Source organism: Pipistrellus hanaki (assembly GCF_964339955.1).
Source record: "Pipistrellus hanaki genome assembly, chromosome: 13".
Classification (NCBI taxonomy): Eukaryota; Metazoa; Chordata; class Mammalia; order Chiroptera; family Vespertilionidae; genus Pipistrellus; species Pipistrellus hanaki.
Window position 1 is genome coordinate 50,954,780 of NC_140515.1, and position 144,179 is coordinate 51,098,958.

Here is a 144,179-nt window from a genome sequence, read left to right on the forward strand (position 1 = left end):
TTGAATCAAAAAACTATGGTACAGCTACACAATGGAATACTATGCTGCCATAAAAAGAAGGAATTCTTATCATTTGCAGCAACCTAAATGGAATTGGAGAACATTATGCTGAGTGAAATAAGCCAGTCAATGAAAGAGAAACACCACATGACCTCACTCATTTATGGATAATAAAGAACATTATACACTGATGAACAAAAAGATATAGAGACAGTAAAGCAACAAGCAGACTGTCAAATTATAGCGGGGAGGGGAAGGAGATAAGAGACAAAACTCTAGGGATGGAGGGTATGTATGGGAGGGAGGACAATGTTAAAATATGTACACAGATAATAATTTAATTTAAAAAAATGTAAATAATAATAATAATAATAATAATAATAAAATAAAAGCCATACTGGTTACAAAAAAAAAAAAAAAGAGAGAGAGAGAGAGAGAGAGAGAGAGAGAGATCAACTGAAGGACTTGTATGCATACATATAATATAACCAATGGACTCAAAACTCTGGGGAGGGCAGGCATGTATGGGAGTGGGGGGGTGGGCACAATGGTAAGATATGTACAAAGATAATAATTTAATTTAAAAATAAAAATAAAAAATAAAGGAGAAAGAAAAAAAAGAATAAAAGAAATCATAAGCAGTGTCCTAAGTTCTCCTAGCCCCTGACATGATGGAGCCCACCTGGTTAGAGAAGCCACACACCAGAGGCCTCAGTCATATGCTCAGGTGCTCTCCTCTCTCTGGGAAGGTTGCTGGCTCTATCGTCCTCATAGACTCTGCAGCACATTCATGTAGGCATCTTGGAGTGAAAGTGTATGGGTTAGCTGCTCATCACCTTGGTTATGTCTTGGCCTTTTTCTCCCTGTGTATCAGCTGTCCTGTGAGTCTAAGTCTCTCTCTAGCCCCCAAGTATCTACATATTAAAGGAACACAGAGATTGCCCATGCAGAGCAACGAAAAGCCTAATGAACATCTTGCCACTGTGAGCAGCAGATGGCTAAAAGTTTCCATGTTACCCTTCAGCAGAGGGGACAAATGAGAAAACGAGAGTGCCACCGGCCTGCGAGAGCCTGTTAGACGCCACTGCAAAGTGAAAAATGCATTTGCTGAAAGCATACTGTCGCCACTTATGAAAAGCTGTCAGGGCTCCTAGTCCAATTACGAGAAGGGGAAAAATCAATAGTGATCCACTTCCTTGTTAGAGGAATTGATTTTCCTGATAAAGTTCACAATATTCTTGAAGTTTGTCTTAATCGTTTCCTGGCAAAATGGAACTGCTCCAACTCTCCCAAATGGCATATAGTCCAATTGAGATCTGTGGTTCAGCCATAAAGGGGGTTACAAATCCATTTCATCAAAGAGGACAGTACATCCCTCAGACCGAAGATGAGCAAAAGATACCACCCAGTCATCCTACTGTCGCCAAATAGTCAGATGTTTATTTTATCTTTTTAAAAAAATCTAAGAAGGGACCATGACCTTCCAGTTTTCATTGAGACCTTAGTACCATAATAGACACCTGGTTTCATTCTTCTTGTTCTGATAAAACTATGCCCTCAGGTTTCGAAGGCCTAGAGAGCTCTGTGTTCCAGCGCTCTTGCTGAACACATGACCTTGAGGAAAATCAGAACCTTCCCCTGAACTGTTTCTTCACCTTTGAAGAGCTTGCCTTTGCCAGTGCTGTGTTTGATATATATTGTGGCTATGAGACAATTATGCGTAATTCAGCAATTACATACAATTAAGTAATTACATATAGCAGACACTGAGCTAAGTGCATCAGCTCACTGAACCTGCATGAAAAAGCTCTTAGTAGAATTCCTTTTTTAAAGAGCAAGGACACAGGCACTCAGAAAGGTCTAGGTATTTTATCCAACCTTCACTGTTATCCAGGGGTATGTGTGAACTTGTTACCTGTGATTTTTTTTCTACTGTGGTTATCATGTTTTATATCTTCTCTACACAGTCTAGCACACTGCTATTTCACTACTATGTGGTCTAGTCAGATGAAAAATTCAGCGTGAGAAAACTTCCTCTCTACATTCAAAAAGTTTCATGTTGTAAATACCACCAAGCACTGTGTGTGTGTGTGTGTGTGTGTACATCTATGGCCCAAAGGCCAAACCAAATTCTGCCCTTCTGTTTTGATACAGCTCAGGAGCTAAGAATAGTTCTTACTTTTTTTTTTTAATGGGTGAAAAGTGAAACAAGAAATATGTTGTGACGAGTGAAAATTATAGGAAATTCAAATTTCGGTCCCCTTAAATTTCATTGGAATACAGCCATCCCATGTGTTTACATATTTTCTGCAATATGGCTGCTTTCATGCTATCACAGCCGAGCTTAGTAGTTTGGGTAGAGACCGTAATATTTACTATTTGGCCCTTTACAAAAACGTTTGCCAATTTCTGCCTTATGCTCAGGCTTTGCATACAATGTGTTTTGGCTGAAAAAATATAGTTTCTTCAATAAGCAGACATCTGGGGAATGACTGAGTTAGTTTGGTGTGTGAGTGTGTGTGTGTGTGTGTGTTTTTAACTTTTCTAAATTTATAATAGAAGGCAGTATGGTTTGGTAGAAATCTCAGGGCTTTGGCCTGAATGTGAACCTTAACTGGTTTTCTTAGCTGTCTGTCTTTGGATAAGCCATCTAAACATGCTCATTCTATTTCCTTATCTACAAAATCAGACTCATATGATTTTAGCCCACAAAGCAATCACCTGAAAAATGTCAGTTTCCTCTCTCGGTGCCCAGCGAGGACCCCGGGGCATGCATCCCAAATGGATTCCAGCAGTTCACCCGGTAGCCTAGGCCATGAAACCATGGAAAAGCAAGGAGCAGACCTGCTTCCAGCAGCTTATTCACAATATGCTTCAGCTCCAGCTGACCGGAAACACAATGTATGCCAGACAGATCAAGTTGTCACAAGTTATCAATCTGTGTACTTCAAATGTATGAATTTTATTGTATGTAAACTATGCCTCCATAAATTTTTTAAGTTTATACAATAAATATATGCTATTAAGTAATAATAAAAGGTTATTTTAATTAAAACTTTAATCATCAACTAATCAGTTATAGTACAAGTTAAATCTTGGTCTTGAAACTATAGAATTATATGAATTATATTGGGAGCTAATTAAATTTAAAGAGATAATTTTCAAAGATAGCAGAGTTTACTTGAGCAAGAATGTACAATTTCCGTCTCTTAATTAGAAGTTATTGTTTTTCTGAAACTTCTTTGTGGAACAACTGTGTATATATGAGCTGTCTGGATAAATAGGTTGCGATATTTGGGCTAGATGTATGAGATTATTTTATTATTTCCAGATGGTTTACAGTCCTCAAGGGTACTGAATCACAGTGGGCACAATGGAATGAACTAGAGTATCACTATTATTCATGTTGCATTTTTTTAAATTATGAGCTCTGTGTGTTTTCAATCATTATTTCTTATATTTCAGGCATAAATTTGTTTTGGAAAGAGAATATTTGTTGGACCTAAGCTAAAAGAGATGGGAAGAGAGTAGAGATCATGCATTAATAAATGGCATTATGTTTAGAACAATGATTGTCAACATAATTTTCTGCTAGCTGAATTCTGGGTGGTAATTTTTCTGTCTCTTGGTCTTTTATGGTCACAGATTCTGCAACTTCTCTAGTAAAAGGTGACTTTAAAAAATTAAAATGGTTTACAAATACACTTGGGAATTTTTCTATTAGGCATCTTAATGCTGAAGTCTTTTCATAGAAACAAGCAAATTTAAAGGTATTGTAAAATGTGTATAGTAAAACATAAAGAGCTAATATTAAGAAATTCTTTATCATATACTCTAAATTGGAATAGGAGAAATATTTTTGGGCATTTTGTCAATTTTTATAGGCATTAATGTGTTAAAGGTAAAATTATTGTAGAATATTACACTGAAGTGCCCTAAAATTTGATTTTTAACTTTCAATTATTTTGTTCTTTACTAGTATATTAGAGTTCTCCAGAGAAACATAACCAAATGGATATATATATATATATATATATATATATATATATATGATATCTCAATTTCGAAAATAAATTTTAATAAACACTGCTATTATAATCATTCAAAGTATGTGTATACTTTTTTAGGAATACACACACAGACACACACACACACACACACACACACACCCTGTTTCCCCAAAAATAAGACAGTGTCTTATATTAATTTTTTCTCCCAAACTTGCACTAGGTCTTATTTTCAGGGGATGTCTTATCTTTCCATGCGCTAGGTCTTATTTTCGGAGGATGTCTTATTTTGGGGGAAACACGGTATATATGTATATACACATATATGTACACACACACACACACACACACATAGAGACAAAGTCAAAGACAGAGACAGAGACAGAGACAGAGAGATTTATTTTAAGGGATTGGCTCACACAGTTGCAGAGACTTGCAAAGTTCAAAATCTTCAGGAAAAGAGTTGCAGTTCAAGTGCAAAGGTGATTTACTAACAGCATTTCCTTTTGCTCAAAAGAGCCACGCTTTTTCTATTAAGGCCTCCAGCTGTCTGAATGAGGCCAACCCCCATTATGAAGGTAATCGGCTTTACTCCGAGTTTCCGGATTTAAATGTTAATCTCATATATAAACGTACATTTATAGAAACAGAATAATAATTGGCCAAATATCCAAGTACCATGGCCCAGCCAAGTTGACAGATAAAAGTATCCATCACAGGTGGGAAGGAGGGGAAAGAAAACCTTCTGAAATATATCAAAGATGCCTGGGAATCACATGCAATGGTCCTGGGGATTAAATATTACGCTCTTCTTTTCTTTTCTGGGTCCCTTCACTTGTTTCTGTAAATCTGAGTTACCACCTAGAGCCATTACTTTAGTCTAATACAGCTTTGCTCCCACCTACCTCATTTGTGCTGCCATTGGTAAATATACTACATTATACATATATTGTTTTACAAAAAAAAAAAAATTTAATAAGAGGTTAGAGAAGAAAATATGCATGTATACTATATTTTACAACTACATAGTTACCTTTATCAATGATCATTGTTTTAAATTACTATCTGGAGTCACTTGCTTTCAATCAGAACTTTCTTCAGTACTACTTCTAAGATGAGTTGGCTAGAAACAAATTCTCTCAGTTTATGTTTATCTCAAAATGTCTTTATTTCACCTCTATTTTTCAAAAATAGGTTTTCTGGATATAGGATTCCCGATGGACTGTTTTGGGGTTTTTTTTCCTCCAGCATTTTAAATATGTTATTCTTCCTCCTTCTGGCCTCCATTATTTCTGCTGAGAAATAAGATGTTAATCTTACCAGGGTTCCTTTGTCAAAGATCAGTCATTTTACTCCTGCTGTTTCTCCAGATTTTCTCCTTGTCTTTGCCTTGTAGCATTTTTGCTATGATGAGTTTATTTGTGAATCTCTTTGCACATTAATTTTACTTGAAGTTTATTGAGCTTCCTGGATGTGTAGGTTAGTGTTTGTCAATAAATTTGAGATGTTTTTATCTATGGTTTCTTCAACATTTTTCTGATTCATTCTCTCTCTCTCTCTCCCTCCCTCCCTCCCTCTCTCCCTCTCTCTCTCCCTCCTCCTCTCTCTTCTCTTTCTCTCTCTCCCTCCCTCCTTCTCTTCCTCCCTCCCTCCCTCCCTCCCTCCGTCTCTTCTCTTTCTGGTATTTTCATTACATGAATGTTGATACACTTAATGCTCCAACATTTCTTGGAGAATCTGTTCATTGTTCTTCATTGTATCTCTCTTTCTTCAGATCATATGAATTCTATTGATCTAGTTCCAATTCTGCTGATTCTTTCTTCTGCCAGTTTAAACTACAATGAAGCCCCTCTGGTAAATTTTTAACTTCATTTAGTCTCCTTTTCAACTCAAGTCCATTTGTTCTTTAATATGATTTCTATCTTGTTATTGATATTTTCTATTTAATAGGGCATTATCATCATACCTACTTTACTTCTTTAATCATTGTATGCCAACACACTCCAATCCCGGGGAATTTCACTTTTGTTTCTCCCTCTTCCTGTAAAACTCTCCCTCCAGGTAGTATTAGGGCTTACTTTCTCATTTCATTCAAGTCCTGGGTCAAGTGTTATTTCCACAGAAAAATCTTCCCTACAAATCTATATAAAATAGCAGTCCCTCTTGGGTTACTTCCTAGTTTTATTGTTTTCCACAAAATTTATACTGATTTGCATGATTTTTTATTGTCCATCTCCTACATTAAGATTCACAAAGCATAAACTTTGCCAGTCATATTCATTGATATATCACTTCTAGAGTCTAAAATTATTCTTGGCACATAGTAGACACTCACCAAATATGTTATATAAATAGATGAATAAATAAACAATGTCTCCCTGTACGAGGCATTTAAAGTGGGAAAATATGCTCTAGGAAGACTACAAGAGAGACAGAAAAGGTAATCTTCCATCTCTACCTTCTTAGGCTTGCTACTCTGTCTGGAGAAGTAACTCCTACTCAGAAGGCTTATAGACCTTATTTTTTGCTCTAAAAACTCACAAATCCCAAGCTGCAAGGTCTGAGAGAAGAGGATCTGGTGCAGGAGGAGAAAGTAATTTAACTGTGTTTGATTTTCACAAAGCAAACTCATTTTCCAGGGTTAGAAAAAAAATGGGCAAGAGCAAGCATAGAGGACCACAGCCACTCAGGGAAATGTTACCCAAAGGGCTTACATGTTGCTCTAGTAATTAAATAATTCCCTGGCTCTAATTCTTCAAAAATTCCTTGATTTCTCCCTCCCCACCCCCCCCCCCAAAAAAAGCCCCATTTTTTTTTTCCATATCTTATATAAGACTAGAGGTCCAGTGCATGAAATTCATGCATGTGTAAGGTCCCTAAGCCTGGGCAGTGATCAAGGCCAATGAGGTTCCTGCCTCACCATCACCTCACCACCTCGCCACCTCCTCCTTCCCTCACTCCTTCAGCACCCTGTCACTGCTGATCACCTGCCATGTTCCATACCACCCCCTGGTGGTCAGCTCATGTCATAGAGATCGATCGAACTCCTGTTCTCCTGGTTGAACGTCCAAGGACACTTTGCATATTAGCCTTTTATATATATAGATCCTCAGATCTTATTCAATCATATTCTTAACATGATTAAAAGATCCTATAAGTCTCAGCTTTCCTTTCTAAGTCCAAACTTTCCCTTTCAAGCATTGCCTTGATAAAGTTAATTCAGATTTCAGGTCTCAGTTCAAATGCTGCTTCCACCAGGCTTCCTCTGTGTTAGTTAGGGTAAAGCTAGCTGCCGTAACAAATAGATTGCAACACAAAAATAACTCAAACAAAATAAAAGTGTGTCTTACTCATGTAGCAGACCAAGCAGGATAATTCAAGGGCAAAGACTGATGTGGTATCCAACCTCTTCAGCACATGGCTTTTAAGGTTACCATGATTATATTCTTCCTGGTCAGCTGAAATAGGATAAAAGTATGGAGGAGCTCATATGGAAGATTTTATGGGTCAAACCTAAAATAGACATATATCACATCTTCTCACATTCCATTATCTAAATGCCAGTCATATGACCATGCCTAACTGCAAGGGAGACTGGGAAATATGTTCCAGACGTCTTCCCAGGAAGAGGAGGAGAATTTGGATTTTTGGCCAAAATAAATAAATAAAAAGGGGGGAGCCACAAGGCTCCCTTCTCTACCCCACCCATCATTTATTTCTATAGCACCTGACATTTATTGTTCACAAAGCCCAATGCACATGTTATATGTGAGACTTATAAAGCCTATAAAGGCAGGGACAGAGTCTGACTATTCTCCATTATATTCTTTGCAAGCCTGGCACATAGTAGGTTCTCAGTAAATATTATATTGAACTATGTGAAATTGCTGTTTTATTTGTCATGACATGTCTAATAACAGCAACTTAAGAACAACTCTTAAAGGCACACCTTTGACGAAGGGGTTGTTTAGCAGAACATCTGTCACGGGTTGGTGAAAAGCTTTTACACAGAACTCAACCTTTTCCCAGCTTGCTTCTTCCCACTTGTTTTAAGACTTGGTAGGTAATTAAACTCCTTGCCAGGGAAACATTTGTAGAACAAAGCGTTTTATGGACTAACTTGGAAGTCCTACAGCCTGTGGATATTTGGGGAGGGGTGTGTGTGAGGGGGGGGGGGTGGTACTCACACACGGAGTTCCACTTACTCTCAGGAGAAAGCTTTGTCATGCACGTTAATGAATGACAGACCAATCAAGCAAACATTTGTTCAGCATCCACTATGAGCCAGAGACTGGGTCCAGAGCCAAGGTCACAAAGATGATTGCTTCCTTCCAGGAGCCTATAAACTTGCAAGGGACTCATGATCAGCCTGTTTTGGAAATATCCCTTCAGCAGTTTTCAGAAGAACAGGCAGAACAATAGAAAGAGAACCCTTCTGGGAGTTGATTTTAATGGAGCAAGCAAGAGTTGGTGTGCTACATTATTTTATTTTTCTCCATTTCTTTCCTTTGGTGGGGATAGAAGGTGGCAGGAGAGGTGGTCATGGGAAGGATTAAGAGGCTGAAGAAGCACAGCTACTCAAAGGTGATGCCATTGCCCTTCACCTGCTGACGAGGAAAGCAGCTGAGGCACAGAACAGGGCAGCCACGATGCAGATAAAGGTCGGGATGGGTGTGCTGTGCTTGAAAGAAAGTGCTTCAGCTAAGAAGTTCCCCACTCCTTTTCAATCCCTTCAGATAGAAAAATCTGCCAGCAAGAAAATGAAGAAAAATCAGGATTGTAAGCATGAAGGACACAAGGGGACACCGTCTTTTCCTGACACCCTTAATCCTTAGGTTCCACCCTCATCCTTCTGAGCTGGCGCTGGAGGAAAGAGAAGGCGAGCCCACTCCAGTGTATGTGCATTCATTCCATCATTTGTCAACCAGGAGCAGTGTTTTTGCTGGGTCTTTGTTGTTCTCAGGCTCTGAGCTAAAAATAGACTTTCCAAAGAAAGCTCCCTTTAGGTGGTCCTCCCAAGGCGATTTACATGATCAGCTTTGAGCTTAAACTAATTTGGAACACTCCTGCATTTGACATGCTCCAGGGTTGTTTGTGTGTGTGTGTTCAGGGGTGGCGGCTTTTTCACCACAGATTCCAATGAAGTGTTCCCCTCAGCGATCTCAAATCTTGGGCCCCAAATTAGGACAGGAGGTGGGGTTAGCATCGTTGAGGTGCCATGTAAACTCCAATCAGAAGCTCTGCATGAGACTATCAAATTATCCTGCCCATTTTGCTCATGTTTCAGGTTAAAAATATCTGCCCACATAATTATACTCCCCTAAGCTTTCTGCTCAACCCAGTAACCTGGTGGGGATCATAATCCCCTTTTGACGTTGATGGGGTAACACGTCAGTTGTCTTTGTAGAGGCTGAAAAGAGTCCTTACCTCAGAGCACAAAGATCCTAGAGTCCTCAAATTGAGTCCTCAACTTGAGTGACATGTCATATTCAGGTCGCTCTGAGCAGTGTCAGAGAGCCTGAGCCTGAAACCTGGCTTCGTGGATGCCTGCTTGGATGTGGAGCCTGCCTGCCATGCCCAAGAATTGCCCGGGTCCCCGTCGCTAAGTATTAAGCTGTCAGTATTGACCCTGTCCAAGTGACCCCTTTCAGTAGCATGAGTCTACTGACAGGTCTGACTTCTCTTTCCAAAGGGTTCTCGTATAACCTGTCACATTATAAAAACATCTTTCAAAGACAACCTATTAAGCCATTTTGACAATTTCATGAGATGAGTTAAATTCTAAAGAGGAAAAATTAAAAAATTAAAAAATTTAAATAAAATAAAGATGAGGAAATGAAAACACGAGAGAGTTCATTGACTTGTCCCGGTTCAAACTTGCCCAAATCTCAAGCATAAGACTAAGGGAAATACAATTGATAATTATTTTGGTGACACTCGATATCTATTGTATTTGGTAATATGTCTTCCCATCCAGAAACAAGATACCTCTCACCATCTATTAAAATCTCAAGTTTTGCCTGGCCACGGTAGCTCAGTGGTTGAGTGTCAACCTACGCACCAAGAGGTCATAGTTCAATTTCCTGTCAGGACACCCAGGTTGCTGGTTCAATCCTCAGAGGGTCTGCAGAAGACAGCCAATCAATGATCCTCTCTCATCATCAATGTTTCTATTTCTCTCTCCCTCTCCCTTCCTCTCTGAAATCATTAAAATATAATTATAAAAATCTCAAGTTTGCTCTCCATTTACCGGGTCACCAATTATGGGTTAAGAGCCTAGTGTGTGCATCAGGCATGTAGTAGCTTTTGTTGTTATTATTTTGTTTTATTTCATTTATTATATATAGGGTATTCCAAACAATATAGTTCAATTAATGATTCTTTCTTTTCAGATTTAACCCATTGTAATTAAAATTAACCCATTTTAATTATTCAAAGTGTGTATATATTTTGGGGGGACATGCTGTATATGTTCTACATAATTTTATAAAACCTATTTCTTAAGATTTTTAAAAAAGTATTCTTATTTAAATGAGACTTTGTTTGCATATATTTCTCATTTATTACAAGTAAAGAGGAAAGCTATTGCCCACTACACTTTAATTTTCTAACCTAAACCCATCAGGCTCAAACAGACACACCCATTAGCTCACCGTTTTTTGTCCCAACACATCCAGCATTTCTTCTTATCTATAAAATTTCCAGATTCCAACACCAGGAAAACATGAGATCACAGGAGCTGTCACATCATCATTGAAGAACCAATTAGGTCAAAGCCCTCTCAGAAACCACCTCCGAATTGTGAGAAATAAATTTCTGCTTTTAAGCTACCCAATCTCTGGTATTTTATAGCATCCCAAATAGAGTGAGACATCACCACTTATCTCCTCTGTTAACTGATCCTAGGAAACTCCCCATGAAGCCATAGCTGTGGGTTGACAGAGAGACAGTGAATGTGTGGACAGTATTCTATTTTTAAACTGAATCATTTGTGCATGAGTGTTTGTAATTAATGTTTTATATATTATTTGTACTTATGCAAACAAGAAGCAAGGATAAAAGGAAGGGAGCAGGGAGAGAGGGAGAGAAGGAGAAAAATCTTGAAAAATATACTCAATAGAATAAGATCAGTCAGTTAAGCAAGTAGTTGTTTTCTGTATACTAATAAGTAATAGAAAACTGAGTTGCTCTTTGATATCAACTCTGAGAACAATGTTTTAGTTGCTCACTAAATCTCAACTTCCTAAACTTTAGAATTCCTAGTGCCTGGATTGCAGAATTTCTGGTGAGTTTAAACACAAAGAATATATAAAAACTAACGTGTTTGAAACAAAATAATTGCTTATTAACAATATTAAGGACATTCTTACCTAAAAAATGTGTCATCTCAATATATTGTGTTCTAGCATGTATTATGCTACATGTATTTTTTCCAAATTGGTAAGCTTAAAAAGTCTAATGAACTTAACAGTGCAATCCCTTTTGATCTCCTGGTCCTAAAAACAAACAATCAATTCTAAAATTGACACACTCCGAGGATCATAAAATGGGAATTACAAGGCTGAATACTTGTCAGCATTTGGTTTCAGTTTTAGAAGTTCTGTCTCCTTTTTGCATTTAGGCTACTTTATATATCTTCCTCTAGGCATTAGTCATCATGTTTATAATTTTAGCAATGCTAATATTTATGTGTTCAGTGAACACATAACAGAATTCAGGCACCCACACAGAAAAGGTTTTTAAAACTCCAGTAGCACTGTGATGTGGTTGTTTTAACAAGAAAATGGATACATAGGATGCTGGCATGGAAATACCTTTGTGATGATACAGAATTTTTAAAATTTCAACCGTGTAAATTGGCAAAGTAGGTAGTTTGTAGGTGGATGAATGCATCAGGAAATACCAACAGAATCATAATGCAGGAGGATGCAGGTAGAATAATAAAATAAAGAGCATCTCACTGAAGGTCCTGATTTGACCAAAAGGAAACAGCCCTAAGGCAGTGAATAGATCTGCCGTGTTATTTTTGCCATGCCACAGCAATTATCTTTGGCTTTATTGGTAATTGCCAGCTCAACTCTAAATCCCTATCTAGCACCTTTTAATCAAAATCGACAAATGCTTGGATTTGTGAGGTTTTAATAATGCCAGATAAAATGTATGCATGTGAAAGAAGGATATCTGAGCTGGCAATGCTCGGATTCCGTGTGCTCCAGGAAAAAGAAATATGTACTCATGGAAATGACACCGATAGAGAAAGCATTCATCTTTAAAGTGAAGGCTAGAAGTTCCTCTTGGATTTTCTGCTGACCTGCTTGTTTTTTCCTGCTCTTGGTTTAAAAACTGGGGTCAAGCTTATATAGGAGCTTCAAGACAATAAATGCCTACAATAAATGCCTACAGGTTATACCAGCTGATCCTGCCAACCTAAGAGGCTGTGCCAAGCCAGAGCAAGCTTTAACAGCATGCACATGAATCAATGAAACAGAAAATCACCTGGCAGCACACAGATGCCCCAGTGGAAATGTATTCCACGAAGGGACTTGAACCCAATTGTGGTTTTCTGGAAGGGGGTGGTAAAGTGGAGAAAAGAAAGGAGCGACCACTGGAAGATCTGGATTTTTAGACTTATTGCAGCATTTCACTGGACTTGTGAGATTGAGTAAGCCACTTGGTTTCCATGAGAGTCAAATAGGGATCATGATGTCTGGAACGGGCTTGGCACAAAGGAAGCACTCAAAATGTTATTTATAATAATTCATATTTTATTATTTTAATCTCCCAAGCTTACTGTGCTAACAAAAAAAATGCATATAGGAAAACTTGCAACCATTATGGAAACATAAGGAACTATGTAACTTACTGTTGATGAAAACACTGGTACCCTACCTCACTCTTGTTACTTGAACCTTTGGAAGTCAGATGATTGACATATTTTTTCAAGGTATAAGTTGAAGTGAAAATGTTATAAACATTCTTGACAATGACTGCAACCAGGAAAAAACTACCTATATATATGCATAAGGACTGAAAAGCGACATGGAAAAAATGAAAACCATCAGGGCTATAGCTACTCATCAGACATAATCCTGCCTAGTCTAGAGAGTGAACACTGTATTACGATAAATGCTTCATTATAATGGTATACATGTTTCCATGAATGAATGTATACAACTGGAGTGCACAGAGAGAAGAGATTTTTGTTAGGAGCTGGAAGAGAGCATGGGCTTATAACATAAAGAGAAGGCAAAGGTCCCACCAAAGATTGGGACTGTTTCCTTGAAAACTACAGGGATCCAGTTTTGAGGGGCACTGTGGGGTCAGAATTGGGGACAAGGGCTTTGGAATCGGGGTTCAAAGCCTGGCTCTGTCACTTACTATGGTGGATTTTAAAAAGCAGCCTAAATCTTTCTACTGCCCTTCCCAATGGGAACTGGCCCAAATCTTTGACTGCCTTTCTCAATCAGTAGATAGAGTTCATGTCTTTACTCACTGCATCTGTCTTTGCCATGTAATTTGCTTTGTGACACAAGCAGAAGCTTGACAAACACATGAGCATTGTGGCCTGTCCTCTCTTTGGGTGCAGGGAACACTGACATCATGTGCCTGTTGTTGGGACTGTGAGAGCTAGCAGGTGACCTCAGTTGTGTCAATGAGGCTAGGGAGACTAGGAGTGCAACTGCCCAGCGGAGCCCACCCGGATTGCTTATAGATTTCTATCTCAACTTGCTTAGGATCACTGTCCTAAGCAAGTTGAGATAGAAATGGTTTGTTATAGACCAAAATCTAACAGGTACATTCCGTGGCTCTGGATAATTTATGTCACCTCTTTAAACTTTGGTCTCCTCATCTGTAACAGGGAAATAGTAACAGTCATTATCTCCTAGGTTGCTAAGAGTATTAAGTTGATGATGCGTGGAAAATACTTCTAGTGCCAACACCAGCTAGTGACTAATAGTAGGATTGTATACTTATGCCCAGACTTTCATTTTTCTAGAGATCAGAAGTGGCCCAATGGGATGCTATATGTGCTGTAACTATGAGAGCCATACAATTTCCTGGGACATGTTCTAAAAGTAAACAGTGCGGTGTGTTTGTTTGTTTATTTATTTGTTTATTTGGATATTTCATATATCAGACACTAGGTATTAAAATGCTATTTGGTGAAATGCTATATTTCTATAGATTTTCTTTATCCTAAATTCAACTTTTTTTTTTTAAGCATTGCCTCTGCACAACAAAGTCTGAGCAGCTGAATTTTCTGTTTCCTGTGACTTCAGTGGAACATGATATTTTCCTGATTCATCTCCCAGGGGGAGGAAAATCAGACTTGACTACATCACAGGAAGAAGATGTGGGTTTGCTAATGGCCTTCTGAAAAAATTAAGTGCTAAGTGGTTCGATTCTTTCCACTTCTCTATCTGAAACATCAAGGCTAACAGAATTCATTTTCTAAAAATTAAAATTCTGTCCTAATGGAACACAATTATGAAACTATGTGAATGTTCCCTTTGCAATAATGTAGATTTAATTTTAAGTAACTTCAAGCAATATCTAATAGACATGAGTGTTTATAGTCTCATTGAAGTCAGAAATTGATGTAAATTTAAAGTAGCTGCAATTACTGTACAATCTTTACATTTTTAATGTTTTCCCCCTTTTAAAATTAGTTATATGCTAATATCTCACAGCTTTGAACTGGGCTCCACCGAACCTCAGTGCTCCCCTTACTTGTAGTAATCCTGAAACGCAAAACTTTGCTCAAGATAGCAGATTTATCCTCCAAATACAATTATCAAAAGAACCTTTAGTAATGCATTTGCAAATGACAGTTTCCTTGTGGGCAAAAGCATTGTTATATCCTTAGTCTAAGTTTCATCTAAACTTGAAACATGAATGTCTCTAAGAACATAGGGAAGGGCTACAAAACCAAATTTCCAACCATGAAGACAATTAATGAGGGAGCTTTCAATAAGAGCCTTGTTTATGCTCAGAGCATTAGTTCCTCCATTAGTTTGAACTATATGTACCCATAAATAAAAGATAAGGATACTTCTGAATACCGGACTGGCATGGCTCAATGGTTGAGCGTTGACCTATGAACCAGAAGGTCCTGGTTCAATTCCCGATCAAGGCACATGCCCAGGCTGCGGGCTCCATCCCAGCGTGGAGCTTGCAGGAGGCAGCCAATCGATGATTCTCTCTCATAAACCATGTTTCTATTTTTCTCTCCTCCTTCCTCTCTGAAATCAATAAAAAAATATTTTTTAAAAGAATACTTCTGAATCTCACACTTGTATTTTGAATCCTAGTAAGGTGTTCAATTTGGAGGCAGTGTAACACACAAGAGTGTGGCTCTGTAATCAGAATGCCTTCACTTAATAGCTCTTGGGCAAGACGTGTCAGCTCTCTGGGCCACAGGTTCCTCATCCACAAAGTATGATATAATATTACTTCCCAGGCCTAAGCAGGACAAGGCACATAAAAGCACAGAAAACAGTGGCTGGCACATAACCATTGCTCGGTATATGCTTGTTGAAGTTAGCTAGAGCATTTGGCCCTTGTTGAATGTGTCCTGTGATTGAGGTAGTATGGCTCAGACCGCTGTTTTTGGACAGGCCACGATAGTCAATGTAGTAGGACCCTCATCTAAGACAGAGGTTGACAACACTGAGGGATCGCCTATCAACTTGTCTGGGACCAAACACTATTATATGATACTATATATACTCTGGGACTGTGTCGAAATTTTTGAAGCAAGAAGCATATATAGTTGTTGTTTTTTAATTTATCCAAAAACAAAACAAAAAGTAGCCCTTCTTAACTTTTCCCCTTCTCAGCAGATGCTTTATGTCCTTCTTTCCTTTATTTCTTATTTTCTTAAAAGCCTGAAAGGTTGAGGAGGTAAAGGCTAGCTATAAAGAAGAGAATGTTTAAAAAACTAAAATAGGGATGTATGTCCCTGAGTGGAATGACCAGGCTAGAGGATTAGATGACCTTGGCGAGGTGCGTCACCTGCTCAGTTTTCTCATGGGCAGATTACCTTTCTAAGATCATTTCAAACTCCAAACGTTTGGGACTGCATGATGTGGGATCAGGGGAAAGTAAGTCCCAAGAAGAAAAATGAAACAGTAGAAAATAGAAAGAAAGAAAGGAAAAAAAAAAAAAACTATGTAAACAGGAATGGCTTCTCCAGGTTCGTACAGATTTTTAAGATAGATGCAGGGATCTGGGAGTTTTCCATACTACAAGAGAGCAAATGTAGTAAAAATTGTTTGTGTGCTCAGAAGTAGATTACCCAGTCAGATCATCTAAAAAGTTAGCTTTTTGTTTTCATAGGAGTTCATTCACCTGAAGGTGCTCACCTTTGGTGGTCAGCAGGGAAATGCAAACAAAGCCACAGAGATAAATTTGGAAATAATGGAGTATCCATGTGGGGGGAAAAAATAACCGGCAGTCATAACCCATGCTTCTGCATTAGCACCAAAAGTCATGTTTGAGAAAAGTCAAAGCAGCATTGGGCATGACAGGCGAAAAATGCAAACAAGCTGCCAGTCCATCACCACGCAGTGGATTAAATCCATCACGGCAGATTCAGACAGTCCAATTCTACACAGCAACGAAAGAGAATGCATTCAACAGCATAAATCTTCATCCATTTTAAATGACCTCTGCATAGTTTACTTTTAATGTAGTTTAAAAACTCTGTTTTCCTGAAAGAAGTTAGGAAGAGGAAATATGCTACCTAATCAAATGTACCATGCTTTATATAATTTAAAACACACACACACACTAATGAAGTTCACATATTTTCCACAGATCCATACAAATATCCCTACATGAGTAAGACATATATCTGTAAAAACATTATAAGGGGTGTCATGGAACGAAGGAAATTTTGAGTGGGAATTGGATTATATTCAGGACAATTAATTAAAAGAATTAAGATGAGAAAGGGAATTTGCAAGCAGTGATGATGACAATTCTAGGTCCCTTCGCTACCCCCAAAATAACAATAATTAAAAAAATGGCCTTCCTCTTCTCCTTCTGGAAAACTGCTACTTACCTGTCAATATTAAACATTTTCCTTTGGTGCCTGGCTGATGTGACTCTGTGTTGAGCCTCAACCTATGAACCAGGAGGTCATGGTTCAATGCCCAGTCAGGGCACATGCCCAGGTTTCAGCTTGATCCCCAGTAGGGGACATGCAGGAGGTAGCTGATCAATGATTCTCTCATCATTGATGTTTCTATATCTCTTTCCCTCTTTGAAATTTTTAAAGATTTTCCCCCTTTGGTGAATCTTCCCTAGCTCCTCAGTGGTTATTATTTGTCCCCGAGTCTGCCTTCCTTGTTAAGCTGAATTTTCTTTTGGTTCAGGGATTTTGCATATTTCTCTCTCATATTTCTCTAATTATAAAGTACGTGGTACCCAGTAGATCTCAGCAACTGTTGATAAATAAATCAGCAAATAAAATAAGGACTTCACTTAGACATCTCTACCTTATTTTATAATGTTCTCAACTATCTTAAACTGGTTAGCTCCACCATCACACAAGAAGTAGAAGCAACACTCCATGTGACTCACTAGAAGGCTTCCTCGGAGTATTAGGCCACTGTTTGGCAGACGTGGGCATCGTGGCAGCTTGCATTCCAGGGAGAAAACAGGGGACAAAGATGCCATCAACAAGCACCTCTGGCCTGTCTGAAGAACAACTGCATCGATACTGTCTCACTATATACCCTGATAAGTTATCATTGTTAACAGAAGAGATAAAATCCCCATTTTCTGGCCAACTCTGCAATAATAAAGATGGATGAAACAGGTGCGTGTCCTAAGTCCGGGCTTTCTGGGTAAATTGTCCTCAGCTCCGGAGGGAAGAACATGGCATTGGAGGCTTAAGGCCTGAGTCATCTTTTCCAGGCCACTTGTCAAGTACCTAATGGATGGCCCAGGGCTGCCAAGTCATTGGAGGAACAGAGGGTTACAGGAAGCAGGACAAAGCAGGGATATAACCCTCCCTGGAAAACACTGGAAAGAGAATTTTTGAGATTTGTTGGCCCCCAGCATGACTCTCCAAGCTTTTGGAACACGTTTCAAAGTAAGTGCAAAGCTTTTCGGATAAAGAACAGGAACTATTCCCCTTTTTTGGCTCTAGTTCCTGTTCTCTGTTTTGAAAGTCTTACTACTCACTTTTAAGGATGTCATTTAATATACATGATGATGAACAGGTTGAATGTTCATAATCCCGTAGAGGTTGTAAATGTGCAGGTGACACGTGTGTTTGAATGTTAGGGTCCTACATACAGAATGGGTCTCTGCCTTTTAGGGAACCAGAGCTCTCCATGCCTGGCTGTCAAGAATAAAGATTCTCTGTGTCTGTTAGAACTCTCTGCATGCTGGCTTTCATAATCTGTGACCCATTTAAACCTCCAGGAATCCTTAGGATGCTTTTTTCCCTCCCTCTGTAGCTAACCCAAACTGTCTTTCCCAGCTGACAGAGATCCAGCTCTCTCCAACAGCCATTTGTAAACTTACTTAAAATGATTACTCAAAGAATTTCTCCAGCTCCAGGCTTTCCCTCTGCTATTGTTGTTTGCTTGTTTAAACATTTTAAAAGTCACAACGAGAAGAAAACAGCCCTGGGGTGCCGTCCCATGCACCGAAAGGTTGCTAGTTCAATTCCTGGTCAGGGCACCTACTCGATCCCCTTGTAGGGGGCATGCAGGAGGCAGCGATCTTGTTTCACTCTCATATCAATGTGTGTGTGTGTGTGTGTGTGTGTGTGTGTTCTCTCTCTCTAAAAGTCAATTTAAAGGAAAAAAGAAGCCATGGTGTTCCAAGAACCAAACCTGAGCATCCCCTGCAAAAGCACACTTCTATTTCTCGGCTGATACTATATATTCTGCTCAAGATTTCTTCCAGGGAAAATTGTAGTCACTTTTCAAATTCCAATGGAACCTTCGCCAACATCCTTTCCCTTGATGGACCTCATCCTTCCCTTGCCTGTGTCCTCAAATCACACTGTGCAGACTTCTTATACAACATCCGCTTACACTGTGAGGAGCCTGAGGTTTAGAGTCAGAACTTGGGGGCTGGACTCTGTACGTTGCACTTACCACATCCCCTTAGGGAAGTCATACAGCTTCTCAGACTTCTGATGACTTCATCTACAAAATGGGTCTAATGGCATGGTGCCTTGCCAGGTTGACACTTAGCCGAATATGCTAAGTGTTTGGTTGGCCATTCAACCAATCAGAGTGTAATATGCTAATGATATGCTAAGGCCACTCAACTGCTCTCTATGACGTGCACTGACCACCAGGGGGAAGACTCTCTGACCAGCAGGTTAACTTGCTGCTGGGTTCGGCCAATTAGGACTGAATAGGACTGGCTGGACATGTCCTGGAGCCCTCCCATGGTCCTTCCCCAGCTGGCCAACCTCCTGTGTCCCTTCCTGGCCCTGATTGTGCATCAGTGGGTACCCTCAGCCTGGCCTATGCCCTCTCGCAATTTGGGACCCCTTGGGGGATGTCAGAGAGTCAATTTTGGGCCCCCTGAGGCCAGACTGAGGGACTCCACTGGTACATGAATTCATGCACTGGGCCTCTAGTACACTTATATTTGTTGGTACAGAACTACCTCTATGACATCCTACTGAAGGGAAAGAAAGTTACAAAGCACCTAGTGTCCTGAGATCATTTGTATGTAAATATATAAATGTAAATTGTACTTATACACGCATGTGCTTCTAAAAAAAAGTTTTCTAAAATGCTAGTAGCTATTACCAAGAGGTTACAGAATATTAGAAGGATTTTTATTTCTTTTATATTCTTTTGAATACTGATAAATAATGATAAACTAATGTTTGGGAAGAAAGTAGAAGCACTATGCACAATGTCATAATAAATTTGAAAACTCAGAAAAGAAACTTGTCCAGCTAGGAGTGTGACCATATATCCCAAAGCCGACTAAGGCAATGACTGTGGAGATCATTGGTGAGCAAGTAAATAAACATTGTGCCCTGTGTTAACTGACTTTGCACAAGCTTTAACCATGTGACTTTCCATTTTACCTTCTACAAAATGGTTTTTTATTAGACCTCTAAGTTCCTCTCCAGCACTGACATTTTATCTTTCCCTCATTAAATAAATATTCATGGAGGACCTATCATACGAGCACTCAAACATTAGAGATATATAATGAAGAAGAAAGATATGGCCCTCAACTTCATGGAGCTTATATTCTAAAAGACACCAAAGAAGAAAATAAAAACAACTTTTCAGAGGGTAGGAAATGAGGTCCAACAGCAGAGGGGAGCTGACCTTGGGAATCACAGTGGGATTCTCAGATGCAGGGACTGGTCACCCTCATCAAAGCTGGGAGAGCGAAGAGACCTGGCATTTTTGAGGGGCAAAAGGCCAGGGCGGGCAGGATATTGTGCCTCTTAAACTGTTACCCTGAATTCATAGAAGAGGGTATGCAAAGTTAAATACTAATTACTAAAACAAAGAACCAATGGTGCAACAGAGAGGAAATGACAGGACTACTCCAACCATGAAGACAGAAGAAAAGCAGTCCAGAGATGGAAGACACTTGATGACGCCTTGCCATAATAGCAGTCAGCAGCTGTGTATCACTGCAGGTTGCCCAGGACCAAACCAGAGAGGGTTGGACCTGCATTACCACCATTTGGTCACCATCCAGAACTGAAATATCATTGCTGACATGTACACATAAGAACCTGTTTGACATAGAAATTGGGACTCAAAAGAACTGTTGGCCCAGAAAGAAACTCACTACAGACTGATTCATATGCCTTTCAGCATAATGATTATAGCTTGTTTCATTTTTGATTCTTATAAGTATATTTCCAGTAGGACATGATCTCACTCATCACATAGACTGATGAACAAGAACAGACCCAGAGATAAGAAGCCATGGGTCAGATTGTTGGACCTCAAAGGGAGTGTGGGGATAAAAGGGAGAGATCAACCAAAGGACTTATGTGCATACATATGAGGCTAACCAGTGGTCAAGGACAATAGGGGGATGGAGGCATGAGTGGGGAGGGGTGGGGGATTAGAATGGGGGTTTGAGGACAAATATGTGATACCTTAATCAATAAAGAAATTTTTTTTTTTAAAAAAAAACAATAGTTATGAGAAACTTTTATCCAGATTTGGAGCAAAGCAATGAGAGAAGGTTGAAGGCATTATACACTGTTCCGTTGAGCAGTGATACTGCGAACACAGGTGTATGTGATCCGGGGGAAGGCTTTGCCCTTTTTAGAAATTAATAAATGTGTAAATGAAGCAGCAGTGGGACTTCCCAGTTCACGTTTGTGGAGATAAATTTCTGTGTGCCTCATACTTCTGCTGGCTTGATATTTAACCAGCAACCAAAGTGAAATAAATAGACCATGAAAGGAAGCTACAAAAACCACAGGGTCCTGATACACACTGGAGATGTAGGATAATTCTTTGCAACTTGAATTTCTCCAAGCTTCACCAGTCTACAAAAGAAGTAAGCTCCACTATCATAGCTAAAACATCACCACAGCTGCTTATGTAGGATCTCCAGTCTCCTGTGGGGTCTCACACCCAGTATAAGGGGGAATCCTGAGGGGTATCTCACAGGGGACCATGAAAAAGTACACTTCCATTCATATCTGTGCTTTATCAGGTGTCCCCTGGGAATCACTTTGCTGGCCTACCATCCACTGACCCCCAATACATGAAGGACATCAGTCCTCTCCACTATCCTCTGGGCATTACTATCAGTATATCCATGTTCCCTTAGTACCAGGCCAGGGTTGGTTTTCATGACAACGGGGCAGGACACTCATCCCTCCAGGACTTAGATTCAGCATAGCCATCTAGTCCCAAAGCAGCAGTGCCTGTGACCCAAGCCTCAGGCCATCCTCCTCAAATAGAGCGCCATCTACTTCTGCCATCGTCCTCCGCCCAGACTCAGACAAAGCAGCACTCTGGCCACTCCCACTATTTCCAGAGATAGGCTGTGACCCTTTATCTTTATGCAAACCAATGAACCGCACCTTCACAGACAGCCGTGCCTCTCTGTTTAAGATCCTCCTAATCCAATCAAGACCAAATCCTTACCATCAAGAAACTTGTGTCATTGTAAATCTCACTGCTCTGTAGACACATCCAGTGTCTTTTTCCATTCAGTGCACTGAGGGCACTTGGAGTCACTAAGGCTGAGGCTACGGTAGGGCTCAGGGGGCTCCCCAGGCAATCTCATTTCACATCTCATTAACAAACGCTGTGCCAGAGGCCGAGGAAACAGGATGCACAGGACATGGTCCCGGCCCTCCTGCCGCTCACGGGAGGACAGGCCGCTTCATCCTTGATTGCTTAGGAGAGGTTGCCATGAGAACATGGATTGGGACTTTAAATCGGACTAATGGGGTCAAGGAAGGAGATTTCAAGAGTGAAAAATGCTTGGAGAGGTGTTTTGAAGAAGAAGACAACTTGACTAGGTGACATGTTAATTATTGGGTCGGCAACTAAGTAATTGCGGATCTCACACACATATGGCTTCAGTTGAATTTTTAGGTTTGCAGACGTAGTACAAATGTAAAACACATTTTGTTATTTGATAGTTGGCTATTCAGCTGTTAATCAGTAAAAAAAGTTTTTTGATCTGTTTTGTAGTTTTCGTTTGGCGTTCGTTGAAAAATGGAAAATCAAAAGGAACATTTTCGTCATATTTTGCTTTTTTATTTCTGCAAAGGGAAAAACGCATCGCAAGCTCATAAAAAGTTATGTACTGTTTATGGTGACGAAGCCTTAAAAGAACGGCAGTGTCAAAATTGGTTTGCCAAATTTCGTTCTGGTGATTTTTCACTCAAAGATGAAAAACGCTCTGGTCGTCCAGTTGAAGTTGATGACGCCCTAATCAAAGCAATAATCAATTCGGACTGTCACAGTACAACACGTGAGATTGCAGAGAAGCTTCATGTATCACATACATGCATTGAAAATCACTTAAAACAACTTGGCTATGTTCAAAAACTCGATACATGGGTTCCTCAAGAACTGAAAGAATCACAGTTAACGCAACGCATTAGCAGCTGCGATTTGCTAAAGAAACGTAATGAAAATGATCCATTTTTAAAACGACTGATAACTGGCGATGAAAAATGGGTTGTTTACAACAATATCAAGCGGAAAAGATCGTGGAGCAGGCCAGGTGAACCAACTCAAACAACATCAAAAGCTGATATTCATCAAAAGAAAGTTTTGTTATCAGTTTGGTGGGATTACAAAGGAATTGTCTACTTTGAACTCTTACCACCCAACCGAACGATCAATTCTGATGTCTACATTGAACAACTAGCGAAATTAAACAATGCAGTTGAAGAAAAGCGGCCCAAATTGACAAATCGAAAAGGTGTTGTATTCCATCATGACAATGCAAGGCCACACACATCTTTGGTCACTCGGCAAAAATTAATGGAGCTTGGTTGGGATGTTTTGCCACATCCACCATATAGTCCTGACCTTGCACCATCTGATTACTTTTTGTTTCGATCTTTACAAAACTCCTTGAATGGTAAAAATTTCAATAATGATGATGATGTCAAATCGTACCTGATTCAGTTTTTTGCTAATAAAAACCATAAGTTTTTTGAACGTGGAATTATGATGCTGCCTGAAAGATGGCAAAAGGTCATTGATCAAAATGGGCAATACATTACAGAATAAAGTTATTTAGTTCCATGAAAAAATTGTCTTTGATTTTCTTTAAAAAATCCGCAATTACTTAGCTGCCGACCCAATAGTAACAGAAATCCTTGGTCTGATGAATAATAGCTACTTCTCTTAGGAAACTGGAATAACCTTGTAGTTTCCAAGACTGATCAAGACTTTACTCATGTGTGTTTCTTTCACATAAATCCCTAACTGGTTTGGCTCGGTGGGTAGAGCATGGGCCTGCAGACTGAAGGGTCCCAGGTTTGATTCCAGACCAAGGGCGTGGACCTTGGTTGTGGGCTACATCCCCAGGAGGGTCGTGCAGGAGGCAGTGGATGGATGTTTTTAACCATGTCTCTCTTCCTTCTTCTTTGTAAAATCACTAAAAATACATATATATATATATATATATATATATATATATATATATATATATATATATATATATATATATACTGGCTCCTTCTGCCGCTTTATCCAAAGGGGCCATGTCTATGTTTCCATAAAGTCTGTTCAGGCAGAATGGCCTGCATATCTGTGAATGGCCCTGAACTCTCTCAATGATGAAGATCTGGCCGAGATTGGAAGCTCCATAGTCCAAAGAGCATGGATTTTGAAGCCAAAATGGGTCCCAATTCTAGCCCCACTATTTCTAGTTTAGTGACTTAAAGCAAAGTACTTGGCCTCCCTAAAACCTCAGCTGCCTCATTTATAAAACGGAAGTGGTAGCGCCCACCTAGCCCAATCGCATGGCTCTGGGCTTGCTCTGGGCTTTCAGTGAAATGAAAAGCCTGAAGGGCTTTAGCTCCAGAAAGCACAACCCAGTGAGGACACAAGCGCATTCCCTTCTCTCTCCACTTCAGATCCACGTTGAATGGCGGGAAGCCGAGCGCTCTCCAGCCAGGGAACCCCAGCTTTGGTCCCCGATCTTCGTCACTGAACCCTATAAATAACTTGGCTAAGTCACTGCCGCCCTTGGAGTGCGGCTTTCTCAGTGTGAGGAGGGAGGGGCTGTTGCAGGTGGTTCCTCCTGGCTGAGTCACTCTCGGGATTCCTATTCAGTCCGGGTTTGGTCTGAATTTTCCCAGATCCCTGCGAAAGCATCACCCGGACCGACCCGACCGGACCCGATCTGGCGGGTGCACGCCCAGCATTGGCTCCCACCAGGGCGCCCCTGCCTGCCCTGGCCACTGGCCCTGCCCCCGGCTCCCGCCTCCCGCCTCCCGCTTCTCCGGGGTGATCGAGCCTGAATCGGAGCCTGCTCACCCGCTCACCCGCTGCCGAGGGGCAGGCACCACCCTTGGGTGGCCAGCGGGGTGGCCGTGGGCTCGGCGGGGCGGGGTGGGGCGGGGCGCGCTCTCCTCTCCCCGGGAGCGCAGGGACGTGGGCAGGGCAGGCGGGGTGAGGCCGGTGGAGGGCGCCTCGGAGCCTCGGCGAGGATGGGAGTCCCCGGAACCCCGAGCTGAGCGACCCAGCTTGCGGCCAGCGGAGAGGGCGCACGGGGAAGGCAGGGAGCCCCGCGGTTCCTCCAGGAGCCCAGCTCCGCTCTGGCCGCCGCCGCCGCTATGATCCCTCCGAGCGGCGCCCGCCCGGACGGCGTGGACCGGCTGCCCCAGGAGGCAGCGAGCGCCGAGCAGCCGCCCTCTCCGGCATCCACCGGCAGCCAGGAATCCAAGGTACCGCGCCAGATGCCCCCAGCGCACCAAACTCTCCCTGTGTCCCTCTGTCTGTCCGCCTCTGTGTCCTCTGCACGGGCGCCGGCGCGGGGGGGCTGAGACTGTGCCCCTAAGTCCACCGGGTTTCAAGGGCTCTTCCTCTCGGAGACTTGGCTGTGCGGCTCCGCTGGCTGCTCAGGGTGCGGGACCACGTCCCTGTGGACCCTGCCTCCGCGCCCTCACGCACCCCGGGCTTCTCGGGGCTTGTACCCCGCGAGCTCACGCACGCAGGTCCCCTGGGCTCCGGGGTCAGGGATCGCTCTCTTGGGTGGTGTTGGCTTCATTGTTCTTTGCCTATTGGTGCCTCCAAGGCGCGCAGGTAATTAGGTGGCTGTAGGGACAGACAGACAGCCCGGGGCTATTCCTCCAGTAAAGCCTGGGTGTTTGCAGGGCCAGCAAAGGGTAGTCTGTACCCCAAGGGTCTCCGAGACCCTCTGCTTAGCCCTGACTTCCCACGCCCAGGGTTTCAGAAAACCAGGCGGTGAGAGAGGCTGTGATGGCGGGAAAGTGATGCTCCTCCGGTGGAAGTTAGCACTCGCAGAACTTTCCTTTGCTTCTGGGAGTTACAGGAACGCGTGCACAGAACCGACCGACCGACCGGGCACCTCTCTGTCCCAGCTGCTCTGGCACTCTGGTGGGCGCCAGGCACAGGTTTGGAAACCTTGCCAGAGGATCCAGGGAAACGCTGCTGCTGGCAGGGAGATGCCATTTGGAGTGAAGATTGTCAGATGGAGTTGGTAGTTAGATGGATTTTTTAGAAGTGCAAGGTTCCTGGCTCTTTATACAGCTCTGCCAGTGAGTTCTTCCAGCATATTGGGGGGAGAGGGAGGGTGTTGTGTAAGAGTGAAGGAAAGAGGGGTGTCATTTAGGAAGGCAGGTCAGAGGGGGCAAAGGAACCCCCCTTCTCTGCCTTCCCACACACCCCTGGAAGCCACTGACACATCAAAGGGGCAAAATCCCAGCTAAGTGGCTTTCAGGTCCCAGCCCCCCAAGGCCCTGTAATCTAAGGCAGAGAGCTCTGCATTCTTCTTATTTTTATGCAAATTTTTCTGCTAGATGTCTGACCTGGGGCGTGTGTGTCAACTTTTGTAAAACACTTGGTGTGAAGGGCAAAAGCCTCCCTCTGCAGTCATGGTTCGGAACAGGGAGGTGAGCTGGGGTCCACCCTGGGGTACTCCCACCTGGGAAAAGGAGATGGCATCCATCCGGCCGGATGGTCCGCTCCAGAGCAGCCTCACACCCACACACATGTGCCACTCTTCTCCAAGCAGAAGGGTCTGGGTGTCTCACTGTCTGTCCTTCCCCATCAGTCACCTAAGCCAGTGGTCGGCAAACTCATTCATCAACAGAGCCAAATATCAACAGTACAACGATTAAAATCCCTTTTGAGAGCCAAGTTTTTTAAATGTAAACTTCTTCTAACGCCACTTCTTCAAAATAGACTTTCCCAGGACGTGGTATTTTGTGGAAGAGCTACACTCAAGGGGCCAAAGAGCAGCATGTGGCACGTGAGCCGCAGTTTGCCGACCATGGACCTAAGTGATATGGGTTAGCGGCCATTTCAAAGGTGATCTAGAGTACTGAAAATGAATGTAGCTATCCTCAAGACTCAGCAGGGGTCTTCAAACTACGGCCCTCGGGCCACATGCGGCCCACAAAGGAGTCTGATCCGGCCCGCCAGGTTTTTTGGGCAGTGAGCGCAGCCGAGGTGTTACAGTAGGAATTAGTAGTTCATATAGTCCGGCCCTCCAGCTCTCTGAGGGACCGTGATCTGGCCCCCACTTTAAAAAGTTTGAGGACTCCTGCAAGAGTGAAGCTAGCATTTATTGAGTTTTAGAGACAGGAAAGGAGAGGCAGAGAGAGAGAAACATCGATGGGAGAGAGAAACATCAATCCGTTGCTTCCTGTAGGCACTCCAACTAGGGTTTGAACCCACAGCCTAGGTAGGTATATGTGCCCTGACCTGGGGAATCAAATCCGAAACCTTTTGGTGCATGGGATCATGCTCCAACCAACTTAGCCACCCAGCCAGAGTGGCATTGAACTTCTTGAATTGGGCCTGTTGCTCTGCGGTAGGTGAGTTCTGGAACGTGCTTAGCTTTTGGATACACAGCAGCAGGGTTCAAACACACCACATGGGTTTGCTATTTATAGATAACCTAATGTAAATTCTTTGGCAACACAAAAACTACCCTATGTAACACCCATAATTAACCATCAATTTATCTGGCTTATGGCTTCAGATTTGTACGCGTCCATTTTTCTCAAACACGCATAAAGTCTGTTTATACATTCCTAAATTTGCTGTCATGGTTTAGGTGCTCTTAATCAGAGGAGAAGGGCTATGCATTAGGTGGTGGGTGGGGGAGGGACATGAACCCCGGGAAACTGAATACAAAACAGTGTGCCTGAATGAATTCTTCACCCTTAGAGAATCCCATTCCCCTCTGAAAAGCTAACTCCTGGTGTGGAGGACTGTGCGGTAAGGAGGCAGGATGGCGAGAAACGGGGGCAGAGGAAGCCTCCGTTCATTCTGCACCAGGAATGCCACATCTGAAGGCTCACTGGCATTTGCAAGAACCTTCCAGACGAGAGCCTGGTGAGGAAAATGTGAGCCAGACAGTAGCGATCATTCCACCTTACTCCTCTGAAGTGCTTTGTTTGTCTAAGCACCGAGTGAGTCAAGCATGGGCATTCAACTTTCTCAAGAAACATTTTGAAAGTAACTTTTTAAGGACACTTTTCTCACTGGTGGTAAGAGTAATATACACTTTTTGTAGAAATTTGCCAAGTCCAAGCAAAAATAAAGAAAAGATAAGATCGCCTATTGGTGACAACCCACAGGCAGCTACTGGTAATATTTGACATATGTCGTATGTCCTTTTCATCTCTTTTATATCTGCACAATTGAGAGAACAATGGTGAGCATCTACTCGATGCTTGCTACATGTTGGGCACCACCTGACTGTTCAGGATTACCCTCTGAGGGCAATGGCACTGGTATTTCCATTTTACAGATAGGGATGTGGAGGCTCAGCAAGGTGACTTACTCTCAAGAGCTCATAGTTGAGTGGCACAGCAAGGACAGGGACCCAGGTGGCATTGGTCTGGAGTGTGAGTTCTCATCCACAGTACATCTCCCAGTTCACCTATCATCCTAACCAAGTCTTTTACATGCGCTGAAAGTCAATTACAGCAGTTATTTTGGCCTTCTCATCTTAAGAAATATTTGAAAATGAATTGAGCCACAGTATCACATGACATGACAACAAAGCAATTCTTGTCCAGGTTCTAGATTTTGGTTTTGCTGCCCTTTCCCTGAAAGTATGTTTGTGGAAGTAACTAAGTGGAATATCACAGAATCATCTGGATATTCAACAAACCCTTGAGTCCAGAGGGTCTAATAGAAAAAGAATGATGATGATTCAATGCCTTGAGCACAAAAAATGTTTCAAGAAGCACATATCTTTGCTAAATCATGGGGTATCAGAATTGGAAACACTAAAGATCCTCTATTCCAGGGAATTTTAAAATGATGGATAATTTCATTATGTAAATTTATTCTATGGTGGAGAATTTCAACATACACAAACGTAGAGAAAACAGTATGAAGAAATGTCATGTACCTGATCACCAGGCTTCATCAATTATCAATTTGTCATCTCGTTTCATCTATTAACCCTTCCCACACATACACACTGGATAATTTTAAAACAAATTCCAGACTTCAAATTATTTCATCCATAACTATTTCAGGTCACATCTCTAAAAGGCAATGCTCATTTTATAAACCCATTATCACATACTCCAGGTGTTCAAAGGTCCATGTATTCTTTGGAGGTTCATGAATGAACTTTTGAAGATCCATAAACAACCAGAACATTCAAAATTGTACAAGTACATGAACATGGACATTTCCAAGGAATGGACTATTAGCTTATACCAGATCAGTAAGGCGTCTATACCTTCAAAGCTTATTTAAATATCCCCTTTTATTTTGTCTCTTGAATAAATCCAGACCTAGAGGGAGGTGGGGTTTTACCTAAGATCACACAGCTAGTTACTGGCAATACAATTTCCTTGTTTTTATGTCTGAAAACCCTGTCTTGAACTTTGGATACCCCAATGCAGTTTCCTCAGAGCAGATTCCTGTAAGCACAAGTGGCAATATAGTTCAGATGGTTTTCTTTTTCATCAAATTAGTTGAGTTGAAAGAGTTTGAAAGCCATGAACCTCACCCATCTATCTTTCCACTAACTATTCCAGAAAAACCACAACCTAATTTATTTTCTAAGCACTTGACAGAGGACATGGAATACGTAGGAAAATTTCACATTTCAGAGTCCCTTATTTCAATGAATATCTTTTCTCCTACCAACTTCTTGACAGAATTCTAACAACAAAGCTCTCTAATCCACTTAGAATTGGTTTCTTGGTATGGTGTTAAGTAGGGGTCAAGATTCATTATTGCGCTGCACTACCAACTTTGCCATAAGTCTACATACCCAGTTTTTGTGGAGGTTTCTATAATGCCCAATTGGTCTATTTGTCTATCCTTGTACCAAGGCAGCCCTGTCTTAATGTAAAGGCTTTATGAAAAAGTTTCAATATCCAGCAGATTAAGTCTTCCAGCTTTGTTCAGCTTTTTCAAAAAAATGGTTTTGGTTTCTTTGGGCCTTTGGCATTTCTGTGTGCATTTTAGCATCAGCCAATCAATTTCCACAAAAACACCGGCTAGGATTTTGATTGGTGTTGCAATAAATCTAGAAATCCATTTAGAGTGAAAAGACATCTTTATACGACAAGTTCTTCCAATAATATATTCCACATGAGTGTGTTTTCTTCTGCCATTAGCTGAAAACAGGATTTCATTACTTTTGCATTTGGGGTCTCATTAACTGAGAACATAATTGCATTACTTTTGCATGTGGGAACTTCCCTGATCCAAATTTAAGCCCCATGCCAAAACTGGTTTGGCTCAGTGAATAGAGCATCAGACTGCGGACTGAAGGGTCCCGGGTTCAATTCCGATCAAGGGCATGTACCTTGGTTGCGGGCACATCCCCAGTGTGGGGGGTGCAGGAGGCAACTGATCAATGATTCTCTCTCATCAATGTTTCTAACTTTCTATCCCTCTCCCTTCCTCTCTGTAAAAAATCAATAAAATATATTTTTTTAAATAAAATAAAAAATTTAAGCCCCAAGTGTGTGATTATGAATTCCCAAGGAAAGTATTCATTCATTCACTCATTTTCTAGCTATGCTTAGATTTATCATCTACCTGAGTTGGTGAGTTGTTTTTAGTTCATTCCTTTCTCAATATCTCCAATTCATGTAAGCATCCAATTCCAACCCCCTACATTTATTTCTGTTTGTGGTAAAATATGCATAACATACAGCATACCATTTTAACCATTTCTTTGGTGTACAGTTCTGTGGCGTGAAACACATTCACACTGTGTGCAATGGTCATCACCATCTGTCTCTAGAACTATTTGCCAAACTGAAACTCTGTACCCATTAAATATTAATTCTCCATCCTCTCACTCAAGCCCCTGGCCACCATGGTCTATTGTCTGTCTCTATGAATATGACCACTCAAAATTCTTCATGTGAGCCGAAACCGGTTTGGCTCAGTGAATAGAGCGTCAGCCTGGACTGAAAAGTCCCAGGTTCGATTCCGGTCAAGGGCATGTACCTTGGTTTCGGGCACATCCACAGCAGGGGGTGTGCAAGAGGCAGCTGATTGATGATTCTCTCTCATCGTTGTTTCTAACTCTCTATCCCTCTATTCTTCCTCTCTGTAAAAAATCAATAAAATATATATTTTTTAAAAGATTCTTCATGTGAGAGAAATCATATAATATTTGTTCCTTTGTGACCAGCTTATTTCACTTAACATAAATCTTCAAGGTCCATCTATGTTGTGTTAAGTGTCAGAATTTCCTTCTTTTTTAAGGCTGAATAATATTCAATTGTGTGTCTATGCCACAATTGTCTATCCATTTTCATTTATCCCCTCATCTGTCGATAGACATTTGGGTTGCTTCGACCTTTTGGCTATGTCTCAGCAAACTGCAGCTCCAGAGCCACATGCGGCTCTTTGGCCCCTTGAGTTTTTAGCAAAGACCAGCTTAGGAGTACCCTAATTAAGTTAATAAAAATGTACCTACCTGTATAGTTTAAGTTTAAAATATTTGGCTCTCAAAAGAAATTTCAATAGTTGTACTGTTGATACTTGGCTCTGTTGACTAATGAGTTTGCCGACCAATGTGAATATTTGGATCTGTTGACTAATGAGTTTGCCGACCACTGGGCTATGTGAATATTGCTGCTATGAATTTAGGTGCACAAATATCTGTTCAAGTCCCTGCTTGAATATATAGCAGGAAGTGGGATTGCTGGATTACATGGTAATTCTGTTTAACTTTTTGAGGAATCATCATACTGTCTGCCACAATGGCAGCCCCATTTTAGATTCCTACCAGCACTGCAAAGGGTTCCAATTTCTCCACGTCTTCACCAACACTTTTTTTTCCCTAGTTTTTAGATCTTAATGTGTGTGAAATTATCTCATTTTGATTTTGACTTGATTTTTCCCTAATATTAGTGAAGCTGAGCATCCTTTCATGTGCCATTTGTATACTTTGAAGAACTATTCCATTCAAGGCCTTTGCCCATTTTTAAATTGGGTTGTTTTCTTGCTGAGTCAGTAAATTTGAAGGACAAAGATGCATTTAATTTTCTTATTGTTTGAATTGCATTTATTCACTAGAGAGGATTGTTTTACATATTTTTCAAATTATTTGTCTTTTTTCTTTCATGAATTCTTTATTCATGTCCTTTTACATTTTAATAAAATATTCATCCATTTTTATTGTTTTTTTAGAATTCTTTATAAATATTCAAACCATGATCTTCCATATATGTTGCTAACATTTTTCCAACTTATAATTAGTTTTCAATTTCATTACATTTTCAACATAGATTTTTTTTTTTTTTATGTTGTTAAATGTCACAAACTCATCTACAGTTCCTTCTTTCCATTTATATTTAGAAAAGTCTTCCCCACCCTGGTTACAGATTAAATATTAACCCATATGTTTTTCTAGATCCTTAAAATATACATTTTTTTTACTTTTATCACTTTAATCCATCTGGAATTTATGTTGATATGGAGTACAGAAGAAATACAATTTTTCCCTAAATGATTAATAAGTATTTCTATAACCATATGTTAAATAATATATTATTTTTGAAATGTTACATTTATTATGTATTAAATGACAATATGTATTGGGTTCCCTTTTAGACCCATCTGTTATATTCTAATGATTTTTATTATTTCTACTTGCATTTATTACTATACTGTACTTTTGCTATTACTATTTAAATGTTTTAATTATTATAACTTTTGTTGTTGCTATTAATCCTCACCTAAGGATATTTTCTCTATTACTTTTCAGATAGAGTAGAAGGGAGGGGGGGAGACAGAGAGAGAAACATGGATGTGAGAGAGACACATTGATTTGTTGTCACCCATGCACACCAGCCCAAACAGGCCGGAGATCAAGCCTGCAACCAAAGTGCATGCCTTTGACCAGAATCGAACCTATGACCCTTCTGTCTATGGGCCAATGCTCTATCCACTGAGCCAAACCGGCCAGGGATAATTATTGTAGCTTTATAATAGACTGACAATTGATAATACAAGTAACCTCCTAGGAGTTTTATTATTTATTTATTTAGCTGCACTCACCTTTTTGTTTTTTATCAAGTTATGAAAATTATATTTTGAAAGTCATTGCATACTTTTAAGATAACTTTAGTGAAATCTTTACAAACAATGAGATTTCTCACCCAAGAGTACAGTATATATCTTTAGTGACTAAGATCTCTTTTATGCCATTCATATATGCTTGGTAATGTTCTTCAAATAATTGCCTGCCTAAATCTGTTAGCTCTTGTTCTGGGTTACTCTTAAGAACCATCTCTTATATTTTCTTAACTGGTTATAGCTGACTTAGGACATTTGATTTACATTAATCTTATAGTCTAACTTTAGATTATATTTCTTATTGCAGTAAAGAAATATAGTGTTGCTTACTGGCTCAGTGCATGGGCTCTGGAATCAGATGCAGCCATCTTGAAATCCCATTGTGCTACTTTGGGATGCCACTTAAGCTTCTCTGTCCTTGACTCTCCCGAGTATCACTGTTCTTTCTGCAAAGTGAGCACAATAATGCCTCTGAAGCACTGTCACTTGGGTTAAGTTAATTAGTGTGTGCTCAGTGCTTACCATAGCACCTGGCACAGAGAAAGTAAATGTTACCTATTACATGAGATTGCCATAATATCTCCAATAACAATTTTGCTTTTCTCATCCTTCCCCTTTTTCGGGGGAGTAGGGTAGGACCGATGTTTTGCAGTAAGTGTACATTGTCTATAAGTGTACATTGTGCAGTTTTAGTGCTAAGGCGTGGTCTCAGCTCTATTATATTTCAAGCCACTATGGAAACCACTTCAAATTTAGACATATAGCCTGAGAAATATAAGGCGGTGCTTTGCAAATTTCACTTCAAGACAAATCCATTTCCAACTAAATCATTCCTCAAACTCTCCCCCCTTCTACACAAAGTCCAAATTTCCCATTCATGTGGCAATTAGATTAAGACTGTCCTTCTTGTGTGCCAGAAGGATAATGTTCCTTAGCTTACTAAGAATTTCCATCAGGAATGGAAGTGGAATTGTTTCAAATGACTTCTTGGCAAGTATCAAGGTAATCATGTGATTTGGGGAGCCTTTGGCCTCTTTATGTGATGGATTATATTAATAGATAGCCTAATATTAAACTCTTCTTACATTCCTGGAAAAGGTCCTACTTGGCCATGGGGATTTTCTTTTAATAAACTGCTGAGTTTTGATGGCCAATGCTTTATTATTTTTACATCTATATACATAAGGGAGATTGTTCTCTGACTGTAACTTTGTGTCCTTGGTCAGATTTTATTTTTAAGAATATGCCAAGTTTTAAAAATGATTTGTGAAGATTCCATTTCTGTTTTTTCTGTGGAACAGTTTATAGAACCCATCTCCTCTTTGCATGTTTGTGGGGAGGAAAAACTGTCAATAATACCTGAACTTAGCACCCATTTTTTTTTTAATTTAGAAAATCTTTCACTTTTGAACTCTATTTTTTTCCTAAGTTTGCTCAAGTCAGATTGGTTAGCTTCTATTTTGCCAGAAAATTATCCATTTCATTTAAATATATCTCACCTCTCTGGATTCGTAGGACAGCCAGAGACCTTCCTTCAACCTCGTCTCCTCATCACTTTCTCTAGGTGCTCCTATCCTGCAAACACCCCTGTTTGTAGTTCTCTGTTTGTATAACATTAGTTTCTTAGATGTGGATTGGAAGTCAGGAGAGTTAAACAGCAGTGCTCACATTTGCACTTTGAAGGGGGAAGATAAGAGGAACCATTAATGGTGTAATATTGAAGTGAAGGATGGATTGTCATAGAGAGAGCCTAAAGCCAGGGAGGTGAGCAATTCAGTCTTAAGAAAATGACTGAGGGAAAATAGGAAGGAAAGAAGCACACAGGAAAGAACTTTCAAATACAAGTAAAATTGCCTGGTTCCTCCTCAGAGAGTCACTTCAAGAGATTGATTGGGGGTGGACGCTGGGTTCAACCAAGAGGGCCCTTATCTGGCCAGAGACTACAATTAGAGTCAGCGACAAGAATAATTGAATAGGAAGAAGAGAAAACCACAGAGACAGGAAAATCTCAAAGGGTGAGGAAAGGAAGTCAAGAGAGCATTAAGAGCCAATGTTAGCAGTAGAGAAAATAAGAAGCAGGATGGAATGAGGTAGAAACAGAGTCACCAAGAATTCAGACTGTGAACATCATGTTTTGCTAAAGCTCTTCTCTGCGATGTTGTTTGGTCCATGTAGATTGTCAGACAACCCTTAGTTGGAAAGATTGGTTGTAAGTCACAGTAATCTCATGTGGCAAGAAGATGGCAACAAAGACCAGAATTGTCCAACAAGAAAAGACTTTGATTTTGAGGTTCATCTCTCCACAAAATGTAAAACCAGGTGCGGATCAATGAGTAAGGCGTTGGATTGGAATAATTCCCTTCAGTCAGGGGTCTTGCTGGTAAATAATAGTTATCCTATATAATAATAGAGGAATATGCTAATTATCCGTTATGCTGTGAGGCATAACAACCAACCGTGTAATGACCTGATCACAGATCTACAGGAGGATGGGGCAGCAAACTACAAATGGGCAGTGGAGAGCTACAAGAGGAAGTAGGGTAGCAAGCTATTAAGGTTACAGGGGGGTGGCAACGACCTATTGGCGCATGGATTTGTGAGCAGGACTACTAGTTATTTCTATAATAGAAAAACCTTCCTGGTCATCTTTTTGACAGAAGTCTGTTTCCTCCTCCCTGGATTAATCTTTTTCTAGAAGCACAATGGAAGTGCCCACCCTGGAGTTTAATAAGCTTAAAGAGACTTTTAGACTGGTTTCTTTAACTATATCTTTTCAGCAGCTATGGACTTGGGTGTACCTATGAAAAGTCAACTGCAAATTGGACCTCTTTTCACAGAACAATATTTTCCTACCAAGCCTCCTTAAGAAATTTGAGAAGTTTCTTGGGAAAATGACAAAAATCACATGGCACAAATGCAGTGAGTCTTTTCAATGAGATTCATGATTGGAAATCACTAAAATAATTCTCTGAGAACCCATTATCGCTACTTTAGAAAGTTAGTTGCTACTTTTCCTCCTGAAACATTTTCTTAGAGCTCCATTTTTGGGGGGGAATTAGTTCTTTCCATCGCAAAGAAGACCAGAGAAACCTCATCGGGCAAGGGCGCTCAAGAGAGGAAGCATCTTGGAGAGGCCAGCCTTCCTGATAGGAGAGAGCATGCCATCTTAAATTCTAAGCATTTCCCTGTTGGGAATTTTGCTTGCAAATTGTTCTATAATCTGGTCTTTATTTCCTTATTGTCAAAGGCAGGATATGCTGCATGGAATTTCATTCCTATACAACAGAACTGCAAATGCTTTGTAAGTTTCAAAGCAATGATAATTGTTTTTGTAATTTCCTTTTCCTGATTACTCAGAATCGCCCTTTTAAACACCGGTTATTGAACTTTTGCGTGGTACAGTTTTTCCCCTTGTACTAATGACTCCATACTGCTGTGTGATCCCAACATTTTTCTAACTCTCCCTACACAAAGGCCCTCTCTCTCTGCAGGCTTCTTTGAGGCTTCTAATTTGCTCCTTGTAATTTGCTTTTGTATTGGAAAATAAATCATCCTACTAGTTGGAATCTCGTGTTCCTTAAAGCAAAATAGAAACTGAACCTAATATCAGGCAATGAAATAGAGGATTTGAGGGGGGCGGGGGGAATATGGTATTGTTGTTTAATTTTTACTTAATGATCCGCCTGGTAGTGATTTCTCAGAAGTTCTGCTTACATTCCTAGTCCTTGGTTGCATTTTCTAGAAATCAGTTGCTGAGTTTCCCTGCTAGGTTAGATATTCCTTCATTCTTATTCAAAAGACAATGTGAGTAAGCTGAAGTTGCTAGTTTCATTTGTTTCATTAATACATTTTTACCGGATGCTTAATATGTTGATCAGTTTGCTAGTGATCATCCCCAGTGGACAATGACCTTCCAAATAACATTCTAAATAAAGATAAATTCCTAGATATGAGGTTTCATTATTATCGGTTTCTAAGGAGTGAATTTTTTTTCTAACTGCTTTATTGATTGGACTTTATCTCTTCTACTCAGGTAGATAGTCTGTAAGTGAAATGATCAAAATAAGCATTTTATGAATAAGTTGCACAAAGCAAATATATATATGGTGGCAAAAGGGAAAAAAATACGCCTTACCAAATTAAAGTGTGCAGTTGCCCTGGCTGGGTGGTTCACTTGGTTGGAGCATCATCCCATATACCAATAAGTTGTGGGTTTGATCCCTGTTAGGGGTGCATACGGGAGGCAACCAATTGATGTTTCTCACATCGATATTCCTCTCTCTCTAAAAATCAATAAAAACATACTCGTCGGTGAGGACTGAACATGCAATTTATGGCTCTTCTGATGACTAGAAGAAAGAACATGAGTAAAAGGCAAGAGGCTTCATGTCAAACCACAACCCAGTTCACTGCAGCCCCTCAAAGATGCTGCTTCTTAATCGTTGTGGGTGGTCTTTCTTCCAGAAGGAATAACATCAGTCTGGTTCTGATGATGCCCGTACTTTAGAATTTTATTAATTTTATGAATTTGTCTCAGAAAGCAATATACATTCTTTCCTATGTGATCTGTTTGTTTGTCCTTATGATTAGAATTCTTTTGGCAACATTCCCATCATAGACTACCCATAAGGTGACCTTTGCAGACAGCAGGAAATCAAAAAACTGATCCTCTGATTTGTAATAAATCATGGGGTTGAAGATGGGGGGTATTTTAAACTTGTCTGTCAGGACCCAAGGGCAAAATGCCAAGCCATCTAGCTTCATGGCAGGACCCCTTCTGGTTCTTCATTGGCACTTCATTCACAAGTTTGTCCACAGCCTGGTCGGGCAGCTGCATGGAGCACCTGAATCTAGTCCTCACTGCTCGTGTACCTGGTTCCTAGGCTCTGGACAGCAGCTGGGAGACAGACAGAGGCCCATGAAGAGAGCTTAAGCTTTGACCTCATTTCCAATGGTGAGATTAAAGTGCCACCTGCCAGTTTAAGCTTCATAATATTCTAGTACCATCTATGAAAATATATTAGGAAGGAGGGAGAGAGGGAGGAAGGGTCACTCTGGGTCAATAAACTTGTACATAGCCCCTTTTTCATTCATACTTTCTTTTCAGGTATAGTAAGCATTAAATGAGAAGGTATATATGAATTACCATCACGGTACCTGGTATTAACTATATGTTCACTTACACGAGAGCCAGGGGGTCTATCCTAAAAGTTACATGACATTTTAAAGCTGAAAAAGGCTAGAATCCCAGTCCCCTATTTGAGTAGACTAGATGTTAGCATGCTTGCTTTATTAAAACACACACACACACACACACACACACACACATACACACACACACACACACACACACACAAACAAAACAAAACAAAACAAAAAAAAAAACCTTAGATCCTGCCAGAAATACAATGCCTTTTCTAATGCATAAATGTGACAGACAGTCCTGATGGTTCTCAGAGGTATCATGCTTTATGTATCTGGCCCAGATTCTAATTAATTGGAGCAAGCCAGATCCCATAAATGAAAAGTGCTGTAATTTGGAGGTGACAACTAATATGTCATTGCTGTTCGGAATTCCATTTCATTATCAGGTGCAGCAATGCTGTGGGCCAGCCCCAGGAGACCCTCTCTAGGACAAGCTTTCCAGAGGAGACAGTCCCTGCACAATTGATGGGCATTTACTGCCTTTCCATGAGCATCCTTACTAACGCCACTGTATTTAGTTAAGGTAACACTAACTGCTAGGAACCGCCAAAGTTTAATGGCTTGACACAAAGAATATGTTGGTTTCTCACTCATCCGATAGTCTACGGTGGGTATATTCATTTCTACTGCTGCATAACAAAATGCCACAAATTCACTACCTTAGAACTATACATACTTATTATCTCACTGTTTCTATGAGTCAAAAAAACTAGATACAAGCCAGAGGGCCCATTTGGTTAGAATTTTACCAGAATGACACTGGGGTGTCAGCCAACCCTGCTATCTCTTCTGAGGCTTGGGGTCCTTTTCCAAGCTCACGGGTTGTTGGAAAAATTCAGTTCTTTGCAGCGGTATAGCTGAGGTCCCCATTTTCTTGCCAACTGCAGGCCAAGGAAGCTCTCAGTAACTAGAGGCTACCTCAGGTCCTTGCCACAAGGCACCCTCCTCTCATGATATGAATACATACTTCTTAAAGGCCAACAGGATGGTCTCACTACAGACTACTAGGATGGAATTTAATATAACATAGTAATCACCAGAGTGATTTTCCCACACCTTTCTCCTGTCAAAGGACCGAACCAAGGGAGTTGCTATCCCATCACATTCATTGGCCCTGACCACACTTTGGGGGAGGGAATTACATACTCTTGCTCCCTATGTCCTTCTTATCTTCTTCTTCCACTTTGCCTCCCCTTCTATCTACTGCAACTCCTCCTTCGCCTACCACCATTCCAGTCATTCTCCACTAGGTCTTTGTATATTTACGAGACACTGTTGGTTGCCAATCCCATGGTCATTTACTCCTTTCCTCTTTCTCATAGAATGCTAACACTGCTTTGGGGTTTCCACCCTTCTCTATATAGTCAAACGTGTGTTACAATTTTGGCCAGTGAGAGAAGGAAATTCTGATGAGAAAGTCTTGGAAAGGGTCTCCAGACTGATAAGAACAGACAAAGGGAAGGTGCCATCAGCCTTCTGCTACTGAATATTTGCAATCAGGAAGCTTTTCAGAGCATGAAGGAAGCCAGCTGCAAGGCTGGCATGAGGAAGGCAAAGTGAATTGATCAAAAGTACTTGAGTCCCTCAAAATGTCCTTCTGCTACTGACTTATCCCTCTCCAGAGTCTCCCTGCATTACATCCCATGTTTTCTGAGGTAATATCCTATTGCTTAAGCCAGGTTGACTCTGAGTGTTTTAATACTTGCCATTGTAGGTACCTAAATGATTGTGTGTGTGTGTGTGTGTGTGTGTGTGTGTGTGTATGTATCAGTGCAAAATAGTATAATTTCATTTCTTCCTTTATTTACACACTATGGTTGGCAATATTAATAATAATGATGATGATGATGACTACTACAAAGATAAAAACAGAAGTAATGTTAGAGAGAACCTATCTCTGTCCAGAGAAAGATATCAAAGTCACCAGCATGAAATTTACAAAATTGACCCTGATTTTACTGAGTGATATCTAGGATATAAATATAAATTTGACATATTTCCAGTAGCCTTCCAGATTTTGGGTTCCCCAGTGGGAAGTTCCAGAGAAAGTGTGCCAAGACAGCTTTAGAGGAGCTGTTAATGATTTGGTGTTAAGATCTCTTTTTTTATTACTTTGTTTGAGCCGAAGTGGCAAAATAGGCTGTAGAGCAAGATCTCAGATGCTCCTCTTAAGATTTTGATTGATTGCCTCTTTCCAACCCAAATCAGGGGAGCAGGGTGGTCCAACTCCAAATTTAATTGGTTTGTGGATATTAAGGTTGTAAGGAGATCAATAGAATTCATGCTTAGGCTCCATTAGCACTGTGCCAACAGTGCTCATTTTTCCAATATGCAGGGTTCTAAGTGTTGTATTTTTTTTTATTGCCAAAAACATGCATTGCAGCAGTATCGATGATGTGAACTGACTGGGCCTTGCCCCAGAAAGCCAAGTGAACTCTTGAGGAGTAGTGTCCATCAAAGGTTTAGCTGGCGCATAGTGCTAATAGTAATCTGGCTCCTTCTACACAGTGACTTTGACTTTGAAGATATCCTGTACCCACTCAATTCATTCATATGCATTTGGAGGAAGACACAGAACAGGCAAGTCACGCATTACATTATCCAGATAGAGTCCTCCAGGTAAAAGGCTCCTCAAAGCCAAACAGAATGAATATCCAACTGACAGAAGAAATCTGCCACATTTCTATTTTGTATAAATCCAATAAACAGATGATGCAAAACTAGGGCTTTTGCAAAATGGGAGAGGATATTTGTTCATCTTCACCAAATCACATTGCGTGGGATAGATTAGCAGTAAATCCCTAAGAAGAATGAAATTTTTTCTTTCCAAGGTGTATGGGATTGAGAATCAAAGCTAAAGATCATCATGGTGGTCTATTTTTAGAGAAAAGTGACTTACTGAGAGTATTTGTCATTCATTCTGGAGGTCAGCCAGCCATGAGCCATGGCAGGCATCTGTAGTAACAGCCAGCTCTTGGAAGAAAAAGAAAATAATCTTTCCATTCTTGAAAAGCATGAAAAGGAAATGTTATCAAGTCAAAGGCAGGCAAAGACAGGCAGTGAGGGAATGAGAAAACTTAAGGCATTTTTCTACAGCCTAGGCGTGCATGTACCATAGATGTAGATTTACTACCGTGTGTTTATCAGTGCCTGGGTGTAAAGGTATGGGGTCGGTGGATTGAGTGTCTGTATTACATGCTTCTGTGAATTTAAAAAATAACAGCTAATATTTATTGGGTTGCAACTATGTCCCAGACTCTGTGTTAAGAGCTTTATGGAGATTGTCTGTTTGAATGATCTCAACAGCGGATGTTTTTTTATTCATGAGGAAGTTAATAGAGTTACTTGGAATCAAAACCAGGATTCAAACCCAGGCAGCTTGACCACTTTGGGCAAGTTCCTCAGAGCCCTTTGTCATTGATTGCATAACCATATTTATATATTTTTTGTATATATATGGCTGTATAACAACCATGTTTATATATTTTTGTTTGTTTTGGAGAAAATCTTTAAGGGAAGCAATTCTTTCTAGTATCTGCATTAAAATAGATTTGGTACATATCTCAGGCTGAGATAATTAACCAAACAAATAAACATACCCATCTTCTTGGTAACATAGTGATGGGTTCAGCACAAACTGAGATTGAAAAGCTAGACACTCAGGCGGTTTGTAATTCCTGATGGATCTTTATCTTCATCTTCAAAGATATCTCATAATTCATATGATTCACTCTGGTGCCTTGCTATCTGGCCTCTGGCTTATCAAAACAGTTTGGTGCAGTGTTTAGGACTGTACATGTAGAGGATTTAAAGTGTCTTTACACCACATCTTCACACGGATGTCTAAAGTCATCACAAGGTTTACCCATCAAAAACAATTGCCCGATATCCATCCCCTCTTTCCATCAAACATGCTTCTTCCCACTATCCATTGCCTCAGTGAGTGGCCACTTCTCCAGTGGCAACTGCTTGGACCAAAAGCCTTGCACTCATCCTTGGTCACTCACTTCTCATACCCTACATCCAACCCACTATGAAATCTCGTTGACTGTACTTCAAAATATGTCCAAAACATACCATTTCTTACCATTTGCATTGCCATGGCCCTGCTCAAGCCACCATCTGTCCATTGAATGGTGGTACTCTCTCCACACATAAGCCAGTGCAATCCTGTATTAATATACAGCTCACTCAAAGCCAGACAATGACTTTACATCACACTGAGAATAAACCCAAAATCCTTACCAAGGCTTCTGAGGTCCCTCAGGTTCTGCCTCTGCATTGTAACTATCTTTATCCTTTGCCTCCTCCTCTCAGTCTGTTCCAGTCATTGAACAGCCAAGCTCCTTATTATTCCACAAACACACAGAATACATCCCCATCTCTGGTTGAGAGTGACCAAGATCGAAGGGTGCTGGTAGGGAATGTTATAAAGTGGCTCTTATAGAAGTATGCAAATAACATAGGCAATATTTTTATAGCAAAGTTGCACCCCCATCATAGGAAGTGAGGCCATGGGCGCTAAGCCTAGGAAAGGGTGTTCCTCTAGGGTGTCATCTCTGAGGGACAGAAGTGAGAGGTACCTGAATCTCCAGTAGGCCAAGGGATGTGACAGCAAGCAGCACGCACATCCTGAGATGGGACACAAACATAAATTTTAAAGACCCGAATTTTGATTCCTGAAATCTACATTGCATGTCCCTTTCACTGGCCAGAGCTGTGTCATAGGGTCGTTTTCAACTAAAAGGAAAGCTAGACACCGTGCTATTCCAAACATAATGGAGGTTTTGTAAGAAAAAGAGAAGTAAAGAAAAAGGAAGTTGGGTATACAGCTAACAGAGTCTACCATGGGGAAAGAAAAACAGAACAATGTAAATAGTAATATTTGTTCCTAGGAAAAAACCTTTGGCCATAGAATATCATTATTTCAATACACAGATTTATTTGATTTTCTAGTTTTGTATTTAGAATGTTTTTCTCCATGTTCAAAATGGAATAGGTTTGTAGAATGTGGATGTTTTATACTTTTGGGCACCTTCTCTTCATTGACTTCTAGCATTGGTGTTTATTTTAGACTGAACAACAGCATGCATTTGGAACATCACCCATTTGTATCTATGCATTGAGTTTATGTGTCCTTTACATTTCGGGGGAATTTGTCCATTGACCGTTGGGTCCAGCCACCTTTTTGCAGATAATTATTTTAAAAGAATTTCTCATTTTTATAGTAATTGAGCTAATCAGCTATACTGACATTTCTAAATTAATCTTAGCAATGTATATTTCCTTAGAAAGGCATCCTTTCAATCCAAATTTTCAAGTATATCAGTAAAGGATTTCAAATCACTTGCATTTGTGATTATACCTCCTTTATCATTCAAACTTTTGCATATTTTAGTGGAGATGTTTTTTCATTCTTCTTGATTAGATTTCTTTCTTTCTTTTCTTTTTTTTTTTTTTTCAAAAAACTAGTTCTTGGATTTATCTATGATTTTCTTTAATTTCTGTATTTATTTATCCAGCACTGTCCCCTGATTTACTTGTACTTGCTTTGTTCTTTTTATAATTATTTTAGTTGCACTCATAGTTCATCAAATTTCATTCTGTCATTTATGATTGAAAGCTTTTATGGCTTTGCAATCATTCCTGAATACAACCATGATTATATCTCTTCAATTTTTATGATTATTATTCCCATCATTATTTTCTGAGCACTTTAAAACAGAAGTAGGTGTGTGTGTGTGTGTGTGTGTGTGTGTGTGTGTGTGTATGCATGCAAGCTAGAGAGAAGATGAAGGTTAATTTCCAATTAGTTTGATTTTTTTTTTTACGTTATTTGCCTTTTAGTTATTAGATTCTTATTTTATAGCTCTATGCTCATTGTATGTAGCCTGTCTAATCATCTATTTTGTGCAACTCATTGAGGATTCCTTTGTGGTTGCTTATCAGATAATTTTTGGTGGGTGTCTTATAGGCCCTGAAAAGAATCTGTACTTACTGAAGTATAAAGAGCTTGATACTCATGATTAAAAATACGCTATAAATTCAACTGTTCAGATATTTTATACTTTCTTTTACGATGTTAGATTTGTCATGGATTGAAGGAAACTAGTTAAAGTGTTTCATTGCTGATTCATTTCTTTCTTTTTCATTTTTACAGTTTAAAAGTTTCCTCTTACATGTTCTTAATGTTCTGTGGTCTGGTGCATAACAGTTTAAACTACATTATGATTGCACCATTCACCATTGTCTAGCTTCCCTCTCCGCCCCACGAGCTCTTTAACTTAAATTCTATTCTGTGCAATACTATCTCCTTCGCCAGCATTTGTCACTCTGTGCTCATTCTCTTATTTAATCCCCAGGAGTTCTTTTGGTTTTAGTAGGGATCTTCTAATCTACATGTTCAATTTATTTAATGAGGGGCATAACTGTTAACATTTACTGTCATGTTCGATTTTATCTCTGTCATTTTATTTTCTGCTTCTGGGGGCTTTTGTGCTCTTACTCTTTTATTTTCTTTAAAAAAAAAAAAAAACTACTCTTTTCTAAGTGAACTTTTTTTCCCCAATAAATTGAAGACAATCCAATTTTTTAAATATACTAATGTCTATTTGTAAAATTCGACTAACATGTTGCAACTCTGTGCTCCTAATTATTAATATTGTGCTCCTAATTATTAATATTAGAAATGAAATAACATATCTGTCTCCTCCTGTATCCTAAATGAGGGTAATAAAAATAGGACCTATCTGATAGGGTGGATCGCAGGCCTAAAAGAGATGATACAGCTAAGGTTCTAAACTGTATGTAACGCATAGTAAGGACTCCAATGTCAGTTATATCTAATACAGGTGCCATTGTTGTTGTTGTCTTGTTACTTCACAACCTGACTTTCTTCTCCATATCCCCCAACCCCACCCTTATTCTGACTCCCCCTTCCCCACCTGCCTCCACCACTTGTGTTGTGAACTACAAGTCATGGTATTTTTATTACTGTTAAGACGCTTCTAAATTATGTGTCATCTGTTTCATTGGGTATTTATAACAGGTGAATTTTCTTCGTGAACTGTTTATAGCAGTCATTTTTAATCCAACCATGTTTAAATTATTCCAAGCACAAGTCCTTTCATGCTTCATGTTTTCCATAGTTTCCAACCCTTTGTTTTCGTTGCTCATGAATGGTAATTTGTCTGGGCTAAGAACACTTGGGTCATAGCTTCATCTTACATTGTTTCATGTGATGGAAGAGAAGTGTGAAGTGAAGCTCGGGTTTCTTTCTCCATGGATGACCCATCTTCCTGCCTGAGTGTGTGGATGTCCCGCTCCACACTGGCACGTGAAGGTTCTGACAGGCACTCTAAACCGCTGGCAGGAAAAGAGATGTTCTTTTCACTGGGCTGACCCGACACAGCGTGGTTCCCTCCTGACAGATCTGATCTTCATTCCGCCTTCAGCCCAGGAACTCGCTTATCTATGAATGTTTCTGCTCTAGTCAGTCATTCTGAAGTCTTCAGGACCCAATTTTCTCTATGTATCTTCTCTAATAGTATCTTCTCTAATGATTTTTCAATTTACTTGGTATTCCATGAGAGCTTCTCAAACATGCCTCCATATCACTGAATAATCTTTCTCACTTTTACATTTCCCTATTTTTTAATTTACCTTTATTGTTAAAAGTATTACAAATATCCCCTTTTTTCCCCCATTGACCCTTTCCAGTTCACACCCAACTACTCCCAACCATACCTTCACCACATTAATGTGTGTGTCCATGAGTAATGCATATCTATAATAATAAAAGCATAATATGCTAATTAGACTGGACGGCTGAACAACAGAACGGCCTTCAGGATGAAGCCAGGGCTGAGAGGGCCAAGGCAGCCACCAAGACGGGGAGGGCCAAGCCCCTTGCACAAATTTCATGCATCGGGCCTCTAGTATGCATATAAGTTCTTTGGTTAAATGTTACTGGGCTATTACAGTTGCTACAGATTCTTCTCTCCCAAACCCCTTCCTTTAATCATCTCAGCTTTCATATCTCACTCTATATTTATATATTTGCATAATAAAATTATATTCTTCAAAATTTATAGAGAGCACAAAGTAGAGAACATGTAAAATCTACTTTTTATTCCAATATTGTCAGTATATTTATAATTAAGTTCTTCCTTTTCTACTTGAGTATTCTAATCCTTACTCATTTTCTGTTTTAGGAGTTTTCTCAGGCCCCATATTATTGGTGTGTGTTTTATGTTGCTTCGTTTATAAATGAAAAGAGGTCTCCAAGATCTGAAATTTTTGCCTAAATATAGTGAGGGAGGCTTCCTATGATCACTTTAGTATTCATGTGGATATTGGTAGAGTTCTTGTATTAAATCTTAAGCTAGACAGGAAGTCAGAGTGAGTGTACAGCATTAGTTGAGTGATACCACAGCCTCAGGGATCACCTAGAACAGTGGTCGGCAAACTCATTAGTAGTCAACAGAGCCAAATATTAACAGCACAATGATTGAAATTTCTTTTGAGAGCCAAATTTTTTAAACTTAAACTTCTGCTAACACCACTTCTTCAAAATAGACTTGCCCAGGCTGTGGTATTTTGTGGAAGAGCCACACTCAAGGAGCCAAAGAGCTTCATATGGCTCACTATCTGAGGTTTGCCTACCACTGACCTAGAACAAGCAAATAGTAAATTCCCAATAAATGTTGGTCATTACTGTATTAGCAGCAGCAGAACCATTGATAAGTTTAACTCCAAAACTTTTAAATCCATTCACTATAAACACAGTCAGTGAATAAAGTCAAAGATGAGTGACAAACTGAGAAAAATATCACACAAATGCGAGAGTTTTCCTAAATCTACAAAACATTTACATATCAATGAAAAGATCGATAACTTACTAGAAAAATTACGTTTTGAGCATTTAGTTTCTTCCCATGTCAGCCACATGGAATACAAAGAAGAGAACATTAAGTACCAAGCTTCTGGTTATTGGTCTCAGAGATGTTTTTGTGGATTTGACTTCAATGGCAAGATAAACAAAAATAAATTTAGAAGGACTAATGGAAATAGAACCTCACCATTGGGCAAACACCAGGTAGTAAGTTTTTTAGGCAAGAATCATTAATGGATGTTAAAATCAGGAGGCAAATGTTTGATGATAAACAGGATATTTGCATAGTCTCAAAGTATTTCCCCTCCATGAAATGTGTTCATTGCAAAGAGAATACTAGTCACTTTACAGTGGAACAGCCTGGCAAAGATTACCTCAACCCAGAGACCAGCGTTAACATCACATGTAATGGCACATACTGCCACCAGATTGCTGCACTGAGAAGAATGCATCACTTTTGTCCTATTCTTACCAGAAATATATAACTTCAATCTAATTGTGAGAAAACATCAGAAAAAAACAAATTACATTCTACAAAACACTGGCTAGTCCAGTGGTCAGCAAACTCATTAGTCAATAGAGCCAAATATCAACAGTACAATGATTGAAATTTCTTTTGAGAGCCAAAATTTTTAAACTTTAACTTCTAACACCACTTCTTTAAAATAGACTTGCACAGGCCATGCAATTTTGTGGAAGAGCCATACTCAAGGGGCCAAAAAGCTACATGTGGCTCGCAAGACACAGTTTGCTGACCACAAGGCTAGTCGATCTGGTCAAGATGGCAGCATAGGTAAAGACAGTACTCAGAACCTTCCACAGCTACATCAAAATTACAGCTAAGCCATAGAACAAGCATGTCAAACTCACGCCCCTCGGGCCGCATGTGGCCCACAAGGAATATTTTTTTACGGCCCAGCTCATATAATGGTATGTAAGAAATGTTTTTTTAAAAATTTCATAACTTAATTTTTACAATATCCTGCTATACATAATTATTAATAATGAACTACAACGTTCACTAATGACTGATTACCATAATGGTGTTGCATTCATTTCCTTACATGCCTTATGCACAGGTGCACCATTTCTCTCCACTAATACCAGCAGTGAATATTTTAGCAGCCAATTGCTATGTAATTAGTTTTGGACTGACTTGTTTGGTGTGCACAACAGGAAATATTTCACTTTTGGAGAACTAGAAAAATAGGTTTATTTGTGTTACGCTTATTAATTTGTGCAGTTATTCAGTGTCTGGTCAGATTATGTTGAAGAAAAAAATATTAATTTTTATTAAAATGTTCTATTATTTTATGTTAACAATTACTCATTTATTTCAGTGCTTTGTATTCAGCATGTCTCTATCGAAATGAACCTACGTTTCTATGAAAATTAAAGCTTTTGTTTCTTTGCGGCCCACATAAACTTAAACCTTGTTTATTTGTCCCGTGTTAGCCTTTGAGTTTGACATGCTTGCTATAGAACGGCCATCATTTAAAATAACCTAGTTCAGTGGTTGGGAAACTTATTAGTCAACAGAGCCAAATATCAACAGTACAACGATTGACATTTCTTTTGAGAGCCAATTTTTTTAAACTTAAACTTCTTCTAACACCATTTCTTCAAAATAGACTCGCCCGGGCCATGGTATTTTATGGAAGAGCCACACTCACGGGGCCAAAGAGCCGCATGTGACTCGAGAGCCACATTTTGCCAACAAAGGATCTAAAGAAGCCACATAGAGACTGGTGGGAGGGGCAAAGAGGCAGATGGAATACACAGAAGAAAACAGAAGTACCAAGCTTCTGGATATTGGTCTCAGAGATGTTTTCTTGGATTTGACTTCAATGGCAAGATAAACAAAAATAAATAAATATAGAAGGACTAATGGAAATAGAACATCACCGTTGGGCAATACAGGCTGGTCCCACACCAAGGTGTGGCAGATAAAAATCAGGAGGGATATCTCAGCTGTGGAGGTTTTCCCCTGAAGAGCCAGGGTTCCAGCCCCACAGCAGGCCCCAAGCCCAGGGTTCTAGGGCTGGGAAGAAAAAGTCCCCATAACCTATGACTGTGAAGAGCAGCGGAGGGAGGGAAGGGAGGGCTGCTGGAGAGCCCGGCATTCCTCTTAATGGGTCTGTGCTCACTCCCAAACTTACCCAAACTCATTCCCTCAAAGCTCCAGCATTGGGGCAGCAGCTCAAAAGGCACCAGGGACATCCGGGCAGGAGCTGAGTTGTCTAATATCAGGCTGGAGGGGCAGCTTCCTCCCACATAGTCCTGGCAGCGGCTGTAATTCCCTTGCTGAGCTTGTCCCCAGCAAAGCCCGGGGGAACCATGTACTGAGACTCCAACAACATGATGGACAACACCGTTAGCCCCGCCCTAGTGCCTGAGACCCCGCCCCATCCAACTGGCCAGCCAAACCCAAGCAGATTACAGTGGCTTTTTCATAGAAACAGCCAATCTTGGCTCATGCTTTTGACTTTCCTAAAATCACTCAAAGGTTCACAAATCCCAAATGAGCCGCACCTGGCCTCAGCATGCCCCGTGCATCTTGCTAAGTGGCCCCAGCCAGGATTAAATGCTCTAATCAAGAGACTTACGGTTGCTGAATAAATTACAAAACAAGACTTTTACATATGCTGTCTACTTTAGATAAAAAGACACACAGAGAATGAAAGTAACGGGATGAAAAAAGGTGTTTCATTAAAATGGAAAAAAAGAAGAAGAAACAAAAAAAGCACTTGTAGTAATACTTACTAGTATACCAGGCAAAATAAACTTTAAAACAAAGGTTAAATAACAGCAGACCAAAAAAAAGAACCCAGCAATTCCATTTCCGGGCACTTATCTGAAGGAACCCAAATCACTAAATCAAAAAGACATACACATCCATATGTTCCTTGCAGCAATAGCCAAGTCATGGAAGCCACCTAAGTGCCCATCCGTAGATGAAAGGATAAAGTGGTGCGTATACACAATGGAATATGACTCAGCCATGGAAATGAATGAAATCCTACCATCTGCAACAACATGGATGGACCTAGAGGGTACTGTGCTGAGTGAAATAAGTCAGACAGAGAATGACAAATGTCAGGTGATTTCACTTATAAAAGTGGAATCTAAGAAGCAAAATCAATGAACAAGCAGAACAGAAACACTCACAGAGAACATTCTGGCAGTTGCCGGATGGGAAGGAGTTGGGGAGATTGGTAAAACAGTGGAAGGATTAAGAAATGCAAACTGGAAGTTGCAGAATGGTCTTGGGGATGTAAAGAACAGCATAGGGAATATGGTCAATAATATTTTAATAACTATATATGGTGTCAGATGGATACTAGATTTATCAGGGGGGTCAACTTTTTAAATTATATAAATGTCTAATCACTGGGTTGTACACTTGAAATATATAATATTGTACATCAATTGTAATTTTAAAATTTTTAAATATATTTTAAAAATAAAATAGCCCTGGCTGATGTGGTTCAGTGATTGAGAGGTTACAGGTTCTATTCCCACCCAGTCAGGGCACATGCCTGGGTTGCAGGCTCCGGCCCAAGTAGAGGGAATGCAGGAGGCAGACAATTGATGTTTCTCTCTCATTGATGTTTTTCTCTCTCCCCCTCCCTTCCTCTCTCTCTAAAATCAATTTTAAAATATTTTGTAAGTAAAAGAAAAATCTATGAAATAAAAAAAAAGACTGCTCAGAGTCTCCAAAAGGGTCCAGGTTATGAAAGACAAAGAAAGACTGATATAGATTGAAGAGACTTTGGAAATATCAATATTACCAAATGCAATATGGAATCCTGGACTGGATCCTGGACGAAGAAAAAAAAAAGACATTATGAGAATGAGACAACTGGCAAAATTCTGATAAGAACTGTACATTAGTTAATAGTTTTATATCAAGTTTTATTTCCTGGCTGCTACTGATTTACTATGGTTATGTAAGACTTAGCATTAGGAAAAAGTAGGTGAAAAGTATTTTACAAATGTTCTGTGTGAGTAAAAATATTCTAAAGTGAAAAGTTGGGGGGTGGGGGGAGAAATAAAACGTGCAATTCATCACTGGGTTACTCTTTCATAGACAAGCAATCCAGAGCCTACTAAATTGAAAGTTCAGAATAATTCTCCAACACCTAATAGTTTAATGTTTAAAATCTGTAGTCTTTCATTCGGTATACTCTGACCTGGATTTGTTTTCTTATCTAGAAGAAGGATCAGAGTTTTTGTTGTTTACTTGGCAAAGGAAACTGCCCTTATCTTATCCTTAGTGAGAGAGATTGTTAGAACCAGAGCAAGGCCTGATGAGTCTCTAAACAGAGTTGGGGTACTACTTGACTGCTCTGGTTCTCCAGGCGGCCTTTATAGCTGCAAGCTGTCTAATCGAAACCCATTCACTAGATTCCTGTAATCTAAGCATTCCGCAGTGCTTTGAAAAGGAACAGTCAAGGATCATGCACAGTGTAGGAGACACACAGAGGATTTGGCATAGAAGTTGACTTTATTAGCCATAAAGTCAATTTTTTTAAGACATAAATATTTGAGTTACTATCATACAAAATATCCGAATCAGGCTATGGAAAGGTCTCCAGACGTGGACTCAGAAGCGTGGGTTCAAGTTCTGCTCCCGCCCCTAATATCACTCTTCCATAGAGATAAGGAAACCAGTTTATTAAAGGCCTGAACTCAGTGTGGTGCGCTCAGCTATCAGCCTTATTTTTCTCTTCTCACACTCTTCTAACACGATTGGTTAGAATTTTGTCTATTGCATCTTAACAACGTTTGGGCATATGGCATAGCTGTTGATCGTAAGAATCTCATTGTCAGGTATTAAAAGTGTAGTCCAGCACGGCTGGTGTGGCTCAGTGGTTGAGGGTTAACCTATGAACCAGGACGTCATGGTTCGATTCCCAGTCAGGGACATGTCCAGGTTGTAGGCTTGATCCCCCAGGTGGGGAGTGCAGGAGGTAGCCTATCAATGATTCTCTCTCATCGTTGATGTTTCTCTCTCTCTATCCCTCTTCCTTCTTCTCTGAAATCAATAAAGAGTTTAGTTCATCTGAAGCAAAATGTTAGTCTGACAGTTAATTCGCTGCTGTTCCCCTCATCCCTACCACCAAACTGTCTCCTTCAATCCACAAACACCCCAGCTCAGGCCAACCCTTGGGCTGAGAACCTGCATTGGGAATGTGAGCAGTGGTCTGTCCTTGCACTCTGCCTCCACCTTGCTTTCCCTCTCCCCCTATCACACACACACACCACTCCCACTTCTGAATGAATGGGGAATTTTACAAACAAGAGCTCTAGGACTCAATCATCATGTCTCACCTTGGAGGGGTGATGAGTAGAGCAGAAGCTTCCCAGTGCTCCCAGGACTAACGTGACTGTGCTGAGAAGTCTGTGAGCCTGTGAAACTCCTCAGTCCTCATGGAGCCTGCATTCTAGCTTGGGAGGCAAGTAAATGAGTATATGATATAAAATATAATGTCAGGAATTAATATCATATGCCTTCTGACATGAAATACCGAGGCCAAAGCATCACCTTTGTTTTGATATTTCTACCAAAAACATGTAACCTGAATCTAATTATGAAGAAACATCCGATAAGCCCAGATTGGGGGACATAGTACAAGACAATTATTCTGTACTCTTTAAAATAAAAAAGTCACGAAAGAGAAAAAAATAGCTGAGACACTATTCCAAATTAAATGAGACTTTAAAATACATGAAAATTAAAAGTAATGCATATTGAATATTAGAAGCAGATCTTTTTTTCTGGCAAGAATACTTTTTCAAAATATGTATAATTTTTAAAATTTGAATGAGTTGCATATTAGATAATAGTGTTGAAACACTAATTTATTATATTGTATTTACATAACAAAATACTTTTGTTTTGGGGAGATACCAGTGAAGTATTAGAAATAAAGGGTGATAACGACTACTATCTGTGTGACTGGGATAAAGGAGGGGTGACTAGATAATGATGGGCAGGTGGGTGCCCCATCTATAGCCCACAGAAGGAACATGGTTATAACCTAGAAATGAGGAGGCCATCAAAGCACTTACTAGTAAACAGTTGAATTACATGTTTTAAAGTTGGCTCATCCTTCAAGGTTTGAAAGAATTTCTCTGACTATTCCAGCCCCCATTGATCGTCTCCTTTTCTGACATATTAGAGCAGACGGCAATCAAGACACTCTACTCATCACTTGATAGTGCAAATATAAAGTCTCGTGTCACCCTAAGATAGTTTTAAGCATTGATACTTGTGCCCAGATTAGATCTTCAACTTCCTATACGTAGAGACTATTGAAAGTCTTTTGTGTGCACTCATTGAGCTGAATTGCCAGAGCTGGAGGGAACTTAGCAGCCTCTGAACTCATCCTCTCCATTAACTGGTGGAACCCAAGTCAAGGAGCTTCTGGGACCTGCTCAAGCCACATCACTCATTGGTGGCAGAGCTGTTGCTTTACTGATATATTCATTGACCACTGGCTTTTGTGGCTGTGACAGAGCCAGGTAGATGCAAGAAGATGGTTTTTGACTAGACATCTCTAACCAAACTCAATCAAATCAGGAGCTGGAATATATTGTGCCTGACTCCAAGGAAATGAGGCTGTTGGTGGGTAAAAATGTTGGCAAGAAAGTTGGTCCTCATCACAGGCATGACATGTCTGAAGACCCCAATATTCACTCCCCCCCCCCTGTAGAGCCCTGGGTGAAATATTTAGGGTGAGTGTGGGAAGAGCTCTGACAAACCACAGCCTAACTAGGAAGAGAAGAAGTGAATGTGCGTGGCTGATGGAGTGTGAAGGGAGCTGGGTTTCAGAGGCAATTTACAGGGACTGTTCAGCTTGCTGCAGCATGACAAATAACCTATTTCCTTGTCATCAATTGATTTAATAATAGCTTTTCAGGAAAACAAAAAGAAGAGTGAGCATTTAGACCAAAGGCACAGCCCTGTTTCATTTTTTAAAAAATTCTATACTGTGAAAAGGAAAAGCACGTTCATCCTAAAATCAAAGATGTAGATCACACATGAGCATCCAGGATGAGGCATTGGGACATTTGCTCAGGGGAGGTTCTCTGATGACCTCATTTCCGTTCTGGAGCAAAAGCCAGTGCATTATTGGTGTGGTCTTCAATGGCAAAGGAAATGTCCACATTTCATGGTTATGTCCACATTTCATGGCAACTTCATGGTTAAATGTCAACCAACAGGAAACTGAACTGACAGGGTGACTGTGTCTCCTGGTTTATGGCTGTGTGGGCAGAGACTTGTTTGCTCTCAAACCTCCCCCTCCCCCTTCCCCTTTCCCACAGAGTGCAGACCTCAGATCCTGACTGTAATGATCAAACACATGCTGGTTAATTAACTTTATGGGGCACTGCAGAACAGATTGGTAAATCAATAGGCATGCCACTATAGTCACCTTCAGGCTGTGATTCTGTGTTCCATTGCTCTAATGACGCCTGATTTCTGCTCTCCCCAATTAATTGCTGTCGAAGTGCTTCTCAGCATGGCAACCACATGGATTGTTGCTGAAATTCCAGCTGGCCCTAAAGCACGTGAAGCAGAGGAATTTTACCCAAAAGAGGTCAGGGTGGGAAACCTTTTCCTGAAAGTCTGTTTGGGCTTAAGGGGCTTTGGAGTTAGAGAAACCCGTATGTGGATCTTCATTCTGCAACTTACTAGCCATTTGACTCTGTAAAATGAGGTCATAACCTGAAATGGACCTTCTGTGCCACCCTCCCATCCTTCTACTGGGCATTGCTCTTGTCTGTGCTCTCTGCTCTCTGAAATAGCCCTTCTGTATCTTCTCTCCCTTCCAACTTCCAACATCTCCTCCTTCTGCTTCCCCTTTCTGCTCACTCGGGAGATAGATTTGTTTCCATTGTCATTGATAAAAACAGAGACAATCAAAAGAGAAGATCCACCCAGCTCCAGCTATCTCCTTACGCATCTCTTCTAATGGACAACCTGCCTCATTCCAATTTAAAGTCAACCTTTCCTCCCATGCACTGCACTTCATCAGCTCTCGCCTGCTCACTGTCATCACTTCTCTCCTGAGTCCTTAAAATCATGCTAAAATAATCTTCTTTACTTAAACAGTGCAAACCAGAAAACCTCTCCATGACTGCCTCTTTTTGCTAATCCTCTTTACAGCAAAACTGCCCATAAATCATATGGGCACACACTTCCCCTCCAACCATTCTGTCTTAAAATCGGGTCAGTTAGATTTTTGTCCCACCACTTCACCAAATATGTTAAGTTCCTGTTAAGGCTACCAGCAAGATCTCCCAGAGACATTCCTTTTGCCAAATGCAATGGCCAACCCCTCCACCTCCAATGACTTGACATCCAAGCTCCATTGGAAGCTGCTGGTTATTCTCTTTCTTGAATCATTTTCTTCCCTTAGATTCTAAAACATCCCTCTCTTTTGTCCTCCTTTCTCACAAGCCCCTCCTTCTTAGATTTCTTGGTTTGTCCATCTTCTTGGCATCTAACTCTTTGTTCTTAATCTTTTTGACATCCAGGGCTCTGTCCTCAGATCACTTCTCTTCGGTGTCCGCACTCCCTATGCAGTGAGCTAATCTAGTAGTCTCATGTCTTCAAATACCATCTATTTGCTCGTGACTCCCAAGTATATTACTGCAGCTTGGACCTGTCCTCTGAATCCCAGAATCATGTATTTAACTACCTACTTGGCAGCAACACTTGAATTCAAAGCAAGCATTTCAAACTTACCCAAAACTCAACTCTGATCCCCACCCCACTCCCTACACCACTTACTTCTTGTCCAGTGCCCCCTCTTTCAGGAAATGGCTCCCATTTACCTAGTTGCTCAAGCCCAAATTCTTGAAATCATTATTGACTCTTCTCTTTCCCTCATACTTACATCCAGTCCCTCAATAAATCCAATTGGTTCTACCTTCAAATTGTGCCCCAAATTCAACCATGTGTTACTTTATTAGGCCAAGCAAAATTACTTCTCACCAGGATAATTGCAAGAGTCTCCCAACTGGTCTCCCTACTTCCACCATGTCCTCCTCTAGTCTATTTTCCACACAGTAGCCAGAGTAACCCTTTTAAAATAAGGGTCAGACCTTGTCACTTCCCTGCTCAAAGCCATCACCCTTAGGATAAATTCCAAAGCCGTTGGCATGGCCTGCAAATTCTAGCATGAAGCCGGCCCTTGACCTCTCTGTGCTTTCTCTCCCTCATTACTCTGTTCCAGACATGTTGCCCTCAAACATATTATACCATCTTGCTCTCTTGTAGGGGCTTTTGCCCTTGGTAGTTTTCCCACTACCCAGAATGCTCTTCTCCAAAGTAGCTGATACCTTCACTTCCTTCATGTCTCTGCTCCAATATCCCCTGTCCCAGAAGCCCTACTTGTTACTTTCTAAAGCCTGGCTCTGGCTGTTACCCATACCCATATTATTCTATATCTTTTATTATTTATAATATTTATTTATTTTCTATCTCTAGACATTAAACCTTAAGGAGACATTAAAACCTTAAGGAGAAGAAATTGACTTATTTTACTGCTATATCCCCAAAGCCAAGGACTATGTCTGACTCATAGTAGTAGCCCATGCATTAAATGAACTGTTTTAATAAATGAATGAATGACTCTCTAGTCATAGATTTCCTGGGGTGATTGCAGGGAGTAAGGTATTTAGAGCAATTTCTAGCACATGGTAAAGGACTCCAGGCTATCTGTTCCTTTTACCATTGTTATTATAAATAGAATGGATGGGAGGTGGCAGTGGTGTATGGAAGCTAATCATTTTGTGACATCTGCTATTATCAGAGTTTGCTTCTATTTCTGATTTAGTTTGTTCCCATCTGGCCTCTGCTCTTGTAGGGGTAATTGAAGAAAGCAGGTTCCTTTGAGCTTGCTGCTCAGACTTTGTTTAACTTGTAGGCATTTCTCTTACGCTGTCCACTTGAATAAGAAATGTCACATTGGCTTCCAAGGCAAATTCTCCAGCTTTTGAAGCAGGCAGGTTCTGAAGGTCTGACGATTTCCAGCTACATCTCTCAGAGCAAGGATAATGCAACAGGTTTCTTGGCATCGTACTAAACTTCTGGAGAACACAGAACAGCAGGGCTTGAGGGGAGAAAAGAAGCACAAGAGCACAGAAGGGAGACCAGACTGCACCCATGCAAGTGTCACCTCTCCCTTCCCTGTATTAGCAGCAGAAGACAAGACAGTGACACTCCTTGCCAAGGCTGTGGTATTTTGTGGAAGAGCCAAATTCAAGGGGCCAAAGAGCCGCATGTGGCTCGAGAGCCGCAGTTTGCCGACCACGGTGCTAGGTTATGGTACAGCAACAAACTCCAAAATAATTCAGGAGCACCTTCTTCCTCCTGCTTCCTCAACAGCCCCAACTCCTCTGGTGGGTTTGGACTGTAGGGCAGAGGGAACAAGACAAGGGAAGTCTTGGCTGGCCCACTGTTTCTGACCTATGAATGATGTTGCTGGTTTTTTTGGCTAGCCCTTTCTGGCTGGTAATGCCCAGTGGGGCTTCTCTAGAGGACCCTGCAGGGCCTCTCCTCTGAACATGAAGTTCAAAGTTGGTCTCACATGGCCACAGTCAACTTCAAATGAGCAATTTAGTACATTCCTACCACATACTACCACATACTAGGAAAGTGAGGAGAACAGTATTGTGTCGAGTACACACAATAGACACCCAACTTGGTTTAAAAAGACTAGCCATCTCTTTAGTTCACATGTGTCAAACACAAGGCCCGCGGGCCAAATCCAGCCCGCCAGGCCTTGCAATGTGGCCCGCACCGCGCTGTCATCACTGCACTCCGCTGTCAGTTTATGACATTGTCAGTTTATGACTGTTCAGTAAACCATTCGGCCCGCGATTTAGGCTGGATTTTAGATTTTGGCCCCTTCTCTGATTGAGTTCGACACCCCTACTTTAGTTGATGGTTCTATGGGTTGACAATTTGAGCGGACTCAGCTGGACAGTTCTTCTGTTCTCGTTTAGACTCCTATATTCCTTTTAGGGAAGCAGGTGGCTCTGCCTCTGGGGTCTCACTTGAGTGATGGAAAGTGACTGGACCATGTGCCCCATATCTTCCTTTCAGGCTGAATGAGGTTTGTTCATATGGCAGTTTGGCACAGTTCCAAAAGGGATGGCAGCAGCATAGAAGACACCTCTAGGTCTGAGCTTGGAACTCGCTTCAGGTCACTTCTGCCACTTTCCATTGATCAAGTTCCCCAAGCCAACAAGATTCAAGAAATGGGGAAACATGCTCCCCCTTTGATGGGAGGAGCCATATAGTCACATTGCAAAGGGGAATGGGTAAGGGGAAAGGTAGAGAATTATGGTGTTTTGTGCCCAGCACTAAAATCATCAAATCTTTCTGATCTTAGAGAGAAGTTGGGGGTTTGATGCAGAGCCAGATCAACCACCGTATGTGAACTATCTTAAAAGCAAAGTGACCTATAGCATGTAGGTCAGATAGCTACTAAGTGGCTCATTTCTTTTATCTGGACACAGAGAAAATTGTATGTGATAAGAATGCTTAGTAAATACCAGAGACTTTTAAAAGTTCACTGTGGCTGGGCTGGACAGAGCAAGGCGGACAGTGGTGCTCACTGTCCTTGGGATCCAGAATTTGCCAGTCACTGGAGCCTGTGACAATGAGCTTTTCTTTAAATTTAAGAAGAAATGAAACTTAGTAAAGAATTTTAAACACGTGCTTGCATCTCTGTTTCCAAAAGATCCTTCTCGCTCCAATGTGAGGACTGGACTGGAGGCTCAGACTAGACCAACCGCAGACTTTGGGAAGTTAGAACTTTTCCAAGCTTTTTCATGAGTCCCAAAGGCAAAGAAGAAATAGTCTAGTTTGCCAAATGGCCAAAAATGAGCAGAAGGGCAAGGGAAAGAGCAAAGAATATAAAATAGATAATCCCACATATTCTCTCTCTCTCTCTCTCTCTCTCTCTCTCTCTCTCTCTCTCTCTCTTTCATACACACACACACACACACACACACACACACACGCGCGTGCGCACGTTACTTATCCATTTGCTTTAGACCGAAGTATGCCTGAGAGTTCTGGTTTGTGTTCTCTGGATGGTAAAGCCAGATTGATTCTGGGTTTGACAGTGGCCTCGCCTGCTTTGCTGTGTAACGAGACAAAGAGCAGCTAAGTGACCATGAGAAAGGCCAGCAGAGGCCCAGCATTACAGACCCAGCCTCTGAGTCCAAGAGTTTGTACTGTAATTCATATTCTAAAGGCAATCCACAATTCAAATTCTAAAGGCAAGTAGTATCAAAATCCAATTTTGACAGCACGTTGGAGGGAACTCAAGGAGGCAGGGAGGAGGAGCAGTGGCAAAAGCTAAGGCAACAAGGAACCTCCTTCTGTAGTCTGTCTGCCACATTCTCTCTGGCACTGACATCAGCCCACCCACACAGGGACCTCTATGAGTCTCCAGGGGCTGAGGGTGTCGGTGGGAACAGGGCAGTGCACGGAGCAGCCGCCTCCCCCCAGCATGAGTCTGCATGATCGATCATAAGAGCGTCTGTTCTGTCATTGCATTGCAGCTCCAGAAACTAAAACGATCACTTTCTTTCAAGACCAAGAGTCTACGGAGCAAAAGTGCTGACAACTTCTTCCAGCGAACCAACAGCGACGTGAAGCTGCAAGGGGACATGCTGGCTGCGGTCAGCCCCAGCTCCAGCCCCCTCCCCACCCCAGGAAGCCTGACATCCACGCCCACCAGGGTGGGCCTGAACCCAGGCAGCAGCAAGGCCCATGCCTTCCAGGAGCACATCTTCAAGAAGCCCACTTTCTGTGATGTCTGCAACCACATGATCGTGGGTAAGTCCTTCCCCTGCCACTTCCTCCCGGTATGTCAACATGAAAGTGTGGAGACTTCTTGGGAGTGTGGTGTGGAAAAGATGTAAGATGTGCAGCTGTGCTTTAAAATTCTGCATTGGAAAAGTCAAGAGGCCCGTTTTATGTGCCTTTAAAGGACAGGGTTGGGAATAAGGGGTAAAGTTAAAAGGCAAATTTCAGTGAGCATCTAACCTTTTTCTAAAGATATTTTTAATGATTTCAGAGACGGAAGAGAGATAGAAATATAATTGAGGAGAGAGAATCATTGATCAACTGCCTCCCGTAACCTGGGCATTTGCACTGACAGGGAATCGAACAGTGACCTCCTGGTTCATAGGTTGAACCATGCTGGCTGAGCAAGAATCTAACCTTTTAACTGATGCATTTGACCCGTCATTGAATGGTTTGCCTTGTAAGTAGCATGTGATTTAACTTCTTTCAGGCATAGATAATCTCAAAGGTTTTGGCTTTTTTTTTTTTTTTTTTTTTTTTTTACTTAAATACCTGATATTCTTTCAAATGAAACATGGCGTGTTTGTTGCTTCCCAAAGAAGCCAATAGCTGTCATCATTGAACTTGAACTTGTTGTTTCCAATATGGTCAGGAAGGCAGAATTCTGCAACTCCCTTCACCTTTTACCAAGACCCAGTTAAGGAGTATAATATTCAGAATGAGAGCAATGTCAGTCCCTCTTGTGACTGTACACACAGGGGCATCCTCACTGAAAACCATTATCTACTCACATTCTCATTTTCTCATCACTATTATTCATGTACTTCCTTCAAACGGACCCACTGAGGATCAGTGCTTGTGTCAGTCAAGGATTTCCACAGTAATGCTGGTTTAAAAATACTCGTGCAATTAACACAGTTTACTTTTACTCTCACTCAGGCACCTTTAGATCATTTGGGGTTTAGCTGATCCAGATTCAGCTCAGTTACTTTGTCTTCTCTCCATTCCTTATTTCTCACTCTTTCCTTGGACCAGTGGGGTAACCATATCATGTTCTTCTCATGGCAAGGACAATTGGAAGCTCTTCTAAGGCTTTGGATTGGAGGTGACATGGCCCTTCTATTGGCATTCCTCCAGGACCATGGTCAGCAAACTGCAGCTCGTGAGTCACATGTGGCTTTTTGGCCCCTTGAGTGTGGCTCTTCCACAAAATACCAGGACCTGGGCAAGTCTATTTTGAAGAAGGGGCATTAGAAGAAGTTTAAGTTTAAAAAATTTGACTCTCAAAAGAAATTTCAATTGTTGTACTGTCGATATTTGGCTCTGTTGACCAATGAGTTTGCCGACCACTGTTCCAGGAGAATGGCGGCCAAGCCCATGTCAAGGGATGGAGAAGTGCACTCACTCTGACTTGATATCAGGGACTTTAAAGCCACCTGGCAAAGGACATAGGTAGAGGGATGCGTGAAGAATGGGATCAATCATTCAACCTACCACAGTGCTGAGGAAGGCCTTTGGATCATTAAACTATTTTGTTTGGCAGATTCTGCTAAGTCATGGATCCATACCACCCATCCATTTCACTGGCATCTGACTGTGAGCATGGCAGGGAAGGTGTCTCACCATGTTCCGAGCTCAGGATACTTAGGCAATTTGGCTTCCAACTTAGGTTTTGTGTGTGCCTCCTTAGCTTCTGAGTCTGACGCATCACTTTCAATTTCCACACAGATTTCCACCAGGCCTTTTCAAGGCAGTGCTATTCATAACCCTGAAGCAGGTGATGAAGAGTCTCTATTTTAAAGCTCATTGTGACCAGTGTGAAAAGACAAACAGAACACGTGTTTTTAAAATGAGTAAGGGAAATGAATTCACCTCTGAGGAATGCCACCATCATTACCCTAAAGAGGATTCTAGGTACACCTCAAGCACAGCAGCAATTGCGAGACTTTATTTTGAAGAAAAAAAATCACACACAAAAAGACCCTGTGCTGAAGAGAATTGCACTATACTTTTCTCTTATCAGAACTAAATATACCTTGTAGCTGCCTTTTTTTTCTTTTCTTAAGAAAGAAAGAGGAAAAAAATACAGTCAGCAAGGCATGCTGTTCTTTTCAAAGATGAGGAAGCAAACCAACTAGAAGGCTCCTTCTAGGAAATGAGAAAAGGGCTTATAGAGGCAAGAGGGAACAGGGAGAGAGAAGTGGAAGGAGGTGAGGAGAGGAAGAGAAGAGAGGTGAAGTAGAGGCTGCCACGTGTTTCAACTTCCTGAAACAATGTTTTATCATGCCTGCCTTTGTCATCTGTGATAGAAGAGCACATGCTCTGCCCCTTTTCTCTTTGTTCCTGAAATTTAGTCTCTTTTCTCTCCATATATCACTGGAAGGTTTGCTTTTTCAAGCCACAAGTCATCTTTATAGTCTGAATTCGAGGGAAAGACCACCTGCTGATACCCTCTTAGAGTGACATTTCAGAAAATATATTAAAGCATCTACTTTTTCCTTTCAATGAGAACCAAGGGGCTATATAATGATGGCCAAGAACAATCAAATCCCATTTTAGCATTTCCAGCTGATGGATATTTCTTTAAAAATAAAAGGGATCTGGCATTCTCACTGTCTAAGATTTCTAAGTTGGAATGGACACGCAGAGTTGGGCTTACAAAGCCTCACATTGGGCTTCGCCTGACTGCTGTGCCTGAAAGCTGGAAAGGCTACACATTTGCCACAAGAAAGTGACCAGTAAAAGTACATCTGGACCCCAGCCTCAGTCCCTGCCCATCTGATTATCATTTCCTTAGCACCTTCACTTGTAACTCATTTCCTATTTTCAGCTTTGCCCTTGCCCTTGGGCTTGACACCTGAGGCTGTTCCTCCCCAACTGATCTGGCTCCCATGCCACTTGGGTTAAGAAGCCTCTAGGACATTGCTACCCTTTCTGATCCTCCTTAAGCTATCCCTTCCCAGAAATTCTGGTCTCCTATACAGGCCAAAGGTGTTCAACCCAAGCTTTCTTGGAAACACCAGAGAAATAGTCAGGTGTGTCTGTCTACCCCAATGCTGGATGTCCCAGTCTTTGAGTCAAAAGGGTTAGGAGAATCTTCTTGTACTTGGTTAGATGAACATACTCCCTCCACCAACCACATCCACTCTTGCCCTCCTTAGGCCTTGGCAAGGGGAGTTGAGAGTAGGGGCTCATCTTCATTGTGCATCAACTTAACATATTCCATCTATGACACTCTGTCTTTACATTAAATTAACTATCTGCAAAGACTCATTTCAAGAGAGTTTTGGATTTCCTCGCATCTTATTGAAGTTTCAAGACTTGAATAAGTCAACATGCACTACTCCATAAATCAAGGAAGTTTTTCCAAGGAACTCCATTCTTCTATCTACAAATAGATAAAAAGTATTTTTAAGTTAACTACATGTTTTTAGTTGGCATTCAATTATAAGACACAGCATATTAAATGAATTCATGTTTTCTATACAAATATTTCACAAAATGGCTGAATTTCACTGCCTAAAACTTCAAGTTTCCTTATACATTCAATGCATAGTCTATGATAATCATTCACTTTCAATCTTCCCAGTAGCAACCATGAGGGGGGAGATAGCAATGGCTTTGTCTTAAGTAAAAGTCCCTAAAGAAGGCCTGAGATAGAAGTTCTTGTGAATGTGGTTTGTTGTGGGGAGTGCCCTCAGGAGAAGGGGAGTCAGAGAATGGAGGGTCAGGGGAAGGAGCAAGGATGTGGTCTCAGCTGGAATTGGCTTCAGATTAGGCCCACTCGTGGGGAGCTCTGGAACACAGATCCTATCACCTGGTGGTACCACCTTGAGACAAAGGTAATATATTCCTATCACACAGTCATTGGCCATGGCTGCCCCCAAGAGGCAGTGAGGATGTGACATTCCATGCAAGGAGGACCCATTAGGCTGAGAACAATTCTCTGAAAAAAGGGCATCCGTGAGACTTAGCAGCCATCATTCACAGCTTCAGCATGATAAATAAGATCTGGACAAAGCACCAACAGCATCACAACCTTCGTAAACATATTAATTCTACAAGATGCAATATAAAAGCATTCTCCACTGGGAATGAATTTAAAATGCAGTTGGAACCTTGGCATTGTTGTACCTATAACACGGTGTTACTAATATAATAAACTAGAGGCCTGATGCATGAAAATCAGACATCCCTCCCACAGTCCTGATCTCTTGCAGTCCAGGACCCCTCACTCCTTACTGTGTACCTGCAGTGGAGGTGGGAGAGGCTCCTGCACCGCTGATGCACTTGCCAGCCATGAGCCCTGCTTCTGGCTGAGCAGTGTGCCCCCAGTGGGAGTGCACTGTATTTGCATATTAGCCTTTTATTATATAGGATAATATTACATGAGGAAATATTATATCACTCTGAGTCCAGGACCTTTCTGTTCTGCTCTTGTTTGACTATTAGTTTAGTTATTTCCTGACCTATTCTGACCCCTTCCAATTGCTCAGAAAAAGCCAGATCAACCAAACTTGACTGGAACACACACACACACACACACACACACACACACACACCTAAAAAGACAAAGCTATCAATTAAGTTGTTTCTTGACAGGAAAGGCCAAACAGAAATCAAGAGGAATATTAAAAAGCAAATGTCACCCAGCCTGTGTGATTCAGTATTAGAGCATCGACCTATGAACCAGGAGGTTGAAGTTCAATTTCAGGTCAGGGCACATGCCCAGGCTTTGGGCTCCATCCCCAGCAGGGTCATGCAGGAGGCAGCCCATTCATGATTCTCTCTCATCACTGATGTTTCAATCTCTCTCTCTCTCCCTCTTCCTTTCTCTCTGAAATCAATAAAAACATATTTTTTAAAAATTTTAAAGCAAATATCAAATCTGTGTATTCTCAGAATGGAATTAAAACTCTGTGGTGCCATCAATCATTTAGGAGCTGTACAGCTTAAAGAAGAAAATATAAATGCTCTCTAAACATTTTCTTTAATTTCCAGTAGATACTTTTTTTTAGCCTGGAATGGGTCCCTCCTAAAATACAGTACCCAGACCTCAATGTTTATCCAATGGGATTATTAATCTCTGATGTTTTAATTGCTTAAAAGTAGCCGTAACTTAACTTACTTTTCCACTAAGGGACAAAAATGCCATGGAATCCCCAGTTCAACAGAAGTAATTGCTTTGTATTTTTTGCTCATCTGGTTCCCTCAAGAGACTCATGTTGATTCTGGCGACTGAATGTGAGAGTAAGAGAAACAGGGGCCCAGTCAGGCTAAGGAGACAGTGACCTAAGCAGATGAGAAATGTTTGCAGAGCTGGCCATGATTGGCCTGGAGAAGACTCGGGGGAGCCTGGTCACTGTCTTCAAATAGCTGAGGAGACCTTGTCTGGCAGAGGGATTAAACTCCCCCAGGGCCCCGGGTGGACCCTTGGATGATACAGTGAGGCAGAGTTCAAGACCAAAAGGAAGAGCTCCTAAAGGAAATTTCAGAAATAGACACGATAGTCCTAGCCAGGAAGGCTCACTGGATAGAGTGTCGCCCTGAAGGGTCCTAGGCTCAATCCCGGGCAAAGGCATGTACCATGGTTGCAAGCTCCTCCCCAGACCTGGCCCTGGTCAGGGTGCATGCAGGAGGCAACCAATCAATAAGTTTCTCTCACATCAATGTTTCTCTCTGTCTTTCCCTCTCTTCCACTCTCTCTAAATATCAATGGAAAAATATCCTCCTGTGAGGATTAACAATGAAATAGACACTGTAGATTTGGGTAGAGGAGATTTTGCATGGTAAAATATGGTTAGAAAATGCTGTACACTATCCTCCCCTTGGCTATTCATAGCACACTAGCATTTCAAAGTCCTCCTATCCTGAAAACTACCAAGTGTGCTCAGTGGTGGAGCAAATGGATTGTAACGGAAGAGTTCTTTCTCCTAACATCTACTCTTCCCTAATTCATCTTGACTGCTACTGCCCATTATTCGGCCTGTATCTCTGCACTGTGACCAATGCAGAGAGCCTTTCTGATGCCTGCAAAAGCAAATTCATTAAAGACTCATTAAGACTTCAGTTCAGGCCCAGTGTTCTCAAGAAACATTGTACCCAGCACTGTTCAGCTACAGGGACACAAAATACTTTTAAGCTGGCATCTTCTATTAGTTTCCTGAAATTGTATGCCTGCTGCCAAGCACTGTTTATTTTAAGAAATCTCTCCCTGAAAATTACCTAGATGAGAAAGTAAACCATATTCCATCTAGCAAAGATGGAGCAGACATGGAGATGGGATGGCCTTAAGGAAGGAGGTCTCTTAGGGTCTCACACAGAAATGGAAGTGACACCTGTTGGGGGACAATGAGATGGTCTGGGGCATCCATGGGACCTGCAGGTCATTGCTTTGAAAAGGTAAAAACCCATGACCTGCCACCAACAGAGAAGACAGGACAAGGGAGGTGGAGAGGACTAGCCTTGGTACCATTTATTGCGCATCATTCTCCCTCAGACATCTTCCCTGTGGAAGGTCCTGATATTGTTTCCTGAGCCCATTTCCTATGTCCTGGCATTTTGCTTCTGGAACATCTGGAATGCCTTTCCTTCCTTGCAAACATCGTGATCTATAATTTAAGAGGGACAATCTCTTTTCCTGCTTGAGGTTCAGACCAAGCATGACAAATATAGATTGGCCACCTGCCTCTAGACCCAGCAGCAGTGCCATGGTGAGACCAAGGGACCTGTGGGAAAAGGCCATCTCCTGCTATAAACACAGGAAGATACAGATGTGTTGGAAAATGTGGACCCTGCACCTCCACTCAGCTGCCATACAGGGAATGTCCCACTGACCTACTTTACAATGGTCCCTTTGGTTGTGCAGCCACGGTGGATACCAAGTCATAAAAGGACAGAACTGGGCCAGTAGTAAAAAAATGGGACAGCCCTCTGTGCGTGTCTGTGGGAGACACCTCTACATTGTGACCCAGCCGTTAAAGAAAAAGGAACGGGCAATAGAAATACGTGGTTAAATCCTATTAAGGCATTTCTTCTTTGTAGCTTATCAATACTGCCTGGTTGCACAGCAGAAAAACAAAACATAGGTTGTTTTTTCACATGCTAAGCTTATCTGGAAAGAAAACCCAAAAGACTATAGCTCTGCTGCACTCCCCACCCCAATGACATGGCAACAAACAAGTTCATGTGTACACATACTTATACATATGTGTAGATGTACACACACTCTCACCTTCACCACAGAGGAAATGTGTTTCCCTTGACACAGAAGAACCATGTTTTAAAGAATTCACAACCACTTCAGCCTGACACCCAAGCACCATCTTCACTCTGTTCATAATGCCACAAAGAGTCACATGTCATTAAAAGTGAGGAGGGACAATGAACCAGCCTGACTCTCACCCAAAAGGCCTAGATCACTTTGCATGAGATCTCCCTGGTATCCCTGTTTGAAAAAGAGATTTCAAGGAACATTTTATGAGCATCTGTTTTCTGATTTTAAAAAGAGAAATAAAAAACTATCTGCTAGAGGTGATATAAAGAATGAGACGGTTCCCAAAAGCAATAAGGCTCAGTTAGTAACAAGACGGGCTTCTCCCTGTCTTCCTGCCCTGCTGCTGACCTGCCCTCTCTCCTGAGGTCTAGCTTCTCACTTCAACTGCCAGAACTTTGCTAAGATTCCTTGTTGATGCCAAAATACTTAAATGTGTCCACAGTGGAACAACGCATCTTCTTCTCCCATACAATCTGCCACTTCATTGAGGTCCTCTCCTGCTGGCCAGATGGCACCTGTGTGCTCTCAACTACCTGGCCAGAATCTCAAGGCCATCTTGGACTCCTCCCTTCTCCCGGTCTCCAGAAAGCCCATCCATGAACCAACTGTCTATTCTACTTCTGTGCTTTCTCTATGGTCAGGCTCCTTCTCCCTTCCTCTCTGCTCCTGCCCCAGTCCAGTCTTCAACACATCTCCCATGAGCTGTTTCAACAACTTCCTAAGTGAGGTTCTTTCCATCCATCTCTACAAATGCTGCCAAACCTCTTCTGAAGGCAGACAGACATGGAATTGCTGATTTTCTCAGGAATGCTTGTACTGCCTCCTTGCCTAAAGAATTGCTTAGCGCTTATTCTATAACCTCTAAGAGCTGACAAAGGTGAAGAGATAATGACTTTGTCCCATCTGATTTGCACAAGGTGAAACTTTGTTCACTCCTCTTGACAGTCATCATCAATAGCAGTCATCACTAGGTGAGCATCTATAAGCAAGTGTATCATTACAAACAAAGTCACAGTACACACCTGCAAGAGGGAACCGGGAGAGAGGCAGAATGGTGCAGAGGTCACAGGTGGGTATTTGCATTCTGGCTCTGCACTTAGTAGCTCAACTGACCTTGGACCACTAATGTACCTTCTCTCAACGCAGTGTCTTTCAAATGGCAATGAAAATACCGAATTCATGGAATCCCTGACAAATTAAGTGACATAAATGAATGTTCTTTGTGAACTATAAAACTTAAAAACTGTTCTCTATTATTAAAGCTATCTCTATGCATGAAAGGTTGATACTAGTAGTATGCCAAATTCCTAGAAAAACAGTTGCGGGGGAGGGGGTAGACGGGGAGGGTGTAGCACATCAGTTGGCCAATCCATTCTTGGGAGACCTGAGGATAAATATAAATTCTCGAGCCCTCAGCTGGAAGAATAGTTGTGAAGAAAGCAAATGAGGCTGTGAAAACCGCAGACCTCAGAGAAGAGGAGGCAGACAGCAGAGATTATTAATACCGGGGGTCAAGGGTGTCAAGCCCAGACGTTTCCCAGATGGTCATGAGAAAGTGATTATCCTGGAGGACGTCTCCTCTCAGAATTTTAAGCCAAACACACTTAACAGAAGGACAGCTTGGTGGCCACGATATTCAATGTGAACTGATGACCCAGGGGGGAAAGGCTATGGACTCCAAATTCAAAGCTCTGAGCCAACCCAACTCCTGTTACTATTTTTAACGATCAGTGCTGGTGAGGGGCGGGGGAGGTAGAGAGAGTTTTTCCACGAGTAGTCAAGAACCGAAATAGGAAAGATCAACAGAGGCATTTATAAACAATGAATGCCATTAATTTTTTATAGCTAAGATAGGGTTGGAAAAGTTGTAATGTAGCAAGGAGTGAGTAATATAGGCAGGGAAGGTGGCCTAGGGGTCTTCACACAATTTTTAATGATCCTTTCTGCTTGCTTCAGTAGCATTTCAAGTCACTGACGAATGACTATATTATTAATTTTCCCAGAAAACTTGGAAACCGTCTTGTTCAATTTAACTCATAGCAGGGGAGAGATAGGATGGGTTATTTTTAATCAAGGTCTCATGACTAGAGTTCAAGTGTGATGGAAAATATGTTCCCCCTTTTTCCCCTTTAGCAGAAAACTTTCTAACTATTGAGTGATATCTAAAGCTCAGGAGCAGTCTAAGCTGCATTGCTTTAACTCCAAAGCCCCAGCTCTTTGCAGTATGCCACTATGAGGACAGGTCACCTAGGGTCCTTTTGGGGTGATGAGAAACTGGTCATTGTAAACCCTGGCTTGAGCTTTGCTTACCTTCCCAGCATGCTGCAATGGGAAGACCATTAGCCCAAGAGGCCGGACACTAGTATTTTAATTCCTGCTCTGTCACAGAGGAGCAGTGCAATGTTTGTCAAAGCACTTTGCTTCTTGGAGCCTCATTTTCTTTATCTGCAAAATGAGAAGCTATATCTGGGAAGACAAGTTGGTTCCCATACTAATTGGTTGACACTGATTGCCCAGAGAAGCTTCTGAAGTGGCAACATAGCCCAGTGAGAAAATTATTGTGATTGATTAGTGATGTCTGCCATGAACACAAAATGGAAGGGTCTTCAACACCTATGCTATGTGTTTGCCACTCCTAGGCTACTAATCTCTAAGGTAGGACTTCTCAGAAATTGAATATGCATGCAAATCACCCTGCACAGCTTGGTGAAATGCATATCCTGACTTAGTGGGTCCAGCTTGGGTCCTAAGATTCTGCATTCCTTACAAGGTCTCAAGTGATGTCAATGATGCTGGACTATGGGCCCCACTTTGAGTTGCAAGGCACTAAGGTATCTTCCTAATCAATTCAGTTACACTTTTAAGTCACAAAGTCCCTAAGAATTGTGTAGAAGGCCTTAGGTACCTGAGAAAGAGAAAATGAAGTACAGAATTAACAGAGAAAATAGCTAATTCTAAATTTTTATAAGACTTCTAATTTTGTTTCTTGTGTAGATATTCATTTTATTCTTACTTTTTTTTCAGAAAATAAATATAGAATATTTAACGAATATATGGGTTCATACATGTAAATATCTGAACCAAGGTTCTATGCAAAGTGCTTGGGAAGCCTCAATGAAGGAACAGTCGTTCTATCTGAGGACAAAGATGTCAATGAAAGTTCATAATGAATGTGGCATTTCAGTGGGGCATTAGAGGATCAATAGAGGACCAAGCCCTTCTTAGCTATAAAAAATTAATGGCATTCATTGTTTATAAATGCCTCTGTTGATCTTTCCTATTTCGGTTCTATTGATCCTCTAATGCCCACTCTCTACCAAACTCATTATCATTCTTAGAAGTACCTTCCCATTGAGTACAAAGAATGGAAACATGCCATATATTCTTGAAAGAAAAATGTAACAGAGTCAGCTCTTAATTTCTCAAAAGCTGGTGAGATAGCCTACAAATCTATCCCCGTTAACCACCGCCTCCCTGTTCTTTTGGTAGACCCATCCTGTGGAAGGCACCACTTCCAAAAGGCAAATCAGATGCTTACACTACTTGGCTTTGTTCTGAAATAGCATTTATAAAGAGTTCTGGACCAATTCATTCTTTTATCTCTGATGTTCAAAGATCTGGTACCTTGATGCTATCAGAAAAAGTTTCAGTCAAACCTAGTTGATTAAGGGGGAAACAAGCAGGAAAGAACACCAAACAGAAATGCAATGTCAGGTGTGGATTAAGTCACATCTGCTTTAGAAATCCAGCTCTACCCATGTACTAGCTAAATAAGCCTGGAAAAATTATTTAAACTCTCCGATGCTCAATTTTCCATCTGTTAAATGTGAAATGACACTAACTTGAAGGAATCATTGTGTTAGGTCTTGTGGAAGGTTCTTCATTCTTGGTGATCCTAAGCACAATCCCCATATCAAGTGGCCCTAATTATGACGGTCTCTCATTTTTCATCTTTTTGGGAATAAAACAGGGCAGTTCTTTCCTGTACAAGAAAGAAGAGGGAATTTGTAATCAGGATTTCTGAGCTCAGATCTCATCCCTGCACACTTTCTCCAGTGGCCTTAGCCATGGACTTCCCTCCCCAAGCCTCAGTTCCCCCAGCTATGAAAAAGTGACAAAAATAATTGTAGCTTTACATCCTTTTCTCTACCAGAGGCAATTTTGCCTCACACATAGGGGTTCGAGACTTAGCAAATAAAAAGATAGAACAACTAATAATTAAGTTTGGATTGCAGAGAAGCAACCTATAACATTTTAGTATAAGTGTGTCACAGGTTGTATTTGGGATACAATTGTTTCATGCAATATTTGAGATATTCTTAGAATAAAAAATAATTTGTTATCTTAAAATTTAACTGGACTATTCTTCTGTTTTAAATATAGTTTATTGATTTCAGAGAGGAAGGGAGAGGGAGATGGGGAGAGAGATAGAAACTTCAATGATGAGAGATAATCATTGATCGGCTGCCTCCTGCACACCCCACACTAGGGATCGAGCCCGAAATCCAGGCGTGTGCCCTGACCAGGAATAGAACTGTGACCTCCTGGTTCATAGGTCAATGCTCAATCACTGAGCCATACTGGCCGGGATAACTAGACTTTTCTATATTTACTCTAGTAACCCTGGCCCTGGGGACATCTGACAATATCTGGAGATGTTTTGGGTGGTCACAGTTCAGGAGGAGGTACTTCTGCATCGAGTGTAAGGCCAGAACTTCTGCCAACCATCCTGCAAGACACAAAAGACAGCCTGCCCCACTACACACACACACACACACACACACACACACACACACACACACCACATACTCACTCACTCAAAAAATTTGCAGGCCCCAAGTGTTCATAGTGTGTAGAGGCTGAAAAACTGCTCAGAAAACTTGGATTTAAAAAATTAAAGTTCTCTGAAAACGATAAAGCATTCAAAGCTGTCTGTTACATTTTGAAGCAAAACTAAGGAGAAATGGGCACTTTCCCCTTGTCCATCAGAGGCAATGGAGGAGGCCTCGTCTGTGAAGTCTGCAGCTTGCCATTCTGCTACAGAATGTTCCCTGGGTAACTCAGAGGAAGGCCAGTCTTGAAGGACATAGTTCCAGGAAAGGAAAACAAAGCCTGCTGAGCTTGTCAGCACACACAGGGCACAGGGCCTGCAGGGGGTGAGGGAGGGGGAGCATGGCCACTCTGAATGATGGCAGGACATGGCGTCCAGGACAGCGCTCTCCCCAAGTCCTAGGTCACAACAAGTGGAGATGAGGAGAGTCGCTGCCAGCTTTTGTTTCCTAAGCGGTTGGACTCCAGACCCACCCACAAATTCCCAACAATGCACTCTCCAAAATCAACAAAGTGACTCCTCTCAACATGACTTGATAATTCTTCAAAAGTGAAAACACTTCCTTTCGAAACTATGTAGTCTCTTATTTCTTTTTTTTTCAATTTCTTTGTTATTGGTTAAGGTATTACATGTGTCCATTATGAAGAGAAAATGTGTTCTTTCTAGAAAATGAGAAAACACAAATAAAAACAAGAACTAAAAAGCTTTTATAATCCCACCAACCCAGAAAGAAATATTATTAACTAGAGGCCCATTGCAAGATAATCCTGCAAGAATAGGCCCCTGGCTTCACTCCGAGCTGCCTAGGAGCAGGCAGGTCCCTGCTCCTGAGCTGCCCTGAGCCAGCAAGTTTTCACTTCTTTCTGGAGCACCACTCCAGTAGCTTCCTCCTCCGCCCCCTTCCCTTCATAGCTGGTTTCACACCGCTCCTGCCTGCATATGCAAATTAACCTCCATGTTGTTGGATTAATTTGCATACTCACTCTGATTGGCTGTGGACATAACAAAGGCACGGTCAATTAGCATTTTTCTCTTTTATTAGTGTAGATGTGCCCTGCCAGACCTTTTTACATGCATGTATATGCTCATTTTAAATGAGAGTTTTCCAAATGTTTTGTATTTACCCTGATTTTGACACTTTAATATTTTATTATAAATATCATATTATGTCAGTTATTATTAAATAAAAAGTTATCTCAGTAGCTAAAAAGTATTTTGTTTATAGATGCATCAAACTTTCATTAATTCATGCCTTCCTTATTCTGTGATATTTTAGTCATTTTCCATTTCCTAATATTACTTACAGAGCTACAGTATCTTTGTAGTTAAGCCTTTGCAAACATATTTAATTTTCCTAAGACCCAATTCTGAAATTGAAATTGCTGTATCAAAGAATTATGCACATGTCTCAAGCTTTTGATGCATGTCCCCGAAGTGACCTGAAAACAATGGTACCATTTTCTAATCCTAGCAGTGTCTGGGAGTTCCCATACTCCACACCCAACTACTTATAATTATTTTTTCATTACTTTTCATCTTCATACATTTGATAGAAAAAAATGGACATCTTGCTATTTTCATTTCTAGTTCTTTGATTACTAATTAAATTTGCCATTCATTAAATCAGTGATTTTCAACTGGTGCACTGCAAGAATTTTTTTATTATGCAATACCTGACTGTTTAGTGAGGGGCACTGACCTCTTTTCCCTGGATTCTCAAATAAAAAATAAAAAATAAATGACAATAGCCAACATAACAATAGCCATAGCCATTTCGGGTGAATAAATGAAACTTATACCTATTGTCTTTGTCGGGTCAGCAAAAAATATATTTTGGGTGTGCCACAGAATCTTAGTGATTAGTTTATATGTGCCATGAGATGAAAAAGATTAAAAATTGCTGCACTGCAATTTCTTTGATAAGCCCTCAGTTTAGGTCTTAGGCAATATATTTTTGGCATATTTATCTTCTTGTAAATTGAAAGAAATGCTCATAAATCTCATACATTACAGTATAATACCCTTAATTTTATAAGGCAAATATTTCCTCAATTTACCTGTATTAGTGAGTATATTTTTATGTAATCAAATTTACCACCTTTTGGTATATTGTTTTCTCTCATAAAAATCTTACTTAGAAAGATCTTCTAAAGAATAAATAAGCTGGTGTTTATATTTTCTTCAATTAATAGTTTTAACTTTATGTAAATTTCTTAACCCATCCACACTTTTGTTCAGAATATACTATGAATTAGTGTTTTCCCAAAATAATTTACCAGGTGACTCATCAATATCTATTAAATAATTCCTCTTTTCACTGCTGATTTGAAAGTCATTTTATCAAACATTAAATTCTTAAAGATACTTAAGCATATTTTTTAGATTTTCAGTTTACTTTACTGGTTATTTTTTTAGTTCAGCACCAATATCTCTCTTGTTTAATTATTATTGTGGTATATAATAGATTGTTATTCATAAATATTTTGCTATTCTCAAATATTTACTCTTCAAAATTAATTTTAGAATCATTTTTTGAAGTCTCCCACCCAAATCCTATTGAGATTTCAGCTAGAATTCTAGTATATTTACAGAACTACTTGGAGAAAATTGGCATCCCTTCAATGGATTTTTTTTTCTTTTCTTATTTAATAACTAGTGGCCCAGTGCACAAAATTTGTGCATGGGGGGTGGGGGGAGAGTGTCCCTCAGCCTGGCCTGCACCCTCTCCAATCTGGGGTCCCTCTCACAATCCAAGACTGCTGGCTCCTTACTGCTCAACTGCCTGCCGACCTGCTCACCCCCATCAGTCCCCCCGCTCACCCCAATTGCCCCCAACACCATCCACCCGCCTGATCACCCCCAACTGCCCTCCCCTCCTGGCCTGATCGCCCCTAATCACATTTGCTTGGAGCTGCCACCATGGCTTTGTCCAGAAGGATGTCCAGAACGTACCCCCAGAAGGTCTCCTGGCCTAATTAGCATGTTACCCTTTTATTAATATAGATAGCATGTTGAGTACTAGTAACATCAGGCATCTTGATCTCCTTTCCAACTTAAATAGGAATTCATTCAACAAATATTTATAGGGTATCTCCTCTGGGCCAGGTTTTGCTCCAAGCACTTAGGCTGCATCAGTGAACAAACCAGGGGAAAATCTTTGCCCTTGTAGATTTGACATTTTAGTTGGGGAGAGGATGGATGGATGGATGGATGGATGGATGGATGGATGGATGGACAGATGGATGGGGTTTTCTATGGTGATGGGTAATGTGTAAAGAAGAACAATGTTAAGCAGGGTGGGAAAGATCAGAAGTCCCTAGACAAGGGGCAGGTTGCTGTATCAGTGAGATAGTCAGGGTAAGATCAGATCTGAGCATGACCTGAAAATGAGACAACTCTGAGGAAAGAGCATCCAAGTGAAGGAAACAAGTAGAGCAAAGCCTAAGGCAGGAGTGCGCTGTGTTTAAGTACCAGCCAGGTAGCCAGCATGGGGTGGAGCAGAATTGATGAAGAGCAAAGAGAAAAGGAGGGCAGAGATCCTGTGTCATTGTAAGGACTTTGGCTTTTACACTGTGAATTAACTACAAGACTTCTTCTTTTCAAAGAAGAAATTGGGAGGGGTTTATCTCTCTCTCTATCTCTCTTCTCTTCTCTTCTCTCTCTCTCTCTCTCTCTCTCTCTCTCTCTCTCTCTCTCTCTCTCTCTCTCTCTCTCCTTCCTCTTCTAAAATCAATAAATATGAAAAAAAAAAAAACTTAAACTTATTTTGTTCTACCTCAGGTTGTTATTGGCCAAACAGTTAACTTATCACATTACTTTTACAAAGCAAGGATCAACTTATTTGTCTATAAATTGAACTATAAGGGATGGATTTGGATTTGGTACACACAGGAGAGTAGAATATAGACTGTGCTCTATGTGGGTCATGCCTGATCCAGTCATGAGAGTTTAAAACATCCAGTTAAGCCTTAAGGAACTGGGAATCATGTTCTCTGAGAAAGCCACTATTCAGATAATACTTATACCTCCCAGCCAAATCACTGCTTCCTTTTGCATAGTGAGATACGCCCCTTGGGTTTCCCACTTGGTGCTCATGACACTCTTTCTCAGATGAGGAGACTCAGGCTCAGATGATCAAATGCCTTATCCAATGTCTCAGAGCTAAGGACTAATATCTAAATATTTTGATGACTTCTTCCAGCCTGCCATGATCTCTTTATATATCATGTATGCAAAAACACACATATCCAGATATGAACATACAAACATGTAATACAATTTATGCATGGAAGTTGTAATAAGTTGTAGAACAATTGCCCTGCCTTTGTACTTTTGGAAGGCAGCTATGCTCACCACTATACCACCAACGCTGCCTTTGTACTTTTGTATTCTACCATATGTGCTTCTTCGCTCCAGCTCCACTCTTCCTTTTAAAAGAAAAATTATTTTTTATGAAAGGTACTTACGACATCAATGTCATTTTCAAAACAAAAAAATAACCCCATAAATAAGAGCATATCAGAACGAGGCACAGCAGTGTACACGTGTATCGGCTAATGCATTTGCTGCCTTGACTCCTAATGCATTATTGATTGTGTGAGTAATCCCCAGCTTAGAGGGCTTGGAAATAGAGTCAGCCGTTGGAAGAACTCTCTGTTTCCGGCACTTCCCTTCTGCATGTTTTCAAGGGTCTGTACGGGGCTCTACAGCAGTGGAGCCTGTAATCTGACCTTCATATACCAAGGGCCACATTATTCCAAGGGATTGAACTCGAGCCAGTTTCCAGCAACTTCATTTATTTTCTTCTTGTCACGGTAGTACATGAGACTAGTTTAAATAAGGTACTAATGGTACTGAAAATTCTGCAATAGAAACTATCTTATCCTATAACCCAGACCAGTGGTCGGCAAACTCATTAGACAACAGAGCCAAATATCAACAGTACAACAATTGAAATTTCTTTTAAGAGCCACATTTTTTAAACTTAAACTTCTCCTAAAACCACTTCTTCAAAATAGACTAGCCCAGGCCATGGTATTTTGTGGAAGAGCCACACTTAAGGGGCCAAAGAGCCACATGTGGCTCATGAGCTGCAGTTTGCTGACCACGGACCCAGACTAACTTCCAATGAGCAACCACTGTCAACCTCATTGGTTTTTTTCTAACATTTATTTCAATATTTCTAAATGCTGTGCTTCTACTATTTTTAAAATATATTTTTATTGACTTCAGAGAGGAAGGGATGAGAGAAAGATGCAACAACAATGAGAGAGAATCATTGATCGGCTGCCTCCTGCACACCCCTTCCTGGGGATTGAGCCCACAACTCAGGCATGTGCCCTTTCCTGGAATCAAACAAGGAACCCTTTGGTCCGCAGGCTGAAACTCTATACACTGAGCCAAACCAGCTAGGGCTTTACTACTATTTATCGATTAACCAACTACTTATTGGTTTTCTGCAATAGATAAGAATTCAGCTCTCACCCCTCCAATACCTTTTCCCTTGTTCCCTCTTCCTCACTCTCACCTTCCCAAAACAGTCTTGGCTCCCTTGCTCTCATCTTCCCAAGTAGTTTTATGACAATTTTGTGTTTACTAGATAGTCAGTTTATACACTATCACAGTTTATTCTCTGTGTCAGATATTCTGTTGTGTACAGGATGTGCAATTTCCTCTTCCTTGACTCATTCCCTCATCTTTCTAAGGCACATCCTTCATTAGTTTTTTGAGAAATGGTAAATAGAAAGTTGATATTTTGTATCACTGAAGATCTGATAGGTGTTTACTCTGCTTTCATAATTGTTGGTAATTGGACTGGATATAAAATTCTAGGTTGAAAATTATTTTCTCTCAGAATTTTGAAATTCCACAGATTTTGAAGGCCCATGGTCTTCTATTTTTCAAATTGCTATTGGAAAATACAATCTTCCTCTGTTCTGTTAAATTTTTTGCCAGTCCTCCGATCTCTGTCTTCCAAATATATGTTGAACTCTCTTCTATTTTTGCTACTCTTCCCAGTAACCTTGTTATTTGTGATTTATACAATTTTTAATTGTGGGCTGTGATTTTAATGGATTTTTGGTAAGAATAAAAGTTGAAAACTATGTGGCCAGTCTATCATGTTTACTCAGTGTCCAATAAACATGCTTTGTGTTTCCAAGTATTTCAACCCATACAATCCCCTTTGCTTATATTTTGAAACTATAAATATTAGAAACCCTGAGAGTAGTTAATACTATTACCATTTTTATGAAGAGACAGCTGAGGTTCTAGGAATGTTAGTAGTTTTCTTTAAGTTTAAAGAGCCAGCATAAGACAGATTTGAATTTAAATTCATGTTTTTCTCAATCTATTGAGGCATCAGAGTTACATTCGGTGATGTCTTTGTGATGGTGGTAACTATTAATAGCACATGTTAGACCATAGATTTCCTATATCTTGCTTCAAATGTGAGTTATTCTTTTGAACTATTCTCTGAGCCACAGCATACAAGCTTTCCTCTTCAATCATTCTTGTTATTCCAGAGTAGAAATTCGAATACCTAAAACCAAAGAATTGCTGATGGTCTGATTTGTACAAAACAGATTGTGTTAGAACAGACAAGGAAAACTGAAATTATTGTGTTCAAGTCTGAAGGAAAACATTCTTTAATATATAATGGTGCTATTTCAGAGTCCAGCACACAATGAAATAACTCTCTTCTTTGATGTTTTTACTTACAGTTTCACAAAGGGCACAAATAGCTTTCCCTAATTCAAAAACAAAAAATAAGTGATTTCTTTCGAAGTTCGGTCTTTTGAAGGCATTGCAGTCTTTCAGCTAAGTTGTTCTCCAAAATGGAAAAGATTTTCCAACTACTGTTTATGAACAAGCACACGTAACCAGTAATTTATGATGTGTTTACACATCACTTTGACTTTCTGTGGTTATAACAACAGACATGCTTTGTGTTAAATGAGTCCCTGTGAAAGGATTTTTCAGGTATTACCTCGTGAAGGGTTTCCAGGTACTTTCCAATGAAAAATTCACCCATTGGTTTTTTTCCACTGAATGTTAGATTTTTATTACCTTATTATCACGAAGTACATCTTCCTGTAGGTTAAGCAACCCAAATAAAAGGAGAAAATATTTGGGTCAAGCAATTAAAGAGTGAAATCAGGCAAACCTTTTCTGACCTGAGGCAAATCAATCCACTGCTTAGACACCCAGGCTACATATCTACAAAATAATCTCATACAGCCCGGCCAGCAAGGCTTAACAGTTGAGCGTTAAACTATGAACCAGAAGGTCACAGTTCAATTCCCAGTCAGGATACATGCCAAAGTTGCTGGCTCGATCCCCAGTGTGGGGCATGTAGGAGGCAGCCACCCAGTGGCTCTCTCTCATCGTTAATGTTTCTATCTCTCCCCTTTCCTCTCTGAAATCAAGAAAATGTATATTTTAAAAGTAATCTCATACATATAAATGATCTTCAAGTCCTCTTTCAGCTCTTGAATGTCATCTCTAAGCCATCAATGAATCAACCTCAATTCATTATCTAAATCAGGCACCATTGTTTTAATACATATGTGACTATGGAAGGATTTGTTTGATAATTTATGTAATACATTGACCATCATACTCAGAACTGGTTATACAGTGACAAACTTAGCCTCATTGCATTCATAGTCCAGAGGAAAAGGCAGACAGAAACAAACTCTCAAATAAATAAATGTGATTTTAGAAATACTGTGACAGAATGCTGTGAAAAAAGAATAATAGGGAAAAGATCATTTAGACAATGGAAGGGGAATGTTTCCAAGAAAGCCTCATTGAAGAAATGATAAATGATTTGAAGGATGAGGAGTAACAAGACACGTGAAGAGTGATAGAATCAGCATTCCAGGCTTATAGGGCAACATGTGCAAAGACCCTGAGGCATTAAAGAGCTGGTGCTCTCAAGGGACCTGAAGAGGATCATGTGGTTAGAGCAAAGTGAACAAGAAGGGGTTGGCCTGAGATAAAGTTAGAAGTGAGTTCCCACCAAATCATTCAGGACTCACACGACTCAGCAGCACATACAGAAGAGCAGGAACAGGTGACCTATATAAAGAGCAAAGAAAGTGGAATTTTCTGGCTTGAATTGAGAGAACAATAAAAGTGGAAGCAGCTAGGATGTTCTAGAGTAATGAATAGAAAAGTGGGGGGAGGGGAGTAACCAAAGCAGACACCTTAGATAGAAAGTGGGGGAGAAGGTAAAAGAATCTACCACAATTGTTTGCCCTTTTTGAAAGGTTCATGCAAAAGTCATAAAAAAAGAATTCCCTGGGTTATGGAAGTAATCACTTTCCCAGGTATTTCATACTAGTCACCAGCAAAAGGCAGGTTGTATCCTAACCAAAGCTCACTGTATGTCTGACAGGAACAAATGCTAAGCATGGACTACGCTGCAAAGCCTGTAAGATGAGCATCCACCACAAGTGCATGGATGGCCTAGCACCCCAGCGGTGCATGGGCAAGCTGGTAAGGGCCTGCCCCTGAGATCATTCCATTCCAACTCCTCTCTGCAGCACCTGTGAGAACTGGACACCAGGAAGGCAGCCCTAGAAACCCTGGTCTGCCAACTCGGCTTCCTGGTTGGCAAAGTGACAGAGCAGAGGAGGAACAATGTCAGCCCAAGGGGTGAATGCTCCACATAGTGACCAACTTGTCCTAGCTTTAGCACTGGAAGTCCCACATCCTAGAACTCTCCAGGTTTATAAAGTGAACATTAAGCTCCCTAGGAACCAAATCCCAGCTCCAGGAAAACTAGGGTGGCTGGTCATTCTAGTACTTAATTGGCTGACAGCTCAGTGGGAGTCATAAATAGGATAGAGATTAACCACCCTCCCAAAAGCAGAGAGAGCAATAAAAACCTATAGCACTTTAATAGACTCATGGTGGCCCAACCAAGGGAGGTTGGGTAACCCTGGCCCATTCTGGACTGATCTTACCATCTCAAGAGTGTGGGCTTCTGCCGAAACCGGTTTGGCTCAGTGGTAGAGCATCGGTCTGCGGACTGAAAGGTCCCAGGTTCGATTCCGGTCAAGGGCATGTACATTGGCGGCTGGTCGATGTTTCTCTCTCATCGGTGTTTCTGGCTCTCTATCTCTCTCCCTTCCTCTCAGTAAAAAATCAATAAAGTATATTTAAAAGGAGTGTGGGCTTCATTCAACACTGGTGCACACACATCACTAAAAGGCAACCCAGAAATTTCAAAAGTAGGATGGCCAAAGAATTGTAGAAGGAACCAAGAATGTCCACCCTGGAGATACTTAGGACATGACAGCTATCATCAAAAAATGTTTATAATAAGACAATCACACAGAAGAGGGATTCTATTGTCCTTGATGGCTCCAGGGGAAAAAGACCTAGGATCGTTATGTACCAAGTCTTAACAGTCAGAGATGAAGTCACCAAAGACCTACCTCCAGGGTTAGTGAGAGCTACCCCATCCATTCTCCATTACTGGCAATGTCCAAACAAAGGAACTTTGTTTGTTCCTCTGCCAGGAACTTTGGAAAGGACCGTGGAATTCTAGTAGAGGCTGGGCCACTACATTTTCTTTTAGTACTGGAATTGAAAGTCAAGGTTCTTAGAGAGTTCATCAACTTACTCTGATTGACAATTCCCTCTTCTTTAAAACCCTACCTCCTCCTCCATAGGCTATTTCCACAAGTCAAGGCAAAGACCACGGATGAGAAGTCAGAAAACAGAATGGAATCTAGAACACAAAGCAGATGGTTCTTGGTAGAGCTCATCAGACAGACAAAGGCCTTTAAGCTAACCCCTGATGTCTGCTTTCCCATTCCTCCGAGGCTGATTTTAACCAACCACAATAATGAGCTGTAAATCAGCCACGATAATGAGCTGTAGTGAAACAAGATATAATGGTCCGTTGTAACCTGGGAGATAATGAGGATCCCAGACACAAGGGAGACTTCAGTGGGCCTCAGAGAGGGAAGAAGCAGGACAGGAAAGGACAGGGCTGAGGCTCGCTTTCTGGATGGAGCGTGGCTTGCTTATTGCCACACTCCAAGGGTATACGATAGCACAAGTCAACATCTTGAAGGGAGAGAAGGAGGTACCCCTAGAAAAATCAACTGGTTTGATTTTTAGAGTTCTTATGTGGTTCTCTTCCTCTCATCAGTGACAGTAAGCCCTTCTCTTTCTCATTCTCTCCCCAGCCAAAAGGGTTTCGGCGTTACTACAGCTCCCCCTTGCTCATTCATGAACAATTTGGATGCATTAAAGAAGTTATGCCCATTGGTGAGTTGGGACATTGATGGGCTGAGCTGGGTTTTGAGCAGCAACATCAGCATTGATGGCTGCTGTTCTCCCAGGACAGCAAAACCCATGGGGTGTGTTTGTGTGTTTGTTTGGTGGCTGATTGGGTTATGATTGTCTGTGTATTTTGCTGGAAGGAAAAGATAAGGTGGGCTCAATTCTGCAGGAATATGCATCATCTCCTTAATGGAGCTCAAACAACACCCAAATCCCAAAGGCTGCTGATATGCTACCCCACCCATCAGCAGCATGATGGAGTGGAAAGAGCATGAAGTATGGCATTCCACAGACCTGGTTCAAATCCCAGCTTCCCCGATGACCAACGTGTGTCTGCACAAGCTACCCAACCTGTCAAACTCTATAAAATGAGAACAGTAATGGCTGTGTATGTGTTTTTTATCATTGTTATAAAAAATAAATATAAATTATAGACCAATGCCAGAAAGGAACTCAGTGAATATCAACTATTCTTCAATTGAGGCCCAAAAAAATGTCTTATAATTATAGACATTTAATTTATTCTTTAACAATATCATTCAGTGTACTTCTATTTTTCTCTCCCTAACAAAACCCTACATGTATGTATGTCTTTCGGGGAGCAGAGGAGCAAGTTGTAAACTAAACATTTATACACTGAAATGTTTTTGCATTACAATTCATGAAGCCTGAGAATGTCCCAATTCTTTCAAAAACACTTGCTTCCTCCTGCAAACTTCGGGTCTCAAAAGGCTTCATACTTGGGAAAGCCTCATTGGCACTCCAGGAAATAAAGCTGATCTTTGGAAAGAACCTTGAAATTGGAGTGTGGGGGATGGATAAAAAAGAGGAAAATCAATCCATCAGGAAGCACTTGGGAGCAGAGGGTGCCAGGTGTAGTGGGGGTCCCTAGCAAATGGGCACATGTCATGGGGGACACACATGTGAGGAAAGCTTGACCACAAAGCCCCGTTTTCCAGGGGGCAGTGGGTCCTCTGCTCAGACCCAGCTTCTTTGGTGCATGATAGGCAATGCCTGATGCGGCCCGGGGTATGTGAATGGTGATTGGCTGCATTCCTGACAGTGAATTGAAGAAACCTTTCTTTCTCTCCCGTGGCAGCCTGTGGCAATAAGGTGGACCCAGTCTATGAGGCCCTCCGCTTCGGCACCTCCCTGGCTCAGAGGACCAAGAAGAGCAGCTCTGGCAGTGGCTCGGACTCCCCTCACAGAACCTCTGTAATTGTCCTCTGTAATTGTCCTTGGGCAGGGTGGCGCTCAGGCACTGCGGTCTGTGGATGCCACCTAATGCATCATGAGGGCGGGGCTGTTGTCAGTCAGGCAGCCTCCAAATGGAAACCTAAGGGCTTTGGGCCACTAAAGGTTCATTTTCTGTTGCCAACACCCACGAATCATTGAACTTTTCCCCTCAAAAACCTTGCTTTCGGCTTCATGTTCCTTGACTTTCACTTCTGTAGACTCTGTCTTCCCACACACACACACACACACAATGTTAGATAACACGTGAACAACACAGAAAGGTTTGACTCAATCAATGGGCAGAAGCAGGGGGTCCCAGCTGTGCCCATTTCTCCCTCCAGCTCTATCCAGTACAACAATACAGCCATTTCTCACATTTCCTCAATCCCTTCTCTCTAAGGCAGTGGTTCTCAACCTTTCTAATGCCTCGATCCTTTAATACAGGTCCTCACGTTGTGGTGACCCCCAGCCATAACATTATTTCCGTTGCTACTTCATGACTGTAATTTTGCTACTGTTAATGAATCGGAATGCAAATATCTGTGTTTTCCGATGGTCTTAGGCTCTACAACCGCTAGCAGGATCTCCTAAGACCACCGGAAAACACAGATATTTACATTACGATTCGTTAACTAGCAAAATTACAGTTATGAAGTAGCAATGGAAATAATGTTATGGCTGGGGGTCACCACAACATGAGGACCTGTATTAAAGGATCAAGACATTAGAAAGGTTGAGGACCACTGCATCTAAGGCAAGGTATACCCTTGGATTCACACCAAAAAAAAACCACCTTCTCCAGAGGTACTTGACCTGTGACAGTGGGGCTTCTCTCTAAGGGACAGTCACCCCTCCCAAGCACCTTTCCTATGTTTTACCTCACCGGAAAGGAGTGCTTTGTGCATGTCAAGACTTTTTGTGGCCACCACCCAGCAATCCAAAAGGAAAGCACAGACAGCGCTGGCTAGAGCAGGGAGACCTCTGTCCATCCACCTTGACCTGAATCCCGAACAGGCCTTTCTCACATCCCTGGTGAGAGCCACGACATCCTCATCCCCTCAGCTCATGCATCCCCCATGCCCGCCTGAGGCTAGCCTGTGTGGAAGGAAGAGCAGAGAGGCTTCCCCAGAGGTGGCCTGCAGCTCCTGTGAGAGGGGACAACCTCAGATACACTCCCAGCAGGCAATGGCCATTTCGACCTCCACATTCTGGGCTCAAGCTAAGCAGTAGCAAGCCCATCAGAGAGACCATTTGCCCGGTTCTCTTTTATGTCTAAAATAGCCTTGTTTCTAGCAATGTCTGGACCCTACAGGCTGGTCTTAGGAGCAAAGAGCATCGTTTTCTGAACGCCAACAAGGTGTCTATTTATCACAGTCCACTTATGCTTCCTGGTACCGGTTCCATCAGTGAGGATTTCTTGGAAGTTTGCTCTGTGACAGCATTGCTCTGAGACCTGCAGGGAGACCAAGATAAATCCAAGTGTGCTTAAGTATCTGTCACTCCATTCTCCCCGGAGCCCAACTGGCCTCATAGAAGAAAACAGAAACGAATGATTGGTGCTTTAAAATGCTTTTGCTTCCCTTCGGCAGGGGCAAATCACAATGCATTTCGGCCTCTTGCCATGTTTGCGGTGTTATGCCCTCAAGCTAACACATTCCCAAATCGGCAAAGCTGGGCCCACAGGTTGATTTTCTCCCAGGACTACGGAGCCATTTGCTTTACATTGTCGGGAAGTCGCTGCCTGGCTTCTTTCTAAATCGTTATGTCTCCTTGAATGGCTTGCAACTGCTCCAGCATATAAAAGGTTTGATGGCTTGGGGAAGGCCGTGCTGAAACCAAATTCAAAACACTGTCTGGGAGGTGGCTGACTAGCTTATGAAGAGCCTTCAGTTTCATAAAATTAAATTAACACAGTAGCAACTTTGGTTCAGAAATAGTGAGCCTCGGAGGAGCAGGAGGAGGTGACTGGGAGACCCTGTGACATTTCTTATTTCTGATGTGTCGTGAAAGTAAGATTGGCTGAGGAAAATCTTAGAACTAAGTTCTTGGTGATAAAAGTTAGTCTCTGGAGGCTGGTGCTAGAGTGCTCTAGATCGGCCTGGGAGAGGCAGGAAGGGAGCTTTGCCCTCCTCTGGTAAGATGCACATAAAATGTTGGAAAAGTGTGACTCTCCATGAGGGCCCCTTAGGTTCTCTCTTATGAAGCTAGACAGAGAAAAGTGGGGGCGTCTGGCTCTACGAAAGGGACAATCTGAAAAAGGGACAGTGCCCAATAGGGAGAACACACCCTATGAAACCAGCCAGACAGACAAGACAGTGCGATTGGATTCTGAGGACAGTGGCCTGCAAATTCTACCTTCGATGTTCAGACATGGAAATCTCTGTTCCGTTGGCCCAGTGGTGTGACATTGTTCATCCCATGCTCTTCCCTCTTTTCTCCAAGACTTCGGACCTGGTGGAGGTTCCTGAAGAAGTCGATGGGCCAGGAGATGGGTACAACCTACGGAAACGCAGCAACAGCGGTGAGTGAGGGAACGGGACACCTGGCCCCGGCGCAAAAGTGAATGGCGTTAGCCTGAGTCAGGGGGCGGGGAAAGTCGATGTCCAGTCCCCTCGTTTCTCTGCTCACCCTGGGATGAAGCCTGGGCAAGTGCTCAGCACTCTGGGGAGAAACAGGGCATCGTTGCTGGTGGATTTCCGTGATTTGACTATACAGTTCTGTCGCCTGCATTCTCATGCTTTATGGGCTTAACATAATGGGGTTTATCATTAATATGGAATCATCAGTATACAGTAGGATTGCTCTTAACTAAGTCATCACAAGGTCATCAAGTGTCAGAGATGTAGGCCTAGAGCCTCACTACTCCACGTGTGGCCCATGGGCCGGCAGCCTGGGCAGCACTTGAGAGCCTGTTAGAAATGCAGAATCTCGGGCTGTTCCAGAACACCTGCAGAATCAGAATTTTTTTTTTTTTTTTTAATCCTCAAGGATATTTTTCAGTTGATTGTTTAGAGAGAGTAGAAGAGATAGGAAAAGACAGAGCAAAGTATCAGTGTGAGAGGAACACATTGATTGGTTGACTCCTGTACATGCCCTGACCAGGGCCTGAGCCTGGGAGGAGCCTGCAACCAAGACATGTGCCCTTGACTGGAACCAAACCAAGGAACCTTTGACCCACAGTCCGACACTCTATCCACTGAGCCAAACCGGCTAGGACCAGAACCAGAATCTAAATGTCAATCTGTGATATGAATCTTGTTAAAGTTTGAGAAGCAGGATTAGAAATCTTGGAACAAACCACCCTTCCCCCCTCCCTCCCAATACACACAACACATCCTGTTATAGATAGAAACTAAGGCACTGAGTAACACACTCAAAAGACTCAAAGTTGATTATTCGCCATCTCTTTTATGTGAAGGGGCATTTTTACCGCCTTATTCAAATAAATCTGTTAAAAGGATTTAGCAAGCAATAAACCTCTAAAGAGCTTTGGAGATCTATTAGCCATTCCTTTGATCAGCAGTAGCTTTCTTTACAATGCACCCTAGGAAGCAGGAGAGATTAATTATGCTGCTGTTGGCTTCAGAACATTTTCTTTGATTTGATTTAATCCCCTGTCCATGCAGTTTGAGAAACAACTTAGAGAAAACACCCTGCTTCTGGGGTCCCAGGCCCCCCCCAGTCTTTTCACCGCCATGATGAGGATGGTGCTGGATTTGTGGCTTCCAGTCACAAGCAGTTCTGCATCACATGTTTCCTTTATGTTCCAAAACATGCACAGTGCACACAGATATTATTTCTGCCAAGCCAGGCAGCATGTCAAATCCTAGAGGACTATTTTTTAAGATATATTTTTAATGATTTCAGAGAGGAAGGGAGAGGGAGAGAGAGATACAAACATCAATCATGAGAGAGAATCATTGATTGATTGCCTCCTGCACACCCTCTATTGGGGATCAAGCCCACAACCAGGGTAGGTGCCCTGTCCAGGAATCAAACTGTGACCTCCTGGTTCATAGCTCACTAAGCCACACCAGTCAGGCCTGGAGGAATATTTCTAAAGACACCTTAGAAGAGGGTACATGCCCTAACCGGTTTGGCTCAGTGGATAGAACGTCAGCCTGCAGACTGAAAGGTCCCAGGTTCGATTCTGGTCAAGGGCACATCCCCAGTACGGGGTGTGCAGGCGGAAGCCGATTAATGTTTCTTTCTCATCGAGATGTTTCTAACTCTCTCTCCCTCTCCCTTACTCTCTGTAAAAAAAAAAAAAATCAATAAAATGTATTTTTTTAAAAGAAGAAGAAGAGGGTACAATTCATGCTCATTTCTTTACTCGTAAGAGTGCAGTCTGCATCTTCTTTAGAGAAGATCTTGGGCAGGTCTGAGCGTTTCTGGTTGTTGTTTTCAGCATTACTGCTGAAATGTATTATGGATGGGGAGCATTGTTGGTCTTCACCTTTGCTTTAACTGCCAGCGACTCTACTGGAAGCAAGGTAATGAGCAAAGTGAGAAGAAAAAAATAGGAATATTTCAGCATGAAGTGCCAAATAATGATGTTCCTGGCTGCCTTCGATAATTGCATTTCAATTTTACTAGATGTGATCATAACTTTCCTGGAAGAGAAGCAGAGAAAAAGAACACAAGCAAGACAGATTCCTAGAACTATTCTCTTAAAAGGGTTGGGTGATCACATTCACTTGAGGACATTACAAAACTGAATAGTACCTTGCATTGCACTAAAGCAAAGAAATTCTGCCCAGGAAGAAAAATGGCAAGCTCAGGTTTGTGAAATGGAAGCTCGCCTTTAGTATGCACTGGTTCTTTCTCTCAAATTTTGAATTGTCACAAAAAAAAAAGAAGAAGAAGAAGAAGCAGCAGCAAATCTTTTAATGGCTCTGTTGGCAGATGCCCCTGGTTCTGGTCTCCTCCAGTGGACAATTCCCAAATTACAAATGCAAATATGATGGTGTGTTTTTGCAACACATAATTAGCATCCAGATCATTTGCAATAACATGAATGGACCTGGAGAGTATTATGCTAAGTGAAATAAATCAGACACAAAAGACAATGCCATCGTGGAATCTATAAAACACACAAAACAAAACAGAAACAAACTCATAGATACAGAGAACAAATTGATGGTTGCTAAGGTGAGGGGATTAACAAAATAGTAGTTATAAAAACAGTCACAAGGATATAAAGTACAGCAGAGGGAATATAGTCAATAATAGTGTAATAACTGTGTATGATGTCAGATGGGTGCTAGACTTATCAGGGTGATCATTTCAAAAGTTATATAAATGTCTAATCACTGTGCTATACTCCTGAAATTATATAATATTTTATGTCAACTGTAATTGAAAAAAATTTTAATTTTAAGTTACTGTAGGCAAATATTAAGTAACAGAAAGATTATATAGCTATATGAATTAGGGGTGGACCTTAACACCCCACAAAAAAAGAAGCATCACTAGAGAATAGTATCATTAAATGGTCAAGTGCACTTCACCAGAAGATATAAATTCTAAACTTCCATCCATCTTCTAATGTATAGCCTTTAAATTACAGAAACTCAAAGAGGAATTGATAGAACTATTAGGAAAATTGGCATTCCCATTCACAGTGAGGGATTTTCACGCACCTTTCAATCATTGGCAAGTTGGATAGACAAAAAAATTTACTATAGGCATAGAAGAAATGAGGACACATTTGACAATTCTAATTGACTTAAAAAGGACACTCCATCTCACAAATGGACAATTCACATTCTTTTTAAGAACACTTGGAACAATTATAAAAATTGATCACCTGGTAGGCCACAAGAAAGCTTCATAAATTAATATAATATAGAGCACATCCTTCTGACAACCAAAAAAATCAATAGTCAAAAAATAAGTAGGAAAAACCTATAATTTGAGAAATTAAACTTTTTAAAAGCTCATGTATTAAAAAAAATAAAATTGGAATATATTTGAAACTAAGTAATAGGGAAAACACTACGTATCAAAACTGTGGAATGTAGCTAAAGTTGTAACTATTTACCTTTGAAACTCTTCAATTAAAAAATAAGAAATGCTAAAAAAAAAAAAAAAAATCATCTAAGCATTATATTTAAGAAGCCAGAAAAAAAAGAAATAGAATAAAGCCCACAAAATCTTTATTCTGCAAATGAAGATGAGAGAAGAAATGATTTGATTAAGTGACAAAGATAGATCATAAATCCAGTGAGTGGTTCTTAAAAACTTAAATACATAAAATTTAACAATTTTTAAGAATAGAGATATAAAACAAAAGGCAATAATAAAAAGAATTAATACAACAGAGATCAAAAGGAAAATACAAGAATCTCATGGCCAACTTCATGCCAATACATTTTAAAACTATTTTTAAATAGGCAAATACCAAGAGAAATGCCATTGAGCAAAGTCTGACTCAAAAAGGAATAGAAGTAGAAACCTTGGATTTGCTTCTAGTCATGATAGAAATGGAATCAATATTTCAAATGTTTGCACTACGAAAACACCAGGCCCAGTCAACTTTGTAAGTAAATGCTACCAAACATTTAAGGAAAAGAGAGTTTCCATATTACATAAGCTCATTCTGGACAACAAAAAGTGGCAAGGAGGAAGGACAGCAGCATTGTCTAACTTAGTTTATGAGACTAATAAAAATCTGACCTTGAAATCAATAAAGACAGTAGGAGAAAGGAGAATCACAAGCTAGTCTCCCTCTTGAACATGGAAGCAGAAACCTGAAACAAAATCTTAGTAGTTAACTGAATCCCAATCATATATATTTTTTTTTAATATATTTTTATTGATTTTGTACAGAGAAGAAGGGAGAGAGGTAGAGAGTTAGAAACATCGATGAGAGAGAGTCATTGATCAGCTGTCTCTTGCACACCCCCTACTGGAGATATGCCCACAACCAAGGTACATGCCTTGACCGGAATCGAACCCGGGATCCTTCAGTCCCCAGGCTGAAGCTCTATCCATTGAGCCAAACCGGTTTCGGCCCAATCATGTATTTTTAAAAGACAATGCATAATTACTTATTCCAGGGATGCAAATTTGGGTCAATCTCAGATAAGCCAATAATGTAACTGGCTGCATTATCAACTTAAAGATAAAAAATAATCATCTCATTAGAAAACACTGTAATGAACATGGACCTCACAGGACTGAAAAGCAAAAAAGAAAGACATGATGTGGAAAAGGAACAGAAGAAAGTCCTTTGGGGATGTGACAAAAATAAAGATTTATTTTGTATCTATAACACCAGAAAATATTGCTAGATGAAATAAATCATATGGAAAAGAATAAGAACCATATGAGTACACTCATATCTATACTAATAAAAGGGTAATATGCTAATTAGACTGGATCACCGGACATCTTCTGGATGTCCGACTTCCTTCCAGACAAAGCCACAGTGGGGGGAGGGGGGAGGGCAGGGGGGGGGGGTGCCCAAGGCAGAGGCAGTTAGGGGTGATCAGGCTGGCAGGGGAGGGCAGTTGAGAGTGATCAGGCCAGCAGGGAGCAGTTAGGTGGCAATCAGGCCGGCAGGCAGGCAAGCAGTTAGGAGCTAGCAGTCCCAGATTGCAAAAGGGATGTCCAACTGCTTCTGCCCTGCAGGATGGGGCCTATACCGGTAGTCGGACATCCCCCAAGAGGTCCCGAATTGGAGAGGGTGCAGGCGGGGCTGAGGGCCTCCCCACTCACCCTGTGCATGAATATCATGCACTGGGCCTCTAATGTAGGCTATAAAACAGAAAGCAACAAACTCAGAAACACAGATAACAGTATGGTGGTGACCTGAAGGGAAGTGTGTGGGGAGTGGGGAGAGGATGAAGAAGGTTAAAAAGGTCAAATATATGGTGACAGAAGGAGACTAGACTTTGGATGGTGAGTACACAGTGCAATATACAGATGATGTAATATAGAAATGTACAATTGAAACTTTTATAATGTTATTAACCAATGTTACCCCAATAAATTTAATTTTAAAAATATGCCTGCATCAGGGATATATTCTTTGAATACTTGTTCTGAATAAAATTAGCAATCAAATAATTTTAATAAATTTAAAGCAGCAAACATAAAAGTTGTATGATATATTTTTGGTAAATAGACTTGATACTGAAAGGAATGGGTTTTTATTTTATTTTATTTTTTTTTATCCTCACTCAAGGATATTTTTCCCAGTGATTTTTTTAGAGAGAATAGAAGGAAGGCAGGAGCGGGAAGAGAGAAAGAAAAACATAGATGTGAAAGAGATTTATTGTTTGTTGCCTCCTGCACGTGCCCTGACAGTGCCCTTACCAGGGCCAGAGCCTACAATTAAGGTACATGCCCTTGACCAGAAATCAAAAAGGAGACCCACAGGACAATGCTCTAACCACTGAGTTAAATTGGCCAGAGCAAGGAATTGGTTTTAAAGATCATTTTGGCACTGTTAAGTTCTGCTTGCAACAAGATAACTAAAAACACATTTGGGGTCACTTCAAATGATTTTTAATGTAGTTCACAAAAAAATGATACACATTTCAAACCAGATACTTAAGGGATACTCAACAAAAAGCTAAAATAATGTGGAATTACAAAATTGTAAATGCCATCCAAACTGTTCACTGCATAGGCACCTTATGTACTTCCCCTTGTTAGCTCCAATCAAGAATCATCTGGGAAGATTCTCTTTGTGTGTTTTCATTCAATAATTGAATATTCTTTTAGAAGTTTCCCATTTCCTACTTAGGGAATCAAATATTTACATCAGGAATTTAGGCAATCACATTCTATCAACTGGCCTCTACTCATTTTCAACTGTTGAGTGGCCAAATATTGAGGCAGACAAGGCCCATTACTGACAAATGCAAGCTCCTCCCTAGGGCTGATGGGACCGCATCCTCAGGCTCTGGAGCGATGAATTGGAGAAGAGATGTTTACTAAGGATCGGCACATGTACAGGGGCTCTTGTCCTGATGCGTGTTTGCTACACCAGTTACCGAGTCCCTCTGAAGGACAGTGGGATGCACTGACTGAAGCAGGGGCAGAGTTCTCTGTGTATCTCTTCCTCCCCTGAGATGGCCTCAGTAACGTGAAGGTGATCAAAGGGGAGAATAGAGCAGCCATGTGTTACGTTTCAATGTGGACTCTTCTCGGTGGTGGGTTAATTTAGACACCGTAACTGTATTCTATAAACTTGGACGCGTTCGCCACATTTGTGTTTAAGGAGGAGACACGCAGTGAGGATAAGGCCGTGCCGTCGGTCACCAGGGTAGACTCGGCTCATGGAACGGGCCATGGCAGAGCCCTCACAGCCCCCAGGGCCCTCCCACGGCTGTGCAGTGGGCAGCGGACACTCCTGCCCGTGTGCGGAGCCTTTTTCTCATCAAAGGCCACAACGTGGCTGCTTAAACGCGAAAGGAAGAGAATTCTGCATTCCAAGAACAAACCAAATGAGACACCACCCTCTTATTCTTTAATCCGAATAATTGCCTCGGTGCATTGACAATAAGAGATCAAGGAACTATTTTGAAATTTAAAACACTTTAATCTGAAAAATAGAATATAGATATCATTCACAAACCAGAAACAAGCTATTGACAATAGATCAGAAAACCCCAGTATTTAGAAAAGGCAATTTGGATACAATTAAACCGGGCCCTACCCTACCATCACCCTCCATCCCCTAACAAGTGAGTTGATACATGTAACAGAGACGCAGGGCGCACTTTCTGTTCTTGGGAAGAGCACTGCCGAGGGAGACCCAGTTGTAAACACGCAACTGCCAGGCAAGTGGAAAGGTGTGCCAGCTGGAGGCATGTGCTAGGGTGTGAGTGTGCAGAGCAGGAAGTGCCCAGCCCGCCCCGGGAGGCAGGGTGGTATCCCACAGGCGACGGGCAAGCTGGGCCCCGAGAACAAGGAAAAGGCAGCAGTGACATAGGTAAGAAACCAGTTTCCAATCATGTTTCCAAAACACGGTGCCCGGATCCATAAAGCTCCACTTTCTCTTGTCTCCGCAGTGTTTACGTACCCAGAAAACGGCACGGACGACTTCAGAGACCAAGCGAAGAACATAAACCACCAGGTATGTATGGACGTCACCAAGGCAGTTTCTGTTTCCACATATATGTTACACACAAGTAAATACACTCTACAGTGTGTAAATTATACAATTGCATAATATAGTGGCTGTATTTTATAGTACATAAGTATCTATTTATTTTATTTTCATATTCATTTGTATAGAATTAGCATAGAATCCATAGAATAGAATAAATCGACAGAATCAATAGAATAAAATAAAAGGTACTTGAGCTTCAGATAGCAGAGTGAATCAAATAAAAAGGATATAGCTGTGCACAACTTTTGTGTTTTTTTTATGGATAGCATATATTTATTACATAATGTGTTTAAATATAGTAGAGAGTTATATATTATATAGTACATATGATGTATATACATATGTGTATATATTATACAGTTATGTTATATATTATATTGTGTAATTTTTCATTTATTATATGTATTATAAAGTATAAGCATTTATATAGCATTCATATGTAATTGGTTAATAATAGTAGCTAATATTTATATAACACAATACTCTTTATAGTCTACAAATTGGGGCTAACAATAAAATCTACCTCACAGGGCTGTTGTGAGGATCCAGTATGCTAATGCATGTAGCCAAATACCTGGCACACAACACGCTATCAAAACAGTAGTTCTTATTATCATTACTAGAAGCCCGATGCATGAAGATTCATGCAAGAATGGGCCTTTCTTTCCCTGGCTGCCAGCACCACCTTTCAACTCCAGCCCCGGAGCTACCTCTTTCCGCTCTGGCCCCACCTTCCCATGCTGCCCAGAGGCCCTGAGCACCTGGGGCAGTGCAGAATGCCTGCGTCTCACCCCACTCCCAGCCACTTGGTGCCTGTAGATGCAAATTAACCTGCCATATTTGTTGTGTTAATTTGCATACTCACTCCTGATTGGCTGGTGGGTGTCATGAAGGTATGGTCAATTTGCAACTTTCTCTTTTATTAGTGTAGATTGCAAGGCTTTCCAGCCAGTAAGATGGTGATCCCATGACATAACCAAAAAAACTGTCTAATGGCAAAATCTGTGCTTTCTTCACAGACTGAATGAACTAATTGCTATATATATATATATATATATATATATATATATATATATATATATATATATATATATATATACCTGGTCCCCTTGGATACTTGAGAGACCAAATTGTAGGCTTACTTAAAAGAAGTCAATTTTATGGATCACTTCATAAGTTATATAAATGTCTAACTACTATGCTGTATACCTGAAACTAATATAATATTGAATGCTAACTGTAATTGAAAAATATATTTTTTTTAAAAAACTGAATTTTAGGAAGTGAAAGTTTTTTATTCCCTCTTTCTATAGAGAGAATATTCTTGTTCCTATGGCCAATCCTGTATCATTTTTCATGAACAACTATATAAAAGATATTATTTAAAGAAAATTGTAGTATTTCTCTTTTTAAAAAAACATTTTTTTATTAATTTTTAGAAAGAGCCAAAACTGGTTTGGCTCAGTGGATAGAGCGTCAACCTGTGGACTGAAAGGTCCCAGGTTTGATTCCGGTCAAGGGCACGTACCTTGGTTGCAGGCATATCCCCTGTGGGAGGTGTGCAGGAGGCAGCTGACCAATGTTTCTCTCTTATCGATGTTTCTAACTCTCTATTCCTCTCAATTCCTCTCTGTAAAAAAATCAATAAAATATATTTTTTTAAATAATAATTTTTAAAGAGAAATAGAGGAAGAGGGAGAGAGAGATACAAATATCGATGACAGAGATACATCATGGATCAGCTGCGACCTGCATACCCCCTCCTGGGGATTGAGCCCACAACCCAAACATGTGCCCAGACTGGGAGTTGAACCAGTGACCTCTTGGTTCAACCACTTAGTCTTACCAGCCTGGAAAAAAAAATATAGTATTTCTGACAAAGACCTCCACATAATTGTTTTCAAATGGTTTGCAATAAAATCTCAGCTGAGAAATTAAAAAATAAACCAATGTTTGAAACAGTCTTTAATAAAGGCTAGCTATTTTAACACTTAAGAGCCATACATTGAATTACTTAGCATTCACTTCACCATTTCCTTTTTTTTCGCCTTGCTTCTCTCCATTTCTTCCTCCTTCCTTTTCTGATTTGTCTTCATTTCCTCTTTCAGGGACCTCTTTCCAAAGACCCATTACAGATGAACACCTATGTTGCCTTGTACAAATTTGTACCACAGGAGAATGAAGATTTGGAAATGAGGTAAAAGCATTTTTTTTTTTTTTTACAGAAAAGAAAAAAGCCAGAATGAAAGAAAGAATAAATAATTCCATTTGTGTTATCTCTGGGAGATTTAGAGCAATTCTCAAACTTTAGTGTGCATGCCACCACCTGCAGGGCTGGTTCCAGCGGACTGTTGGGCCAGTGGCAGCTTCTGATTCGGCAGGTTGGGGGTGGGGCTTGCAAATTTGTATTTCTAATTGGTCCACCGGTGACTTGATTAAGCTGCTGCTGACCCAGGGCCACACCTCAAGAAGCACGGTTTTAGCACCTTGCCAACAGAACTGCTAATGGGAGTTTTCATGAAAATTGTGCATCAGGTGCAATTGGCGTCCTGTGGAGTCCCCAGGGAATCAAAACACTGTGTTTCATCCCCAAATTAGCATTGATTGAAGAATCACACTAAAGCCATTTGCTTCTCCTGCTGGAGACTGGCACCTCGGCCTGGCTCACAGGATCCATCCCACTTTGGTAACTAACACTTGGGGATGGTCAGGTGAGCTTTGGAAATCTTTTGACCCCAGATTTTGTTCCTTCGTGTTGCAATGTGGAGTCAGTCCTCTGCTCACGTCCGTTTATTGTGTGACCTGATGCTCTTTGTAAACATCTTAGACATAAAAGACTAAGAATGACCTCTTCCCCCTACCATACCTAAGAGGATGAAGTGTCGTGCATATGGCACATAGCGTGGCGCCGGATCATTGTGGACACTGAGTAACTGCTAGTTATTCCAATTTGTATAACGTGGTGTGTTCACTGGCCTGTCCCCAAGGAAAGGCTTTGCTGCCCTCCTCCATTCATGACCCTAAAACATAAGTCATCTGTAGAGAAGGCTTTGGTGTTCCCCAATCTCAGAGCAAGGGAGACAGGGCTGCTTTTCTCGTCCAATGGGCCCTTGCACGTTGGTTCTTTCCAAGTCCGAAGAGAATGGAGAGATGTTGACATTAAAAACTACTGAAATGTCAGTCTTAGTGAAATCGACTCCATTTGGGGTGGACTTCCCTTGCCTGAATGCCATGCAGGCCAAGTCACAGTCATGTCATTCCCCTCAGATGGTGTCCAGAGGGCTCTGTGCCTCTGCCCTGGGCTATGTGTGCTTCTCTCCATCCTTGGCTTGTGTCATGTCCCAGGAATAGTCCATGTGCCCTTGCCTGAATGTGCTTTCTCACCTCGGTGGGAATCAGTCGCTCCTCTTCCTCTTCCGCAAAGCCCCTCCAAAGGACAGAGCTGCCAAAAAGGCTCCAGTTAGATCCTGTCTCCCTGATTCCATAGGCCATTGGGTCAACTCCAGCAGCATTCAGCAAGACTCCACAGCAGATGGGAGTATCCCGCCGGAATCTGGTACCTCCTGGCTCACCCTGAGGGCAGCTGTGGTCAGTGTCCTCCCTGGTCTGCTCCCAGTCATTCTTGGGCCTTTGCAGAGCACAGTTCAGGGCCTGGATCTTGGCTCCTTAGATTCCTGCAGACGTTTAGGCTCTGAGTTTTCTCCACCATTTGGGTAGGATTTGCCACACTGAAGCCACGAGCTGGAGTTGTGAACACTACCTGAACTGTCTGGCATCAGTGCAGGAGTAGAGATGGCATTTGTTAAGTTCAGCCCTATTTTAGTGGGAACATTAGAGGTTAGAGACCCTCTAGGATTTGTCACTGGGGTGGTGCCTGCCCTTCAGCGAATGGTCCGCAATGGACTACCTGCTGATGAAGACAAGGATGACATGTATTTATTTTGCAATAAATACAATATATTTTGTTCTTCTTGAGATTGTCGTTTTGGATATCTAAAATTTTAAATTTAACAGCTTCTTAACTGTGTCGGTCCCACCGGTTTATATTAGAAAATTATCTGAAGCCATCAGATTTAAAAAAAAAATCCTGATATAGAATGTTACTGAGGAATGTCATCTAGCTTCCCGGTGGTGGTCAGGCAAATGCTGATGTGACATGTCATAACTTTCCATGCTTATTTTAGTGGGTTGCAGGCCTTAACAGCCAGGTTGTCTGGTCACGAATCCAACGTTTACAGTCCTCTGCAAGGCACACAGGACTGTTCATTCCCAGGAGGGAAATGTCTGCATGACACCGACTATAAGAATGGAGTGATAAATCAGACTTACATTTTTCTTCTTTTGCCAAGAGACTCTAGGTTCCCATTTTAAAAGCCAGGCGCTTGATTTAGAATGGGTAAAGCTATACTTTGGGAATTTCATGTAATTCCGTGAATGAACTGGAGCTTTGTGAATTATCGTTTTCTCCTTAAGCCATAAAGTAGAAAAACAAATTCTGTTTAACAAAATAACCATTCTCATCCACCTGCATTCTGATCCAGGGGGCATGCTGAGTATTGTCCTCGGGAAAGAGAATAAAAGAAGCGAGAGTACAGGGAACATCAGGAGTGTGAACTTGATGGCAAAGAAGGTCCAACAGTCATAGATCACTTCCGCACGCATTTGTCATATGCCTGCTCAATAGTAAGGAAAGCCTTTTCTGCCAACAGCTAGCAGTCCAGATCTCCCTACCGACTTCCAGTTGCATATCCTTTCTTGCCGACCCTGGAGCTCCCCCCTCCTTACCCTACTCCCATAAACCTTAGGGTAATTGACATCACCATCTGCCCAGGCTTCCAGCCACTAGAGACCTCTCTCTCTCCCTGCATTCAGTTGAGTAAACTGTTTCTTCTCTGTTCTCTCCTTCCTAGAGTGACTGAGTAGTTAATGAGACAATTTCAAATATAAGCTAGGATTTCATTCCCAAGACAAAGCCAGGTGCACACTATAGTTTAGATGCCTTCTATTTATAATTTGCATCTTTTCACAATAGGTTTCATTTCCTAGTTCTCTGAACAACCTCACTAACACAACCCTAACACAGTCAAAGACTCTGGCTGGCCATGGAGCACATCCAGTGAGACTATCTCACTGGCCCAGTGATAAGGAGACTGTGACACCCTGACCCTCATCTTCTGAGCAGGTTTTGCAGTTGCTGGTGTGACATGTCACAGGTATGGGATTTTACCCCTGATATGAAAGAGACGATACCATCGTGTGTGAGACCTCCAGTTTGTTGCTGAGGATTTGTGGTCCCCTAGCATTAACGAGCCACCCAGGTTCCTCTGAGTGGAAGGAGCTTGTGTAGTAAGTAGATAACCTTCTGTAATTCAGGGTCTTAGACAATGTCCACCAATAACCCTTATTACCAAGCTTTATAAAGGGCTGAGGAAAGAGGAAATGGCACTTTATGGACTGCCAGCCTAATTCATGAGCAAAATCCTTTAAAATGCTACTTGAAATACAAACTGGAGAACCCCGTTCTCATCAGTGTTGACATCATTATCATCCCACACTGCCTCGTGCTGCATCATCCTCTTGGCTAGGATTTCATTCCCAGTACAGAGCAAGGTGCACACTATATTTTAGATGCCTTTTATAATGAGTGTATGTGTGTGATATACTTACCTATGAACATCCATTCCCACACACTCACAGTCAGATCTGCATGAACACACACACATTCATGTGCACACATTCATACACACACATCATGAGCACGAGCTTGATAATACATGCTTAGCTTTTTTAAAAAAAAATTAAATCCTGCCCAGCCAATGTTGCTCAGTGGTTGAGCATCAACCTATGAACCAGGAAGTAATCGTTCGATTCCTGGTTAAGGGTGCATGCCTGGGTTGCAGGCCTCAATCCCCAGTGTGGGGCGTGCAGGTGGCGGCCAATCAATGATTCTCTCACCATTTATGTTTCTATCTCTCTCTCCCTCTCCCTTCCTCTATGAGATCAATAAATATAATTTTTAATAAAAAAAAAAAATAAGAAAGTGTTGCCCTCCATATGTAAAGTAACCGGTCCCATTATCCTCACTGCTTTTGGTGTCAGAAGTCTGCCAACCAACAGAGCCTTAGAGCCATTGCTTGTTATTCGCACCAGCACACATTTGAAAAACCAATAAGAATTACTTCTATGGCTTTGCTGAGCTGATATATCACATAAGCAATCAGCAGATGTAAATAACTCCAAGTCAACACAAACCCCTACACGTCTTAAGAACTCTGAAATAAAGGATCAAGAGTAAATAAAAGACTTAAAGATTCCAATGCATATTTCATTGGCCATATAATGCCTGTTCCATAGAACCCATTTTGGCTTCCCACATCTAAGACATTTTCATTTTTATTAGTTCTCCCCAAACAGATTTATATGATAATGACCATGTTTCATGGGGGGGAGGGAGGAAGGGAGTGGAGAATGAGACAGAAAGAGAGAAAAAATAAGCTTAGGAGCCAAGAGAGGGAAAGCAGGAACTGCTTTTCCAAGTTGATTAAATTCTAAGAAAGACACAAATTAATTGCCACTTCAGTGTGTCAGAACACCTAAATCGGGACAAGAGAGGGCACTTCAAAGAGAAACCTGTCTTCTTCTGTAACCCCAAATAAGGACTGAGAGCCTGGAGTCACCAGACTCTTTCCTGGCAGCCTGAACCTCAGATTTTTCCATGGGCGCGTCTGAATGAAACCAGGCAGCTATTTGTCTCATTAGCTAATATTCGTCAGAAGCTCTGGAGATGGGATGGCCTGAATTCATCTCATTCCGATTTTTCCAAAGCACCTTAAAACTGACTTTACCCCGTGCATGACTGTTTCCAGGACCTGTTTCATCTATCCTCCGCTCATCACATCGTGAGTGAGCGTACCCTTACCCTCAGCTGGAGGAACAGTTCACAGGCCCTGTGCTCAGAAAGCTCAAGCGGGGAAGGGCTGGGGTGGGTGGCAGACAAGTAGATAAGATGGTGCACTTCAGTGTGGGGTCTTGTGGGTGGGGAGGCAGCCTTGGGAAATCAAGGAAGACTGCAAGGAGGTGGCATCACAGCCATGCTAGGGCTTCAGCTCGTCAGTGCGCAGTCATTCTCTCTTTACCGCAAGGAAAGGGTAAGGGAAAAATAGCTCAAATAACAGTGCAAGAGAATTACTTTAAAAGTCACCAAAGGTGGGGAGAGGAGTGTGCAAATGCAAAGTCCATTACAAAAAGAGGTGGTGCGCAATCATTGCCGGTTCAGGGGCGTATTTATTTAGATAATCGCATCCATTCCGGTCTTCATTCTAAAAAGACTGTCTTAAAATTCAGTGAAGCTTAGTGAATGCACACTTAGCTGTTTAGTTCAGATTTAAATAAGATGATTTATAGGTCTTTACATATTAGGGGGGGGTGTAAGGAGAGAGAACTAGAACCCAGAACTCACAGATAGAAAGTAGAGTCAGGGCTGCAACCCAGGGAGGCAGACTTGGGGTCCAACTCGTCTATCTTATCCCGAGCTATCCATCCTCCATTGTTGTGGTAAGATTCCTCTGTGCTGAGGGTGCCAATTATATTTCAGTCAGCAGATTCGGACAGCGTATTAATGTACCCTGTGTCTTCTTACAAGTCTATTGGGATTGTTATGCTTGTTTATAAGACCAGGAAGTTAGTTGTCTATAGAATGTGTTCATGAAGTCACCCCTATTCAAGGATAACTTTTTTAATTAAGATGAAATCATGACTCTTATACAAATATAAAATGAACACATGTCAAAGTTGTTCTTAGGTTCCTTCATTAATAAGGAACCAGTAATATGTCACATCTGGTTCAAAGGAGAACTTAAGCATCACACATATGCAGGTGACCCAGGATGCTGATGTGAATATGCAAAGACATGCAGCGCTGGTCAGTATTCACAGGGTAATCACTGATTACATTCCACCAGACACCATTCACATGCATGTCTGTGGACAGACAAGGGTCATTGGCATCATCATCAGTTTTGTACAACTTGCAGGAATGAGAAATAATAGCTCAAAGACATTGAAAGGGTTGGTGGGGAGGAGGATGACTTGGGAGGGTGAGTAGACACCCATATCAGCAATCTTTTTTGCCCATTTCGAAGACTTTCACAATTTTTTCTGACGGCCCCTCTGTTGGGTTACCTAAGCAACAAGTATTTTACAGAGGAGAAAACTATGGTTGGGATGGCTCATATTTGTTAACAAGCCATCAAGCCGGCTAGAGAGTATTATTAAAATAGAGATTCCTAGATTCCATCCAAGCCTAGAGAGTCAAGTCCCATTTGGAAATATGTGTGTTAACTGTTTCTCTAGATTCTGATTATCCTCCAGATTGGAGAACGACTGATCCAAAAATACACAGTGGGCCGGTGGCAGATCCAACACCAGAATGCAAGTGTCCTGAGTCTCAGGCCTGAGGTTCAGTACACCCTTTGGATTGTGGGCTTGTAACTCACGTGATGCTGTCCTTCCTTGTGGAAGGCCTCATACACCTGCCATAAAACAAGAAGATGAGACCGCTTAAGACAGAGTAAAACAGTATAAGACTCCCTTAGTGTCTCATTTCCATTCTCTAAGTACATTACTGCTTGGCAAATGCATCAACGTAATTAAAACTAAATGTAATTTCTAATGCACCAATTTGATTTAAAAATAATCTTCACAGTCACCAGGACATCAAAATGCAATTAGGGCTATTTGAGGAAAGGCTCTGATGCATTTTATGCTCTGATGCTGCACTGTGTCAAGAAACCCAGATCTTCCCGAATGTCACTAATGTGCTTAGCAGCCTCCCTCTCACTCAAATGCCTCTTCCCATTAGGTTCTGGGGAGCGTGATCCATGACAGTTCAGGAACATTCGCCAAATCCCATCCGAACGGCCCTCTCGCTGAAAGCTTTTTCTCTGAGCTGGCCCATGAACTTGGGAAAGTGCAGGCAGTCTTAGGGATACCAGGCTTCAGACAAAATCAGATTGCATCGTTCTGGAGTTCCTTGTTATGTACCCATGTTCTCAGACTGTAAGAGGCTCTGGACCAGGACGATGGAAAATGAGAAATGGGTCTAGCAAAAAAAACTTGAGCAGTAGATCTGAAATGAATGGAACCTTTTGGCTGCCTTTTCTGTTTCCTTTAGCCTGGTCTTTCCAGGACATCTGTTTTGGCTGAGTGACTATGGCTGCTGTAAGTTTCATTTGGGGTTCTTTTTTGCTTAATGAATGGAAAGGGGTGAGAAATATTAAAGAAATCTCCAATTGCCCGCAGAGGGAAAATGGGCGGTTCTGATGAGTTCTCGATAGGCTTGAATAGAACAAGAGGCAGCTTGCCCTCGGGGAGCTAGTGGTGAAGTGTACTAATGGTGACGTCTCCCTAAACCTCCTTTCCCATGTGGCAACGCAACATGTCATGCCCACTTCACTCAGGGAACATCGCTGACCCCCTCCAGGCTCTTTAGCTGTCCTCAATCTGTTCAGCCTCTTCACTGCAATCAGTCCCTGGGGGGTGGGCCCCAGGCCTTCCCATACCTCTGTGGTTGCTCCCTAAAGCAAAGGGGCAAGGGGTCAGGGGGATGTAAAGAGAGGAAGACGCCTTTCTGAAGCTCTGAATCAGCCCAAAGATTAGTGTCCAAAGCCACTTAAGACAAGAGAGTTCAAAGGCTAGTTCGTTAGCCAAATGTCCCTGCCAAAACCTAAGAGGAAACTCAATTAAAAAGCAGTAATCAGTACATCTTCTCATTTCCAAGTGAAAAATTGCATTTTAGGAAGAAATTAGAATTTGTAAATCCTTATTGTATATCAGTCACAGTGCTAAAGACTTCCATTTAACCCACACAATGACTTTGCAAAGTAAATATAGCTCATTATCTATTTGTTGTGCGTAGTATGTAATTATATAAACATAATGGAGGTAGCTGAGTCTTTTAAAGGCATATCTTGTTTTGTTTAGAGGGTCAATTTCACATTTGTTTTTGCCCTCAGCATAGTTCTCTTTCAGCAATCACACTTATTATAAACTAGAGGCCCAGTGCACCACGGATTTGAGTGCCAGTGAGGTCCCTCAGCCTGGCCTGTACCCGCTCACAATCTGGGACCCCAAGGGGGATGTTAGTTAGCTGGTTTCAGCCCTATATCCACAGGCCCAATCCAGACAGGAGGGAGCCCAATCCTGTGCATTGAATGCCTGTCCCCTGTGGTCAGTGTGCATCATAGCAACTGGTCAACCAGACATTTGGTCATTCAGTCATTTGGTCATTTGGTCACTTAGGCATACACACACACTAGGGGCTCAGTGCACAAATTTGTGCACCTTGAAAGAAACTGTGAGGATACAGTGGACATAGGGGCAGAGCTGTGAGGATACAGTGGACATAGGGGCAGATCTCAGCCCATCCTCCATGGCCCTACTTGGCCCCTCCTACCATGGCCCCGGTCCCCTGTCTGCTGGCAGCCCCATGCCCACTGCCACTGCTCCCACACTCTGATGGTCCCTTCCTGCTCGCATCCACTGATGACAGGGAGTGATTGGGGCCAGCACCAGTTGCAGGTGCAAATAGGGCCAGCACTGTCAGCGGGTGGGAGCAGAAGCTGCTTCCCCATTCAACCTTCAGGAGCAGTGGAAGGTGGAGAAGCCCTGAAAGGCAATCAGGGCCAGCAGCCACTGCTCACACCTGCTGTTTGCACCAAGCTATCAGGACCAGCGAGTGCAAGCGGGCTGGCGCCAGCAGCAGGTGCAAACACCAGGCAGGACCATGGTGCATGGGAGCAAAGAATTTTCAGTAACCACCAGAGGCTCACCCCAATGACGACGGCAACCAGCCTTGGTCTGGCGCCCCCGCTCACCTGCTCCACGATTCCACCTCAGCCGATGCCTGCCATGTTTTGTGTGTGCCCCACGGTGGTCAGCGCACATCATAGCAACCAGTTGTTTAGTTGTTCGGTTGTTCTGCTGTTCAGTCTATTTGCATATTAGGGTTTTATATAGAAAGATTACCAATTTACATGTCTTTCCCCTTTAAGATTACCAACATCGTAAGGTTAGTAACTATGTCTTATCAACAATAATAGCTACCATCTTTTGCAGACTTATCTAAATGTGCTTTACAAGTATTACCTCACTTAATTATCAAAAATATTGAGGAGATAGGTACTATTATTATCTTCACTTTAAGAAAACTGATGCTTAGACAAATCTTTTCATCTCTGTACACTTAGTCCACACCCAAAGCCTAACCTGTCATGAGCATTCGATAAATACTTGTCATATAATTTTCTTCAGCCCAATAGGCAGAGATAGCAGGATAAAGATAATATCCTTTGCATTCCAAAATATGCAGTATATCCAAAACATTATAAAAGCACAGAAGGCCCAGAGCAGCCTGCCTTCTACTTGTGCTTCCAAAGGAAGACCAGTGAGAGGGCTCAGGTTGTCCCAGACTGTGGGGAAGGTGTTTCTCAGAAGCAGGCACCTCAACAAGGGGGTGTCAGTACCTCCACCACTAGAAATCTGTGCTCTCCTGGGGAATGGAGAGAGCTGAGCAGGGGAGGGGAGCTCAGGACAACTCACACTCCACCCTCCAGGAGCTTCCACCCACAGAAGACCAAACCCTCTTCATAACACGTTGCAGAAGAGTTCCGTCTAGCTGGCTGGGCTCAGCAGGCATCATTCTTATATTTAGTGCATGCTGTGCCCTCTGCATTCCCGAAACCAGTTTAGCTAGGGATAGAAGAGATGGGTTCCTATGTCCACGTGGAAAGCTGAGAAATGAGAGTGGCAAAGGACTACTGAGAATGAACCTAGAGAGCAACAACCATCAAGCTCACATGCAAATATACATGAGCACACAGACACACTCACAAAGAAACTCTGTCCTTTGCACCACTGACCCATAGTTCTATAGTTAGCTTTTGTCATCTTACTCCTGCTCTTGTTGATAGCTCACAGTTCCCTCATCATTTCAAGACGTTCCATAAATCATGATATAACCAACCTGAGACTCTTCCTCTGGGCCTAAGACAATTTTGACTGAGCAAACACCAAGTGGGGAGGCCAGCTATGGTGCCCTGACCTGTCTGCACCAAATAGGAAGTGGATGCTTTCATGGTATATGAATTGTGCTATACTTTGTATCATGCTATGTATATAATTCTGGCTTAAGAATACAGGCAGAATTTGTACCTCAGCTGAAGATGTTCTGATTAAATTAAGCAAATGTAAATTTTTTTAAGTATTTGGGGTCTGACAGGTTCATCCTCAAAAAATTGGAAAGTAAGATAGATTTGAGTTATAAAATATACACATGATAGATCAGGAACATCAGGTCACCTGAAAAAAAGAATGGCTTTTAGATAGGAGCTGGACTTACTTCGAACATGCTTGAAATGTGCTAACCTGAAATAAGAAAGAATTGTTCCCTGGGGTGGGGCTCGGTCAGCCACAGAAGCAGGAAGCAATTGGAGGCAGAGAGTCATGCACTGACTGGCAGTGTCCATCCGAGGACCAATCAGCACAAGGAGAACTTTAGGCATTAGGCTTCCATTCTTTTGGGAACCATGGCAAGGCTCCCCCTATGTAGAGCAGGTAGGCAGAATGCTTAGATTCAGCTTTTTTTTTAAGATTTTTTTTATTGGCTTTTAGAGAGAGAGGATAGGAGAGGGGGGGGGGAGGCAGAAGGAGGGCGGGAGGGAGGGAGAGAGAGAGAGAGAGAGAGAGAGAGAGAGAGAGAGAGAGAGATCTATGTGAGAGCAAAACATCAATCAGCTGCCTCCTGCACACCCCCTACTGGGGATCAAGCCCTCAACCTGGGGCATGTGCCCTGACTGGGAATCAAACCTGCAGCTTCTTGGTGCATGGGATGACAACCAACCAACTGAGCCACACTTGCCAGGGCTGGATTTAGTTCTTTGATGGCAAGGCGAGAACTGGTTTTAGAAGGGCTGCCTAAAGGGTCACATGGACTAGCATTTGAGAGTCAGGGAACAGCAGGCTGGTGCTGTAGGGCCAGTCCCTGGCGTTAGCTAGGTTTCCCAGGCTACCTGTGTATTAGCTAATTTGAATAATTTCACAGGTTCCCAGGCACAAAAGCAGTAACTAGTTGTCTGTGGCCCTGGAGCAATTCGGGCTGGGGCTGAGGCTGGGGCTGGTGCCTAGTGGCTGGAGTTTGAGAGCTTGAAGGGAAGTGGTTGGGATGTTGACTTAATCGGCTCTTAAGGGAAACTCTCTAGTCTCAAGACACATTTAAAAAATAAATTTAAAACATCGTATTCCACAGCGTGGTTTTATCTTGCATGCCTACTCAGACCCATCGCCTGGGGCCCAGTGGGAAAGGATTCTGAGTGCAGGCTCAGCAGGGAGCATCCTGAGATGGATGGGTGAGGCAAGGTAGGAGTATGTGGCAGCACAACTCCCACAGCTGACCCAGATGCAGAGAGCTCTGTCTTGGATTTCAGGCTGCCCTAGAGCAAGAGCCTCCCCACAGTGAGGAAGAGGCATTAGCTGCCTTCACCAGATGACTAGAGCAGGGACTGATAGCAGGAGTCTACTCATTCTTTATGACTGCTTCCGGTTCATTTTCCTCAATGCCCTGTAAGACCATTTGCAATTATATATATGTGCACACTATATTCTTATTATTTATATACTCATTAAGTGCATGTTTAGTATCCATCTTCTCACTAGAATATTAGCTCCAGTGGGGACTTACTTGATTCACCAGAGTATATAGCCCGTGCCTAGTAAAATGGCTCTTTCAGAGTTGGCATTCTAGAATATTTGTTGAACGAGTCAGTGAATAAAAACAAATGAAACAATAAATGGGTGAATGGAACTCTCCTTACTCACCAAGCAATTTTTTTATCCTGGTGGGGTTCTTTTGAGAAAAAAAAAAAAAATTCCCATCACAATGTCAGGAGTACGTCTGGTATTTCTCATAAAATTATAGCTGGAATCCAGGGAGTGCCTTATTCGTATTTAGTTAACATGGCTCATGCACACAGGGACAGTCCACCTCTGGACACAGAGAGGCTCTAGCTAGACTAGACAAATAGCGGTTGGATTTAGCAATATCCTCTTCCACCCTTAGGAAAAGGTGCCCCCTCCAACATCTGGGTTTATTTTTCTACTTAGAATTTCTACCAAACCATCAGCAAAGTCTTTGTAGTTGATACTACCACATGGTTTCTCGGGTTCTTGGGTTAAATAAAATCTGCTGGAGCTGGAAAGATTTTTCTGCATCAACTTTCATCCTTGCTGCTTAATTAAATCCCTCACCTGGGAAACAAGTAATTTTCAGCCATCTTGCGCTCTGTGGCATCAGCATGAAACTGTGACTTTTGAAATACCAGAATGCCAGTTGTGTTTAATGTTTCAGGGGCAACAGCCTGTTCTATTTGGAATCCCCTACGAAGATAGATATTAACTGAGAATTGAAAATGACAGCAGAGGAGATTGAATCAGAAGAGCAAAAGGAGCACACAAATCTACTTCCCCTCTTTCTACAATCCCTTAAAATGTCAGAAAATATATATATCAATATATTGTAAAGAGGACATCTCCACCAATAGTAGGAAAAAAAGAAATAATGCTATCAGAGACCCAAAAATCTTGGGAGTTTTCCTGGCAGCCTAGGATAATAGAATTGGGTTGAAAACAATGAAGGTGCCAGAGACCAAAGAATGCTCAGGGAGAGAGAAATAACTGTAAATGTAAGAGCACAAAGAGACACTGAACTCAGCAAATTTACTGAAGAGCGTGGGTTGTCTCTGGTGGCTTGTTTCTCCACCCTACCCTGCCCTTTGTCATGAGACTTTGCAATTCCTCTTACCACAAAAGTGGTACCTATTACCCATCCCTGAGTCTGGAATGGCCTCATGACTTGCTTTGCCCAATAGAAATGACAATGTATAGAAGGAATTAAAACATGCATCCACACACTCAAACACACATGCGGATGTGAAAATCAAACAAGAAGTGGCAAACCACCACCACATCAACAAAAGCATGTACGTTCTCAGTTAAACTCAAGTAATTCTTGATGAATGACATAGTATGCATGTGCGCACGCACAGACACACGTCTGGAACAAAATTCCAAATTATGCCAACATGCAAGGTGGCAGGCCAGGAAAGTAGAGCTAAGCAATAGTATAATAGGTTTTAAGAAGGTACTGAGAAAATGTAGATAATGCCTAATTTTAGATGTCAATAGTAAACAAAAAAATCAAAACACATACATACTCACATAAAAATGTAAGTGTATGGGAAGGATCTAGGAGGAAATAGGGAAATCATGGACAGTGGTCGCCTCTGGGCAATGAGAGGAGATTGTAGGGCAGCATATGAAGGTCAACTTGCACCTTGAAACTTATCAACATCCAAATTTTGGAGTTTTTAACCATGCAAATATGATTATTTTCGTATAAAAGTAAAGCTGAGAATTATTTTTTAATATAGCTATCCAAATTTTACTTGCTTTCAATATGTAGCAAAGCTATTTTCATGAGTGGGAAGAACTGGTAAAAGTCATGTTTACTTTATTTCTACGAGTATGTGTTTTAGGATCATTTGTATAAATGAAAAACTGTTGCTTCCAGCTTTTAAGTAGTATTTTTTGTTGTTGTTGTTTTATCCCCTTCTGCTTTCTCACCCAACTCATTCACTTTTCATTCTAGACCAGGAGACATGATCACTCTTCTAGAAGATTCCAATGAAGACTGGTGGAAAGTAAGTATTTTTCTTTCTTTTTTTAATATATATATAAAAAAAGAATCATTTGGTGGCTGTCATTGCAATGAATGGTATAATTACAATGAATTGTGGATGCATGTCTCCTTTTTCCTTTCAGGGGAAAATTCAAGACAGGATTGGCTTCTTCCCAGCCAACTTTGTTCAGAGAGTACAGCAGAATGAGAAGATTTTTAGATGTGTTAGAACCTTCATTGGGTGTAAGGAACAGGGGCAGATAACACTGAAAGAGAATCAGGTGAGTAATGTTGAGTCTGATCAAAACAGAGTAACAGCCATCTACAAATCTGAATGAGCAGGGTCATCGCCTTGAGAAAAGATATTCTCACTCCAACCATATGAGCGCAGTAGGATCTAAACATGCAAAACCAAAATGTTAGGAAGCTGACTTGGTGGTGTCTGTCCACGAGAGGAAATGTACATAACGTCATGGCAACAGGATGAGGACGTCTGGTCCCCGTGCTTTTCTCTGAGGATCACTGGTCTCGGATGTGGGCAGCTACTCCAGGCTGGGCTCCATGCTGGTCTCCATGAACGTGTGGTTCACTTTTCATGGTCTTTTGGGGATAGTGCGCCATTACCTGCTGCTGGGTTGCACAATTCATTGCATTTACTTTCAGTCACAAAGACCCCTCTTAAGTCTCCTTGTGCAGATTCCAAGCTTCAGCCTGCTCCCTGGAAACCATGACACTCCCTAACCAGGGACTGCCTCCGGCCCAGGCCCTGGATATCTCCCTATATCTAAGGTAGAGATGAATGTGGGCTTCATTGTGATCACACTGATTTCCTGAGAAGTAAGGCAGGAACCCCCGTTAAGGTGACCAGACGTCCCGCTTCCCTCCAGCACCCAGGACCCGGGCTTCCCTCACAGCCCCAGCTTCGTCTGGAAGGACATTCAGAAGGATGCCCAGTCTAATTAGCATATTATGCTTCTATTATTATAGATGTTTAAGACACAACACAGCTTTCAGCCTGAACCTGGAACCACATAGATCTGCCTGTAACTCTGTAGGAAAGTGACATAACCCCTGATAGGTGCCCAGTCTGGTATTTCTTAAGGTAGGGGTGTCAAACTCAATCAGAGAAGGGGCCAAAATCTAAAATCCAGCCTAAATCGCGGGCCGAATGGTTTACTGAACAGTCATAAACTAACAATGTCATAAACTGACAGCGGAGTGCAGTGATGACAGCGCGGTGCGGGCCACATTGCAAGGCCTGGAGGGCTGGATTTGGCCCACGGGCCTTGTGTTTGACACATGTGTCTTAAGGTGTGGTCTTCCGACCACCTGAATCAGAATCACCTGGGAGCTTGCTGAATATGCAGAATTCCTGACTCCGCCCTAGACCCCTTGAAGCAGAACCTTTCAGGATAAAAGGCAAAGAATCAGTCTCTTTTATAGACTCCCTAAGTGTTCTGATCAAAGTTAATGGTTGAGAATGGCCTTCATTTTCATTGCCTCACTTTAAGTCCTATTATAGCTCTGTGAGAACTGAAGGCATTTTTATTTCCAATTACATATCGATCAACAAAAGCCTCTGAGGTCTCTTTATCGCGACACAGATTCTCTATTTTCTATCTTTGTCAATGTGGCAACCAATTTCAGTGTCATCTACTTGAAAGAAAATTTATATTTAAAAAAAAATGTTTTTATTGATTTTTAGAGAGAGGGGAAAAGAGAATAATAGAGAGATAGAAACATCCATGAGAAAGAAACATCATCTTGCACGATCCCTACCAGGGATGAATCCAGCAGCCCAGATATGTGCACTGACTGGAAATGGAACTGCAACCTCTTGGTTCCAGGGTTGACACTCAACCACTGAGCCACATTGGCCAGGCAAAAATTTACATTTTACAAATATTTTATTGAGAAAAAAATTTGTCTCCACTTTAGAATCCTAAATTATTTTAGCTATTAAATTTCAAAGCATGCTTATTAATGGAGGGGAGTACAATGTAGTAACAAGAACATGGATTCCAGTGCCACACCGAAATGGATCTATATCCTACGTGGTTTTGGCAGAGTCACCTGTGAATATCAACATTCCTATCTGTGAAATGGGTATAGTAGCATCTCCCTCTTGACTTGCAGTGAGTGTTCAATGTTATCACCTGTATAAAGACCCAGCACAATGCCTGGCCAGGATGGAAGCTTAGTAAGGTCATATCCTTTGCTGCCAACATCACTCAGAGTTAAGCCTAAATGGGGTATTCATCTACAGTGGCCAATGCCACCTAAAATTACCTACTAAGCATCCAAAATTAGCCAGTATGATATTTATAACCCTAAAAATATGACGAGACAAAAACTCATTAGCAGAGAAATAGAAGAAATTTGATTCTGAAAATAAATGCATCTCTGATTAAATCATGCTCTTGCCTCTTGGGTAAATTTGTCTCACAGTCATTATATTATTTTTTTCACAGAGCCTCTGTTTCCAAATAGAATTAAGTTACCCTTTCGTTGTGAACACAACTAGTCTGCCATGACATGAGTATGTCTTCTTCATTTTGGAAAATTTAAAAGTATCCTTATTGAATCAACTTTAATGAAAGTATTTTTAGTTCATTCCACAGTTCTGCCATCCCTATAAAACTGTTTCATTGATTCTTTGTGTTCTGTAAAGCTTTAAATAAATAAAAAAATATTTTAGATTATAAAACTAGGCTCATTTATTGTGGAGAAAATTTGGAAAAGTACAAAGAAGAAAATAAAGATCACACGTAATTCATCCATCAACTATTATTAACATAAACACTTTGGTATATTTCCTTACCAAACTTCTCTTCTAATTTATATTTTGTTATTATATTCTGCTTAGTTCCCAACTAATTTTCTAAACTTAGTCACTATATGTTTATGCAAACACAGTTTTTTTACAGTTGTATAACAAACATGTCATATAAATCAGAGGTTGATAAACCCATTAATCAAATCTGGCCTGGCTTTTAAAGTTTATTAGGACAAAGTTTATTAAAACATAGACTCGTGCACATATATAGTCTGTTACTGCTTTCACACTACAGTGGTTGAGTTGGGTCATTGCAACAAAGACAATACGGCCTCAAAAGCCTAAAATATTTACTCTTTGTTCCTTTACAGAAAAAGTTAGCAGACCCCTGATCCAGATGTATAAGTATTTAAGTATTCTATTGTTGGATATTTGGAGTTTTTATTTGTTTAACTGTTATTGATAACTACAATAAACATCTCTAAACCCAAATCTTTCTCCATAACTCAGAGTTCAGAACCTAAGGATAGACTTTAGAGCTTATAGGAAAACATATAAAAGATTTTTACAATTCTTGATACATTCTACAAAATCGCCTCTAAAACGGTTGGGCTGATTTATACCCACATCAACTGTTTATGAGAATATTCCGGTCACCACATCCTTGCCAGAATTGAACATTAATATTTTTATGTCACTTGGTAGGTGAATAATATTTCATATTAATCTGCATTTCCAGGATAGTTAGAGAAGTTGGAATGTTATCATCTATGTATTAGGCACTATATTTCTTTTACAAAATAATCAATTTGAGTACTTTATCTATTTTCTTACACTATTGAAAAAGTTTCCTGTCTTTTAAGAATATTTACAACTGGTTTACCACATGTGGCCAGCATTTTCTGATCTATCATTTGGCCTTGAATCTTAAAGCTTCTCCCTTCAGAAACTTAGTAATTCTTTGATTGAACCATCTCCATTTTATCATATTTACCTTCAAGTGTTCATCTCCGTATCACTTTCTACTTTATGTATCACTCTCCACTTCTTCCTAAGAGAATATTTCAAGAAGACCTCCTTCCATTCGATTTTCTGAAGTTTCACTTTAATCCTTCATGGCTTCTCACACAGATTTTAATTTAGTGACCATTTCCTTATAGTGTTTTCTTCTCCATTAGCTCCCTTTCTTCTGCAACATGTTCTCTTTACATCTCATTACATCACACTTAACCGCAAGAGAGTCTTTCCTTAAAGCATCGAGGCTAAATCTCTCTTCAACCTACTCTATCCCCTTATTCTTTCAGACATATGCACACATTTTCTGCAATATTTTTTCATGTTTTGTAGTAATAGCCTTGATCCATTTATTTTGTGGTAAGCAGACCAACAGCCTCATGTCCTAATCTTGAAAACTTTGAGCATGTTGCCTTAGCATGGCAAGAAGGACTTACAGATATGGTTAACCTTAAGACCTTGAGCTGGAAGATTATCCTGTATTATCTAGATGATCTCAGTGTAACCACAGGAGTTCTTATGAGAGGAGGACAGAAAGGTCAGAGTCAGATAAGTAGACATGACGATGGAAGCAGAGGTCAGAGAGAGAAATTGGAAGAAGTTATGCTGCTGGCCTTGAAGATGGAAGAAGGGGCCAGGAGCCAAGGAATATGGGTGGCCTCAAATAGCTGAGGGCAAGGAAACAGATTCTTTCTTACAGCCTCGAAAAGAAATGCAGCCCTATTGACACCTTGATTTTAGGACTTCTGATCTCCGGAACTGCACGAAAATAAATCTGTGTTCTATCAAGTCGCCAAATTTATTATAGCAGCCATAGGGAACTAATGCAAAAGGGGACTTGCAGATAGACTAAGGTTATAGACCTGTGATGGGAGCTATCTTAGATTGTTTTGGTTAGCCAAATCTAATCACTTGCACCCTTAATGGCAGTGAAATGTATATGACTAGAGTCAGAGATGCCGAAAAAGAGGGCCAAAGACATGAGATCAGAGATTAAGTGTAAAAAGGACTCAACCCACCAATACCGGATTTGAAGATATAGGACTGAGCCACAAGCCAGGGATACAGGTGGCATTTTAAGTTGACATTCAGCAAGAAAGCAGGCACCTCAGTCCTACAACCACACGGAACTGAATTTGGCAACAATCTAAGTGAGCCTGAAATTGGATTCTCTCCTACAGAAATAGAAAGGAAAGAAAAGGATATGGCCCCATTGACATCTCTATTTTGGCCTTGTGAAACTCAGAGCAGAGAAAAGTAGCCTCGCCCACCAGACATCAGACCTACAGACCTGTGAGATAATAAATTGTGTCGTGTAAAGCCACTATGTTTAGTAATTCATTACAACAATAGCAAACTAATACACATCTCAAGTTACAAAGCTCAAATTGAGTCAAGCTCAGACGGTACATTTTACTCATGTAAGAGATCTGGATTCAAGAAAGTTATTGGATTCCATGGTCAGGGCTTCAGATTTTTCTATCTTTATGCTCTGCCACCGTCTCGCAATATTAGCCACCTCCCCTCATGGTCACAGATGGCTGCAGCCACTCCAAGAATCCCTTCCAGATGAGGAGAGAGATTTTCTTCCTAATCCATCTCTTTTAAGAGGAAAACACACTTTCCCACCCTGGTTCCTTGGCTAGCAAGGGGAATAGAAGCGGACTTGCCCCAATTAGGATTTACCTGAATCGTGCTGCAGAGATAAAGACAACAGAACAGAAGCAGAACACTGCTATGTGGGAAAATAACAAAAATTACTGTGGATATCAACCAACAGCCTTTAGCCATTTACTTAACCTAGAACAAGGAGTGATCAGGGCAGAGCGGAGGTTCTCCAGCTGAAAAGATGAGCCAATCAACTTCTGAATGGCCAGGATCAGTGTGGATCCAGCTCAGGGTCCACTCGGGTGTATTCAGGTCTACTCAGTTGGAGGAGCAGGTAATTATGGATGACTCATACTAACTTCTGGCAGCGAAGAAGCATTTATCTAATGTTGGTCTCCCAGGTTGGGTTAGGATTTGCTTCTTTCACCATTACTTCTCTCCGCCCCACCCCCCCAACATTCTGAACTCCTGGAGTACATAAAGAACTACTTTCGGCTTTGTATGAAACCCCCATAGTCTTTCTGTCTCCATTCCACCCACTGTGTTTTATTTGTTGGGACGTCAACCCCCAGGAGACACTCGTGCTACCTCTAATTTGCCCTACTTCCTGTCGTTTCCTTTTCTTGGAGGACCACATCTTCTAACAAATGTAGAAAGGAAAGCATTGATTGGGAGGAGTAGAGCCCTTAATAAGAGAAATGGCTACCCAGTTTTCAGCTCTGGGCAGCTGCTGAAGCTCTGAGCCTGAGACAGACCTTGGAGAAGGAGATTTCTTTTAGGCTGGTAGATCTATCCTTGACACAGCAGCACAACTTGCTTCAGTTGTCAACTGAGTTCAGCACCAAAGGTCTTAAGGAAATTCCAATCAGCTTCTGAATGGCCGTCAGTCTTGGCATTTAGTGTTTATGACTATTCTTCTCTACCTCCAGCTCTGTATCTTTTCATAGGTATTTTGAAGGGAGGAGGACTCAATCCAAGAGTGCTAGGCAAAAAATATATATATTTTTTTAAATAAAATGATTGCTCATCTATGAGTGGCAACCATTTTAATGTTAATGAGTTTGGAGGACATGCAGGGGACAACCTTAAATGGTATTAAGTATATGTGATCCCAGAAGACTTCGGGATTTTAACCAGACAGGGCCAAATGGGACTGAGCCAATAGGGCACTTGACCATTATGCAATAGAATTTGAGGCAACAGAAGAGAAGAAACAGAGGGCCAGGCAGGAGTGAGTCAGCAAGCAGGTATCAAGTTGAGACAAGAGTGTGGAAAATCTAGCCCACTCCGTTGTCTTTAAGAACTAGGAGGAGTGAGAACAGGTGAGTGATAGAGCTACAAATGTACAAACTGGAGCAGAAACATGGATGACTGGTGTTAAAATATTAGTAATAATATAGACTAAGAGACCAAAGATTGAATGCTAAGTGTTAAAGATTAACTACAAAGCTGAATTTTCAACCCAGCAAAAAGTTTAGGCTCTGGGGCATGAGATCAGGGAATAAATAAGGTAAATCTTTTAAGATAGAAAATAATAACATGTATCTGTTTCATATTAGAAAGGCAAAGTCTCCAAGTGATGCTGCGGGGCTGTCTATAGCTGGGCTTGATAGTTAGCTAAGCACTGGACTGGCCAAAGATTGTATACTGAGTATGTGAGGTGCCTCTGCTCTGCATATGCTGCACCCACCTTGGTACTGAGATGCCCCACTTACCACAGCTACACATGATTGTCAAAGTCAAGTCTACACCATTGTCAGTGAGCCAAGAGGACAGGTCAGGATTGGTCAGCAGTAGGAGGAAGATTGGTTCAGCCTTTAGAAGTCTTTTGGCTGTAAAGAGAGAGGGGATGAAGAGAGGAAGGAAGGAAGAGAATAAAAAAGGAGAGACAGAAGGGTTACAACAGGTAGCAAAAGAAAAAGAGGGAGGAGGGGAGGAATGAAAAAAAGAACCACTTTAAATCAACCTGACCCTCTCCTTTCTCCACTTAAAATCCTTTAACACCCAACTGTTGACTGATGCCAACATTCATTTTTGCCTTTTTCCCATGCTGCAGAGTCCTGATTTTTGTTTTCTTGTCCATCTGTATCTTCTATGACTCAGGTAAATCCTAACTGAACTGATTGAATGGGTCTTATTCTCCTTCCTGGTGATTATTTCGGTGGTTGTCTTGTGACCCAGGTCCAGTCAGTGAGATTGGTCAGAAGGTCAGCTAAGGGACTTAGCAGGCTTAGCATGGCTGCATGTCCACACATTCCTGGCCCTGGCAGCCTTTCTGGCTTTATCTCACACCATTCACCACCTCCATCTCTGGCTGCATTGTTCTAGCTAGTCATTCCAAAGTGCCACAAAGTTACCTGCTAGGTGAGATCAGATTACCATATATTTTCACATCAGCACCCTTTTCTTTACTCATTAATCATTCAAAAATATTAGTTACTTAAGCTGTCAGTCAGTTTTACTAAGTGTTGTTCACTGGATGATCAGTGACTAACACAGGCATGGTCCTTGCACTCAACATGCACGAAATTACTCAATGAAATGTCTTTCTCCCCAGGTCTGCTCAATAAACAATATGAGAGCAGGAGTCTGTCTGTTTTCACTAGTTTTCAAGCTTCTGGAATGGTATCTAGCACATAGTAGGTTCCCAATAAAAATTTGTTGAATGAATGAATGAATGAATGAATGCAGAAAGCAGGGAATTACAGGTTCCTTAGACACTTGAGGTGTCTCTGGTGTAGCCTAATGAGATAAATATTTGCTAGGATAATAAGCAACCCTGCTTGTCTGGGACCGAGGAATTTCCCAGGATATGGGAGGTCCAGTGCTAAAATTGAGAAAGTCCCAGGCAAACCGAAAAAAGTTTGTCACCCTATTTGTGACCCTTCAACCCAAAAGAGCTCCTCTGGTTCTCCCTCAGCTCCACCCTTTTCTACTCACAATTAATCTTCTGAGCTGGTCTTTCCATTGCACCTTTAAATGAAAGGAAGCGTTCCCAGCTCTGTCACTGCTTCCTAAAATGGTAGACTCTCAAGCTTTTCTCGATCCTCATTCATCAAGCTGAATCTCAGAAAACATTCAACCCCTGGACTAGTTCCAAACCCAGGGTTCTGCCCAATTTAAAATATATATACTGTTTTGAGAAAGAGAAGTAGAAAAAGAGAGAGAAAAAAATTAATGAGAGAGAGAGAGAAACTCTTGTTGCTCCACCTATGTATGCATTCATTGGTTGATTTTACATATGCCCTGACCAGGGATGTGAACCTGCAACCTTGGTGTATTAGAACAATGCTCTAACCAACTGAGCTGCCTGGCCAGGGCAGCCTAATTTGTTATTAAACTTTTTCTCACAGGGCCACAACTTCCCACACTAACACTGCTCTCTCTTTTCCAATCCAATGCCCCGATGACCTCAGTCAACAGTGATTCCGGTGTAGGTTCTAGCTCCTTTCTTGTTGACATTTGTTTTTTCTTTCCTTGGCATTCAGATCTGCCTGACTTCTGAAGAAGAACAGGACGGCTTCATCAGAGTCCTCAGCGGAAAGAAGAGAGGCCTTGTCCCCCTGGATGTCCTAGAAAATGTCTGATTGTGGGCCCCTCCTCCTTTTGCAGTAGGCAAGCCCTCCTGCGATGCCTCATCTCACACTGTGTCAACCCAGAGGAGCTGTCACAATGATCCGGCCACCTAGGAAACAGTAAGAACAGACTCAAGGATCTGAGACTGTGGAGTATCAGCCATCAGAGAGAGGGTCCATGGCACAGCATATCCTGGCTGCCCAAGGTGGGGATGAGGCTGAGAGAGTCACCGGCAGAGCTGAGGTCCCTACCTGGTGGCAGTAGAAGGACAGAAACCACAGCTGTTCCCCAGGACTCAACTCCCTCCCTGTCCCTGTGGTGTAAGTTAACCCACTGAAGTGTACTCGGTCTGAAGTATGGCCCCAGTGTGAGGTTCAGGTCCCTGTAGTCAAGTGTGATTCGGATTCCAGACCTTTGTCCTCAATACCAACCAATGAGCATCATCACAGTTGAGACCCCAAGCAATCTCTCTGCAGAGCATCAGGAAGTCCTACTTCCTAGCTCCAAACATTCCAGGGTTCCCCAGGACCCCTCACTTTGTGATTGTGCTGTCTCTTCTGTCCTGAGTCCTAGAAGTGTGCATAACATGTGAGAGCCAAGCGGATGTGTCACCAATTATAAAGACCTGACCTGCTCAAAGAAGGCTGACAGGCAGTCTCCCCTGCTGCTCTAGGGACCGACAGGTGACAGAGCAGGACAGGAGACTATGAATTCAAAGGATGAAGGGGGTATCAAGCAGCAAAAGGGGCCCTTATTTATTGAAGATTTATAGCCCTTTCAGTAATGAAATCCTTTCCCCAAGGAGATGGAGCTGGGGAGGAGAGTGTGGCAAAAAGCCTCCATGCAGAGCTTCACTTTCATTTTATGTCTTCTGTGTTCGGGGAACATTTCCCATCATGCCATTTTGTAGGACTCCCTCTTGGAGGGCTGAGCCCACCTTGCAAAGGACCAGAAACATGGGAGAGATCCAATAGCATCTTAGGAGAAAATTAGCCAAATTGGAATCCATTCTTCTTTAGGGCAGTATATTCTACCCTAGCAGATGGCAAATGGAAAAGAATCCCCAGTGCTTCAGCCTCTGGACACAGAGGAAGGTGGGGCCTACTTAGCATCAACGAGGGGAGTCTCTGTTACTCTGTACTTAAACTAATGTTTACAAGAATGCAATATACTGTGATGCCTTCCTCCTCATTCCAATGTGCATCTGATGACTCTTTCATATGGTTAAACTTCGCTTCACCATGACCTTGGAATCAATGTCAGTTTGGTGTATTTTGGTGCAAAGCAATAAAGCATTAGAACAATTGGTTTTTAAAATACGTAAGTGGCTGCTGCATCCTGTGCATGTAAGCATCATTGGGAAACCAAAGCTTCATCCGTCTCCATGTACGTCTTTTGTTACTGCTCAGCATGAAGTGGGGAGCTGAAATAGGATGGCTGCTGGTTTCACAGCACTTTGGATGCCTTACTCTTGTTTTTAAGCCAGCCTCCCTCTCTGATACAACATGTAAATCTCAGTGTATAGAGTTGGAGGGGTTCTTTGAGAGCCAGGTTGGGTAAGATGACTGCCATTCTGTAACATGGGATGCCAGGTACCAATGCTCTTTGCCTCTAATTCAATATTCCACTTAATAAAAACAACACATTGGCTGGAAGGAGCATAGAAAACGTGTGTCCTGGTCTCTTCTTTCTGGTAGAATATCCACTGAAGCCCTTTGGGAAGGTGGTGTCCCATCCTATGCAAATTTACATTCAAAAGTCACTGTGGCTCAGCCAGCATGGCTCAGTGGTTGAGCATTGACTTATGATCCAGGAGGTCACGGTTCGATTTCCAATCAGGGCATATGCCCAGGTGGCAGGCTTGATCTTCATTGTGGAACATGCAGGAGGAGTCTATCGATGATTCTCTCTCATCATTGAGGTTGCTATCTCTCTCTTCCTCTCCCTTCCTCTTTGGAGTCAATAAAAATATATTTAAAATAAAAAGTCATTTTGTCTTTTGAAGTTGAATAGGAGGCTGTGATGGGCAGCCTCCAAAGTGGTACCCTGATGAATTATCCCTACCTCCTGGTAATGTTGCCTTTGTGTAGCCAATGGCCACATTGAATCAGGGCTGGTCTTATGTAACCAACACAGCAGAAGTGATATCGCAGCACCTGTGGGGCTGGGTCCAAAAGTCCTTGCAGCTTCTGCCTTGACCTCGTGGAACATTCACCCTGGGAATCCTGAGCCACCATGTATGTTTGTCTATTCTGAGGCCACCAGGCAGGTGGGGCCAGTAGAGAGACCACACTTCTGCAGTAGGTCACTCAATTTTTGAATGATTTTTTTAAATACAAAAAATACAGGGACTTGGAAATTTGAGCCAATGCTAGAAAGGAGAAAACATAGTTTCTGCAATATGAGGCCCAAAAGTTTTTGCAAACATCAAGTAACCCTCCAAATGCAAGATATCTAGTGTGCCTTGCAGATGTGGTCATCCATATATTAGAGAAAAAGGCAGTGTTTCTCACAGCACAGACTGCCACAGATGCTTAATGAGAGAGAGAGAGAGAGAGAGAGAGAAGAGAGAAGAGAGATTGACTTTAGGAGCCACAGCATTTTTTTTTCTCCTGCCTGACTGCCGAAATAGCTAGAACAAGGATAGCTGTGACATACCAAGACCCAAGAAAAGGATGGAAGAAGGGCCACAGTCTCAGAAAGGGGATGAAAGGAGGGCCTCAGGATTCTGTCTCTAGGGAGGGGTTAGGGAAGGAGAGGAAAATGCTAAAATATAGAAGAATAAAGGTCCTGGGGAGTATTCTTCACAGTATGAGGGAACAGGTTTGTACCCACTCATCTCCTGGCCTTGCCTCCAGCTGAGGAATGGTGCATATGTACCTCACCCAGTGGAGCTGTGCCTGACACTTCACCACCAATGCTGGAGGATGTGCATTCAATCATGGTGGGTCTGAAATAAAGAACTGGTTGAACCTTCCTCAGGCCTCCAGAAGGTGAAGAATTGAACTTCTTTTACCCCATCACTAGCAGACTGAGACCTCCTCAGTGTGGGCAGTGGGGCTGCAAAGAGAACCCATGGATAGGTGTATAGAGTTGGATGGATTCCAAGGATAGGTGTCCAGCTAGCTACCAGTAGGGTTGATTGCACAGAGCACTGTAACTGCCTAACACTCCACACCAAACACACACACACACACACACACACACACCATCAAGAAGAAGAGTCCAGCAGCTGGGCTAAACATTTAAAGCAGCTAGTGGGGTGGTACATAGTAGAAAAGTATTAGAGTTAATTCACTTTGCTATTAAAGAGAGAGAAGTAAAATCCACGAAAAGATCACAGCATATGTAAATAGCCTTGTGCCAAGTCCTGCTAAAAGTAACAAAATAAAAATAAAAGAAACACCATGAAAGTCCAAAAATGGTCCAGGTCATGGCTGCTCCAAGAAGAAGAGAGCCAGGAAGGAAATCTATTGGTCAGCCCTGGCCTAGAGCTAGCCCAGGCCGCTGTAAGAAAGTACCATATGCTCAAATAGAAGCTTCAATTTAAACCAAGTGAACCAGACTTCTTTTACTCAGAACTTCTCAGAGCCTTCATTTGCTCATTTTCATGGAGAGTCTATAAAGGGGGATTTAGAACCATGGAACACCTAATGACACCCATCCTAACATTCCAAGGAATTCTGGAAAATGCTGCCGTAGAGAACTAGCACGTAATATTGTATCGCCTAGTAGCGCCAATGCTTTCTAATTCTCCCTCTCTTCCTACATCTCACAAGATACCTGAGAAATGTTGAAAAGCACGAAAGTGTATGATCATTGTACAAATGAAGGCAAAAGGACAATATACCCTTGAATCTGAGTGTGTGTGGAGCAGGAGAAAGTGGGATCTGTTTTCTCAAGGGGAGTGGAAAACACAGGAGGACCAGTAGCTGTATCTTGCTCTGATCATTTTAGCAAGTACTGACCAATAGGACATGGGCTGATATAAACCAGAGAAGAAAAGAAAATTCTGCATTACTCAAAATAGAATCCTCAGGAAACTGAGTGAGCAGGTGTATTCCACGGATTTATCCTAAAACAAGACCCTTACAAACAATGCAGACAAAGAATAAAAATAAAACTGGCTTAATGACATCCTGTAAAGGTCACTTGGCTTCTGCTCAGTTGCCATTCTGTTGTGAGTTTTGTATAACACCTGATGTTTTTGACCCTTAGAACATGTTTTGTTTTGTTTTGTTTTGTTTTTCTCAGTTTTCTTACTAAGAGTTTTAAATAGTCCTCAATCTTTCTGTGGGTAGTAGAAACTTTTAACTGTACCTTGAAATTTTACAAGATAACAGCAATTTACTTTATAGTTTCTTTCTATAATTGTAAAAGAGAAAAAAAAATTTTATCATCACATCATCAATTTTCAAGAAAACTATTGAGCATCTTCCATGTCTTCATGGAAGTCAGGATGTGCTGAAGACCTGAAAAGACACCCTGGAAAAGTTTGCTTATTTCCAAGGAAAATGGGAGATCGTCTTTAGAACTCCTCCACCGGCCTCATTTACTCAGATGCTCAGGTTACTTGCTTGACCCCATTTTTTCTATGCGTGGCAATATTTTTCTTTGTCCCTCTTCTCCTTTCAGACCAGCTTTTGAAGATTACTAGTATGAGCTAAGTTCACTTGCCATTTACTTTCACTCTTTGTTAAGGTAAAGATGTCACCCAAGGTTATGACTTTTCCTCTGAGTTCAGCTTTGACCATATTAAAGTGTTCCCATTTTTCATTTCTTTCTAAATACTCTGTAATTACAGAGTTGATTTTTCTCTTACGTATTTTACTGTGTGTGTGTGTGTGATTACAATTATTATGTGTTGTGGTCATAAATTATGGTTCACATTGGTTTCTGCTTTGAGGAGTTACCATTTTTTATTTTGTGTTCTAATATATAAGTAATCTTTAAACTGTTCAATGGATGCTGCTAGAAAAGTCATGCCTGCCATGCATAAAGTTCAATATGTGTTTACTAAATAAATGCTTAAAGTGTTCAGGTCATCTATGTTCTCACTCATTTTTGCCTATGTGCTCTCTCAGAAATAAGGAAGTCAGACCAGACAACAGTGAAACTGAAATGAAAGACACCTTTCGAGGACCTCCAATCGCTTCTTTAATTTCGTTCTAGCTCTTAGAGGAAGGAAATGCCAGCCAGCACTCTCCACCACAGCTTCCCCTTCCACATTTAGGATGAATCACCTAGGACATTTCCTAAATAAACTGTATCTTTAATTCCCTGGAGGAAACTCTAAAGAAACCACTTCTTAAGAGAATCCAAAAATATTATTGGAAAACTCCCATATGGAGTCAAGGAGCTTTGACAGAGAAACTACACATTGAAATCAGGGATCACTTTTAGAAGAGAACCACATTTCAGCTCCAGTGTGTACTATCTAAGTGGTAAGGGAGAAAAATCACACAAGAATTGATAAAATGTATTCACCCCGCAGAATCTAAATCTGGACATGATGCATCACAAGCTGCTGGTTTCCATTTTCCTTTGGTCATCATGATGGTTATTATGTTGAAATTAACAAGTATTTATGGTACTTACTGGGACAGATGAATCATATCAGTAATACTGAAAATGTATTATCAGTGCTACAATATAGAAGGAACAGTGAACTACAAGGATTAGAACTAGATTGGTCTCATTAGGAACATCTACAACAGGTCGTAAAGCTCTCATGCCAAAAGTATTCTCGCCTACCAAAAAGGCAATACTAGGCAGGAAATGATCAGGAAGCTTTTCAGCTGTCTTTTGTAATTTCCTTAACACTCTTAGCACTTTAGTACCATATGCTCAAATAGAAGCTTCAATTTAAGCCTAGACTTCTTCACTCAGGGCCTTCCATTTGCTCATTTTCATAGAGATTCTATAAAGGGGGATTTAGAACCATAGAACACCTAAATGATGCCAGTCCTAACTTTCCAAGGAATAGAGTTTGGAAAATGCTGCAATAGAGAATTACCACATAACATTGTATCACCTAATAGCGCCAATGCTTTCTAATACTCCCTCTCTTCCTACATCTCACTAGAAATGTTGAAAAGTACAAAAGTGTACGATCATTGTACAAATGACGGCTAGAGACAATCTACCCTGGAATCTGTGTGGAACAGGAGAGAGTGGGATCTGTTTTCTCAAGGGGTGTGAAAAAACACAGGAGGACTAGTAGCTGAGTTTGGACAGTAGAACTACATGTAAGGGAACACACACAGACACGTGTGCCCTGACTGGGAATCAAACCCTGACCTCCAGGTTCACAGGTCAATGCTCAACCACTGAGCCAGGCTGCCTGGGCAGGAATCAGTTTTATAGATCCATAACTCTTGCAGACATGTGATACTAAAACTGTAAAATTCAATGCAAGGCAGAAGACCAAAGCAGATCTTGAGCTAGTGCTGGAAATAAAAATAAAAAAAGCTCTGTGGACTTTAAGGCCCAAGAAATATTACTTGTGCTCACAAAAAAATAGAGCCATCTGAGGAATTCCATGTAATCTTGTGGGGAAGGGCGTAGTGAGCGTGCAAGGACTCAGCCACGAGGGCATTCGCAGAAAGCAGAGCTGGATGCAGATGAGATTCCTGGCCATCTTGGGATGGGGTTGGAGCAGCAATTAGAGAATTACTGCCACTAGAGAATTACTGCCACTAGAGAATTACTAGCACAATAGCAAGACTGAGCAGGCAGTATTTCTCAGAACTCTTTGGGAGGTGTCTGCTGAAAAACAAAATACTTTAAGATCCCTTCATTTGGAAGGTGAGACCCCCACTGGACCAGCTGAAGTAACAACAGATTGATGCTAACCTGACTGTTAGGGAAGATGAGTCCTGTTTCCTGCAGTATTATAGTTTTGCTGATGGAGCCTGCAAGCTGGACCCACCTGAGGCTCCTTTGACTCTAGAAGAGAACTCTTGAGCCCTAACCCAATGAGATTCATTTAGGGCTTCTGGCTTTCATGACTGTAAGATAATAAGTTCCTATTGCTGGAGGCTCTGGTTTGTGGTCATCTGTAACAGCACCAATAGAAAACAGTGTCTCACTGCCACCTGAGAAGGTGGAGAGGCGATAAGGGAAATCTAACTGAGCCTCATGGTATGCCTTAAGAATATTGCCAAGGAGGACAAAAGCATGAAAATACAGATTAGGACCAAAGAAACAATTCCCAGAACTCAGAAAAGGCAAGCAAAGAGAATAGGAAAAAGTCCAATCGCATGGCAGTAATGTGTAACCAGTGTGGAGAGCTATAATTTCATCCTCGGGAAATAATAGACTGAGCTAGAATCTTGGGATGAGGAGAGTGAGGAGAAATCCCTGAGTCTGGCCAGTAGAATTACATCTAAGGGCAACACACACGTATGTGTGTGTGTGCATGTGTGCGTGCATATGTGTGTGTGTGTGTGTGTGTGTGTGTGTGTGTGCGCGCGCACTTTCTTATATGGAATTTATACTGGGCCCTGATAAAGATTTAAGCAGTGTCCTAGCAGTTTGGCTCAGTGGATAGAGCGTCAGGGTCCCAGGTTCGATTCTAGTCAAGGGCACATGCCCGGGTTGTGGACTCTATTCCCCAGTAGGGGGCATGCAGGAGGCAGCCAATCAATGATTCTCTCTCACCACTGATGTTTCCATCTCTCTCTTCCTCTCTGAAATCAATAAAAAAATGTATTTTTAAAAAAGAAATTTAAGCAGGGGTGTGTTTTTTTTTCCTTAAATTTCAAAACTATTCCTATCTTTTTTTTTTTTTTTTTTTTTTTACACAAGAAGCAAAATCTCATTGCCTAGGCCTCTGGAAGGGGTCTCCATAGACCTCTCTCTTCTTGCATCTCCCTTTAATGCTTCTCTCCTCCACTGACCCCATCACCACCACCACCATCCAAGACTACCACTCAGTACCTACAGAGACAACCCAGCCTCTTTAAGGAAATAATACTGATATCTTGTCAATTTCATAGCCTCAAGAGAAGCATGTAAATGTTTTTTTTTTTCCTCCTCCCGATTTCTGTTTCTCCTAGAGGGGAAGGGTGAATGTTGGTTCCAGTGACCTCTGTTTTTGCATGAAAAGGAAGCAGGGTCAAAGATGAGCTCTGGTGCAAAATGATAAGGAGATGGTTAGGTGGTGAGCATTTCTACCCCAGGTACAATTTATCTTTGAAATACACTTATTTATATTTCAAGACAGAGCCATGGTTACACAGCATAAGTAAATTCCAAAGCACGGAGGAAAGAGATGTCTAATCAAGAGAGGATTATGGGAAGTAAAGAGAATATAACAAGCGTGGGGTGATTCAGGATGAGGTGGGGGGGAAAGCCAAGAGGAGGCTTATGGGATGTCGTGAAATCAATATTCTGTAGAGGGTCAGATGGACAAAGAGTCTTTACTGGGAGAACCAGCACTAAAAGAAAGATACTCTTAAGAACAAGAGAGTGGCCGAAACCGGTTTGGCTCAATGGATAGAGCGTCGGCTTGGGGACTGAAGGGTCCCGGGTTCGATTCCGGTCAAGGGCATGTACCTTGGTTGTGGGCACATCCCCAGTAGGGGGTGTGTAAGAGGCAGCTGATCGATGACTCTCTCTCATCGATGTTTCTAACTCTCTATCTCTCTCCCTTCCTCTCTGTACAAAATCAATAAAATATATTAAATAAAATAAAAAAATAAAGAACAAGAGAGTGAGAAGGCTAGAAATGAGGGAGGCCCATGCCTGAGGGCAGAGACTAAAGCCATATAGGGCAACAACAAGGGACCCAGACACACAGCAAGGTCAGCGAGTCTGCCTGGCAGCAGCATCCTGGCACGAGTGCTCACAGCTCCCCCACCATTGCAGAGCCTTTTTTGGTGGCGGCTCTGTGGAGCACTTCAAAGCCAGAATCAGATTTCTGAAGCATCGCTTTTTTCCCGTTGGTTCTCTGCTCAGAACCCTCAGCGGCTCCCAGACATAAAGAAGCCAGCCCAGCCGAAACCAGTTTGGCTCAGTGGACAGAGCATCGGCCTGCAGACTGAAAGGCCCGGGAGTTTGATTCCGGTCAAGGGCATGTACCTTGGTTGCGGGCACATCCCCAGTGGGGGGTGTGCAAGAGGCAGCTGATCGATGCTTCTCTCTCATCGATGTTTCTAACTTTCTATCCCTCTTCCTTCCTCTCTATAAAAAATCAATATATATATATATATATATATATATATATATATATATATATATATATATATATTTTTTTTTTTTTTTTTTTTTTAAAGAAGCCAGCCCAGCCCCTGCTGTGGAGTAGCACAGAAGAAGTCCAGCAGCTCGGAAACTGCTCAGCCCCAACCACAACCACTCCACTGGCATCTACCACTTCACGTTTGACCAGAGAGAATTTTTTAATTTAATTCCATGAACAGCCTCTAAATGCCTTGAGGCCACAATGCTATATTGCCTTGGAGAAAGAAATCACCGTCTTCTGTGATAAGTTCAAAGCACCACAGAGTCCTGGCATCATCAGAAAAGTTCTGAGTCCTGTCTGTCAGGTCCAACAGCTCCCACCAGATGACCATGACCTCTGCCTATAGCAGGTTACATCGGCCAGCAAAGCCCACCAAGATAGCGATCAAGGCTGAGACCTGGACTGGAGGTTGGGTTTTTGTGTGATCTTGGCAGGGAATGCAGGTCCAGCCCCAGTCACAGGGTGAGGGTTTCATGTTACAGATCCATCACCACCTCCAGAAAAACACCCTAAAGGGCATCTGGTGGCAGGGCTGCCTCCACAAAGGCCCTTTGTGCATCTCTACCGCTCAGGTCAGATGAGGGTTGAGAGCTAGGGGGAGTGGGGGGTGGAGATAAGAATTGTAAGAATTGTTTGCATTCTATGATTTTTAAGTCTGAAGCTATGAATGATGTTAAAAGTAAAGTGTATTGAGCAAGTCTGAGTCTTGGATTCACTGTAAGTCTTGCCTCAGCATCCAGAAGGAGGGACTGTGAGCCTTTCACTCAGCTGTTCCAACCAACTGTCCCAGTCCCCATGCAGTGCAGAGACAGGTATGAGCTCTGCCCTCAGACTGGCTGGGTTCCAGTCTGGCTCACCACGCACCCACTGTGTGTGCACTCACGGCCCATTTCCTCAGCCGTAAACTAATTGCCAATATCGGTCTGTTCTCTTTATCTGAGTCCATCTCTGTTTTGTTTGTTCATTTTGTTTTGTGGGGTTTTTTTAATATATTTTTATTGATTTTTCACAGAGAGGAAGAGAGAGGGATAGAGAGTTAGAAACATCGATGAGAGAGAAACATCGATCAGCTGTCTCCTGCACACTCCCTACTGGTTATGTGCCTGCAACCAAGGTACATACCCTTGACCAGAATCAAACCTGGGACCCTTGAATCCACAGGCTGAGTCCTCTATCCACTGAGCCAAACCGGTTAGGGCTCATTTTATTTTTTAAATACCACATATAAGTGGAATTATATGGCAAATCACATGGTATTTGTCTTTCTCTGTTTGACTTACTTCACTTTGCATAATACCCTCTAGGTCCATCTATGTTGTTGCACATGGTAAGATTTCATCCTTTTTTTATGACTAATATTCCACTGTATACATGTACCACATATTCTTTATCCAACCATTTATCAATGGACACCTCGATTGCTTCCATATCTTGGCTATTGTAAATAATGCTGACAAATAGGAGCAGGGTTGGAGGCTAGATGAAAAAGGTAAAGGAATTAAAAAGTACACATTGGCAGTTACAAAATAGTCATGGGATGTAAAATACAGCATTGGGAAATATAGTCAATAGTATTGTAATAACTATGTATGGGGTCATGTCAATACTAGACTTATTGGGAAATCATCTCCTAAGTTATATAAATGCCTAACCATTGTGTTGTATACCTGAAACTAATATAATATTAAATGTCTACTATAATTAAAATTTTACAATATTTGTTTAAAAATAAAATAAACAAATAATGCCCATCTCATGGGGTTGTTTAAAGAAATAGAAAAATCTTAGCATAGTTATGGTATATAGTAAGTACCCAGTGAAACATATACAAATGTACATCATGAATGTGGCAAGAATAACTTCTTTGGATCTATTTCTCATTATAACTGACTGCCCAGTCAGGACTCATCCTGCTTTATAGCGCTCTCTCTCTCTCTCTCTCTCTCTCTCTCTCTCTCACTCTCTCTCTCTCTCCCTCTCTCTCTCTCTCTCTCTCTCTCTCGATTTTGAGCAACTTAATGGGACGGACTGATTTTTTTATACACATTGATGGGATGTTTAGTGAATCTGTTTTCCTAACACAGCTCTCCACTAATAGTGAATGTTCAATTACTGGTTTGGGAATTAAACTGAAATTTTCTCCAAAACAGAGGTACCATCTGGGGTCTTTTCAACCCTTGAAATCTAGAGAGGCTCACTTGAGAGTCTCTATCTAGTTCATGGCCTGAAAAAGTCTAAAGGCTCCATTTAAGTTGGTGAAGCCACTATAGAAAACGGTATGGAGCTCTGAAGCTCAAAAAATAATAAATGTAACTAGTGTGTGACTCAGAAATATGCAAATAGTTAATAGCTAATAAACCAGAGTATTATATACCGATAGCCTCTGTTCCTCCACTTCAACTTGTCCAGATACAACTGTACACAGGACAACCCGAGGACTGGCCCCCACCCCTGTTGACTGGTTGCAGTCTCCTTCAAGAGCTATGAGCAAAATTCTTTATGCTTATATGGTCCTTATGTTTGAAACACTCAAAGCATTTTTCCGGAGATTAAATCAGGGCTTTCAGATTATCCTGGTTAATAAATGTCAAGTCTCCAATGTGAAACCTCAGAATATCCTTTTGAGGAAGGTGGCTGACAACGTTATCTTTCATAAAAATAAACTGAGGTGTGAGGGGATAAATCAGATGGCTTGTTACAGATTCTTAACTTCTTATCTACACTTTTATTTTATATATGAAGACCAGTGTTTCGTGGGAACGCATGGAGTGTCAGCACGGGTCCCCACAGAACATGGTTGTGGTCTCATGAGAAAACAAGTCTAGCATTCTCTTAACATGGCTAGGCGGGCTATGGGACACGGGAGAGGGGTGCCAAGGATGGGGTTGCCTTGACTGGGTAAAGAGTCCGAGTCAGTGATGTTGGCACAAGCAGATGAGCTAGAACTCCAACGGTGTGTGGCTGTGGCACCTGTTATGAACAGCACAAAGTTCCCATTTTAAGCTAAGTTCCTGTGGTTGTAGTAAGCCTCTTCTTAGGAAGAACAAATTGCTCAAGAGGGGCTAAGAAAGGGAGCCCTCGTGCATAGGGTGAGCTGTGAGTGCCAACTTGAGACAGTGTGGACAACTATGAGAGGAAGAAGCAGAATGATTGTCACCTTGCAGAGTAACCACCTGCATCTCAACCACGCACCTCCAGTGGATCCTCAACTCAACCATGCCATTAGCTAACTCTACCCCCAGTCTTTCACAGGGCTTGCTGGCTTTGTAGGCTTTGCACTCTGACAGCATAACTAAACTGGAACTACATCTCCCAGAATTCCCTTCCTCAAATGGATCCACTCAGTGCAGATCACAAGAGAAATTTTTGCCTGAGCCTTGAAATGTGGAAGTAAAGCAACCAGCACTTAGATGGTAATGCTAGGACTCAAACAGAGACCGTCTGATCCCAGAGCCTGAGTTTCAACTTTTTACTAATTTCACCTTTAATTCCATTTAGTTTGGCTTCTGTCTTCACCACTTTTTTTTTTTTTTTTAAGAAAAAAAAAAGAGAGCATTTTCAACATTTCTAAAACATTTTCAGAAAACTTTCCTCCTTCCTTCTTTTTTTGGTCCTCTCTGAAGCCCCTATATTTTTATTTATATCTGTCCTTTAACTATTCAATTCCTTTTCTGTAGCTCTCTGCCATCTGTTGTTTACCACACACACATGCACACATGTGCACACACAGAGATGTGGCCATACACTCTGGTTCCAAATTGCATGCTCATCTCTTCAAACTGCCTAACCAACATTGGTCCATCAATCCCTTTTGATAACCCAGACCTTGGCCTTTCCCTCTGCCTGAACCCTACACCAGCTTCCCTCTAGTAGTAAAATAGAAGCAATCAATCAGAAAGCACACAGGAGGCCAGAGACCAGATGAGAAAGAGACAGACAGAGAAGGGAAGAGGGGAAACTTAGAAAATCAGCCAAAGGAAAGTTACCAGGAGAGCAGGGCAGAACCCAGTGAAATTTTCTAAGATAGAAATAAACAAGGGAATAAAACGTCCAGGATACTTTAATTTAAAAAGGGATGGGTCATAAACGATGGAGACAAAGGAGAATGAATAGAGAGTTCCCAGAGAAGTGGAGTCAGAAGGGCCACAGCAGGATTGTCGGTGGTGGACTGCACTGAGCAGCAAGAAGTTTAATATGAAGTTAATGACAGATACAGGACTAAGAAAGAAGATGACGATGCTCATCCTGAAAACAGCATCTGGAGCGGGCTGAGCCGAAACTCAAGGGAGAGATGCAGCATCTGGACCTGTGAACGCAAGAGAAGTGGTCACCCGGGAAGGACTTGCTAAGTTCTTTGACGCTTTGCTACATCCAGAGGCATGACCTGCATCGGTGAATGACCTCACCAACTCCTGAAACTAGAATCTGGGGTGACTGATCCAGGGATCTGCCTTTTACTAAAAAAATCTCCCCTTCCACCCCATGTTCTCCTGGGAAGGGGAACCTGCAATTTTCCAAGAATGAGACAAGCTCTTGTGTCTATTTTTCCACATGCATGCCAGTCATAAACACCGAGAAGTAAACAACAAAAATTCAAACCAGATACAGAAATAAAACTCAACTTTTTGGCCTCAGTATATCTGGTAAACTTTGCAGAGGAAAATTCAACTGACAAGAAACTTCATGAAGGTATCAGAAAAAGAGACAAGAATTAAAACAATGATTTTAATTTCAATGGCGCCCAGTTTATCAATTTTTCTAGATCACGCTTTTGATGTATCAAGTCTAAGAACTCTTTGTCCAGCCTTAGATCCCAAACTTTTCTTTTATGATTTTTTAAATAATTTTATAATTTTCATTTTCAGTTAACATTTATAGGAGATATAAGACAAGTTGAGGTTGGTTGGTTGGTTTGTTTGTCAGTTTGTTTTTGCCTATACATATATGAATGCTCCAGCCTTATTTGGGGCGGAGATCACTTTACCTCCCTTGAATTGTTTTTATACCTTTGTCAAAAAACAGTTGGGCATATTTCTGTGTTCTAGTTCTGACTTCTTTCTTCTGCTCCTTTGATTTGTGTGTCTATCCCTTGGCTAATATTGCACTGTCTTGAATTCTGTAGCTATTCAGTAAACATAGAATTAGGTAGACTGATCCTTCTTACTTTATTCTGCCTTTTCAAAATTGTTTAACTGTTCTAGTTTTTATCTATGTAAGTTTTAAGACTACTCTTATTTATATTTATAAAAATTCTTTCTAGGATTTTGATAAGAATTTCATTAAACCTACCTATCAATTTCAAGAGAATTAACATTTTTGCTATGTTGACTTTTTTTTTTTCCAGTCCAGGAACTTGATATGTCTCTCCATTTATTTAGATCACCTTTGATTTCTTTCACCAGTGTTGTATAGTTTTCAAGCCTCTGTCTTAGATATCTTTTTTTTATTTCACTGACCTAGTATCACTAAGCATTTCATAGAGGATGGAAAATGTTATTATTTCTTTTTGGAAATGCAACAATACCTTAATTTTTTTTTCTCACAGTTAATTAACATTAGTTTTTTATTATAGTATTTTGAATTCACACTGCTTTTATTCATAATTTAATTTTTAATTTTGACATTTTAAACTTCCAAAACTTTGCAATGATACACAAAACTCCTGTATACTAGTATGTTTTATGCATTTTCACTAATTCATATTTTTATGAATTCGTTTATTTATTTTACCTCTATTTTTTTATTCATTTGAGAATAAATTATAGACAAGATGTTTCTTCATCCTAAATATTTCCATATGGACTTCCTGAAAACAAGGCCCCTTGGCCATGTGTTTACATAAGCACTGTTATCAAGGCTGAGACATTTCACAGTGACATAATCCTATTACCTAGCCATCAGATCTTATTTAAATTTCCCTCCTTGTCACAATAATGACTTTTATAGCAATTTGCCCTTTAGCACTTCGTACCAAGCCTGATGTCAGCCTAATTTTTAAAATTCCTTTTGAAGTATTTTTTTCTCTCTCCCAAAGGTATTAGAATTTTCTCTTTCCCCTTAAAGGTTTAAAACTTTACCAGACGTTGATTGCATTAAATTAATCTTCCTTAGCACCAGGTAGAAAATCATAGTCCGAAACTTGTGCCTTTCGTGAGCCAGATAAATGCTTTGCTCTCATTTTTTTATATTTATTTCCTCTCCCGCCATTTTCTCTGAAACTTCCGGTTCCTTGATTCTTTCAAATAGTATTTATCGGGTACCCTCTGTGTGCCAAATACTGCTCAGTGAAAAGAAAAGTGATCTAGCCTCAGACAAAGCAACCGGCTGAGCTGATTATTCACCATCAAGGGCACAATACTTGATAAGTATGTGTCAATCGAATCCACACTTTTTTGGTGTATAAGATGCTGATCCAATCAACTAAGCCACACTGGCCAGGGTCCAAGGCATAATTTTTATCCTCTGCCCAAATCCTATTTCTCAATCTGATTGACCCATAATTTCATTAACAATTAATCAATCATTATGAAAAATAATAGGTAGTGGAAAAACATAGGTGTTTCATAACTCATGGCCTGGTCTAAGGCACTGTTCCATCAGTAGGCACCCACACCGAATGACTTCATCATCATGGACGTATATAGGGGAGTTTTACCACCAGTGAAGATGAAAATTCAAAAATTTTAGGGGTTCTTCCTTCTTTCCTTCTTACATTTCTGAAATATCCTTAAATCCTCAAAAAAAATATCAAGTACCTGCTCCTTTGGATAAATTACAACATATGCCATATGCTTAGAAAAACTGGCTGATTTCCTCTATTTCATAACTAATGTAGCTAATGAAGGAAAAGTATGAATTCCTAACATGAGAATACATGACAACACTTAACTCTTTTGATTCATTTGGATCCTCCCAAAAATACTCTAAAAATATATGACAGACTATAAGATCAATGCATATAATATGTTATAATTATTAATTATTAAAAATTGGTCTTCTATAAGCATTTTGTCAGGGATTAATATGGAACATTATATGTATTCAGAAATGTTTAAATGGGTATTTTAAAAATAAAGCTTTATGCCAATTTTTAGCAATTCAGGTAAAACTCGCCCACATTTGTAATGTAGTCTGTTTGTTCCAAAAGATACAGTCATATAACAACCTAGGTAGTAAATGCCGAGAAATGCCTTTCCTGCTATTAGCTTTGGAAGTTTATTTTTCCAAAGCAGTTTAAAGCAATACAGAAATCGAGATCCAGTAAACAGATCACATTTCTGTTTTCTTTCCTAAAAGTTGTAATGTACAATTTAAGAACATTTTCTATGCCATAACCGACAATTTCCCTCGTCCTGCCTTTAAAATGGCTGTATCCATCTATGTAAGTTCATTCTGCTGTTCCTATTTGTATTTGCCTTCAGATGGACTTATAAAGTAGAAATTACTTCTTTTTTTTATATTCCTATAAACAGAAATATAGCATCATTTTAAAATTTGCTTCAACTTGAAGCTAAGATTATGGAATATTCAAGCCAAAAGTGAGAATAGCCTGGGTTATGGGGGAAGAAGGAGATGACTAGGAGAAAAGGACAGAAAGATCACGTTCTCTTTTCATTTATGCCATAAACAAACTATCCATAAATAATGTTTTAGTGAGGTTGCATGTAGGTAAGTGTATATGTATGTATGTATGTATGTATATGCTGGCATATGAATGTGAGACAGATAGATTAGATAGATAGATAGATAGATAGATAGATAGATAGATCTCCCATTGGTTTGTTTTCCCTGAAGATTCCTGACTAATATCAAGAAGAATATCCATACCATAACTTATAGTCCTTTATCTTCCTACAGTGAACAGCCTCCTCCATCCAAGGCTTATTCAGGCAGCTTCTCTTTCTCTCTCAATTATCTTTAGATCTAAGTCATCTCATCTCACCTAGTTCACACAACAGCACTTGAAGACAGCATCGTTAGATGATGAAGTTGAAGCTCAGTAAAGGTTAGAAGCCTCCTCAGGCTCCTAAAATTAGTCTATTACAGTGACAGCTGTGCATCCATAATTATGTGTGAAATACATCCCATTTCTAATTACTTTGCATTGATTTATCTTTGTAAGGTATGAGATGACTGACAACATTAGATACCTAGTATGTCTTTTAGCCTGTATCATACTCTATTGTTAGTTCCCTCACAGGAAGGTGTCATTCTAAAAATTTAAACATGTAATTTCTTTTTTTTAAGACATATTTTTATTGATTTTTAGAGAGGGAGAGAAAGAAACATCAGTGATAAGAGAGAATCATTAATCTGCTGCCTCCTGCAGGCCCCACATTGGGGATTGAGCCCACAACATGGGCACGTACTCTGACCAGGAAACGAACTGTGACCTCCTAGTTCATAGGTTGACACTCAACCTCTGAGCCACACTGTCTGAGCGTAATTTCTTGAGATACTTGACTGCTGATTTTGAAAATGATCCTGGAAATTTCTAAACTTTCCACTAGATGATCAAACCAAGCTTTAATGTCCAAGTCTTGGTGGTAATTATCTACTCTACATATTCTCTCCCTCAAAAAACACATCCCATATGCTACATCATAAACTTCAGGAATGAAAATATCAAATAAGAAAACTGTTCATTCAGCTATTGACCCTTGTCCTATATTATTTAATAAGTTTGGATTTTGAACATATTCGATATCTTTCCAATGAAGCAATGATGCAATATCTCCTAGGATTTACATATTAAATGTTGCCCATTAAGGGGGAAACATGTTCCTCATCTGGCAAGTGTTTGTGGGCATGTATTTAATAAAGATGTAATTCATAATTGATTTTCCACTAAGAGATCCCAGTTTCAATTTAAAGTTCATTTCAAAAAAATTGTCATTTGCAACGGAAAATATTTTTCACATCTCCACTGGCCAATGAGTATGTGTCTAATGTTTCTGGTCAATTGAAATCTTACCTTTCTCTCAACTTTAGAAAACCATGTTTCATGCCTATAACTCTTGGATTGAGACTTCCTGCTTGGTGTGGCTTACACAGCCAAGAAAAGTTCTAAGAGTAGAGAACAGTAGAGATTTAGGAGTCTATTGATAGATATTACTTGTCTGGCACAGGTCATTAATGGCTCATTATCATTAAATTCTTCTATGTGCCAGAAGCCCAACTCTGTGGCTACAGACAAGTACATGGTCATCTCCTCATGAGCATAAGAGCTGGAGGAAAGATAACGTTTCTAAAAGGTAACTAAAAAACAAAGTAGGAAGTATAAAATTGTCCTATTCCTGGTATAAAACAAGTGTGGAATACATAGGGCCACTCCCATCACTGAACTCAGTGAGCCTGCATGAAGCATCTTCTCAATCCAGTGGACCTAAGAGCCAGGCCAATCAGTCAGAATAGGTGTATGTAATGACATCTGTTCAATATTTTTATATAGATAATGGCCAAGGAATTTAAAAAAGAATGGAATGCTTAGAAAGTACTTCTTGAGGAGAGTGAGACGTGTGCTTGAAAAATGGATGACAGGCAGCTTAGTGGAAAGCATTCAAGCAGAGGGATTGGTGGGAACAAAGACACATTGGTGGGAATTGGCTCAGTGGGTTTGGGATGATGAAAATACCTTGCATATAAGAAGAAAAACTTTACCACCCAGCCAGCATGGCTTGGTGGTTGAACATCGATCTATAAACCAGGAGGTGATAGTTGGATTCCCAGTCATGGCACATGCCCAGGTTGCAGGCTCAATCCCCTGTGTGGGGCATGCAGGAAGTAGCTGATCAATGATTCTTTATCATCACCAATGTTTCTTTCTCTCTCTCCCTTCTCCCTTCCTCTCTGAAATCAATAAAAATATATTTAAGAAGAAAAACTTTACCAACCCATGGCCAACCTCAGTGATTGCTTTCCTATATCAGGAAAGTTAGATAGAAAACATAGAGATGTTCATTTCCTATCTTCCTTTCTTCCCCTCCTTCAAGGATTTTAGGAATTCAAAAGAAGCATACAGAAGGATAAAATGACTTAAAACATAAAAGGACAACATTCTCAGAAACCTTCAAACTTCAAAAATATATATACACCAGATGAGATGATTTAAGTATATCAGACATGAAGTAGGTCACCAGTTGGACCCTCTAATCTGCAACAAGAATGATGTTTAGTGATGTTATACATGAATGTTCCTGGTGCCCTGATTCAACCCAAACGGGATTGGTTTTCAGCTCAGATTCCAATCAGGATCATTTTAGGGGGAAAAGACTTGTGTAATGCAGGACAAACTGGCTGCAGGCTCCCGACAGAGAGCAAAGGCCCCCAAAGCAGAGAAAGAAACATTTTCCCAACAATAAAGATATAGCACTAAAGCATGTTTCCCTTCATTTGACAATATTTAAAGTAAACTCCAAACAAGTATATACGAAGAAACTGCATCTCTTACATACCTGCAAAAGGTAAAAATGGTGTGGGCTAAGAGGAGCAATCAACACTGGGCAGAACATGGACAAAGAAGAAAAGTCAGTCCAGACTGGATGACAAGAGAGAATGTTCCCTTTTTTTTAGATCCCACATATAAATGAGGTCATATGCTATTTGTCTTTGAAAAAAAACCTATCTAGTCAAGGATTCTAACCAAACTTTAAGTGAAAATAGAGTAAGAAATTAGTATATGAGCCTCTTTACAAAGTATCCAGTGTTGTTGTATGGACTTAAGTATAAATGAATTTTTTGAAATGTTTATATGGTTGTTATTCCATAGTGGTTTTAATTGTGCTCAAATAGTCTTTATAATATTTTCAAAAAATCATTAAATGACCCCTTGAGATACAATTATGGATGGCTAGTTGACTAAGAGAGACTTTGCTGGGGTATTGCATTCAAAATTCTGTGCTCAGAGTGAACCAAACAAATAAGCAACCTATTTAGGTCAATGTTCCTTGAAGCAGAGCCAATGGTATAGAGTTAAGTCCACACCCTGGAAGACTTAAGAGTTTATATTCCCACTAGTAGCCCTGCGCATGAATCCGTGTGCCAGTAGCTCACTACCGCCCTCCAGTAGCTCTCTGTCCACTGCCCTGCCCTCCTGTAGCTCCCTCTGCTCACTCCCCCCCTCATAGCTTGCTGCCCTGCCCCCTCCTGTAGCTCTCCACTGCCCTCTTGTAGCTCACTGCCCCACCCTCCTGCTGACCCATTATCTAGTCATTATGCGGTTGGTTGTTATGCTTCATGGCATAAAGACCATTTGCATATTACATCTTAATTATGTAGGATATTAGTCACTTCCATAGTTCTTCAGGCCGACTAGCTTCCCTCAGCCCAGGACAGTTTTCCAGCTGTGAAACAGTAGCAGCTAACGTTCACAGAAGCTGTAAAGAAGGGCACACCAGCCCAATACAGGGGATCTTGGTGGAGTGCTACAGTTCCTTTGCAGAGTATTGTCCTGCTTAGCCTTATTTTTGTCTAAACAAATTCTGTAATTAGCAATGCAGGCAAACCTTACTCCAGCACCTCCAGACTTCTGTAAGACCCTTTGGAAACAGCTCCTCTGGAACTAGCCTCCAAAACCCCATTTTGAAAAGATATATGCATATGTTCATTGCAATGTTATTTACAATAGCCAAGATATGAAGCAACCTAAGTGTCTATCAATAGATGAATGGATAAAGAAGTGGTGTATACATACAATGGAATATGACTCAGCCATAAAAAAGAATGAAATTTTGCCATCTGCAAAAATATGAGTGAACCTAGAGGGTATTGTGCCAAGTGAAATAAGTCAGACAGAGAAAGACAAATGTCATATGATTTCACTTATGTGTGGAATCTAAAAACAAAAATAAATAAATGAACATGCAGAACAGAAACAGACTAATACATACAAAGAATATTTTGATGGTTGCCAGATAGGAGGAAGATTGGGGGAGTGGGGAGAAAAAGTGAAGGGAGTAAGAAGTACAAATTGTTAGTTACAGAATCGTCACAGAAATGTTAAGTACAGCACATGGAATATAGTCAATAATATTGTAATAACTATGTATGGTGTCAGAAAGGTACTAGATTTATCGGGGTGACTACTCTGTACATTAAATAAATATCTAATTACTGCATTGTACACCTGAAATGAACTTAAACTGTAATTGAAAATTTTTAAATATTAAAATAAAAAACACCGAGCACTGGAGAAAGCAGTGAAGGGGGCCAATCCTGATGGAATAGAAAGGGTAAAATGGAGAATCAGCCTTGTAATGCCAGCATTGAATGAAGAGTTTTGAGTAAACCAAAAAGGTACTAAGTTGTCCTTCTCATTATCTTCTGATAAGGACCACAAATTGCCAACAGCCAACCCACCTCCTTGGCATCTAATGTAGACTGACACTTGTCTGATCCTGGAGATTCTCTCAGCCTCCCTCCAAATAATCCCATGTGGACAATCACCATCTGGTGACTGGGTTCCTCATAAGTCTTCTGCACCTTCGTCTCGAGCATAGATGAATATTGGGGAGCATGGGGGCATGAATGAAAAGTATAAAATACACTTCTCCCACACGTTCTTCTGTCTTGCCTATGGTTTGCCCTTCTGAACTTTACATTTACCCAACAAGACTCTAAGAAGCATCAGATGTTGTTTATGGCTACCCACCACTCAGAGGGAACGTGGCTAATGCTATTCTGCCTACAGAGGTTTTTTTGGGAAATAAGCGGTGGGATGTAACAATTTACACTTCGATTTTTCTTTTATTTATTCAGAATTTGGTGTCCCCTTCCATTTCTCCTCCCTCTCTTTTCACCCTAGCTCCAATTAGAAATTTTCACTGTACAAAATCCCACTCCACGGGAACCTATATCAAATTTAGAAAGCCGTTGGTATATAAAGAAACGTCACTGCAAGAGGGTAGAACAGAGTGTGCCATGTAATCAAAGGCAATTAAAGACATTCACCCAATTGTGAATATACATCCTTTGCATACACAATTCTGGAAAACTGTTTAGAGAGCTTACGTACTGGGGTACTGGATGGTTTCCAAAAGGCACTTAAGGCATAAGAAGCACTTACTTGAGCTTGTGAACATGAATGTTGTTTGTGTTCGTATGCATATTTGGCAAACACAATGCAGGCTCTGCTTTCCGAGCATTTGGCCCTAAAGAAAAAGGAATGTGTTAGCAAATCCACCAACAAGGACACTACACCGTTGGATCCAGAGGGAGGCTGAGGGAGACTGTTTTCCAGCTAAAGGCAACATCTGGATACAATCGCCAAGAGCTCTGTCTTGTCTTGGCCACATCTCGCAGAGAGACAGAAAGCCTTACCAAAGACCCAGTGTTTTCACTGCAATGTTGCCCAATGCATGTAGCCCACCTGGAGTCCGTTAGAAGGGTGACATATTCATATAAGCAGAACAATCTCACTCTGCACCCCTCAGTGACCTCACACATTTGCCATCTGCTCCAAGACATGAGAAGAACCATCTACATGCATATCGGATTTCTTGGATGGTGCCAGGGGGAGGGGGGTTAGTGCTTCTTTCATCTCCGTTTATTAAACAAGAAACAGCCAGCACTTTGTAATCCCTATACCTGGCTGCAGTAGCAACTCCGTTTGTCCTGTGACTTAACAAGTTATATAACATCAGCCTCACTGCCTCATTGGTTAATGAAATAAATAAATTTATTAATAAAGAAAGAAAGAATAATTAATAGTGCCTGACTCATTAATTGTTGAAGACTGAAAAGATGATAAATGTAAAGTGGCCACACAGAATAATCTCTCAAAGAATGCAGGCTTAAAGTATTAAATCATTTCATCATATTTTGTATTTTCTTTTTGGCTTCAATACAGAAAAGTCTACTCCATTAAAGAAAAAGGGGGGTGTGGGAAGGGGGCATGTGGAGAAAGAAAGAAAAACATAATCTACCACTCATCCTTACAATTGACCACACCTCCATTGCCTTAAATGCCAAGCTCCTTGACAGAGAAATCTGCATGTGTGGTCCTGCCTCACTCCCATTCACTCACTTCCTTGCTCCCTCCCCCGCAGTAAGTGTTGAGAGTCACCCATCAACAGTCTTTGCTGTGAGACTTTGAGTGTTTCCCAGGCTACCCCACTGACATGCTGACCAGATGACTGAAATGAATCAATAGAATGCAGACACACATATTTTCCACTCGTGAGCAGAAACTTTAAATGTGCTCACTCCCTTCATTGCAGCCTCTTGCTTTCTTCCCTGGGAACAGTATGGGAAATAGGACTTTTCCTTCAGCCTGAGTCCTGGAATGAGAAGATGCCTTGAACCCAGGAAAGCCCTCCAGAATCACAGCCAATCTCAGCCTTCATTTAATGTCAGAAGAAAACAAGCGTTTGGCTTTATTCTGTTGAGAATTGGGTTATTACTGCAGCTAAAACTGACTAATACCTTGCTAGCATGTGTTCTTTTACCTACCTAAGTATCCCTTCTGTAATATCAATAAGGGATGATGAACCAAGGACCACTCCTTCTTCATCAAACTCCCTCTCTCCCACCACCCACCACCCACCACTCTGTACCCATAATTCCACTGGGGATTGCCATGTTTATAACTGTGGCCTCCCCTGGCCACCAATTATTGACTCACAGATGGGATCTGACCCCATCTACAGTGGGAGAAAAGCATGGTAACACAGAGAAGAGAGGTTGCTTGTTTCAATTGCTAAATGTTCACACACAGGAAAGAATTCCTGACAAGGAGGGGTGAGACCAGGATGACAACACACAGAGAGACAGGGTGGACAAAGTTTTCAATGAAGCTTTTGTTTCCCCTTTGGTATGGAGGATTGGAATGATCAGACCTACTCCTCAGTGTATAGAACATGATTATCCATACTTCCTGCATATCTCTTCTTTATTACTTTACTTATTATCCCTTTTATTTCCCATTCTTTTTTTAATATTTTTTATTGATTTTTTTTTTCAGAGAGGAAGGGAGAGGAAAAGAGAGTTAGAAACATCGATGAGAGAGAAACATCCATCAGCTGCCTCCTGCACACCTCAAACTGGGGACATGTCCACAACCAAGATATATGCCCTTGACCAGAATCAAACCTGGGATCTTTCAGTCCGCAGGCCGACGCTCTATCCACTGAGCCAAACCGGCCAGGGCCCATTTCCAATTCTTATTCCTGTTCCTAACATGCACCCACTAGAGAGGAAAATTGGAGGGATCTGCCTCATGGTATTCAAATCCTCTGACCCACTGCCCATGAGCTGGGGAAGTGGGGAGGGGGGGCGCACCCGAGCCTCAGCTCCCAGGGCTGGCTTTTATATTTAGTTCAATCTCCAGAATCTACAGAATGCCCGGATTATATACTTCAGAGTTGGCAGCATGAGGTCGGGACTTTATTTCTCCTGGGCATATGCATTCCACCTTCTCTCGGTATCTTACTAGTAAATCCCCTTCATTCTAAAGGCAGGCTGCATAGATATGCCATAGGGAGCTGAGAGGAGGCTTTTTGGTTGAGACTTCCTTGGTGGAACCTGTGTACACATCCAGAAAAAATTTTACGGAAGGTCCACATGCTTCAAAAAAAAATATCTAGGTAATTCAAGTGACTGGGCTTTGCCTTGATATATAGAAAATGCTGCAGAAATAAGTTTTTTTCAAAAATCTTTACTATGTCTTCTTACAACTCAGCGTGGTTCTCCCAAGAAGAAGGCATCTGAAAAGTCTTTTTGGGTAAATTACAGGCAACAAGCCCCACGCCCCCTCATAAATCACGCGATGTTCAATGACGCACTGTCAAGGCGGGTGCATTTATCTCCCCAAAGCAAGCTTGGCAAGAATATGTTCAGAAAATATTGGTCACGTTATCTTTCCCAAAGGTTAAGAGAAGGATTTGCTTATCTATAATGATTTATGGAACTGACAAGCAGGTGCACCAGTGTGGCCAGGAAATGCATATGGATAGACAGAGCAGCTTAGAACAAAATTATGGTGTCAGGCACAAAGCCAATCGCTTCATTGTCTAATGGGACAAAAGCAGCGGGACCCATAAATCACATTTGTCAAGAATAAATACAAAGAGATCCTGACAGGCCAGTGCCCCTGGTTGTTTCTATCTCTATCATAATGCGTTGGCCTAGCCTGGCCTGCCCTGCCCTGCCCTGCCTCTGCCAGAGATAAGGGTTCCTATTGCTTTCTTACTATCTCCAGATTAGGTCTAAACACCAATAAAGAAGTCACACTGGCTCCTGTCCGTGCACCCTGTCATTACCTGACTTGCCCAGTGACTATTAAATGATTTTCTGTGATTTTATGATTTAAG

At 41.2% G+C, this 144,179-nt stretch overlaps 1 protein-coding gene across 2 annotated transcripts; it reads left to right on the forward strand.

Moving 5' to 3' along the window:
- The first annotated feature begins 25,148 nt into the window (after positions 1-25,148).
- On the forward strand, positions 25,149-120,355 carry STAC (SH3 and cysteine rich domain). Of its 2 annotated transcripts, none has more exons than XM_084903141.1 (11): positions 25,149-25,401; positions 59,907-60,183; positions 80,662-80,762; positions 82,466-82,547; positions 83,662-83,777; positions 86,241-86,319; positions 93,824-93,888; positions 96,033-96,121; positions 109,625-109,676; positions 109,798-109,935; positions 118,541-120,355. In XM_084903141.1, exons 1-11 carry the CDS (start codon positions 25,291-25,293, stop codon positions 118,637-118,639), a joined length of 1,209 nt encoding a protein of 402 aa, XP_084759267.1. In that variant the 5' UTR covers positions 25,149-25,290; the 3' UTR covers positions 118,640-120,355. The 2 variants fall into 2 exon arrangements, with proteins under 2 accessions (XP_084759267.1, XP_084759268.1); XM_084903142.1 differs by having other exon boundaries at positions 59,940-60,183.
- The last annotated feature ends 23,824 nt before the right edge of the window (positions 120,356-144,179 follow it).

What these genes read in the sequence shown, in the direction of transcription:
- STAC (XM_084903141.1), top strand. Translation starts at nt 25,291, where the DNA reads ATGATCCCTCCGAGCGGCGCCCGCCCGGACGGCGTGGACCGGCTGCCC. An exon ending in TAAAGAAGTTATGCCCATTG is followed by an intron (nt 82,548 to 83,661) that starts GTGAGTTGGGAC and finishes CTCCCGTGGCAG; the next exon opens with CCTGTGGCAATAAGGTGGAC. An exon ending in TAACACTGAAAGAGAATCAG is followed by an intron (nt 109,936 to 118,540) that starts GTGAGTAATGTT and finishes CTTGGCATTCAG; the next exon opens with ATCTGCCTGACTTCTGAAGA.